The following is a 144,179-nucleotide window of genomic DNA, read 5'->3' on the forward strand; positions in this document are numbered from 1 at the left end:
TGATGGAACAAATGGCTGAAATGCCATTTGAAACACCTAACTAAAGAGCTCACAGAAGTAATCCATACAACATTTATTACATGAAAAAGTTACCAAGTCTATTCCTATGTATTGCAGCTGATGCTTGTGTTTTACAGGACCAGAAGAAGGGTTCTGATGGATTGAAAGGGTATTAGTCCTGCTGTATCTTTAAAGTGAAAAAAAAGGATTTTTTTTCATTTGTACCTGATGGGTTTTTTTTAATCTGTTTGCAAATGTTGCTCTAATGGTTTGAAACCCAGTCGTGTCATTTCTTTACGCCCACACAGAGCTGCAGTAGTACAGACACTGTAGCAGGAAAACCATATTACCAGCTAGAGCCATTAAAACTCTTCCCACGCCAAATGTGGGTTGAAATCACCCTCTTCTTCCCTCCCCATCCCAAAGCCCACCGCCCACCACCAAACCTTCTGTGCATCGGGGTGTTTTTTTACACTTTTTAAAAAAGAGAGCCAGAACAATTGAAAAGAAGACTCTGAATCCTTTGTTGTTGTTGTTGTTCCAACGCTTTCCCAGAGAAACCTGAAGCACACCTCTGGCCTATGGACTTAGCCATCTAAAGGTTAGCAAGAGCTTTGTTTTTAATTTCTCTGCTTCGCTTTGATGAGAGACTGCAAACAACGAGAAGGGCTAGGTTGTGGGTATTTTAATGCAGTGACTGTTAGGATGGTTGCTTTTCTCTGACACACACAGCACTTTTTTTTCAAAACAAAGAACCTTAAATAGGGCTTTATTACTGGTATATTTTGCACCTTTTGCTCAAGCATCAGAAACTTTGAAATATGGACCAGGTTTGCTTCTGTGCTTATAAAAAAGAACGCCTGTTGATGTGTGGTATGCATGCTAAGGACAGTTAACTCTTTTCTGGCACTGTAAAGCACAAGTGATTTTGACCAGAATAACTTGAAACTCCCTTTTATGCACGTTTGCAGGAAGAATCTTGTTTGTGCAGCTTATTACAAAAATGCTGAACACATGTATAAGATTTGTTTTTCTTTAAAATAACTGATCAAAATTTAATTGCCATGAAAATAACCCAGATTGTGCATACTTTATGTAATTCAATTTGCATGAATACTGTTGCTAGAATTAGTATGGGAAGTACTGTATATTCATATTGAATTCACATTGGTCAAGGAGAAGGCAAGTGCTCTAAACAATATTTGCTTTAATTCTTATTGTGAAGGGTGTTTTATTTTACTGAGGTCAGCTTTTGAAATTTCCAGCTTTGCAAATGATCAAACAGGAGAGTAAAAATAAAGAATGGTTTCCCCCCCCCTTACATATTGAGATGAATCAGAGATTCTTATTTCCTTTGCTTTGAATTTTTAATGAACGGCTTTAGAATCTGGTCTGTAGCCCTTTGTACTAATTGTAATAATTTGCTCCGTCATCCTATTGTATGCTCTGAAGTGACTTTTATTACTCTAGGATAAGAGTTAAGTAATGGATAAATGCTTTTATGTTAAAATAAGAACTGATGGGACTGTATTGTGGCACTAGCAAAGGTTGTTATCAGATGTTTGCTACAGTATCTATAGAAAGTCTTGCCACTCCCATGACAGAAGCATGTTTTATAAACTTCCATAAGCATGTATATTTTACTAGAACAAAATACAGTTTATAGCACATTTTGATATTACAAGCTGTCTCAGGTGACTCATAGGCAAGGCTAATTAATTATTCAAAATGGTTTTAACATTTACAGATATATAAAATCAGTAACCTAGATTCAAATGCCATTAGGACAATGAGCTTCCTTGGTTACTGGTAATTTACAAATAGAATGCCAGGCTGTGTTAGCAAAGGCGCTGGAGACGGCAAAAGCCAATAATCTCATGGAAGTATGGTTTTAGTACCATAAATCAGGCCCACTGATTGGGCCTGAAAAGAGAATTGGTCCATTAATAAGGTTTGGGAGGTATTGTCAACAACTGCACTGAAACTTTTAGCTATAAGATACTGGAGGATCAAACTAGTTACAACAATGAACAAAAAATGGGAAATGTCAGAAGAAAATTGTTTGCAGTTGAAATAGATAGCAGGGGAAATATTTCTACTCCAGCTCAGAAATCTGCAACTTTATTTTTGAATATCTGCTCTGTATATTGCTTACTGTGTTGTACCATATTTACTCGAATCTAATGCTCACCTTTTTTGGCCAAATTACATTGCGTAAGAAGAAAAAGAGAAGAGGAGTTTGGATTTGATATCCCGCTTTATCACTACCCTAAGGAGTCTCAAAGTGGCTAACAATCTCTTTTCCCTTCCTTCCCCACAACAGACACCCTGTGAGGTGGGTGGGGCTGAGAGACTTCAGAGAAGTGTGACTAGCCCAAGGTCACCCAGCAGCTGCATGTGGAGGAGCGGAGATGTGAACCCAGTTCCCCAGATTACGAGTCTACCGCTCTTAACCACTACACCACATTAAGGTGCGCGTTAGATTCAATGGGGCATTGTTGTAGTCGTTTAGTCGTGTCCGACTCTTCGTGGCCCCATGGACCAGAGCACACCAGGCACTCCTGTCTTCCACTGCCTCCCGCAGTTTGGTCAGACTCATGTTGGTGGCTTTGAGAACACTGTCCAACCATCTCGTCCTCTGCCGTCCCCTTCTCCTTGTGCCCTCAATCTTTCCCAACATCAGGGTCTTTTCCAGGGAGTCTTCTCATGATGTGGCCAGAGTATTGGAGCCTCAGCTTCAGGATCTGTCCTTCCAGATCCAGAACGATGGGGGTGGAGACGCTCCTTCAGGTATACTGGACCGAGGCCATTTAGGGCTTTTAAGGTCAGCAACAACACTTTGAACTGTGCTCGGAAACGTTCTGGGAGCCAATGTAGATCTTTCAAGACTGGTGTTATGTGGTCTTGGCGGCCGCTCCCAGTCACCAGTCTAGCTGCTGCATTCTGGATTAGTTGTAGTTTCCGGGTCACCTTCAAAGGTAGCCCCACGTAGAGTGCATTGCAGTAGTCTTAAGTGGGAGATAACTAGAGCATGCACCACTCTGATGAGACAGTCTGCAGGCAGGTAGGGTCTCAGCCTGCGTACCAGATGGAGCTGATAGACAGCTGCCCTGGACACAGAATTGACCTGCGTCTCCATGGACAGCTGTGAGTCCAGAATGACTCCCAGGCTGCGCACCTGGTCCTTCAGGGGCACAGTTACCCCATTTAGGACCAGGGAGTCCTCCCACCTGCCCGCCTCCTGTCCCCCACAAACAGTACTTCTGTCTTGTCAGGATTCAACCTCAATCTGTTAGCTGCCATCCATCCCATGGGCGTACCCAGGAACAACTCTAGGGGGGGGGGCAAGCCATGGTCATCCAGGTTGTGACATTTCAGCATGGAAAAGGCAAATGAAACCAACATTTTATTATATATAATTATAGCAGTGTTTTATTACGGTAGTTATACGGTAGTTATTACAATTTTTTGCTTGAATTTTTTAAAATTTCTATTCTAATTACATGTCTTATACTAATATCATTTTTCTTGGGTTTGAAGAAAATGTTGAGGTTTGTTTGGTGCGGCCTTTTTACGTACCTGGACTAAACAAACCGGCACTTGTGTGGTATAGTAATGCATATACAGTCCTGCCACCATGTACACTGGTTAAAGCAGACTACTGTGCTACACAAACTCTTCACCAGGAACAAAACTGAATTCAATAACCACATCTTTTAAAGATGTAGGAAAATTAAGGAGTACTGTCACCGGAGGAGAGTATGGTAGGGTACCCCTCTTTCCCTCAGAAAATGTTGAAGATTATGGTGTTAAGCGACCCCCAAGCTACATCTGCTCCTGGTGGTCATCTAGTCCCACCCCCTGTAATGCAAGAACATGCACCTATCCCATATGGGGATTGGGCCTGCAAAAATTTGGCTTCATCAGCACTACTATCCTGCCAACCAATAATATGCAGCTTGCCCAAATGGGGATTGAACCTGCATCATAGGGGTTAGCAGCACTATTATGCTGTCAACCCAGGAATAGTACCTCAAAGTTTTGATGGGACCCTGGGGGTCATCTAGTCCAACCCCCTGTAACGCAATAATATGCAGCTTTCTCATATGGGGATAGAACCTGCAACCTTGGCGTTAATAGCACTACTATTCTGCCCAGAAAAGTACCTCAGAGATCGAGGGGTCCTAGTGGTCATCTAGTCCAACCCCCTGTAATGCAATAATATGCGGCTCTCCCATATGGGGACTGAACCTACAAGTTTCATAAAGAAGATTCCCAATCCTACCTAGAGATGCCAGGGACCTTCTGCATGCAAAGCAGGCTAGATTTCTTCATGATAGATTTAAGTCACCCAGGGAACTTAAAAGGTGAGTGGGGATTTAAATCTGGGTATCCCTGGTTTCAGTCTGACACACAAGGGTCTAATGCAAGTCATTTTTAATTTTTTTTAAATGGCCTTTTCACTTTTAGTACAAGCTTCTACTTTCCCTGTGCTGTGGAGTCCAAATAATTTGGTGTTGGTTGGGCTTTCAAAACCTGTTGTTTGCTTTCCAATCCAACACTGAATGCTTGTGCCCTTTATATTCTGCATTATTATGGTATGCTCTGAAGTGCAAATGCAAGATTTTTCCAGATAAATTTGTCTCAGTGTGGAACAAAGCTGGAGATGTTGCCGATTAAATTTAGGACAGCAGAACAGAGCACACTATGGCTGAAAGATCAAATGAAAATGCTCTGTTTGTTGCTTAATGATGCCATTTGCTTGGCTGGATAAATAAATAAACAAATGGTAGGCCTGGAACAGAGGCGAGAGAGAAGGAGAAACCACAAGGAAGAATAGATCAGTGAGCGAAACTCAGGTCTCAGCAGGGTGTCTTTTTCTCAGCTGTCTGTCCCCCCCCCCCCCGTGCCAACCCTGAAATTAAAAGTGCATGTAACGTGAATGTTTTCCAAACATTCCTTACAGAGAGATTCACTTGGACAAGAAAGTACCAAGAAAGGCAAAAGCATGATAGAACTAAAGACAGGCGTCCCCAGACTTACCGGCGTTTGGGCCGGTTCCCACCGCGCCGATCGCGCGGCGGGCGGGCGGGGGAGCGCGCTTCCAGGGTGCGCGCTTCCACTGGTGCGGCGGCGCGCTTCCAGGGTGGAAAAAGCGCCGAAAATCCGTTGTGCGCATGCGTATGGGCCTCCCCCGACCCGGAAGTGCACCAGAAATGACCTCTTCTGGGTCGGGAGAGGCCCATACGCATGCGCACAAAGGATTTTCGGCGCTTTTTTCCCGACCCGGAAGAGCGCTGCCGCGCTGCGCGCCGTAAGAGCGGGCAGCGGCGGGGGTCGTCGCGGGCCGGATTGGCAGGCCGTAGTTTGGGAACCCCTGACTAAAGAGCTGCAGTGTTAGGCCAAGCAGCTGGGTCAGGGCGGTCCAACTTTTCATTTTGGGCTGCCCAGTGCCTTGTCATGCGGTGGGCCAAAATTTGATGCCCCCACCAGTCCTCATGCTGCCTTGCTAAGGATGGATAAGTGAGGCACTGGGCTTTGGGAAGGAGTTAAAGGTTCCGGCAGGGGCCTATAGTCCTCCCAGTTCCTTCCCAAAGGTGGGAAGTACTAACTAGGATTTAGGAAGGAGACGACGGAAGGGCTCTAGGACCTGGTCAGAGCTCCCATGCCTCCTTCCCAGAGCCTAGCACCTCGCTTACCTAACTTTGGGAAGGCACTGTGAGTGCTTTGGTGGTGGTGGAGCATCAAATGTTGCTGAGAGCTGCCAAAATGGTCTTAAGGGTCACATGTTGGACTGCTCTGAGATAGATTATTAGACCTTCCTGCAAAATGTGGAAGCTAATCACTTCCAGTACATCTTTCTGGGCAAAACTACATATGATACCATACTTTGAAGACCGGTTTGGAAGTGTCTCACCAAGACTTCTTATCTCCTGAGGCAATTTAAAAAATGGTTCTGTGCATATGCAGGGCAGTTCATTTTGAACTGGGCATAAGCTTGCTGCAGAGCACTATGATGTTTTAAATATGCTTCATTTTCAGTCTTTTTGGTGATGTGTGGAATAGGTTGTATATGAAGTTTCAGCTGACTGGCTTGGAAGTACCATAAATATTAGAGTATGATTTCATCATCAGTTTGGGGAAGCTACATTCAAAAAGTTTCCTTTTAAAAACTTTTCCAAAATAAGTAGAGTAGATTGCAAATGCATTATGTATGTGCAAAATTTAGCTCTCCCCCCCCCAGTGGCCTGAAAATATCCTAAGTTTGGGGACATACACTTATTGGCCCCTGTTTTGAAGGATAAGTTTACAAATGCTCTTTTTAAAGACTTTTACTAGGGTACCAGACTGTGTGTGCACCAAAGCTCAGTTTCCTAGTTACAGTAAGAACAGTTCCGTCATTTTCAAGTCCCTTGCTGTGAGTGGGCGAGATATATACAAATGGCTTATTTTGATTTTTTTCTAGTATTTGGAATCCATTGGCCTATTTGTTAAGGGTCTAGCTCTTTGGGAAGAAACAACAATGCCTCCATGAAAATATTATTTGTGCTTTTATATCCATAAGGACACTTCAGCAGCTCCAACATATATGTGAAGCTCAAGGTTACCAGCTCCTGAAGTGCTAAGATTGGAGTTGGGGCCAGGTTCATACACACCTGCAGAAAGTAATGAATCAGTGGTAGAGCATTTGCTTGGCATGCAGAAGGTCCTAGGTTTGGTCCCTAGCATCTCTGGGTAGGGATGTTTGAAATGCTGGAGAACAGCTTCCAGTCAGTGTCTACAATACTGAACTAGATGGACCTTTGGTCTTCCCATAAGGCAGCTTCCTATGTTCCTACTGCAGCTGAAAATCCCTGGTAGTTTTTGAAAAAAGAAAAGTCTACCAAGCAAATTTTGCAAGCATAATGGGCTCCAAAACCTCCTGTGCTGTTGGTGTAGGAACACCAAATCCCTGAGGCATTTTATTCACAAGTTTAACATGGCTCCACACACTAACCATGATAGGTTCCTTGCAGAACTGAAGTGGGACCAAGCAACAAATAAAAGCATGTTCCTGCCAGTTCCAAATTAGCCTAAGAGCATCCTGGCTGGATTGTTCAGAACAGAACAGAATAATTTATTGGCCAAGTTTCAACCATATTTGGAATTTTGCTTCGACTACATTGCAATGTAAAGAAAAGAAAAGAAAAAAGTACCTCATACAACCACTATTCCCCTCACAATACAACAGCACAGCGAAAAGACACCATACCACCAACTGACCTCCCTTCCACCCACAACTACAGATTCAACAATTTGATGGCACAAGGAAAAAAAGCTATTCCTGTGCCTAGACGATTTTGTATATGGAGTCCTGTACCAATGTCCGGATGGGAGTAAGTCAAACAAATGATGACCAGGATGCGAAGGGTCTAGAGGAATTATCTCTGCTCTCTTCCTGACTAGAGCGGCATAAAGTGTCTCTCTTGGAGGCAAACTAGCACCAATCCCCCTCTCTGCAGTTCTTACTGCTCATTGGAGCCTCTTCTTGTCTAGCTTAGAGGCTGTACCATACCAGACAGTGATGGAATTACAGAGGACAGTTTCAATAGTACCTCTATAAAATTGGAGCAGCGATTCTTGGGGCAGATTAAATTTCCTTAGTTGTCGCAAGAAATACAATCTCTGGTGTACCTTTTAAAAAATAATACAGTATTGATGTTATCTGACCAATTTTTGAGAGATCATAGAGCTCAAGAACTTACAAGGACTCGACCACTACAACCGTGTTACCAAGAATGGAGATTGGCAATGAGATGGGAGGGTGCTTTCTAAAATCAATTATCATTTCCACTGTCTTTTCAGCATTTAGCACCAAAGGAAATATCTTCCAATTAACATCAAGCTTCTGAGAATCTTTTTGGTTATATTATGTCCTTATTAGTAATTTTCCTAGTGGTAAATTCTGGTCTAAGGTTTTGCAACATCTTGGCTTTGTTAAAAACTGCTAATGTTTGGAAACCAAATGGGTGCATTTAGAACAAACCTTTTTTGTGAAGTTTTGTAGCTTGCATTTTTTGTCCCATTGAATAAAAATATTCTGGACAGACCATGTATGGTGTATTTGGTTCATCTTTTCAAACAATTAGAAAACAATCCCATATTCAGTAAATTCTGGGCTTATGGGAAATGTTTAAATGAACGCTTTGCAGTTGATTTTAAGGGGTGCATTGCTGATAACTTTCAAGCTCTACAGAATTAATGATGTATATGAATGATCAGGGACGTCTTACCCATAGAGGCTAGTGGTGCGGGGCCCCAGGGTGCCAAGTTCTGGAGGGCGCCAGGGAAGAGGCGGAGGCTGGATGCAGCGCCTCCCAACATCAGCTCGCCACCCTCGTCCGCCTCCTGCACAGCTGCCCACACCAAAGCAGCACCGCGCCTGGAGCCTCCGTCTGCCGTGGCCACCGCAGCACAAAGCAGCCATCTGAGCCAGGAGGCAGTGCGTCCAGCCTCCGCCTCTTCCCCGCCAGAGGAGCCACCCTCCAGCCGCTGTCCGCCACCTCCAGCCCCTCTGGCATTGCCGGCCTCCCTCAAAAAAGGTTGAGGGGAGGCGCCAGAGGGAGCTTTGCACCACGGCGCCGGATATGCTTAAGACGGCCCTGTGAATGATGTATTGTTGGCTATAAGCCCAGCATCCTTCTGTCAAAAAGAAACAAGTTTAACTTCTTGCTATATGTTCCCATGAAGGTACAGTCTGTGCCTGTGCAAGCTTAAAATGTAATTGGGGCACACTTTGGGTGGGATTCCAAATGCTGATAAAGCATCTTTCTTTAGCTTGAAGATACCTTGAAGAAAAAACATAGGCTTTTTCAGATTTTTTACAGCAATCATGAGGAAAGGAAACTTACTTTAAAATAAAATGTGGCCTTTTTCAGCATGCAGATTCTCCACTTGTGCTGTAGAGAAGGGGGAAATTCCAGATATAATATATCTTACAAAATTTCTTTTACTGCCTTTATCTCGTAATTCAGGGCCTTTAGCTAAGAGTCATGTTATGCTAAATGGTAAATTACACTTATAGTAGGGCACAAGTATTTTAGGGAGAATCAGTAACTGTACAGAGACCAATGCCTAGAATAAAAGAATGTACAACTTATTACAAAAGACAAAGATAGTTTAAACCAGGCATTCCCAAACTGCGGCCCTCCAGATGTTTTGGCCTACAACTCCCATGATCCCTAGCTAACAGGACCAGTGGTCAGGGATGATGGGGATTGTAGTTCAAAACATCTGGAGGGCTGAAGTTTGGGGGTGCCTGGTTTAAACTATAGGTTGTTGCAGGATAACAATTATTCCAGCTGGACTGGCAACTTTGGGGTCAAATCTAAGAGATGGTAGAAACTGGAGGGATCTAACAAAATGTTAAACCACCGAGCATTGCTGGGTGGTTTACAGTATAAAAACGCAGAAAAACATAAGAAAGTAACAAACATACATTCTTGGCTTAAACACATTCTTTGGAAATTAAGTTTTGTTAAGTAAGATAAATGAACAAACGGATATACCGTAGTGTCTTTACATTTTATACATAGAGAATTGGATGAATTGTTAGCCTGGTAGCCCATCTGAAACTTAGCAGATATCAGAAAAACATACACGGATTTCTGTGCTAAGTGTTTCCAGAGTTTGTTTTTTTAAAGGTGACACCTATAATGTAATATAAATATTCAGAAATAGCACACTCCATTTGCAGCTGGAAGCAGTACAGTCCACTCTTCCCCCTCATTCTGCTGCATGTGTAGACCATGCTGCAGTTTCCACATGTAAAGGAGCACACTGTGTCTATCCTGTAGAAGAATCTTCAGAACATAAGAGAACAACAAAAAGAGACAAAAATATGAAAAACACCGGATGCCACAAAGCAAGATAACATCAGCTTGTTTTGGAAAACATTGAACTGCTGTCATCAAGTAGGATGGCTGCTTCAAGCCCAAAGTCCCATAGAGACATTATTCAATAACACACAAAGGGTATTTCCTTATAGGCTTAAAAAAAAAAAGCAGTAAATATTCTAATTTATTGCAGGTGCTTATTCCATTGCAGGTATATTGCATTTTGTCAGCATTTGAACCATACTTTTGGGACCACTTCTTTTATGTAGTTGTTTGGGGTTACTTGTAGATTATATTTAAGATATAATACTGCCTTTCAATACATTAAAAAGATGAGGGTAGAGACATTTTAAAAATTAATTTAAATGGGTGAGATAGGCACCCATCTTGTATTATGCACACTACCTGGGAATAAATCTCTTTGAACTCAATGGGATTTGCTTCTGTGTAGACATGTATAAAATTACATTACTTTATAAAGTCCTAGTTATTACTTCATATTGTTTTGCATTTGTACCTTTAAAATTATACAGTTTAATTGTGTCCTGCCACTTCCATTTCAAGTTTACTTTAAACACTGCATTGAGACTTGGTCAGTGAAAGCTTGATATTTTGTACTTTATTAGTGACCATGCATGACAGATTTATAAGCAAAACCAAGTCCCTGAATGTTTATTGGCTCATGTTTCTGATAATTGAGGCCTACCTTCACCCAGCTGTAGTTTAAAATAGCAGGTGCTGATTAATATGTAAGTTTTGTAAGTTTGCTTTCTGTGGGATCAGGATATTTGGCTTTCTTTTTAGGAATGTTTAGAGCATTGTTTCCCAGAGTGACAGCTAAATTAAATATCAAAGTTAATACTCAGCTTTCTTTAAAAAAAATGGCTGTGAATTGTCATAAGAAGAGCGCTGCAATATTAGATCCATCTACTCTACTGTTCTCTTTACCACAATGACCCAGATTCCCATGAGAAGCCCAGAAGCTACAGTTGACATTTAACTTCAGAATGTGGGAAATAAAAGAGGGGGATGGATCCAGACTCAGCTAGCTGTCTCTTAGGCCCCTTTGATATCAATTGGACTTAAAATTTTGTCAAGTTTTCAGAATGCTGTCAATGAGATCTAAATTGAACTAATTCTTCCAACCCATAGTGTTGAATTCAATTTAACGACTTCTGTTTTATTTCTTCTACAGACAATTGAACAGTTGTATAACATAAAGAGAATGGAGGCACAGAGACTTCCTTGTCCTCCGGTGTCACTAAAAGATCAGCCAGTTCAGCTCTCTTGCCTTCAAGCAGTGCCAGCTGCATCAAATCTCTCACTGAGTCCGGTGGTCCTTCAGCCAGAACAAGGTGTCTCCCAGACTATATATCTGAAAGCCCTTACCATACCACTTTATCAACCTACCCAGGGAGAATGTCATCATCCAAACAACAGGCTGCCCACAGGCCGAACCAGTATCAACTTAGACAGCACTAATATGCCTTTAATTGTAAGCCCAGTTTTACAATCAGAGGGGGCAGATCAACTTCAGGCAGTCATTCAGAAGCAACCTAGGACAATAAATATAATTAGTGGTTTATCGGTTTTGCCACAGAATCCTTCTCCAGGCGTGCCACTTGGAAGCCCAGGGAAATCCAAAAGTGCTGGGAAGTACCTCTGTAAACATTGTGGCCGTGATTGCCTAAAACCAAGTGTTCTTGAGAAACACATGCGCTCACATACAGGTGAGAGACCTTTTCCGTGTACTACATGTGGCATTGCATTTAAAACGCAAAGCAATCTGTATAAACATAGGAGATCCCAAACACATGTAAACAATGCCAGGCAGCCCTCAGAATCTGACAACAGTAGTACATTAGAAGAGAATGAGAAGGTGTCTGAAAGTGTTGGAGCTCTCCAGACAACAAAAGCCAATGATAGAAACTGTGACCAGCCAAGGACAGTGATTAAACAAGCCATTTCAGAGTCCACAGATGTGTTAACTAGGGAGAAGCATCTTCCTGATGCTTCTTTGCCAGCAGTGAATGCTTTATTCCTTGGATCTGAAAACCAGTGGATGACAACGGACAACTTCTATCATGGAGGGCTAAATCAGAATGCCCTTGAGAAAGAGACCATGAAAGATCCATTGAATTCACTCCAGAGAAGAAAGATCCAGGATCAAAGGTCTCCAACTGTCAGTAAGCACAGTCAGCTACAGAGGCAGCAAGCCACGTACTCTGAGAAGCTATGGGACGGCAGATCTCCAGACTACAAACTGAAGAAATGTGAAAGCACTGACTCAGGATACCTGTCACGTTCTGATAGTGTGGAACAGCAGATGCTGTCTCCCAGCCCCCTGCACAGTCTTTGTGAGCACAGCATAGAGTCAGAAAGTGATACAGCCATTAGCAACCTCAGGTACACAGCAGGAAATAGCTCAAAAGTAGATTTGGCTGAGAAAGCACCAGGAGCCTTAACATTTGAGAAAAAGAAATTGGAGGAGCATATCTCAAAGCTAATATCTCAAAATAAAGCTGTGGTGGATGACACCCAACTGGACAATGTTAGACCCAGGAAAACAGTCCTGTCCAAGCAGGGCAGCATTGACTTGCCGATGCCTTATACGTATAAAGACTCGTTCCATTTTGACATACGGCCTGTTGACATAAACAGAAAAAAGAATCTTTCTCTGTTCTCAGCCAAGTCTATATTCACACCTGTGGAAAGATCAAAGCCATTGTTTTTTCACTCGGTCCCCACTCAGTTCTCTACGACAATTGATTGCGTGCCTGTTACCAGAAGTAACTCTTTGCCTTTTGTTGAGAGTACTAGGAGGGTACAGGATCAAATAGATAGTTCAAAATTAACGTCTTTCACTAGAATGTCCCCAAACACAAGTTTTTCTGGTTTATTGCATAGCAACAACTTTGCTGCAAGTACAGCAGGTTTTCCTAACAGCCACCCCCGAGCACTTGTCAGGCAGGTGGCAGTAGATGACTTACTGCTAAGTAATGTAATTGAATCTTCATCTCCTTCGGAAGAGATGAAAGGTGCTAAAAAGCCTGGAGCTGGGGTAGAAGGAGCAAACACAAAGCATAAGAAACCCAGTAAAAAAAAAATTAAAATGTTCTCTCAGGAAAAATGGCAGGTTTATGGGGATGAGACATTTAAGAAAATCTACCAGAAAATGAAAAGCAGTCAAATGACCAAGAAACCAAAGGAAAATAAGACAGATATTTCAAGCATCCATTTGGATGCCAAGGAAACAACTAGTCAGGAGGGAATTACTCTGCCAAGAGAAGACAGAAGCGCCACAATGGTAGCCATTTCTGCAAAAGTGAATACTGAAGAATTGAAAGGCCATTCCATCAGTAGTCCTATATTGCAATGTGTTTCCTTACAGGAGAGTTCAAGGAGCTTTGCAGAATCAATGGAAACATCAAGTACTGTCAGTGATTATGAACACAGTGATATGACTAAAACACTTCTTGAACACAGATGCAAAGAATTGGGTGTTTCAGAGGAAGAATCAAATAGCAACACTCAGTTCCAGCCTTTAAGTACCAGTTGTGAGCTGAAGTTCCCACTTCAGCAAGCCACAGATCAAGAGACTGTTGCCTCATTAAACATTGCTAGCTTGCATAATACTAGCTCAGAGGAGACAATCACACAAGAGGAATTTATTAAACTTTTGCCCCCATTACATGATGATATTTTGACCCACAAAGGAGAAGATACTGGTGGAAAAGAAAGCTTTCAACTTGAGCAGGGGGGCTTGCCATCACATCAGTGCATCAGCAGTGAGCTAATGCAGGTACTTCAAAAGTTACCCTCGGAGAGAAAGAAGTTAAAAGTGGATAAACTGAAGACCAAAGAAAATACAAAACTAAGAGTCAATATTGGTCACAGCAGCTCAGCGGAGAGAATTGTGAAACCGCTAGACCATTACAAACTTCTTAATATGGTTGCTCCAGTATCAGTAAATCTCTCAGTTAAAGGAGAAAAGCAGTCAGGAACAGTAGGAGTAAATACATCAGGTGGCAACATGAAATATGAGGAAGCAGTCAAATATTCCATAATGGTTTCTAATAAGAATGATGTTGCTAATCTCACTGATAAAGCAAGTGTATCAGCATTTTCATTTTCTGAACAACTCAAGGCCGGGATAAAAAAGGAGCACACCTGTAATTCATCTGCTTTACAAAAACTGACAGAAAACCCATGTCGGATGATAACGGGGACAGAAATGTCACGTCAGAGTGGAGATACAGCACCACCCCACACACAGCATATAGTAGTTGACCAAGCAGCTCCACATCTAAAGAAAAATGAATTTCTCCCAAAGTATATCCTAAAATGTGCACAAGAAGTGAATAGTACAGACCTGCCATTAATTCTAGCAGGAGTGTCAAAGGAAATGCCCTGTATTTCACTGCCCTGCACGTCAACTGACTCCTCTTCCCTTGCCAGTAACAATAGATCGGTTGGAACCAGCTCCACAGATGTATTTTTGTGCCCTTTGCAATTGGAACTGAGTCATCCAAACAGAACAAAAGAGCTAAAAAGGGAAGTACACACAACGCTGAAGTCTCTGGTAGTTTGCTCATCAGCTATCCTAGAAACAACCAGCATCACAACCAGGTTAGACAGAAGATGCCATCTTCAGAATGTCAAGCAGAAGGAGAAGACGAAAGATGAGGAGAAAGGAGCCAATAACAGAGACCATTTAGGTGATCAAAAGCTGCCACAGGAGGGCGATGGACGTGTGATTGTTTGTACATCACAGATGCCAGGGGGGGAAATATGCTTTACATCTATGTATAGAGGAGGGTTTCTTATATCTTCGGACATGACAGGGCAGAGTCCCGCCCTTCAGTTAATACACTCAGGGAACAGTTCGGTTCTATCTGTGTCTTCATTGGTGGAAAGGGCAGTTTTTTGTGGCAACACAGACACAAAAATATCAGAATGGCAATCGGCTGTTAACCCTTTCCCAGGATTTCAAGATCTGCCCAGCTGTTCGGTTGATAGTTCCAAATGCCTTTGCCATTCCTCGGACATGTTTTATTGCCATGTGCTCTGTACCCAACAAAAGGAAGTCTGCACTCTGTCCCAATTAAGTGTAGTTTCTCGTGCAGGAAACTTGAAAGTTCCAAGCTTGAATATATCCTTCCCAACTTTAAATGCGGAGCCTCAGTTAACGTGGTGTTGCTTATCTAGAAACCTCCCTCTTCCTGTTGAGCAGCTGGAGAAGAAATATTCTGCTTATTCTTCCCTGCATACCTGCAAAAATGAAAGCATGGTGTCAAAATGTAGTCTTTCCTTTTGCCAAATGAAAAGTACCAAGAAGGCTGCTAGCCAAGGCTTGACGACTGGGACCCCCAAAGCACCAGTCACTTGCTTTTCACAGAAGCAGCAGATAGAGCAGGTAATTCCTTTACTCCCTTTCTTCCCAAATAGAGGAATGTCACATTGTACCTAGAATAAAATGGAAGAAGGTGGTTAAGGAGCATGCTCATATGTTATCTTGTTAGTACTTAATACTAGCAGCGTATGATCAGTTTGTACTCTGATATCCAAGGGCCATGGGGCCAACCATGAAAAACATTGGTTGATATCCTCAAAACATGGGGTGATCACCTACCTTAATAGAGCTCTCGGTCATGGTTATGACATGCTTTCCATGGGTTGTAGTATCTAAGTAAGTCAGAGATTTTCAACTTTTTGGAGTCCATGGCTCTCTTGACCAACTACATTCTTTCTGCAGCACCCCTGTGGGGCACAGGAGCCCAGTTATGTCACCCCTTGCCTGTATAACTGGCAGCCTCTCACCCTTCTTCGAACACCTTCCCTTGTGGAGTATTCCCTCAGCCTGGGAGTCCTCTGGGCAGCTGCTGCTACTGTCCCTGATCTCTGAGCTCGCTCTATATAGTGCTCTCTCTCTATATGGGTTAAATTCTTCCGTAATTTTGGTGGTTTAAAAAACTATATCATGCCATTTTTTTATTTTTTTTATTTGCAGCAGTACTTTACAACAACTGGATTTGATGTGCTGTTAAAAGACATTCCAGAGGCAGAAGAGGCAAAAGAAAAGCTTAACAAAGTGAGAGGACTCACAACAAATAAAGGAAAGAGAAGCCGTAAAAGGAAAAAAATGAAGATCAGTCAAAAACGGTGAGAAATATCGGGGTTAGCTTCAATCTAATAGAAAAATCATTTTCTCTGGATATGTGTAGTATTTACAAACATGGTGTGATGGTAGCTCCAGATGTACTGTTCCTGACATCTTTTTCTCTCAGAACAAAAGTGTATGTGTGTATCTCTGTGGTAGGAGTTTCATTGGTGGTGCTCTCGTTCCAACAGCAACTAAAATGTGAAAAACCGGACTTTGTTCTTGGTCAGGGCTGGTCCGTCCTGATGTGGCTGCCTCGGGTGCTCCCCCACTGCCACCTCTGGAGAGCTTCCTGTGAGCTTCCTGAGACCATGGTAAATGAGGTGCTCCAGCAACCCCAATAAGCAAGGGAGCCATGCACAAGGCGGCACATTCCTATTTTGCCCCAGGTGGTGAAACGGGATGGGCTGCCCCTGGTCCTGGCTATTTATGATTACAGCAGTGCCTCGACTTACGAATTTAATCCGTTCCGAAGGCACCTTCGTAGGTAAAAAAATTCGTAAGTCGAAAAGCGCCATTGGAAACGCGATTTCCCATAGGAATGCATTGGAAACGGAAAAATTCGTAAGTCAAAGCAACCCCATCTAAAAATTCATAAGTCGAAAAAACCGCTAAAACCGCTGCGGTTTCTGTTCGGATGTCGAGAAACTCGTAAGCGTGCTGCCATTTGCCCCATTCGTAAGTCGAAAAATTCGGTTGTTGAGTCGTTTGTAAGTTGAGGTACCACTGTAGTTATATTTGTCTCCGTAACTATTATCTGGCTCCCCTGTGAGTACAAAATGACTGAGTTCATAAAGGAGAGAGGAGAGAGAGAGAGGACAAAATATAGAAGGTGGGAGAGGAGAGAGCAAATAATAGATGCCAAAGGAAGTACAGTGGTACCTTGGTTTGCGACCGCAATCTGTTCTGCAGAGCTGGTCGCTCTCCGAATCGGTCGCTCCCTGATGCATGCTTCTGCACGTGCGTGAAGCACCGATAGCGCCCTGCGCATCCAAAGCGCCCTGCGCATCTGAAGCGCCCCGCAGAACCCGGATGTAAACACTTCTGGGTCTGTGGTGGTCGGAAACCGAAGCAGTCGCAAACTGAGGTTTGACTGTACAGATGAAGGTATGTTCTCCCTTTACACCTCAACATGGCTGATAAATCCTGAAATTTGATGAGCACTGTTTAATTGCAGTGCTCGTATAATGTTACATAAGAGCTGCCATAAAACACAATGTGATTAGCATGGGTGCAGTCCTGAATCTCATTTCTGTAGTAACATCAGATTAGACCACGCATGAAGTCACCCTTGCCATTTGCAATATGGTTAAAAGAAAACTGAATTAGGCCAAATGGTTTTTGGACGAGAATTCGCTTTTTGATCGTAACTGACTGAACTCAGACAAAACAGATGGTATCATCAAGAACACTTAAAGTGAAGAATACAAATGGAGCCACATTGTGACTTAGAACACATGTTATGTGGCTACCCTTGTCCCAAGTAGAAGATTAGCTGGCATTTTTGGTGTCATAGGCAACTAAGTTCAAGAAAGAGTTATGTGTGGTTTCGATTGGACACCAAATTTCAGTTTACAATAATGAAGCAAAACCTATGGGTCTTGAGGCCAAGTCTTCAGCAGGGGTAAATAGCCTCTTTGGTGGCATTAACTGGATTACTGTTAAATTGCAGATATGCTTTCATATGCGTCATTATTAATTTCAAGATATTGGCAAGCATTACAGGACAAATAATGGCTTCATTACAACACGGGAAAGGCAATATTTTCAGCATTATTCATTTAAAGCATATTTTATCCCGCTTTTCAGTCATTTAGAGTCTAAAACAGGCATCCCCAAACTGCGGCTCTCCAGATGTTTTGGCCTACAACTCCCATGATCCCTAGCTAAGAGGACCAGTGGTCAGGGATTATGGGAATTGTAGTCCAAAACATCTGGAGGGCCGAAGTTTGGGGATGCCTGGTCTAAAAGGTGAGAGCTGGAATGTTAAGAACCTGTTGTCTCATACAAAAGCTGCATAAGAGAAATGATCCACAAGGTGTATGCTTCCCACTCTTACTTGATCTGCTTCTGTGAACTGTTGTATATCAGGGGCTGAAATGTTGCTTAGAGCTGGAATCTCTACTTCAGCCACTAAGTTTCAGGATGAACGTACTGCTGTGTTTCTAGTCTGCATGTCCCGTAACTTCCTGCTGAAATCCAGTAACTTTCTATACTACACATGTTTGGGTTGGGTTTTTAAATTCCTGGTTCTGCTTTTTGTTGTTGTTGCACTTTACCGGTAGTGCAGGAGTTCCCCTGCAGATGGCGATAATGTGGTAACATTGGCATAGCTGCCAAGTTATCCCTTATTTTAAGGGATTTTCCCTTATGCTGAATAGGCTTCCTTGCGAGAAAAGGGAAAACTTGGCAGCTATGAACATTGGAGATTGGAGAAGCACCACAGAACAACTACCGGTAATAAAGTGGAACCATGTGTGGATAGTTCAGTGTAGATCCATCACTAATGCACAGTTATTGCATCATCAGTGGCATGTTGCAGAACACACCTGCACCAAAGCACCAATCCAGAAGGGCCCTGCAATGCTCGTGATGAGATTTGGCCCTCAGAAAACAAGGTCATAAAGCATTCTAAAGACATAAACCTGTATATTTTACTTTGTAGATATAAGGGAAGTTATGGACATAGACACATTCTGCTGAAAACCAACAAACTGGGCAAACAACACTGGCCAGCAAACAGGCCCCTGGAGACCCCCAAAAGGCGTCCCAATTCCCACACATCTGACAGCCATGAGCCTTGTGGAAAATGGTCTTGTCTTCCAACAGCCTCTCAAGGTAAGGTTAGCTCTCCATGACTATTTATTTATTTATTTATTTTCTATACGGCTTTATATTTTTAAGAAAAATCTCAAAACGGTTTACAGAATATTAAAACATCAATAACACAATTAGAAGAAAGTCAAATGTAGAGTATACAGTCAGAGCAACATAATTAACAGAAAACTAAAATTATCTTAAAGATTTCAAAATAAAACATTACAAAGCAGGTCAACTACAGGATACATATTTAACACAAAGTAAACAAAAATATAATCTTGAACATTTCCGAAAACAAATTGCTAAGTGAAGTCAAATACAAAATGCACATTTAAAACAGCATAATTAACAAGATAATATAATAAGGGTGACACGGCTGCTTGGCAGGCACAAAAAAAAATGGGGCAAAATAATGCAATAGTAAGGCTTTGTTGTCAGGCATAGAGCGATGTTCCTCTGGTCTCACCAGGAGCCTCTTTAGTGGAGCTGGGTGAGTCTGGGCCCCAGCCCCTAGGCCAGATGGATAGGGCCTTGCAGGGAGCGGCCTTCACGACTCACACCCAGGCGATGTCCCTGTGGTCTCACCAGGAGATAATAATTGGAAGCACATCATTACTCCAGTCCAGCTGGATGGCTTGGTGACTGACCCCAGACTTCTCAGGTCAAGTGCAGCTGCTCCTTACTGCTTCATGGGCTTTTTCTGCAGCTTCCCAACAAGCATTCATGTATACTCCATGTGTTTAGGAAGGGCTTGTAGGTCAGTGGGAGAGTAGCTGCTTTGAATGCAGAAGGTCCAGGTTCAATCTCTCATAGACAGAGGCACGGGGTACTCAGCCGATGGTGCATGTCCCAGGGGGGTGCGCCAGTGGCGGGAAGCATCCGGGGGGGGCGCCGTTTGCGATGATGTCACCCCCCCTCAGGGATGTCACCCGGGGCGGGCCCCACCCACCACACCCACCTTGCTCCACCTCTGCTCACAGAGGGATGCTGACTCCTGCTAGATAGCTACATTGACAGACTCACACTCTGTCTATGCTAGAGGACACAATCAATATTTCTAACCAAATAGACGGTTGGTGGAAGGATCCTCCATGAGAGGCAGGAAAGGGAAGAACTCCAGGGGTGAGACACTGGGAGAAGAAAGGAAAGCTCCCAAGTGTGCGATGGGAGTATCCACCACTTTCTGTGTGGGACAGGGTTTAAGAGAGGTTTCACCTTTGAGAGAGGATTGTGTTCCCCTCCCCCTTTATATTTCTCAGTTTTTTGTTTTTATTTGGTTTAGATTAGATTATGTTATCCTATTTTATTGTAAAAAGCTTTAATAAAAAATTGATATCGGATGGTTTCTTTAGAAAAATAATTCTCACCAAATAAAGAAAAAGATGAAGGGCAGGGCAGACAGAAAGAAAATGAAAATGGGGAAAACTTTAATCTTTCAGCACCAAATATATAGAACTATAAAAGTATCCCACCAAAGCATAATGTTAGAGTGTTCTTGACCTCATTGCAACCCCAAAGCAGCAACTCCCTTTGGTGTTGACCCCTTCAAGTTCACTCTGATGGGACAAGGCTGCATTGGTTCACAGTTTATGACTCTGGGGAGCTGCTAGACCCCACAAATCGGCTCACCAGGTCCAGGTGTTACAGATCAGAGCCAGTTAGTCTGCTGCTGCCCTGTTCTAAGCGTTCTCCTGGTCTCTGTAGCAGTGAAGGGAAAGCTTCTGGGCAAAGTCAACTAGTAGGTTTGTTAAGGCAGAAGTGGCTGTGGGGAGAGAGAGCGAGGGTAGGTGCTTCTAATTCCCTGTTCAAAACTCTTGCCAGTGGCTGCAAACCTTTTTCCTTCTCCTTCCCTGGGTGTCCTGCCAAGGAGTTGGCTGCACTGGTCCACAATTAATGCCCCTGAACCACATATGAATCCTAGTAGTAGTAGTAGTAGTAAGCCACAGTACAGAACAATTAAATGCAACATTCTGTTAAAACATCAGTATAAACTAAAACGACTAATGTATGGGAAGCATAACTATTAGCAGACACAAAATAGAGAAATAAAACAGAGACAATCAGCCCTGCCCACCAATTCTACAAACATGGGTTTACAGGTAGTGGCAGCACTCCCACTTCAGTAGCTAATTCTCCAACTTAAGCTCACACTAAATGGTGGGGCAAAATCGCACACTCCCCACCCCCTGGCATTCCCTGTGTTCACCACAATATATCCCATTCTCACCCCCCCCCAAACCCAACAACCCACAAGTATTAACACTTACTTATAGCCAGGGGCGTCTTTCCCATTGGGCTGAGTGGCGCAGTGCGCCATGGCGCCCACCCAGCAGGGGCGCATTGAGGAGGCACACGGAGCCGCTCGCGCATCCGCCTCGCCCACTTCGCTCTTTTCCTGGCGGCGGTGTCTGAAGCGAGGCGGCAGCGGCGGAGCTGCCTCCATCGAGGGGCGGCGCCCCACGCCCACTCAGCCCAGCCCAGCCGCCCAACGCCGCACGCTCCTCAGGGTGCAGATTGTCGCGCCTCCGACAAAGCCGCCTTGAAGGTGGGAAAGGGCGCTGGGGATGTAGCTGGGACGGTGCCAGCCAGCAGGGCCAGCAGGACGCGCAGCAGCCACGCCGGAGACTTGGGCACCAAGCGCTCCTCCAGGAAGTAGCCGCCCGGGAAGTAGCTCCATGCCAGCAGCACCTTCAGCTCCATTCACAGAACCCAGCGCCATCGCCTCGCTCACTCGTCCGCCCATGTGGAGCACCAAGCGCTACCTTCCCAGCAGGAAGCAGCTGCTCCCCCGAAGGCAGCCCTGATACAAATGCCAGGCCGGCTGGGGGGGGGGGCTGCGCGCCTTGCTCCTTTCCAGATGACCCGCCTGGGCTGCACGCTCCCACCAGCGAGCCTGGGCACAAATGGTTACATGCCACATTCTTAATTACGTCAAGTAAGCATTTAATAGAACATTTGCTCTAGGATGCAGGTGAAATTTTGGAAGATGCTAATTCTTACTATGTCGTCTAAGTTGCCAAGTCTAAGTCACTGTATGTACTAACACTACACTGCTTAAAAGGGATGCACAAGTATTCAGATTTGAAATGGCATGTCAAGGTGTCTGGTGCCAGATAACCGATACCAAGACCGTGACAAATGTACTTGCATTAATTGTGACTCAAGTGCAGAAGTACTTTAATTCCCATTGGGCCACATACGGTGCTAGCACAGGGATGGGGAACCTGTGGCCCTCCTGCTGTTGGACTACAACCCCCGTCATTCCTCATCATTTACTGTGCTGGCTGGAGCTGATGGGAGTTGGAATTCAATAACACCTTGAGGGCCACAGGCTCCTCATCTCTATAGCAGTGGGGCTTCATGGGTCCCAGGACCCCCCCCCCCGTTAACACTCTCTTGTCTTTGAATTAAAGTAGAGGCTTGGGGCAGTTTCCATTTCAGCACAGATTCTCCTTGCTTCCACATCTTTTTCCTTTTTAATCATCTCTGTTTAGCTCTTTGGTACCGGTTTCCTTGGAGACATGAACTAGTAATTGCTGCACTAAGGAGTGTAAGCTGTTTTTCAAGGGATGAGTATCTACGAGGCCCAGCTTTTCTATTGCTAAAGGATACCGTAGATTGAAGCCAGCATAGGATTTGTTTTCCAGCCTTTCTCTTGATTATTTAGATTTAAACTATAAGGCTGACAATATTACATAGGATGGATTTTACTATAACGTGCTTTCAGCTTCCATGGATGAAAGTATGAAAACATGGACTATAAGAGCTATAAGAGAATTATTACACCATTATTTCCAACATGTTAAAAAAAGGGTATTAATACGTTTAATCATACGTTCCCTGGTTACTTTTTTTTTGTGTGTGCTTTGGGGCATTCCATTTCTTCTTCTCTGACTTCCAACTCATCTGTCATCTGTGAGGGCTAAAAGGTACCATACCCAGATGTGACAACTCTTTTCAAAGCATGAAACCTGTTTCCACTCCCCTGGTTCCTAATCCTGGACACTTTCACCCATCTTTACACTCCCCCCTGCCCCCGGCTTCCACTTCATTTAGCTGTCCGCCTACAATTCAGAATTCTCATTCCTCTTCAACCAAACTCTTTGTCTGACTGAAATCTGATGCCCTTTTAAATCTGTTGTGGGAGGGGAGATTATTGGTTTGTATTTGTTCTTATTTTTATTATGTATTTTGTGTTTTTTATATTGTAATTTTAAGTTGTGAACAGCCCTGAGATCTCTGGATGAAGGGTGGTATACAAATTTAATTGATGATGATGATGATGCCATTGAAGTGCAGATAAATATTGGCTTTGGGCATGGTAAACTAAATCTGATAGCCTAGCCTGCCTCACAGAGATTTTTAAATATATTGATGTATTCCAAGACATCACAAGCAGTTAAGGTGGCAAAAACATCTACATAAATAAAGCTTTAAAATATTAAGCAACTGCTTGTAAAATTTCATTTGTCAAATGTGTTTTGAATATCACAAACTATGAATTCAAATCTTAAGTGGAAGCCACCTGGAACCTATTTGCCCAGAAAAAGTGGAAAGTGAAAATCGGCCTGCTAACCACCATGTCTCTGTTTTCTTTCCAAACAGGGAATGACCAAAATCTACAGCAGGAGACATCTTATGCCCCAACTGACAAAACTGCTTCCTCTGTGAAAAAGAATCTGATGAAAGAAGTAAGGAGTCATTTGGGAATACCTTTTCAACTCTTGGTGACTCAAGTAACATTGGACTAATTAAAAGCTGAAAGGACAAGTAGTTGATAAACCAGCCATTCCTCACTGGATAGTTTTAATATTTGCAAAAAGCAATAGAATATTTTGGGCAGTACACAATAATAATTAATTAAATCATTAAACAAACAAGTTAAAAGTACAATACAATACAAAAAAATAAAAATCAGTTAAGACTATAAAATCAATCTTAAAATGGCTACTGGATTTTTTAAAAAGTCTTCAGTAAGTACCGGAACTTCAGTAGGGAAGGGGCCTGGCTGACCTCAACGGAGAGTTCCGTGAAATTGGTCCCACAGTACTAAACACTCTGTTCCTGGTGGAAATGAGTTGTGCATCTGAGCCATGAGTGACAAGACTTCAGTGATCAGGCAGGGATCCTAGAGTTATCCTCTATCCAAATGGTTAAGCACCTTGTAAAGTAACACCTGAACCCTGGAACTGGCTCTGTAGTGTAGGGCAGCCATAGACTTGTTAGTGCTAGAACTGTCACACAATGGAGGTCCCCCTCTTGAAGAAGAAGAAGAGCTTGGATTTCATATCCCGCTTTATCACTACCCGAAGGAGTCTCAAAGCGGCTAACATTCTCCTTTCCCTTCCTCCCCTATGCACCTCCCCTAATTCTGATCCAGAGGGTTGGAGGAACTCCAGAACAGATTTGGCGGGGGGGGGGGGGGTTAGAATGAGAGGAGAGGGAGAAGTTCATTTGTTCCGTGAAAACTTATTACACTAACAGAACTACTTAGCTCTTAATATTATGACAAGAAGAGGGGAAACGAAATGGTAGTCATTTGTGATGGTTAGTGATCTTCCATTTCCAATAAAGATATTTGTATTACAAGATGAATTTTGGCAGGCACCGTGGCTATCCATATGAAAACTTATCTCATGAATGTGTCATCCCCCCAAAGTTAAACATGGATGCCATTTACAAGAACAAGTTACATGACATTCCTTTTCCAGAATGGCCTACTGCAAGCTGTTTTGCAGTGAGAAAATAACCTTCAGCATGGGCCCTTAGTAGACTTCTTGAAGAAATAAGACTTTAGTGCAAGTATTTTAATTTGTGCAACTTTCCCCTCCTCTCCTGCTGAATACTTCACACCATCTACAACAGGGAGTTTGGGACACTCCCAGAACTGGTTAAGTTGAGGGAAAGAAGAGAGGGAGGGGAAAGTTCCATTACCCAGCCAGATGTCCCTGCACTGACAGAAAGAGTGCACTGAATACTGCCCAACAACATAAAAAAAATTCCTTCCAGCAGCACCTTAAAGACCAACTAAGTTTTTATTTTGGTATGAGCTTTTGTGTGCATGCACACTTCTTCAGATACACTGAAATAGAAGTCCCCAGACGCTACTTTGAGATCTTGTATAGAATGTCCTGGGAGATTGAGGTGTCTCAAAGTAGCTGTCTTACTACAAAAGAATTTCAGAAATAGACTGGAAAGAGAAGTTGCTGAATTGCAACTTTTCGCCAAGCTTAAAACCATGGAGAGACCTGGTTTGAACAGAGACGTTGGATTCTTATCTCATTATACGTGATAAAGCGATCTTCAGGCATCTCACCCCTTGCTTTTTCATGCAAGACCATTTGGTGTCGTTTACAGTCGTCAGTCAATCAGTCAGTCAATCACCCATTTCCACCACCCTCCCCACCCTTTCTCTACATATAGCGTCTGGGGATTTCTATTTCAGTGTATCTGAAGAAGTGTGCATGCACACGAAAGCTCATACCGAAATAAATAAAAACTTAAGTTGGTCTTTAAGGTGCTGCTGGAAGGAATTTTTTTATTTTGTTTCGACTACGTCAGACCAACACGGCTACATACCTGCCCAACAACAGCAATCCTAACCTCACTTACCTGGGAGTTATCACCATAAAATTCTGCAGGACTAACTTCTGGGTAAGGCTGCAGTCAGTGTAATTAAATGAGTTATTTAATTTACACAATGCACTTAGTGGCTTTGGATTTGAAAGTGAATTCAATGAATTGATAATTTCATCTCCTTCTCTGGTAGGAAGTTCCTGGGTCTGCTAATGAACACTCCAGGGGCAGTCTCTCTCTTCAGATGATGCCTGCAGTTCCAGAGGTTTCAAAAGCAGCATATTCCTTTACACTGGCCACTGATGCAGTAGTGGAAAAAGCAAACACCTTTGATGTCAATGCCTTAGGAATATTTAAGGAAGAACCACAGCCAGATGTTATTTCTGACAATTGTTGGCCTTCCATTGAGCATTGCAACTTTGAACTGAAAGTTTCAGGCAAGAGCCATTCACACAGCATTGTGGATTCAAAGGTTATTAGTCCTATATTTGTGGGATCAAATGCAGACTGCGATAATGTAGAATCAAAGTATCAAAATTTTACCGACTGTGAGCCATCTGTCCACGTCACAGAAAGAAAAGAAAAACCCGCAAGTGGGGATTTATATCAATCTCTAAAAGAGCAGCTTGCTCCCGCCTTCCAAACTCCATGTCCTGCTTTGTTTGGATCAAAGTTGCTTATTGGTACATCATTTTCAAGTAATCCTTTACATAGTTCAGGGCTTGTGCAGGAGACCAACAGCTCTCCTGGCCACTGTAGTTGTTCAGACGAGAACATCCACTCTACGAAACCAGACAGTGATCAAGGAAAGCTTTCTAAACCTGGATTTCCTCCTTTCAAAAACCCCTCTACTTTCATAGCTAGCTCTGGAACACTATCCAAACCCTACAAGAAACAAAGCTTAGAAGTGATGAGCAAACAAGCTCATGTGGAATATGACGACATAAGCAGCAGTGATGATGAAGACAGGCTGATTATAGAAATATAGTGACTAGTCCATCTGCTGTTGAAGATGAGGCAGGAGTGGGGAACCTTTTCTCAGTCAAAGGGCCACATTCTCTCCTGGGCAACATTCCAGGGGCCACATACTAGTGGTTGGCAGGGCTAGATGCAAAAGGTGCGTGGAAGCAAAGGCTACATGGGCAGAGAAATGGGTGTATGACTCTTTTAACCTCTGTACAGCAAGCAACATTCCAGCCATGCAGAAATCAGGTTTCTACATCCACACCTCTGTCCTGGCAAGCAAGAAGCATTATCCCACCAAAAGCACTTGACATCAGAGAATAGGGTTGGCAATAGAAGTGGCTTGGGGAAGAGTTCTGAAAGCTGGCCTGAAGGCCAAATTCACACTCTAGACCTGAGGTTCTCCACCCGATATAGGGGCATGATCAATAGGAAGTCCTGTAAGGACCAGACAATTGTCATTCTGCCTTTATCCCCCACCTTAAGTGCAGGAAAAAAAACCATTCCTGACCTCAGTTGTGTATCTTTAATGTGTTAATACTTTTATATGAAGCAAGGAAGCAGTTGGTCCCCCCACAGTAAACCAACATCACCATAGCTCCTTGCTTCAAGCTTTGTTGTAAGCTCAGTGCTATTGGTCAGTCTCTTATGTTGATACAATAGAAGGCAGAGACCATATGCAAGTTGAGGGTTGATGCTTGAGTGTCACCAACTCTGGAGTTGTTTTCCAGGCCGCTGCTTTTCTGCAAGTTTTTTCCATCTAGACTTTTGCATGAGGAGATCTGTACCTTTAAAGCATCCTACAGCTTTTCCATATTGCATATTCTGTGCTCCCTTGTGACAGACAACACAAGCATGTTTTGCTTTGTGTTTTGTGCCTTCAGAAATAAAATTTGAATATTTTATATCCCCCTACTGCTCTGGTAACGTGGCTCACCAGTGTTGAATATTTCCTGAGGTTTCTGAAACTGGAATATTTTGTTTTCTAGGTTCAACAGGGTTGTTGTTCTTTTGTTTAAGCCCCAGGACTTGAATGTAAAATACCAAAACACATTTCCTTCCCCCATAGTTTTTGTGCTTGTCCAGTCTTTGAACTAGTGCAGCAGCAAAACACACTTCACTGAAGATTCACCAGCTTCTATGTACAAAGTCCAATTGGTCAAATGGGATTTTTCTAAACTGAACCCAATTTTGTTATAACACAAATTTGAAGTGATGCCAATTTTAGAACGCAATTGCACTATTGTATTATATTCAGGTTTTATATTTAGCATTTCATGAGATTTTTGGAATACTTTTTGATGCTATGTTACAAGGCAATGAATCTTTCATGTGAAACGCATAACTGCTTGCTCCTTGATCAAACAAAATTTGTAAAAATGAAACCTTGTAGGCCAGCTATTCCTGCCGGCCCCAAGTCTGCATACCTAGGAAAGGCACGCATTACTGAACAATAAAAAGCAAAGCAGCACATCCATAAGATATGTAGAGCTGAAAATGATCAAACTACTTCTTGTTCCTTTCCACCGTGTAAATGCAGACTTTTTATACAGTACTTTGCCAAATTGGTAACCACATTGTAAGATCTTTGTATTGATTCCTGGTATACTGAATGTTGCAGGGTGGAAAAAAGCCTACCAAACCTAAATTATTATTATTATTACTTCTAGTGAAGAACTAGTACAGAATTGCATAAGCTCTGTTGGAAGGTGTGTAAAAGAGGTATGCAGTATTGTCTTAGAAACTTTCTAGTAGGTGTTTCTTAGTGGGTTTTACAGATGCTCTGCAAATAGCCTTTCTATCTTCATGAAATCTTGTGCTTATTAAAACATTACCATAATTCCAAGTGAAGACTACTGTCATGGATGTTTGTATCTTTTCAGAGTGACAATAAGAGGCAATTCAGCTGCTCTTGTTAATTGTAGTGTAACAATCATGACTGGATGTGAAATTTGTCCCCTTTGTTCTTAAATGACAACCGTGCAGATGCATAGTGTACAATGGTTAGTCAACAACATTTGTTGAATCTTCTGTCGTTCTGACCTTATGCATGTGCTGAAAGAAAAGAATGCCAGGAGATGCCACATTTACGGGAATCTAATGCACCCCTCAATTTCCAAAACCTTGAAACCCAAAAAGTATTTGCTGGCACCATCAAATCTAATGCACACCCCTAATTTTTGTGATGTAATTTGGCCAAAAAAAGGTATGCAATACATCAAGTAAATATGGTACATTAGAAAAGGTTTTGTCTCCTGTAAACAAGATAGCAGGCACTAGAATTAGCAGTCTTTCTCAACAGCTTATTAAAATGAGAATACAAGGTAGCTGAAATGATGTTTATTTAAATCTCAGCACATAGAGAAGTTCTTATGCTACTAGTACACAAGCTCCACCAACTGCTTTTATTTTTTCTTCTGCTTTTCTGCTGAAGAACTTTGCTTTCACAATTACAGGCTGTTTGGGCAGTTTCCCCTTGCCCAGGACTTTATAATAACCCTAAAAAATAAACACATAGGAGAATCATCAGCAAGCCCAGAAGGTACCAAGATTTTTTCAACCATCACTGATCATTTCCAATAAAACTAAAAGATTATGTATATTTTGTGAAATATTGCAAATAAACAAATTGTGCCTCGTAGGGAACCAGTATATGTTCGATCTTATTCCTCTTTGATTTTTCATTTAAACCATTTACATTCCAAGTAATAAATTTAAAATTCATACTTTATTTCAAATTGAAACTGTAGAACTAGAGACTACAAGGAAGGAAACAGAAAATAGTAACTTGACAGTGTAACGGAACATGTGCAATTTAAAGTGTGCTTGCTACTTCATGATATTCACTACCCTGTTTCTCATATTTTAAGACATACCCATAAAATAAGCCATAGCAGGATTTTTAAGCATTCAAGGAATATAAGCCATATCCCGAAAATAAGACATAGTGATAGGCGCAGCAGCAATGCCGGCCACGGCAGGAGGAGGAGGAAAAAAATAAGACATCCCTTGAAAATAAGCCATAGTGTGTTTTTTAGAGGAAAAAATAAATATAAGACGTGTCTTATAATATGAGAAACACGGTATGCACATCAGCATGAGTCTCAGCATTCTTTAGCTGTGCATTCCAACCAACATAATATTTGGGTAATATGGGGCAATTAAAGTCAAAAAATTAAGCTTTCACCATATCATGCTTCATTGAACTACTGAGATAGTTGTTTGAAAGTGTGTAGTTAATGTAAAGAGACAGAAAGACAAATGTATGTTCCATCCCCCCCCTTTGGATATACAATACAGTATCTACAGACCTACAATGAAGTCTCACCATATTTTCAGTATATGAGTAATAGAAAGAGCCAAGTCTATTGAAGGGGCACTGCCTTTTTTTTTGTTAATTGAAAAATTAGCTGTTCAAACTCCAGGGTTTTGGGGTTACCAGTATCCTACAACTGCATTTTTATAATACCTAACATACGTCTATTTTACTCATAATGCTGACACAAGCCATGGCTTACTGCAAACAAGCAGGCTCCCGAAGTGGAGACTGTTGTTCCTTGGTCATTTTGCCCCTCCACTACATAACACCATGGTTTGGTCTAACATTAATCCAAACACAGGCTCATGGTTTAGCTCTTTCTGACAAAACCTACAATAAATTTAAGTAATGCAATCACTTTTGAAATGAAATATAAAAATGCCCACTCTACAGACTGTACAAGCCTGGCCTATAGCTTGGTCTCCACAATCTATGCCCCATCGAGCCAGATGCAGCCAACAGGTAGCAAAACCAAGAGGCTAGCAAACTCCCATTTGGTCTGGGTAAGCCTACTGTAGTCAAATTATGCAGACTTTCCTTGGTTTTTACACGATAGGAAGTAAATATAAAAGCAACATTTGGGAAGCTCTGCATCATTATAAAAAGTATATCCAAAAGTTTTTGGCACTTACTGAGCGTACAACATCAATTACAGGTGATAATCCGGTCGGATTTTTGGCATATTTGAGCCTTGTCTGCTCACTAACAAGTGTCCACAGTTTATCCAGGTTGACTGTGGGACAGAAGTGCTGGTTTTTCTTCAAGTGGTAATGTCTCATACCAACCTTTCCAAAATAACCAGGATGGCTAGAAAGAAAAATCACAAACTGAAAAATCACTGCATGATGCATTTTTAAATGCATGAGCAACAATACTTGGGTTTATTGGATGACCATGTCAAGGTTTACTGACAAAAAATATCTGGCACAGGTTAAGAGCAAAAGTTGTGAGGCAGACATTCTTAGTTCAAATCTGAGGTCAGCCATGAGCTCACAGTGCTTTTAAGTAAGCTTCTTTCTTAATACAGGGTACAAAGATGAGGCAAATATTGAGAAAGGAGAAAGCTCGACATGAGACATTGTTGTCTGCACCCTCCTGCTGACCCACATCTCTTTCTTTGAGGAACAACCCTCTATTACTAACCTGGTGGCTGACTGTACTATGCAGAGCACAGTCAGTGAATAAAAGTCAGTTGTTACTCTCTGAGCACTATAGCACACCACGATAACTGACAATATCTAGATGTGACTCTAGTCTCAGTTATTTGCAAATATGCAGCTTCATTGTCTTGCCAAATTCTCGGGGGAACACATAAAAGCATGAAAAAGATTGTGCATGACAGCTAATTGCTATTCTACATGTCTGCGTACATTTGAAATAAGCAAGGATCTAGAGCAGGCATCCCCAAACTGCAGCCCTCCAGATGTTTTCGCCTACAACTCCCATGATCCCTAGCTAACAGGACCAGTGGTTGGGGAAGATGGGACTTGTAGTCCAAAACATCTGAAGAGCCGAAGTTTGGAGATGCCTGATCTAGAGGCTAAAAAAGAATTTATTTTAAAAACTAGTGCATTGAGCCAGTTTGTTTTATGATACTAAGTGCACCTGAAGTCCAAATACCTTAGTTCCCGAACAGCTTAGTTGTTGAAGAAATCAGTTCCTGAACACCGCAAACCCGGAAACGTTCTGGTTTGCAAATGTTTTTTGGAAGCCAAACATCCGAGTTGAGTGCAGGAAGCTCCTGCAGCCAATCAGAAGCTGCGCCTTGGTTTTTGAACCGTTTCAGGAGTCGAACGGATTAAGTTCAACAACCAAGGTACCAGTATAATAAAAAGTGGGCTAGCACTTCCATTTCCTGGAAGGGCCATAGGTAGCTCAGTGAAAGACCATCTGATTTGCACACAGATCCTAAATTCAATCCCTGGCACCTCCAGATTAACACTAGAGGAGACTCCTGCCTGCAACCTTGGAGAGCCACTGCCAATCAGTCAACGGTACTCATCTGGACCAATGGTCTGATTCTGTATAGGCCAGCTTCCTACATATGAAAAATAGCATTGTACAGTGGTGCCTCGCTAGACGAAATTAATTCGTTCCACGGGTCTTTTCTTATAGCGAAAAATTCGTCTAGCGAATCCCATAGGAATGCATTGAATTTTTTTTGAATTTTTTTTGCCCATAGGAACGCATTAATTGAATTTCAATGCATTCCTATGGGAAACCGTGATTTGCTAAAACGCATTCGTCTAGCGAGGCAACCTCCGCTCGAAAAATCCTTTCGTTAAGTGGAAATTTCGTTAAGCAGGGCATTCGTTAAGCGAGGCACCACTGTAACTTCTTTGGAAATTTTTCTAATGCCCCATATTGACTTGAGGTCCAATTTAGTGTATTTTGCTAATATTTACTAAACAAACCAAGGGGGACTATCCAATCATATTGGCCTGCAGCAGACTTCTGATTGTGCAAATTGGGGGGGGGGTGTCCCTCCCCTTGCAGCCTTCTCCACCAAAATAATTTTCTTTGAAGGGTTGGGGGGGGGCCCACTGTATTCCCCAAAACTATTTGAAATAAAATAATTCATTAGGAAAGCCAATACTAAATATACTTTACAGAGACTTGTGCTTATTGGCTTCCATACAGCTCTGAGAAGCCACAAGTGATGAAAGTTCAAGCTTTCCACAGCTGCTGCGATAAAATGCATGTATACTTTCCTTAAATACGGTTCAGTATTTGAAAACGGCATTTCCTAACTGCTGAATCTATATACCGGTAGGTAGTTAATTTTTGGTGCCATGCCAGTTTGGGGGGCGGGGTTGATGAGGGAAGAAATGAAGGGAAGTAAAGAAAAAAGGGCTAGCTTACTATTTATCAAAGTTAATTCTGTGGTGGTGCAGGCCTCCAGCATTACCACGTCCTCCGGGATGCTTTCTATGCTTACCTAAAGAGAAACATCAAACAGAAATATATATATTTAACTTTAAAGCATAGAAACACAAAAACAAGCACACACACTGCCAGCTTAAATGTTTATCATCGCCAGTACTTAAAAACTACAATCCAGCACAAGAGTTAGGCAAGCTTAAACCTGTAGACACACCTATACTATCATAGAGGAAACAAAATAAAAAAAAATATTTCCAGTAGCACCTTAGAGACCAACTAAGTTTGTTATTGGTATGAGCTTTCGTGTGCATGCACACTTCTTCAGATACACTGAAACAGAAGTCACCAGACCCTTATATATAGTGAGAGGGTGGGGAGGGGAGGCTAAACCCTATGCCAAAGGATAAATGGACATAAATCTGACATCAGGAATCACAAGACAGAGAAACCAGTAGGAGAACACTTCGGTCTCCCAGGACATTCAATACAAGATCTCAAAGTAGCTGTCTTATTACAAAAGAATTTCAGAAATAGACCGGAAAGAGAAGTTGCTGAATTGCAACTTATTACCAAACTTAAAACCATGGAGAGACCTGGTCTGAATAGAGACATTGGATCTCATTATACATGATAATGCTATTTTTAGCCATCTCACCCCTTGCTTTTTCCTGTAAGACCAATTGCAGTTGTTAACAGTTGTCAACAGGTTTACCACACCTATCAGCCAATCACCCATTCCCACAACTTGTACATGTTTACTCAGAAGTCTCACTTTGTTCAATCGTGCTTTCCCTCTAGCAAGCATTTAGGATTTCAGCCTTTGTGTGAATCATAGTGAACCTGCAAAGGATCAGGCTACAGGTCTGCTGTGTGATTAACTGCACCCCTACTGGCCTTAACAGTCAAGGTCAGCTTCCAGTTTATGGCTTTAAAAAGCTCAATTTTTTAAAATCAGGCTAGCAAAGCATTGAGATCTACATTCTTCAGACCACATTTCTAGGAACTTGGAATTTCCACCTTCTAAAGTTATGTCGTCATTCATACTACACTAGCTCTAAGCAAACTGGAAGTTTAATTAGTTACACCAAGCAGGACTTAGGGCAGTAGTTCTTTTACCATTCATTGTCCCCAATGCCTGCCTAAAAATATATGGTTAGGCTACAACTGCTCCAGAGGCCATGTAGTGGATGCCATTTTGGGTTCTTAGAACAAGGCCTGAAGGGATGTGGGAAACCTCTGCAAGTTTAGGCCCCAGGTATGTAAACCCATTTGAGTCAAGGAGTGAAACAGAACCTGTTACTAAGCAATCCTATATTTACTATTGATGCTATTTATCTCTGCTTTTTCTATACAATAACCATATTGCATTTCATAACAGTTCTGACTCGAGTTACGCTAAATACACTGATTAAAACTTCTCAGTTACCTATTTTCCTGCAAAGAGCTTCAACCTCAGATTAGCAAGGGGAAACCTTGGCTGAGATACAGTAGGTACTAAGGAACTTCTTCCCCATTGCTTGTATTCATTCATTCTGGAATGTGCAAGCTGAAACCCCAAAGGCGTGGCGGTTGAGATAGCCTTTGCTATTTGCTAGCAGCTAACACCTCAAGGACCATCTATCCCCATATGAACTGACTCAGGCTCTGCGATCATCATTTGAGGTCCTCCTTCGTGTGCATCCTCTGCCACAGGGGAACAACACGAGAATGGGCCTTTTCTGCGGGCCTTGCTTATGGAATGCTCCCTCCAAGGAAGCTTGCCTGACATCTCTGTTACCTATCTTTAGGAGCCGGGCAAAAACATTTCTCCCAGGCTTTTGGCTAATTAAACCATCTATGGCCTTTTAAACTGTGTGTGTGTGAAGGGAAGTGTTATTATTTTAGTTTGTAATTATGCTATATATTTTTGTGTTTTTATATTGTAAACCGCCCTGTGATCTTTGGATGAAAGGCGATATAAAAAATAAAGAAATCATGTGCTTTACTCCCATGCAACTACACTCAGGAGTTTTTTTTTTTTAAAAAGGGGTGGGGAGCAGAAAACTAAAAGTGCCACCAGAAAACTAAAAGAGACCAAAAAACCTTTTCCCCCTTTAAGTTTAAGTCACCCGATAACCAGGGGAGAAGATTCCAAAACCCGTGAAGCAACAATAGATTTAAGTAGCAAAATAGTTCTACATGTAAACTGCTTTCTACACGTACCAATACGACCATGGCCGTGGCTGACATGACCTCGCAGTTTCCTGGTCTTCCTCAGTCTTGAAGGCTTAAGAAAAAGACAATAGGACACCATATGTTATAGCAGTGCCCAATGAAAGAACAACTAATGTAGCATGGTGTTTCAAAAATCAACATATGATTGGAATACACCAGTGGAGGATCTCCAGCTTGGAACAGTTGCTTATGAACCTTAATCAGGTTTACAGGCCTGATTAATGTGTGCCTCCCATTTACCTTTTCTGAAGATGCTGGCATTTCAATGTTTGCTGTGTTTTGACTGTTACTGTGTTTTAAGTTACTTCAAGTCGTGCTTAAATAAGTCACTGGTGCTTAAATCTCATATTTTTATCTCATCTCAGAATGGTATACAGTTACACCATTATCCTCATTTTATTCTCACAAATTCCTGTGTCTACGATAGGCTGTGATCAGCCCAAGATCACCCAGTGAGCCACAGGGCTGCATGGGGGTTTGAAGCTTGGTCTCTGCAACCTGAAACTTTAACCACCATACTAGTATGGATGCCATACTATATATGCATCAATATGCTGTAACGCAGGGGTCCCCAGACTTACCGCGCGGCGGGCCGGAGGGCAGGGGAGTGCGCGCGCGGTGGGCCGGAGGGCAGGGGAGTGCGCGCGCAGTGGGCCGGAGGGCAGGGGAGTGCGCGCGCAGCGGGCCGGAGGGCAGGGGAGTGTGCGCCCGTGCGCATGCGCACACGCACACGGGCGGGGAAAAAATCGCCGAAAATCGCTTGTGCGCATGCGTATGGGCCTCCCCCGACCCGGAAGTGCACCAGAAATGACCTCTTCCGGGTCGGGAGAGGCCCATACGCATGCGCACAAATGATTTTCGGCGATTTTTTGCCGATTTTTTAGATCGTTGCTGCGCCGCGCGCCGCGAGAGCGGGCGGCGGCAGCGGGGGTCGTCGCGGGCCGGATTGGAAGGCCGATTGGGCCGCATCCGGCCCGGGGGCCGTAGTTTGGGGACCCTGCTGTAACGCTAACCATACTAAGCTAGCAAGAGAAGCCACACTAAAACCTACGTAAAAAAATAAAATACACCTATAAATAAAAGAAATCCCTTTCAGGCTATTAAGATTGAATTCAATAATAGTATATAGGCATGTTCAGATATTCACCTGAATATGGGAGTAGAACCTTCTGCAACCCCTAATATCCCCACGTGCACCAGCTCTGCCCGTTCATTTCCTGACCTTCCCATGTTGAGCTGAGGTCTGAAGCAGTCTTTCACTTGAATGTGCAGCTCGGTTTCCTGATTAAAGTAGGGTTCCCAATCATGCACACACGACTAAAAGCCCCCTTCAGACCTTCTTCACTCAACATGAGCCATAGCTCCATGGTAGAGCACACACAAATGGATATTGGTTCAATCCCTGGCATCTCCACCTCCAGGTAGGGCTGGGAATGATTTCTCCCAGTCCTGGAGAGTCACTGTCCGCCAAAAACCCCAACTGAACTAGATGAACCAACCACCTGACTTGGTGCGAGTTTCCTGTGTTGCACCACCTATTTGGCATGTGGTATATTTCCCAGTGGGTGGTGCTGAGGTCTAATCCACAGAGCCTAGGGCTTGCCAATCAGAAGGTCGATCAACTTGAATCCCCGCGACAGGGTGAGCTCCCATTGTTCGGTCCCAGCACCTGACCACCTAGCAGTTGGAAAGCACGTCAAGTGTAAGTAGATAAATAGGTACCGCTCCAGCGGGAAGGTAAACAGTGTTTGCAATGCGCTGCACTTGCTCACCAGAAGCGGCTTAGTCATGCTGGCCACATGACCCGGAAGCTGTCTGTGGACAAATGCTGGCTCCCTTGGCCTATAGAGCGAGATAAGCGCCGCAACCCCAGAGTCATTCCCGACTGGACCTAATAGTCAGGGGTACCTTTACCTTTATATTTCCCAGTATACCTGAAGAAGCGTCTCTACCCCCATTGTTCAGCCCAGACACTGAGGTCAAGTTCTGAGGGCCTTCTGGTGGCTCCCTCACTGGGAGAAGTGAGGTTACAGGGAACCAGGCATAGGGCCCTCAGTAGTGGCGCTCACCCTGTGGAACGCCCTCCCATCAGATGTCAAGGAAATACAGTCATACCTCAGGTTACAAACGCTGCGGGTTGCGCGTTTTCGGGTTGCAGATCGTGGGAAACACGGAAGTACCGAAACGGGTTATTTCTGGGTTTTGGCACTCACGCATGTGCAAAACCACAAAATGACATGCGCAGAAGCGCTGAATCGCATCACACACATGCACATATGCGACAATGCGGGTTGCAAACGCGCCTCCCGCACGGATCACGTTCGCAACCTGAGATATGACTGTAAACAACTAACTTTTAGAAGACACCTGAAGGCAGCCCTGTTTAGGGAAGTTTTTAGTGTTTGATGTTTTACCATGTTTTTAATATTCTGTCGGGAGCCGCCCAGAGTGGCTGGGGAAACCCAGCCAGATGGGTGGGGTTGGTATAAATAATAAATTCTTATTATTAAAAGCAGGCAAAGCAAACATTACCAGCGCAGCTCTCCCCAGAGGTCAACTAAGCAAACCTGTTCACCGATGCATAGTGGAGACACCCATGTATGAAACACTGCAGAGCAGAAACATAAGGCATTGGAGCAGCCTTCAGAAAGAAAACGCTTTTGGACTGCTACGCAAATATTTTTATCCCATGAAAACACTCGAAAACTGCTGAGGGATCTTGTCAGACCACTTGATGGTGGTCTTTTTCCTCATTGCAGCAACGGTAACGTGTTGCAGTAGATGCTGTACGATTTAAAAGTTTTGTTTTTACAGACGTGCAGCATGCACCTGGCCACGTGAGTGAACCTCACGAGTCACTTTCTAGTCCGGAGTTAAGGAGCCCCTGATCTAAAGGGCACCCCCCCCCCCGCTATCCCTTCGACTGAGAAAGGAGCAGAACAGCAGCAGATTGCTGCTCCATACAACACCCCACCCCACCATGAGCTTATAAAGCAAGCCGTGGGGAGAAGCGCACGGGGGAGACGCCTGTCCCGCCGAGCTAGAGGAAGCGCGTCGTGGATGTTGTCTTTCCAACAACCCTGCAAGTTAGGTCAGGCCGAGAGCGAAGGGAGCGGCCAGAGGGCACCGTGTGAAGCTTCGGTGGGCCATGGGGGTTCCAAGTGCAGAGCCCGGCCATGAGTTCACTGCTATTAAAAGTCCCCGAGAAACCTCCCCCCGAGAAGCAGCCGCCATCCCCGCGCGGCCACCCTCCGTCGGAAGAAACGGCGTCTGAGGCGCCGGACCACCAGGCCCCGCGCCTCAGGCGGCGCCCCCCTCACTCGCCACCTACCATCTTGGCGGCTCCAAGAAGATAAAAGGGAATGAGTGCTCCTCTCGCGAGATTTCACAGAAAGGAAGGCCCTTCTATCGCGAGGTCTCAAGCCCCCTCCGCGCACGCGGAGAATGAGAGAGAGGGTGGAGTCTCGCGATACTCTGGGTGCCGGGTTCTTTCGCGCGGAGGCGTTCCATTGATCACGTGGTCCGGTCGTCAATAGCAGCTGAGAAGATTCAGAAGCGCTTGTTGCATAGATCGCGGTTTTAGTAGAGGTGGGAAAAAAAGTTTAGAGCGGCACATGGGGAGGTCTTCCGGTTCTCTATGCGCTTAGCAGAGGACATGGTCCCAGATACTGAGGACTCTTGCTCCCCCCCCCAATCGCGCATCCCCGTACACGTCTGCATATGAGTGCAACCTGTTGTGTTCAGTGGGTTATTGCTCCCAGATATGCCCCCACTGAGGTAGGAATCATCTATCGAACTGATCATGGAAAGCTCTTTAATCTGAGCAGGCTGAAAGCAAAGAGTAAGGTTACCGTAACTTCTGTCATAGAGCTTCAGTATGCTGGTGGCAACGTAGTGTGTGCACACACAGAAGATGACCTCCAAACCATCCTAAATATCTTCGCAGAAGCTTACAGAAAGTTTGGCCTATTGCCCAACATCCAAAAAACCAAAGTGCTGCGCCAACAAGCACAAAAGAACCCGTCTGCAGCACCACAAATCTACCTCAGTGGTGTAATGTTGGAAAGTGCCAATTACTTCGCCTACCTTGGCAGTTATCTTTCCACAAGGTCCAACACTGATGCCGGAATCCAGCATCGCCTGAGCTCTACGAGCGCAGCTTTCTCCCAATGGAAGTGCAGTGTGTTTGAGGACTGGGACATTCGCAGGGAAACCAAAATGCTTGTTTACAAAGCTATTGTACTGTACTACCAACTTTATGCTTGTGAAACACGGACCACTTATAAATGTCACCTCCAACTCCTTGAAAGATAGTATCAGCGGTGTCGCCGATAAATTCAACACATCACTTGGGAAGGCAGGCGAACTAATGCCAGTGTACTGGAAGAAGCAAAGATCACCAGTGTTGAAGCCAGTGCTGGATTTATATATAAGCTAAACAAGCTATAGCTTAGGGCCCCACTCCCTTGGGGGCCCCCAAAAATTTAAAGGAGGAAAAACTGGGATGTACATTTCCAAAATATAAGATAAGTTCAACAATTACTTTGATAAAATACATATTTTGTTATGTGCAAATGGCTTTAGATACCTATTAGGTCCATAAATTGCCATATAGCATATATTCAACACAAGAAAAAGCGACAATTTGTTGTTGACAAAGGACAGCTGGACATATGAAGGGCCCCACTACCTTCAGTAGCTTAGGGCCTCATCAAACCTAAATCCTGCTCTGGTTGAAGCAAAGATTCTTCAACATCGTTGGACTGGTCATGTTGTTTGGTTGCCTGATTTGTCTTCAAAGCAACTACTGTACTCTATTCCGAACTTAAAAATGGAAAGTGTAATGCTGGTGGTCAACAAAAGAGGTTTAAAGACTCTCTTAAGGCAAATCTAAAGAAAGGTAGGATAAACACCGACAATTGGAAAACACTAGCCTGCGAGTGCTCCAGCTGGAGAACAGCCTTTACCAAAGATGTCATGGGCTTTGAAGACGCTCAAACTCAGGAGGAAAGGGAGAAATGCACTAAGAAGAAGGCACGTTTGGCAAACCCTCACCATAATCAACTCCCATCCAGAAACCTATGTCCCCACTGTGGAAGGACGTGCGGATCCAGAATTGGCCTCTATAGTCACCTACGGACACACCGTTAAGACCATGTTCATGGAAGACAATCTTACTCGACTACAAGTGATCACCAAAGAAGAAGAAGAAGAAGATCAACATAGCCCAGTTGAACACATGGCTAAGTGATACGATACATGCATAAGAAAACTCCCAGGTAAGTGTGCATAGGGTTGCGATAGGAAACCAATGCTGTGATAGACAAGAAGCGCCCGCAAGGATTGCGGTGGCGTGGCAGGCTCTGCTCTCTGTATCTTCCTCTTTTAGGTGGTTGGTAAAAGCAGCTTTTAAAATTTATACACAGACACAAATATTGCCATTATATTGTTTTAATGTGTGCAACTTTTTTTCATTTTTTAAAAACCCTTTGGTAATCCACTTTAATTATTATAACAACAAAAGGCAGACTACGGATAATAAACTGAATTGTTTAAATTCCAAGTGTTGCTTCTTTATCCTTTGGTGTTTCTTTCCCCCTCCGTTTTATTTATCTGGGCATACACTAGTCTCAATATTTTTTCCAAGACGTACGGTAGTAAGAGCTCAATCCTAAAGCATTTAAGATAAGTCTAGTATTTACGCACCTAGAGCTATTAGAGTGCCAGACGCCAGTAGAACCTTATATTAATTTTCCTAGCATTCTGCCTCTCTGAGTAGAAGAGTGACATGATTATTGATCTTCCTCATTCAGAATACAAATTCAGCATGAATGTGTGCTTCATTTTCATTAAACAAGTTTATATTCTGCATTACAAGGAGATCAAAAGAATATACAAGGTTCTTCTCTTCACTCCATTTTATCCTCAGAACTGCGTAAGTTTGAATGATAGTGACTTCCCCAATGTGAGTTTCATGGCTGAGTGGGGATTTGAACCTGGGTCTTGGTTTCCTACTTTAACCACTACACCTCCTCTCATTTATTTACTCTCTATTTCACCCGGGTCTGCAAAAACAATTGATTGATTATATTTCTATGCCACTTTTCAATCACATGAATAAAAAAACAGCTTACAAACAAAACGACAACAATGATGTAATAGGACATCACAAATGCAACAAAAATAATAAGTGAAACAATTATAAATCATCAGTAAAACAGTTACAATCTATAAAACACTGTTTACAAAACAACTAAATAAATAAGCTAAACATCACAATTATAACAAAAGTCATAGGATTCACAATTAGCTACAGGAGAGCCTTGAGATATATCTAAATCCCAGACTCAAAAATTGATTTAATACTTCTTAGGAAGAGTCCCAGTGGAGCAAGCCAATATACGGTCTAGCTTAGTGTCCTGCTTTCAACAGCTGCCAAGCAGTTGCTTTTGGAAAGCCTTTCCCCAACTCAATGCCATCTAGCTGTTATGAACTACAACTTCCAGAAGCTACAGGCACTGTAGCTGATGCTTAGGAACGATGTACAGTCCTACCTCGGTTTAAGTACGCTTCGGTTCGAGTACTTTCAGTTTAAGTACTCCGCGGACCCATCTGGAACGGATTAATCCACTTTCCATTACTTTCAATGGGACTGTTTGCTTCAGGTTAAATATGCTTCAGGTTAAGTACGGACTTCCAGAACCAATTACACTCATACTTCGCGTTAAGTACGCTTCAGTTTAAGTACTCCACGGACCGTCTGGAACGGATTAATCCACTTTCCATTACTTTCAATGGGAAAGTTCGCTTCAGATTAAGTACGCTTCAGGTTAAGTACAGACTTCCGGAACCAATTGTGTACTTAAACCGAGGTACCACTGTATAGAGCATCAGGTTTGCTCAGAAGCAGGGTGGGAAGGCAGTAGCATGTCCCTGCAGTGCCCGCCCTACAGCAACCTAATGTTCTGTGCTTCTGGCCATGGGTATTGCAGCTGGGGGCTACAGTAAATTGATTTGTCTGATCTACAGATAAAGCCATAACCGCCATGGACTTGATAAATCAATTCCCAAATAGTGCAAGGCTTGAAAAAGGAGAATATCCAAATAAAGCTTGTCACGTGTCAGAATTCCATAAAGTTTCAAAGAAGAAGTGAGGTTCATTCTCTTGCAGCAAAAAATAAAAATGAAACCACTGGCATCTTAAAGACTTAAAGTAGGTAAAGGTAAACTTAAAGCACCCCTGGATGGTTAAAGGCGACTATGGGGTGCGGAGCTCATCTCGCTTTCGGACTGAGGGAGCCAGTGTTTGTCCACAGACAGCTTTCCAAGTCACGTGGCCAGCATGACTAAACTGCTTCTGGCACAACGGAACACTGTGACAGAAGCCAGAGTGCACGGAAACACTGTTTACCTTCCTGCCACAGCAGTATCTGTTTATCTACTTGCACTGGTGTGCTTTCAAACTGCTAGGTTGGCAGGAGTTGGGACGGAGCAACGGGAGCTCGCCCAGTCACTCCAACCTTCTGATCGGCAAGCCCAAGAGGCTTTGTGGTTTAGACCACAGCACCACCCGCGTCTTAAAGACTACTGTGGCAGAAATCTGCTTCATCTCTATTTGAAACATAAAAGGAAGAGTGAAGGGCTAGTGCTGCTGTGCCAGGCAGGGACTGGGCACAGAGGGGGCTCTTCAGCCACTGTGCCTGTCTGGCAGCAGCAAGAACTGGGTCAGCACACTCTGTCCCCACTTTGCGGGGCGGGGGGGCACCAGCAGACAGCGCTACGCCCCTGCCTAGCAGAACTTTAGCATGGCTTGGACCTGAGAAAAAAAGAAGCAGCTGCTTCTCCAAAGGGCCTGTCTACAGCATCTCTCAACACTACAACAGTCTCTGGCCTTGGCAAGACTAGAAGACAGAAATACTGTAGGCTCTTTTATGGCACCTAGTCTGATATTCAGCAGCTTGGTTGGCCCTCCACTACACATTTTTAAGCCAGAATATTATAAAACTATCTGGGCAAGGAACACTGTCATGCTGACTACACTTCTTGCCCTGCCTTTGCAGTGAAAAAGTATGCACAATTACACAATGAAGATATCTGGGTACTTTTTTTCTTTTTCTTTTGGAAGTTATGTTATATATCCAAAATAAAACCAGATTTATTAATAAGTTAAACTACATTTACAGTAACCCTTATTTCCCTGGCAATGACTGATAAGTGACTGCATTTATTTCAATTTAGGGAAAGCAATAATTCAGGCTTCTGAGGGGTAGCAATGTTACTTAGCTGTAGCAAAAATAAAATAAAATAAAGCATTGTCAGGGAAACCCATGTTGAAAAACAATATACACACTGTATCTGACAACCTTAAGGTCAGGAGCAGGTTTCTGATTATTCCAGTTCTTTTTGCTACACAATAGAATAAATGGACACAGTAAAAGAATGTTCCAGCTTTCAGAACGTATTGTCACTGACCTTAACGTGGTCACCCTTGAATAGGTAAAGGTAAAGGGACCCCTGACCATTAGGTCCTGTCGTGACCGACTCTGGGGTTGCGCGCTCATCTCGCATTATTGGCCGAGGGAGCCGGCGTATAGCTTCCAGGTCATGTGGCCAGCATGACAAAGCCACTTCTGCACACAGAAACGCCGTTTACCTTCCCGCTATAGCGGTTCCTATTTATCTACTTGCATTTTGACGTGTGTTTGAACTGCTAGGTTGGCAGGAGCTGGGACCGAGCAACGGGAGCTCACCCCGTCACAGGGATTCGAACCGCTGACCTTCTGATCAGCAAGCCCTAGGCTCAGTGGTTTAACCCACAGCACCACCTGGGTCCCTCCCTTGAATAGAGGAACTTCAAATAGAAACTCCAGTATGAAACTGCTAAATTACACCTTACCCAGATGTTTAGTTAGATGATATAGAGACAATGGTTACCAATCCCACTAAAGGTGCTGATTTACTCAGCAAGGCTAACCAGTTACTGCTTTGTGAAGGGCCAGTGTGCTTATTTTGCATACATTTAAACACTTAATAAAATTGTTAATATCCGTACTTTTTGTTTTACCCTGTCATTTGTCTCCAACCTCTACACATTTTCTTTCTTTGTACCCATGGCTTAATCAGGATTATACTTTACGCATCTGAAAAAGTGGACTCTAGTCAACAAGGGGTTATGACATGGTAACTAGACCCACTGAAATTAATCAACCTAAGTCATGTCTGTTAATTTCAGTGAATCTATTCTGAGTGGAACTGATGTTGGATACACAATTCTTAGTCTTTAAGATGCCACAAGACTCTTTGTTGCTTTAAATTCAAGCTTCCTAATTTGTGTGCTTGAAAATATGGGAAATAAGCAACAGACTTAAATGACCCTGGTCTAATTTGAAATTAAAGCACCCAGATTTCCCCCTCCCAAATCCTTTTACTTAAAGCACAGAGAATGAGGCGCCCTCACGGAGACCCCTTATAACCTCTTCAGATCAGAGAAATTGAAATTTAGTGTATGTACACACCTCATCTCAATTTGTAAAGAAATTATTTGTAGCATTGATGATAGAAAGCAGGGTGTGTTATTCTGACTTGTCGACACGTCCTAGCTTATGAAAGAGTTTGCATAAGCATGTTTGATTGAATTGTATAAACTTGTTGGCTCAGAAAGTGAGCGAGGAATTCAAACTGGACAAAGTAAACACAGTTAGGAAAGAAAGCAGCAGAAAAAGAAAAATAGAAGAGGTTTTATCTAGGGAAATAGCATGATGCTTAAGGGAGTAAAGGAATAAAGTTGGCCAGCCTTAGCCTGATTGAAAAAACCTGAGTGAAAGGCAAATGATCATTATATTTGCATGTCTGATATGAAGAGCATGAAAGTCAGAACTTTTGCTTTTAATTCATACCAGATGTGAACTGTGGCGTCATGGGTCAGGAAAAGTGGAACTTGAGGAACTATCCATAATTAGCACCATACCTGAGGGGACTTGCAAGTCCTTTATGGCAAGAAGAGTCCACATCTTGTCAGAACTGAGGCTGCCTTGACCCCACAAAGCTGGCAAATGGTATCATAGCTGCCAAGTTTTCCCTTTTCTCACGAGGAAGCCTATTCAGCATAAGGGAAAATCTCTTAAAAAAAGGGATAACTTGGCAGCTATGAATGGTATGGAAATCAGAGCAGGCAAAACACAGAATGGTTAAGGAGAGGAGTGGTTTAGTAAGAAAGATTAAAATAACCTATATTCTGAACTCAATTACGTGCCGTGGGTGGGTGTACTTCGTGAAATTCAGTGAAGCAGCCCGAGTATAAATAGTAAGGAAATTTACAAGGCAGCAATTACTTGGCAACGCATTCTAAGGGCTTGAGATAATGGCTATGTTACAGGCACCGAGAAAGGATGTATAACATTTGAGTCCTTTTGGGAAAGAGATGCAAAACACAGGGAAGTTCGCACTGGAACTGGAAGCAGTTGCAGATGAGTCTAGTGTTGTGAGTTTGAGGTCGCTAGGCATTTCTAAATTACTGGATTCAGTAAGTGTTAGAATTTAATGAAAGTCTGGGGTGTGCTAGACTAATTGCTGGATCTAACAAGTGTTAAAAGTTAATTACGCCACGCTAGCTTCCTCTTGAGGTGATAAGCCCCGGATGATGGGCCATTAAAAAAAAAAACCAAAGCATCAAAAGCACTCTGCAAATGGATAGGCCCCTCTCTCAAAGCCAGAGTTTAGAGTAGAGAGTTAGGAGCAATGTGAATTAGAAGCTTAGTGATGGCACTGGGGGGGAAAGCAATATGAGAAGCTACAGAGCCAGGCAATGGTTGATCTCTGTTTGAACCCAAGGCTGCGACTATGGGAGAAATGACCCTTTTGGGGTGTTAATGCTATGAACCCCTCCATCGCAAGGTCAGGTTGTATATATGTGTAAATAAACTATATCTATGGCAACAGATACACACAGTGGTGGATGCTTTCCACTGCCTAGGGGCCAACCAGGAAGCGAGATTTGTAGGGCATGATTTTGCCAAAAAAACACATGTGAAAGTAGAGGATGGGGCACCAAGTCAGATAATGCTTTTAGCATTTACAGAGCAAAAAAAACCCCTCTCATAACCATGTTTGCAGATCACGGTTAAGCTGTAACTTCTGCTTTTGCTTCACCCCGTTTGCACTGGGAAGAAACAAGCCTCAACCTCTGCCTTAGTGTTATGTCTTGGACCAGGAGTTGTGGTTTGTTTCTCTCCAAGCAAACCACATTGATAAAGCCAATGCTTGCTCTTGGCTTATCAGTTGTAATTTGTCTGGACAGAACAATCCGCAATCCCTAGTTTGGATGCTAACATTGACCCTCCATGCCTTAGCGGCATAGCTGCCAAGTTTTCCCTTTTCTCGCGAGGAAGCCTATTCAGCATAAGGGCAAATCCCTTAAAAAAAGGGATAACTTGGCAGCTATGCTTAGCGGGCAGGAGCAAAACAGCCCAGATGATCACTTTCTCAGTGAACTGTTAACTGCTTTGCTGTGACATGTGGAATAGGCCATTGTTTCAGTAATCCACCATTCTTTAAATCAGATACTTCTCAACTCAACACAGCCAATTTTCTCAGGCGTCCACTCCTACTGTGGTCCATGGGCTTACTCCCAAGTAAGTGTGCACAGAAGGTTACAGTCACAGCTGTGTCACTTGCAGCTCCACTAACCTACATCAGTTCCCCAGAAAAGGATCCTGCACCCCAAGAAGCTTCTTTCTCAACATGCAGATATCTCTAAACTGCTGTTCTGCCAAACTCTGGTCTGGGAGACCCTACCCTTACAGGCAAAATGCCCATGCAGGAAACATCCACAGCCATTAAAAGAACATTAAGGTTCCTTTGTGTCAAATCTCTGGCTCCCATCCGAGTCACTCCTCCCCTTTGGGAAATACAGACAATCCTTTCCAGCTTCACTTATCCCCAACTTTTGCCAGGCAGTTGCAAAAGTTCAGTTTGCATGTTGTGGACGTAGTGTGTATCTTGCTTTCAGTAAGGTCTTAGACAAAGTCCCTCATGATATTCTTGCAGAGAAGCTGTAAAATGTGGGTTGAACGAGGTAACTGTTAAGCAGATTTGTAGCTGGTTGGCTGACCGAATCCAAAGAGTGCTAATGAATGGTTCCTCATCATCCTGAAATTAAGTGACAAGTGGAGTACCGCAGTGTTCTGTCCTGTGCCCGTTGTTGTTTAATGCCTTTACAAACGACGTGGATGAAGAAATTGAGGGGATGCTAATCAAATTAGTGGATGACACCCTACTGGGAGGGGGTGCAAAGGCTACAGAAGAAAGAATCAGGATTCAAGATAACCCTAGCAGAGGACTAGGCCAAAATGAACAAAATGAATTTCAATATAGGCAATTGCAAGGTTCTAGATTTAGGCAAGAATAACCACTGTACCGATATAAGATGGGGGACATCTGAGTTGCCAGTAGTATATGTGAAAAGGATCCAGGGGTCTTAGTAGACCACAAGCTTCACACGACACAGCAATGTGATGCAGCAGCAGTAAAAAAAGCTAACACTCTTCTAGACTATACTTAGATAATGCTCAAAAGCAGGTAGTGTTGCTGGTGGATTTTGCAGGACCTATGAAATTGCTTTTGCAGGACCTAGATAATAGCAACCTAGCCTCCTTCTGTCTCTGATATGCAGCAATCAGCAGACAATTTTTTCTCAGTATGAAGGTACATATGCTAATCGCTGCAGAGCAAACTAGTATTAAAGGAACCGTTACAGGGTCTAGTTCAAAAGCTGGGTCAGCCTTGTTTCCAGCTCTTGAGTGGGGTTCTAGATTCCTTTGGGACACGTATAATCAGGACCTTGTGGCAATAGCTGTCAACATGGTATTGTCTCTCATCAAGTGGTCATTATGAGAGGCATAGTTCCTCTGACCCTGAAGGCAATGCATAGTCATCACGGAAGTACTGGTTGCCAATACTACTGACCCAGTCCAACTAAGACCCCGGAGATCTGGGCTTCTGAAGCACTTCCCAAACCAAGCATAGTACATACCAAATAAGTAAAGCATGAAGATACATTTTCTTGTACAGTAATTGGCTTCAGGAGGCTGTTGTATGTCTCTGTGCTCTGCTCTTTGTCTCCTCTCCACAAGAAAATATGTGACAATTTAATTAGCTACAAGGACTTAAGCAATATGAACAAAAGCAAAGCTATATGAAGCATTGCAGCAGTTACTCGAGAGAACACAGAGAGGGAGAATCCAGTGGCTTGGCAACCACCACAGGCTCATCCATCTTTGGGTTCTGGCTGTGAGTGAAAAAGACTAAAATCCAGTGCAGACATACTTCGCAGCAGTAGGTCCCATTCAGAGGCACCATCCAAGTTTTTTTTTGGGTGTCCCAGTGCATGTTCCATGCATGATGTCGTTTGCCTGGCATGCACCATGTGTGTGTGACATGTGCACAACATGTATCACATGTGCAACGCTGCATCATCAGGAGGAGACCAAGCGCAGAGCCCAGTATGGCGCCGCTTCCTCTCTTGCACTCAGGAGGAGCAAGATGCTGAACTGTGTTGCTCTTGGCTCTGCCCCTCATATATTGGGGGGGGGGCGCGCAAAGACACCTCCACTCCAGGAGTTGGGGCGCCTGGTCCCATCAATCTTAGAGACATTTACATACATAAACCTGCATAGCATACGGCAGCAACTGTCCCAGAAAAAAACAACCCACACACATTGATAGAAGCTTTTAATTTCATCCATCATAGGCTCTTTAGTAGCAAGCAAAATGCTTTGCTTTGCTGTCCTGAAACTGCATCTGTCTGGCCCAGCATTGTACACTTGTGAAGTCCTTCCTGCTTATGTTACCTGAGATCAATTAACTAGATATTGAATCTGCAAAGCATGTGCTTTGCAACTGAGCCATGCCCCTTTTATTTACTCTGTGATCTTCCTGTGAGGCTGTTCAGTAATGTATTAGTTTATAAATGAGGATCTGTAGTCAGGCCACCCTATGAGTTTTTGGATGGGCGACAATTTGAATACAGTTGTTCAACAACCAAAGCCAACATTCTGGCCACCAAATCTCATGCTACCTCATGTAGTATTACTCTTCTTCTTACATTGGGGTCAAGTGACTTCTCCTTGCTCTTTAGTGGTTCTGGAGTTGCAAAAGAAGGATCCAATTATTGCCCTGCAAAGTAAGAAAGAGACAAACTCCCGCCCCCGCCCCTTATGAATCACGGAGGAAAACGGATCCTTTTTACTTCCCCCTACAAAATGTGCCTGGACTGATTTGTCTGTAATTTGGCAGGCTTAGTCCACTCTAGAGGACTGGTGTGCCTGTAAATTGTATCCACTTTGGCCCAAAGGGAGAAAAGTTATTGCTTTTATACAGAGTGGCTCAGAACCCACACAGAGACTGAAGCAGAGAGAACAGATTTTTTAGATCAGATTTTTTAAAGGCATGGAGATACAGCAGATCTTGTGCCCTGTGCATACTCCTAACATGCACATCTGAGTAACTAAAGATCAGGACTTCTCTCCTACTTTAAGGGGGGTTGGTTGGTTGCTGCCATTGTTAAGCACTTGGGAGTCAGGAACCAACTAGATCCTGATCTACCTTCTTCCACCACACTTACATATGAGCTTAATGGTGGCTTGTCATAATACAATACGCTGATCGCCGAAGAATTGATGCTTTTGAATTATGGTGCTGGAGGAGACTCTTGAGAGTCCCATGGACTGCAAGAAGATCAAACCTATCCATTCTGAAGGAAATCAGCCCTGAGTGCTCACTGGAAGGACAGATCGTGAAGCTGAGGCTCCAATACTTGGGCCACCTCATGAGAAAAGAAGACTCCCTGGAAAAGACCCTGATGCTGGGAAAGATTGAGGGCACAAGGAGAAGGGGACGGCAGAGGACGAGATGGTTGGACAGTGTTCTCAAAGCCATCAACATGAGTCTGACCAAACTGCGGGAGGCAGTGGAAGACAGGAGTGCCTGGCGTGCTCTGGTCCATGGGGTCACGAAGAGTCGGACACGACTAAATGACTAAACAACAACACCATATTCAGCAACTGTACTGTATTTGAGGAGTTGTCCTCAGTGTTGCCTCGCACAAAAGCCCCAGGCTTCCACAGCTATATGTAATCTGTGGCAAGAAGAATCTGGTCAGGTTTACGTTCCCTTGTCTGACGCTGCGCAAAGCTAACCCAACTCCAATCAGCAGACAAGACAAAGGAGGTGCTGTGAAATTTCAGGCTTGTAAGGGAAACCCCCCTCATAAGTACCAGGTCCCACCCCCCCAGGAAAGGACAGGATAACATTACACACCAAATTAAAACTACAGGAAAGCAGATTTAGTCCTGTGGCAAGAGTTTTGCAATAGGCAGACCATGTTGAAATGGGAATGGCTCCAAAATATTCCGGAACAAACTTATTGGCTGAACGGGGAGGGGGAGGGATGGGACCAGTCAAAGGAACAGTTTTGAGTACAAAGCTCTAATTTTTGGTCACTTTGGCATGTGCGCTACTTAAAAGTAGAAGAACATTCCTTTTTATCACGAATCAGTGCTGTTTCCTGTTGTAACAGGAAAATGGACATGCTGTACCAAGTTCTCGAAGCTACGAACATGAGTTTGACCAAACTGCGGGAAGCAGTGCAAGACAGGAGTGCCTGGCATGCTATGGTTCATGGGGTCACGAAGAGTTGGACACGACTAAACAACAACAACAACAACGTACCAAGTAAGAGAAGAGTATAAAAGCCCACTGTACCATCTGGCTTCACAACACTGCGTATACAGTTGAACCAATGGCAGTAGTATTTTTTTGGGGGGGGGGAGAAACCCAACCTCTTGCAGTTTCTGCTGTGTCTAATCCCCTCCTTTAAGCTCCCACAGTCAGAACAGCACTGTCTAGTAACAGGCTGCACCCCTTCTTTAAATAAACAGATAGTTGAGTCCCCATCGTAGCACCTATGGGCACAAGGCGGTCTTAAGCATATCTAGCGCCGTGGTGCAAAGATCCCTCCGGCGCCTCCCTGGCAACTCCAAAAGAAGGGAGGGGGCGGTGGAAAATGTCCTCTGCCTCCCCCACCGCCCTGATCCCCGGCGTGGCGGCGGCGATCAAGCAGGAAAACGTGCTGGCGGACATGCTCTCTGGCGTTGGGGCGCCCGAGAAGGCAGCTCGGGAAGGCTGCATGCTGCCTTTTGCCAGGAAGCAGGAGGAGGACAACGACTGGTAGATGCAGAGGTTTGGGAGGGAAGCTGCACGCTGCTTCCATCCTAAGCCTCTTCAAGGATCGCTCTCCTCCTGCGGAGGCTTGGGAAGGAAGCTGCACGCCTGCCAGCCATATGGGAAAGGGGAGGCTTCCAACAAAGCTGCACAGCTCCCCCACTCTCTACGGTGCCCCTGAGAGGTCGCCGCCCTGGCACAACAAACCACTAAGAGCAATGGGAAAAACGGCTCTGCATGGGCACCAGTGCCCCCTGCCCCAAGATCTATCAGGGTGCCTGCCATGCTCCCTAGTCCCTTTCATGCCAGATTGTGAACTAGAATAGCCATATGAATTCCTCGTCACTCTCCCTAATTGGCCAGCAGACCAGAAGAGAAGGCAGTTTTCTCTGCTGGTAGCATCCTATTAGAAGAGACATGGTAGTTTTAATTGGATGCTACCAGCAGGAGGGAGCATGGGCTCAGAGAACAGGAGATAGCAAGGCCTGGCTGCATCTGTGCTTTCGTAGTGGAGAAAAGGTACATAATAGGAGAAAGAAAAAACCCAAATACCCAGGGCCCATGGGAGGGTTAAAAATGGATCAGTAGAGGGGTTGTAGGGGCAGGAAGTAAAAATGGAACAGCTGAGAAAGGGACAAAGGACAGAGCTGTCAAGGCTGGTGAGAAAGAGAGAAGTTTGCGTATAAGAATGATCCAGGAGAGAAAGTGTGTGTTATGTTGGCTGTCAGACATACAGTATAGCCTTCCTTGCATGAAGCAATATTTTATGTTCCGTGAAATGGGCAGTTTGCCTGCCAGACAGAGATGGAGGGAAAATAGTTTATGGCTTGTGTCTGGCCTTGCATTTCAGCCTGGATAGCTCAGTTGGTTAAAGCGTGGTGCTGATAATGCCAAGGTTGCAGGTTCGATCCCTGTATGGGACAGCTGCATATTCCTGCATTGCAGGGAGTTAGGCTAGAGATGATCCTCAGCGTCCCTTCAAACTCTGTGAGTTCTATGGCCATCTTAGCAGCTGTTCAGTGACATAAGGATGCAGGATGAACCATGCTGGAACTGAAGAGGAGGCCGCGGTGTACACTTGGCCTCCCACCAGCGGAAACACCGCACTTACGATGAGGGAGAGGGGCAAAGAGGAGGGGAGTTTGGCGCTGTGCGGATGCACTGGTGGGAATGTAGGACTGGCTCTGCCAGTGCACTTGCACAGCACCAACCTCTGCACGTCTGATAAGTGCAGCAATGCTGCTGCTGGTAGGCCAGGTGTGCACCAGGATCCTTCTCCTTTGTCTGCTCCTGGATCAGACCAGAAGCCTCTCTAGTCCAGTATTCTCACAGTGGCCAGCCAGATGCCCATGGGAAACCTACAAGCAGGCCATTAGTGCCATCAAAACTGCCCACAATTGACAGTATAGTGATGTTGACCACAACAGCATCCAGTATTGTGAGCCCTATTTCACAGAACTCTCTTCCAGCTGAGGTCAGACAGGCCCCACTCTCTGTTGAACTTCTGGCATGTATGGAATACATTTTTATTCCAGCAGGCATTTTGTCTTCTGCCCGGACACTGAGGTCCAGCACCGAGGGCCTTCTGGCGGTTCCCTCGTTGCGAGAAGCCAAGTTGCAGGGAACTAGGCAGAGGGCCTTCTCGGTGGTGGCGCCTGTCCTGTGGAATGCCCTCCCATCAGATGTCAAAGAGAAAAACAGCTACCAGATTTTTAGAAGACATCTGAAGGCAGCCCTGTTTAGGGAGGCTTTTAATGTTTAATTGTTTGATTTCATTTTTCTGTTGTAAGCCGCCCAGAGTGGCTGGGGAAACCCAGCCAGATGGGCGGGGTATAAATAATAAATAATAATAATAATAATAATAATTATTATTATTATTCTGCTATGGGGAATAATACATTGGCATGGAAAGAGATATGTTACAGGTTTCTAAGAATTCCCTATGTTCATAGAATCATAGAGTTGGAAGGGACCCTGAGGATCATCTACTCCAGTGTTTCCTAAACTTGGGTTGCCAGCTGTTTTTCGACTACAACTCCCATCATCCATAGCTGGCGAGACCAACAGTCAGGGGATCATGGGAATTGTAGTCCGAAAACAGCTGGAGACCCAAGTTTGGGAAACACTCCAACCCCCTGCAATGCAGGAATATGCAGCTGTTCCTTATGGGGATTGAACCTGCAACCTTGGCATTATCAGCTTTCTTTAGCAAACAATGAATTACTTGGCACGTTCTTTATTGCACTTCACATGGCCTACTCTTTCTTCTGCCACTCTCCCATCTGAGCAACAGCTAGGGCTTATCCACACTTCCTCTTGTTCTGCTGCTTTCCCCCAGAGGGAAACCGTGCTTTAGTGCTCAGTTGGCATGATTCTGGTTTTCTGTGGCTTCCCATTTGTTCCAATTTAGAGACAGAGAGTGGGTTTTCCATGGGAAAGAAGCAGGGTAAGGTGAAAACTGCTCAGACCTGTGCTTTCTAGGCATGGGACAAGTGGCAGTGTGGATGAGCCTGTAGTCTATTTCCCCCTTTCTTCTTGATTCTTCTATAGAGGTTTCTCATCCTGGCTGTTGCAAATTCTTCCGCTTCTCTTGCTTAGGAAACACATTATGCGCCCTGCAGTCCCAAAGATATCAAATGACTTTCACGTGGCATTGCTTCTGGTGTTGTGAAACTTAATTATAAAGTGACTTGCATAAGCTGCTGGAGACAGAAAAATATGCATGTGCATCAGCCTGCTCTTTTGTAGGGATTTTCTTTAACCCAAGTCCTAGCAATTAGAGCCACTGGAAAACTTCCTAAATAATGAAGTTTGTCAATGCAACGCAAAACAAAACGAATCGGTTGTACACGTGCTGAGATTTTCTGGGGTTGGGTTGGGTGAGGGGATAGCTGCTCTGGACTCCTTTTGGAGGAAAGGCACAACAACAACAACAACAACTTTTTTTCATTAAAAATGAGATGCTGGTATTCTTATAAGCGTCAAGGGTGCTAGCACAAAGTGGCTATGATAGGCAGCAAAAAAAGGGATGTGCACTCCATATCAGTAAGAACTATATAAAAACACACACACACTAATGATAATATTTTGTGCTTCCCCCAAAACAAAAGCATTAAAGATTGAGTGGTAAACGCTAGAGTTAATTAGCATTATGTTTAACGCCATTGTCAATCCTTTTTTTAGGACTAATACTTAAGCGATCTATCTGCACACAGCAGGCCCAGCAGCAAAGGACTTGAGGAGAGTTTTCTCCTGCTAAGTAGATAATTGGCGGGGGAAGCCTGCAGTTTGTCATAACAAAATTGTACCTCAGCAGGAGGCCTTTCTGGTCAAAAAATTTCCTCTGCTTAGCTGTGTGCCTCCCAAGCCTTTCTAGTTACTGTTCGGGTTAACGGGGCTTTTAATAAAAGCAATCTGGATATAAACACAAAGACAGCTAGCACACTGAAGATTAAAAGAAAATCATAGAATCATAGAGTTGGAAGAGACCACAAGGGCCATCCAGTCCAACCCCGTGCCAAGCAGGAAACACCATCAAAGCATTATTCACATATGCCTGTGAAGCCTCTGCTTAAAGACCTCCAAAAAAGGAGACTCCACCACACTCCTTGGTAGCAAATTCCACTGCCGAACAGCTCTTACTGTCAGGAAGTTCTTCCTAATGTTTAGGTGGAATCTTCTTTCTTGTAGTTTGAATCCATTGCTCCGTGTCCGCTTCTCTGGAGCAGCAGAAAACAACCTTTCTCCCTCCTCTATATGACATCCTTTTATATATTTGAACATGGCTATCATATCACCCCTTAACCTTCTCTTCTCCAGGCTAAACATACCCAGCTCCCTAAGCCGTTCCTCATAAGGTATCGTTTCCAGGCCTTTGACCATTTTGGTTGCCCTCTTCTGGACACGTTCCAGCTTGTCAGTATCCTTCTTGAACTGTGGTGCCCAAACTGGACACAGTACTCCATGTGAGGTCTGACCAGAGCAGAATACAGTGGTACTATTACTTCCCTTGATCTAGATGCTATACTCCTATTGATGCAGCCCAGAATTGCATTGGCTTTTTTAGCTGCTGCATCACACTGTTGACTCATGTCAAGTTTGTGGTCTACCAAGACTCCTAGATCCTTTTCACATGTACTGCTCTCAAGCCAGGTGTCTCCCATCCTGTATTTGTGCCTTTCATTTTTTTTGCCCAAGTGTAGTACTTTACATTTCTCCTTGTTAAAATCCATCTTGTTTGCTTTGGCCCAGTTGTCTAATCTGTTAAGGTCATTTTGAAGTGTGATCCTGTCCTCTGGGGTATTAGCCACCCCTCCCAATTTGGTGTCATCTGCAAACTTGCTCAAAGCCACAAGACTGAAAAAGCTGGCCTTCAGAGTACCCTAATGATGTATCATTGAAAGGGGTGCATCTCTCACAAGCACTAGGGGACTGTTGCCTGTTTTTTTTTTACATGAATTGCTGGTTCACCCATGCACAGTGAGGAACAGGGACATGCGCACTATTGGGCTATAAAGGTAAGAGAGTAAAGAAAGGACGCCTGTAACCCACAGGAACAGAAAATGATGAATTAATCCGGATCCAGCTCTGTCATTGGAGTCTCAAGTTGCCTCTCTGGGTAGAAACCTGGAAAGGAGATAGTCAATGGGAATTAATAACCCATGGATACAGACTCTGTAGAATGAAGGCGAATGAGGGATGTACTGAGAGGTGTAACTCTGTATGCATAGAAGCTGGGAAGAAAAAGCATTGAGAGGGGCACCCACTTCCTCCACAGAATCACCAGGGTAGTAATTCTGGAACCAAATACATAGTTTGGTACTGTAAACATCCTGAATTCTGAAGGTGTACTCCTGACAACAGTGTGATGGAAAACAAAGGGCTATGAAGAAGAAGAAAAAATTAAGGCTACAAAACGGTATATGTGGTTCAATGTAAGTATGTGCAGTTCTGGCAAAAAACAGCAACAAAAAGACCCTATACCACAACTATGGCAGGAATGTTTGTAAAATTTAAAAAAGCCTTCTCTTGTGTTCTTAAATAATTACCAGGTAAGTTTTTAGCTGAGTCCTCATATTTGTGTGCATTTTTAACGTTGTTGCTGAACGGGAGGAATTTTGATGGGGCAAGGAGGAGAAGCAGTTTTTTTCAGTGCCCCATTTCAGAGGCTGGGTGAGAGGAACGTGCTGTTTAGGTGTGGAGAAAGTAATTCTGAGGGGGTGGAACAGGAATTAATTGTGGTTTGGCCAAGGCATTGTAAGGAAAGCGTGCACAAATGTCCAAGGAAAAGAGAGCAGCTAGGTTCCATTGTTGAGGGGGAGATGGACTGTGTATACAGTGTACATTTAAAGTACGTTATTTTCCCCAAAGAATCCTGGGAACTGTTGCTTGTTAAGGGTGCTGGGAACTGTAACTCTCTTAGGGGTAAACTACAGTTCTCAGGATTCTTTGGGGGAAGTCAGGTGCTTTAAATGGATGGTGTGTATGCAGGCTGTTAGAATATCGGGGTGTAAAGCCCTATATTCTTTCTCTTGCCACTGGCTTCGGTAAAGAAGACAGCAAACAATCGTAGCTTTTAACTACGTTTATTAGAGAGCGAGAATGGAATGGATTTCTTAAGGAAATCAGCCCTGAGTGCTCACTGGAAGGACAGATCGTGAAGCTGAGGCTCCAATACTTTGGCCACCTCATGAGAAGAGAAGACTCCCTGGAAAAGACCCTGATGTTGGGAAAGATTGAGGGCACTAGGAGAAGGGGACGACAGAGGACGAGATGGTTGGACAGTGTTCTCGAAGCTACCAACATGAGTTTGACCAAACTGCGGGAGGCAGTGCAAGACAGGAGTGCCTGGCGTGCTATGGTCCATGGGGTCACGAAGAGTCGGACACGACTAAACGACTAAACAACAACAACATTAGAGAGCGATGGTTAAGTGTGTACGCCATCACTCTCAGTCAAAAGTGAAAGTATAGACAGAACAAAGAACATCACATGACAGGAGTCAGGTTACAGTGTCTCCTGTGTGTGGGAAAGTACAGCAGTCTTATAAAGTAAAGAATCAGTCACATGCAGCTTTTTTCCTTGCATAGGATTTATGCTAACACCGGCCCACCCATGAGGCAAGATGAGGTGACCGCCTCAGGTGGCAGTATCCACCAGGGCATCAGATCCCGATGTAGATTAGAGTTACATTACTAACAGTGCTTCTCCCAGGAATATATATGGGGGGGGATTGTGGGGGCAAGACAGTCTATTCTGTACAGTATCCTGAAGGGTTTTGACTTTTCTAGTCTGAGCTACTTCAGCTGAGTTTAAGCAGCTTTGGAGATTGTTCTGCTTTTGCATGCTTTGACAGACTACTTATATTGAATTTGGAAGGACCTGAACATATTTCCTGGAGCAAAATTACCAAGATTATTTACTCAATTTGATTCGGATCCAATGGGCCCTCTAATAGGTTGCCTCTTGGCTCTTGGCTCTCATTTTGTTTCATTAAAAATCCCACTTGCTTCAAATAAACAGCAAAGTTGCCGGACTGACTGAAGTAAGAAAAGGGTTATTATGGTGACAACAGCACAACACCCCTCCACCCTTCACTGTTTAGATTTTTGGAATGGGAACAGCTACTTATTAAGGCTGTTTTCATAAGTGATGCTGTCTTTTTGTGAATGCTGTTAGTTTATAACAGAAAGCAGATGAGAACAATCCTTAAATTAATGCAGCTATTGCACATTCAATTTACAAGTGCAGGGAACTCATGCGTAGTTTTTAGAGTAAAAAATTTGATGATGGGCTGGGGAATGGATGTTGGCTGGGTCTTGCTGGCTCTGTTTTGTTTCAGTTCCTCAGCCCTGTCATTTACTTGAGGACAAGGTTTGTCTCAGCATCCCACCAGGCTAATCTAACCAGTTTCCACGGCAATTCAGATAACATTTTTGCACCAGAACCGCTAAGCCTGTAGTAGTTAAAGAGTGTTGGGCAAGGTCCTGGGAAACCAGGGCTCAAATCCTCGTTCAGACATGAAGCTCGCTGGATGCCCTTGGGACAGTTGCAGCATCTCAGCCTAACCAACCACACAGGCTTCTTGTGAGGCTAAAATGGTATCATGATGCTGTCAGCGGCTCCCGGCTGGCTGCCCAGGCAAGTATAAAGACAAGGGAAAACTTATTACAGTCCTTTTTGTCATGCATTCTACTCATATTGATCCAGAGCAGATTCCAGCATATAGTTAGCAGAGTAAAAATTTAAACATGTTGCAGGATTCCACAAAAATAGACCGGAGGCAATTAATATTTCACCCAGCAGAGCTTTACTGCTGCTGAAGGCAAACGAGCATAATGGTCACAAATCCAATACATTCAGGATTGGCACTGCCCGTAAGAAATCCAGTTGCAGCAAACTTAACTTAAACTTACAATAACTTATAATAAGACAAAAACCTTAACGCTAAGCATACTATGTACAGAACACCGGAAGGAAAAGAGATAGAAAGTGAAAGTGAAACCCAGTCTCCTTCTTGCCTTACTTTTATAGTCAGCATGACCTTGACAGAAGACATAACAGAACCAGTTTGAACCAGCTGCACCCAGCTTCTCTGAAGCAATAACCCAAACATCAGGAACATTCTGCTTGTTTCTAGGCAGAATAGAAACTTCCCTGTCAGCTAGAAACTTCCAGCTGGCACCAGTTTCTTTCACACAGAGAAGCTTCCAGAACACTCTTGAATTAATTAGAATAGGAAAGATCTCTACACATCAGATCAATACTCTCTTTACCCAGAAATGCAAACTGACACTTTTTTTTTGTGTGTGAAACTTTACAGAGAGAGGCTATAGAACCCAGCCTCTTGGATAATGGCGTTGTCCTGAGTGAATCTCCACCCCCCGTCTCTCCTACTTCCTCATTCTTCATCATCACCACCACCTCTATGAGTGCCGCTAAGTGCCCTCAGTCTTTGAGCTCTTTGCTCTCCTACTTTTAAGGCTCGCCAGGTGCTGGGAGATGGTGGGTCTGGAATGCTTTCTAGTGACAACGTGTCAGCCAGCTGCTGCTCCGGCTCTGCCTGCTCTTCCTCTCCCATTATTTCCCAGCTTTCCCCCTCATCTGCCTCTAATCTGTGACCCCTCGCAAGCCACTGTTGTAAATGTATACTGTCTTCCTCTTCCCCCTCCCTGGAAGGGTCAGGGTGGGGAGGTGGTCTCCACCATTGTCCTCCTCCTCTGCCCAGTCCCTGACAAATGGGCAGGAACAGAACCACATGTGCCACCTTGAGGTCCTTGGAGGAAAGGTGATGAATAATTAAAATGAATAGTGGGGCTGCTGGTTTAAAGTCCAGGTTGGTTTTGTGGATTAGGTAATCCATCCTCTGGAACCTGGCCCCACAGCCAGCCTGCTAGGCCTCAAAAGCTTCCCATTTGGAACCTTGGAATTGTGTTCATCTTGTGGGGTTTCATGCTTACTTTGGTTGCCTTTCTGATTACCACAACTGCAAAGGCTGCAGGATTTGCTGGGGGAACCAACAAATGTGAGCTCATGTTGGGTTTTCTAGTTCATGACTTGAGTCCTGCATGCAGGCATTTGGCAATAGGTTGTCCTCAAAGATGTCTTTAATTCTTGTGCAGAAAATGTAAGTTCAGGGGTGGTGGTCTAGCTTTATTAAGAGCACGGGGTATTTGTTTGTTCAACTAACTTACCCAGTGGTCCCCATAACGTCCCCATGCTATGCTGTGCCAGGCTAAATAGAGAGGTTCTAAATGGTGCAGTGCTACTGAGGCTAAAGGCAGGCAGAATATGAAAAGAGAATGCACATCCCTCAGCTGTTTGGTTAGCCTGGTTTCCTTCCAGCTTTGAAACTAAAATGAAAGATCTGCATACCAGCGAATCGAATGTTAGTTTTATTTTATTTGTTTAATGATAATAGAAAACAAAATCCACTCTTCAGTCCAAAGACTTGCAGAGCAGCTTACATTCATTAAAACAAAAATGCAATGCAATGCAATTAAATTAGTAAAACCAACAGAACGTTGGCATAAACCAGAGGTCGGCAACCTAAGGCCCATGGGCCGAAAGCGGCCCACGAGGGTCACTTAACCAGCCCATGAGCTGCCCCCGAACTGAGCCACCCGCTCGGCGATTCCCCGTGCGCAGCACAGTGTGGGGACTCTCTTCCACAGCTCCGGAAATTGCTTCTGTGCATGCCCAGACGTTGAACATTGCTTCTGCACAGGCACAATTTCGGCGTCTGGGCACGCGCAAAAGCGATTTCTGGAGTCGCGGACATGTGCAGACGCTATTTCCTGTGTCGTGCTGTGCCAGCCCGGCCCACGGAGGATCTCCACGGGAGTGATCTGGCCCATGCCTGGTAAGCCTTGCCAACCCTTGGCATAAACACATAACAAATGCTTACTGATCTAGAAAGGTCTGAGAAAATTAAAAGGTCTTCACCTGGTGCTGAGAAGACACCAGAGTTTCAGGTGACCATACCTGAGGAGAGCATTGCAATGAGATAATTGTATTAGGTAGCAGGAATGTGAGAGTCTAGGCAACCCCTAGATTCCTTGCTCATCTCAATTATTCTGCACCTGACAAGGCAAGGCTGCCTTCTCCACCTCTCTGTCTCATCTATTCCATTGCGTTTCCTGCTACTTCACAAATTCCTGATCCGGAAGAGGACCTCTCCTCTTTCCATGACTGCTAAGATTACCGGTACTCAGGAGAAAATAAAACCGCTAGTATCATGCTGGGATAGAACTCTATGGCCAACCACACTAGATACACAGAGTACAGTTCTGGTTGCTGCATCTCAAAAAGGATATTGTTGTGAGTTTTGTGGGGTTACGGTAGTCGGTGTGATGCCTGAATCCCTTCCAGTTCTTGGGATCCTGGATCCAGCAAGGGTTAAAATCTAATGGAGGAGTTAATTGTTGAAATAGCCAGGCCAGCTTCTTGTTGAGTTAATGGGCCTAAGCATGGGCTTAACAAAAAGAAGTGACTCTGTGGCAGAGAGCAAATGGGTGGAGCCCCTTCCCTCACCTAGCTGGAAGTGAGAAAGACAAAAAGGCAGAGTGGTGTGCAAGACCTGGGGTAGAAGCAGGCAGAAGACAGAAAGTGAGAACCATGTTAGATTTCTGTTTGATTTCAAGGCTGTGACTGTGGGAGAAGCAAGACCTCTTGGGGTGAGCCCCTCCATCTTAGGCTCAGGTTGTATATACAGTAAGTGTGAATAAACCATATATCATAAGGACACCATAGTCTCCACTGTTCCTCATTCCATGGAAACTGAACCCTGGGTAAAGGCCTACAACACCTGGAATCTCTCACCACTCAGAGATTGGGGTGGCATGCAGCAATATCGTACAGCTGTAAACTTGTACATTTGGAGGGATTGCCATCCTATCCAGAGAAGACTGAACACCACCTCCAAAGTCATATGGACCATCATTAGTTCTTCTGTGTTGCCAAGACTGAACCTCAGCAAAGGGGAGATCTGCATGCTGGCTCTCTTGCTAACTTGCCCCAACCGCTCACAATTTAAGTTGTTTTAAGAAGCATTCCATGAATGTTTTGATGTGTCTACTCACACATCAGCTTATTTTTTTAAAAAAAGCAAACTTAAACAAACAAAACTGCTCTTGGGATGAGATAAGATAATATTTTTCAGTGGCATCGCATGGGACAGCCCATTAGTGCCACAGACAGCTTCCGACCTCTAATATGAATTTTCAGAACTGTTCTTCCTTTCCCCTTGCCCATAAGCTTGACCGCGGAAGAGCAAGGTATGTTTGTACTAAACACGCCAGATGCCCTCTCAGAAAAGCCCTATTGTTCTAAAAATTTGTGGCATTCTTTGCCTTTGGGCGACCAGATGCCAGTTAGGGCATGGCTGCTGTGTCTTCAACAGTTGTGCAGAAAAGGATGTTTTTGTCACATTTTCCTGGCAACTACAGTTTGTGGTTTGGAGAGAAAATGCAACTTCAGAAGTGCAATTGATTGTGGTAGTGGTCGGCATTAATATATTCCCCCTAGACAAAGGATTAGAAGAATGAAGTGGTTTGCTGAAGAAGTACTGTAAGTGCAACCTCTGAGCAGATGGCTCTAGCCAATCCAAGTTTCCCTTCGAGAACCCAAGACTTGTGGAAATAATTAATTAAAATGGCACGCATACGCAAGTGAGTTCCCCAATGACTTTTGAGAGATAGTATCCACCCTTTCTTTCTTTCTTTTTTTTGACTGAGCTATGCTTGTATAGAGGAGCAGGCTTCAAGAGTCCTGCAGACTCCGGGGAAGTCTCTGTAGCCACGTGTCAAGTACACAAGGCGCTTCTTCATATTCTGAATGGGAGGGTGCATTGTTGAGACCTCGTTTGACACAGCTTGTTGTTCTCAATGGGTACAAAGTTTCATTTTTCTGGTTTGGGAAGCCCTGCCAAGGGGTTGGCTGAGTGCAACATTTTATTTTTTTTACATTCCCTTCCCTTCCCTGCTTCCCCACCCCATTCTGGTCTCTGAGTCATGGAGCTGGTGGTAAAGTTCTATCTGCATAACTACTCACATCAAGTCACTCACTCCTTTTTGTACATGAATATTTATTGAATTTTATAACAAATAATGATACAAATCTCATTCATCATGTTCTTACAATTATTCTCCCTCCCCTCCTCTGGACTTCCCTCAACTCCCCCTCTGCTGAGGTATTTAGTTTTATTTATTGTATCCTGCTTTTCCTACACAAAAATAAAATCCCTTATCATTTCTCTGAAATATCTGTTACTCAAATGAAATTGTGAACGTTTATTCAAATCCTGCCAGTGAATCCAATCCATTCTGTTGTTTCTGCAAACAAACTGCAAATGGTTCCCAGACTCTTTTGAAGTCCTTTTTGTCTTTCTCTCCTAGTTTATCTGTTAGCTTAGCCAATTCTCCATACCGTAGTTCATCAGTTTTTCTTGCCATTGTTCCTTTGATGGTACAGTGGTACATCGGTTTAAATACACAATTGGTTCAGGAAGTCTGTACTTAACCTGAAGCGTACTTAACCTGAAGTGAACTTTCCCATTGAAAGTAATGGAAAGTGGATTAATCCATTCCAGACGGTCCGCTGAGTACTTAAACTGAAGCGTACTTAACCTGAAGCGAACTTTCCCATTGAAAGTATTGGAAAGTGGATTAATCTGTTCCAGACAAGTCCGCAGAGAATTCAACCTGAAGCGTACTTAACCTGAAGTATGAGTGTAATTGGTTCCGGAAGACTGTACTTAACTTGAAGCGTACTTAACCTGAAGCAAACTTTCCCATTGAAAGTAATGGAAAGTGGATTAATCCATTCCAGACGGGTTTGCGGAGTAGTTAAACTGAAAGTACTCAAACCGAAGCGTACTTAAACCCAGGTATGACTGTACTTCTTCCGTCTTCCAGTATTGTGCAATTAAGATTCTTGCCGCTGTTGTAGAATACATAAATAATGTCCATTTTTCTTTTGGTAGTTCTTGATTTGATACTTAACAAAAAGGCTTCAGGATGTTTAACATTTATTTCAATTCATTGTATATCATTTCCCAATTATTTTTTAATGCATGTGCATTCCCACCACATATGATAAAATGATCCTTCCTTTTCCTTACATATCCAACATCTGTTATGTTCTTTCCTAAACATCTTTGCCATTTTCACTGGTGTGATATACCATCTATAAATCATTTTCATGTAATTCTCTCTTAATAGTATGCAGTATGTGAATTTTATATCAACTTTCCACAATTTCCCCCAACTTTCAAATTGAATGTGGTGTTCCACATCTTTGATCCCATTTAATCATAACCGATTTAACCTCTTCATCTTTGGTTTCCCACTCTAATAAAATACTATATGCTTTTTTTTAACACCTCAAGGCACTCAGTGGAACTCCCACTGTTTTGCATGCCGGCATGTTACCAGTTGCACCGTGTGACAAATTGACGCAGTTTTGAAATGTTTATTCCTACCTGGCTGGCAAAGAGTTAATCCACCTCCAGCCTGACTGACATAGAATTCTGATGGGGGCGGGACTGTTCCCAGTTTAAAAGGAGGGAGTGTCGGTTTGGTCAGTTAGGGAGAGGGAGGAGGGTGTGGTGTGATGTGAAGAAAGTGGAGAGGTCAGGAGAGTGTGAATTTAGATAAGGTTTAGGGAAGCTTGAAGTTAAATGTTTGACAGAGTTATTGTACAACTGAAACAAAGCGGATAAACACATGATACGTTAATGAAACACTTATGCTTTTAAGACAATAAAATTTCATCTCTGTTTTGCCAAGAAGGTTCGTCTTTATTGTTCCAGCGGGGTATCAGGACTCACAGCCGTGGTGGCTCAAGGGAGGGCAAAACTCACCTCAGGCAGAGAGGCGGCAGTTTGTGTCCTGGAGTTACACGGAGGAGGCTTAGTAGGATAAACCTGGGGTGCCACGAAGTTGCCAGAGTGGAAAGGGCAAGCTTTTACAGTGGGGAATCAAACTGAGTGAGACCCTTTACTGTAGGCAAGAGGTTATTCCGTTAAACAGCCTACAGTTCCTTAAGATACCAGGCCACGTAAGCTGGAAGACACTCTTTACTAAGAAACCCACAAGTAAAAAGGGGTTTATTTTAAGGCGGCAGGAGAAGAGGGTGGGTGGTTTCACCTCTAGTGTCCTGTACCGCATTTTTGTAGTAGAGAGGGAGACACTTCGTCACACACCGCTACCCCAATTCAGAAGCAGTTACTCTCCTTGCATTCCAAAAATGTTGCCGGCTCCACCCCCAGAGCTTTGTGCATTGGGCAAAAGGGGGAATCTGCATGATTGGGGTTGTCAGTCATGTGGAGAACCCCATGGGTTGAAAGTACAAAGTTGTCAGTGTCTGTCTGTTAAGGCTTCATAAGACCCCCCCCCCCACATTTTTGCTGCAACATACTGACATAGCTGCAACTTTGGAAATAATTTTTACCACAATTTGAATAGTACCTTTTTACATCACTCTTTGTCAATTCTATGAGCTGTAAACTGCCCTGAAAATCTGCACAACATAGAGCGCTGTCAAATTTAAGGATTTGTGCGCATTTTTAATTGGTAATAAAGTAGCCACTTGTCTCGCCTTAGAAACATACATTAAGAAGGCAGAAGAAAGATGTGAGAAGCAGAGAGAGAAAAATTAAAAGCAGCTTCATAGAATAGATTCCAGGAAACAACCATAACAAGATGCTTATGCCACAAAATTCAAAGGGAATATAAAAAACTTGGAGCTCATCTTAAGACTGGATAACTCATTGACTTCAGGAAGAATTACAAACTGGTAATTCATCTGGTTTTGTGACTGGTCCATTGATGCGCCATGAAGCATAAATTAAAGCAATGATATCAGCCCACATGCTGAGGGGGATTCTACTCCACTACATGTTATGCATGTGGCCAAGTATCATAGACTCATAGAACTGAGAGCTGGAAAGGACCCCAAGTGTCATCTAGTCCAACCCAGCACAGCTAGTGTACTTCTCTAAACAGAATCCAGACATGGGAGACAGCTGCTGAAGACACGGCCCAAGCACTTAGTGCAATTTCATCCATTTTTCTAAACTACACCAACTTCACATGAAGAAAGCTGCATAAAGATGGCGGCTCACTGGTATTGGACTTCATGGAAAAGCGAACAAATCAGAAAGGCAGGTGATTCTTCTATGCCAAGAAACCAAAGAATATTCCTTCCACGTGGAAGGTGGGTATGCTCTAAAATGCAGGGGGATTCTGGAAAATGGTGCTGGCGATGGTGAGTGGATACATTTAACACCCAGGTAACTCTTATTGGCCCTTTGTTAAGCTCATTAAATTATACACAGGTCCAATTGAGTGGAAAAAACCCCAGCAGACACAGATTTTACATATTATGACCATTTCCAGGATACTCTATGGCAAAACGTTAAAACATTATAATGAGCCAAAGAAGCTGGATGTGGTTAGGAACATCTGGGAACAATTGGAAATGATTAATCTAACTGCAATGCTGCAGTTAGTTAATTGAACAGTGATTAATTGGATATCCACAATAATCCCTCCTTGCAATAACACTTCTTGCCCTAACCACCCAGAATTGATGCGGAGGGAGAGGTAGGGAGGGGAAGTTCTGTGGCACAAAAGTCGTCCTACCCTTGTAGTGACTTTGTTGGATTCTGCCCAAAGTGAGGTATGAACAGTTGCAGGAAACTCCCTTACCCCTTTGTTTTGTTTATTAATAGACAGGCCCCAGCCCTATGCCCAAAGCCTCTCCTTTGTTCCCACAGCCATGTCCCATCCATAGCTGCCAAGTTATGCCTTTTTTAAGGGATTTTCCCTTATGCTGAATAGGCTTCCTCACGAGAAAAGGGAAAACTTGGCAGCTATGGTCCCATCAATCCAACAATCTAACACTTGAATATATGATCTTTCCTCTCCCACCCACCAAAGAGAGGCCCCCAGAGAGATCTAAACAGCATGTCACCTGAGAGAAGAATTAAAACAGATTGACTGAGCCTCATGCCAAGGGTTTAATTTATAAACAGAAAGTTGTTGTGGGGTGAGAGGCCTCTTGTGCAAATGATCCGCACAAACTGGAAAACTGTGTTTTCGTTCCAAAGGGATGGGAGCTCATTGTGGCTACTGGATGGTGCTTGGGGGGTGGAGAGCTACTTGCACTGTGTTTTTAAATAATAGGATGGTTTTTGCAAGGTTTATACAATAGAATGTTGATATTCAGTAGTTAAATGGAAAGGGGAAACGTCTTTCGTTAAGCGCTGCAATGGATGTTGCAGAAAAAAAACACTCAAACCTGGAAATTTGTCCTTCGATGGATGTTGTGCATGCTGAGAGAATCACTTTCTATGAATGGAGAATGGGGCATTATATATTATAAAAATAAACAGGCCTGCCTGATGCTTGCAGCAACTTAAGCTGATGAGTGGTATATTACAAAAAAAAGACTAACAGAACTTATTGTGGGGAGTGCTCTAGTCTATAACTATGCATATAATAATATGGATAATGTCCTATTTTCCATAATAAAGTATTTTGACTCTGTGACCTGAAAATATGAATGAAGGCAGCATGATGAAGACAGGCACAATCTTCCAGTGTAGGTCTGGCAACAGAAGGGCAGTTATCTGTTACAGTGGTACCTCTACTTACGAATAACTCTACTTACGAATGTTTCTACTTACGAATGGAGCTCCGTCTGCCATCTTGGATGCGGTTTAGATAGGGTTGCTTCTACTTACGAATTTTTTCTCCCAATGCATTCCTATGGGATTCGACTTACAAATTTTTTCGACTTGCAAATGTGTGTTTGGAACACATTAAATTCGTAAGTAGAGGTACTACTGTATATATATAATTAACACAGAAATAGAGTGACCTGTATTCAGGAAAGAGATGCTTGTGGGACAACTCTGATATAGCAACTTCTGAATCTCAGTTTTGGAAACAAACAGGGCCGTCTTAAGTATATCCGGTGCCATGGTGCAAAGATCTCTCCGGCAGCAAACCCCCCCCCATTTCCCAGAGTTGCTGACCTTTTTATGGTGCTGCCGGCAGCTTTGTGGGGCTGGAGGAGGCGGGCAGTGGCTGGAGGATGGCTCCTCTGGTGGGGAAGAGGCGGAGGCTCCGGGCGCGGAGGCGGGCGAGGGCAGTGAGCTGATGCTGGGAGGCACTGCACCCAGCCTCCAACTCTTCCCTGGTGCCCATGCTGTGGTGGCCACGACAGGCGGAGGCTCCAGGTGTGGTGCTGCTTTGGCACAACATGGTGGAGGTGGGCGAGGGCAGTGAGCTGATGCTGGGAGGTGCCATGTCCAGCCTCTGCCTCTTCCCTGGTGCCCTCCAGAACTTGGTGACCCGGAGCCCCGCACCACTTGCCGATGAATTTGCATTGCCATTCTATGATATACTAAATATAGAAAATGGAATGTGTTGAAGTCACTTGTCTTGGGGATTCCTACTACAAGCTCAGTTTGTGTATTCTGGTATCACCCTTCTCAGCTGTTCCACTTTCCACATTGTTTTGCCCTCGTCTCTGCTTTAAATGGATACTGCTCCCTTCTTCTCATTCCTTTTGCATTGTTCAGCTGATGGAAAGAGAACAGATTTGTAACTTCTGTCTACAGCTGGTAAAACTTCAACTAAGTCCTATTCATAGGGTCTGACATTGGGTATCACCCCTAGAGAGAATAGTACCAATACGATTAGCTACTCTGTTACCTGTCAGGTCTAGAATTTGGGGAATGGGCATTGGGCTTAGGGACCTAGCAGGGGAGCAGTTATGGCAAAGGTCCCTGCAGAATTCAGAGTTGTACTTAAGATAATATAGTTTAGCATATGGCAAGTGTTTGCAGCACACTAGAGTTTATGACACAACCCCCCAGAAATTTCTTCTGCATATACCCAACTGAAATGAAAAGTAAGCTTGGCCAAGGAACAAGCGTTCTTGTGTTGCTCCCATTTGTTACAAAGGGAATTTTGTTGTACAGCAGTTTCAAAATGGTATCTTTGGCTTTGCCTTGTCTTAAGGGAAATTTGATGCCCTCTGGGTATCATTTACATCTTTGAAAAACCTACCTTTCCAACATCTAAACAAACACATCCAAAGCAAAAACTAGTGTCAGTTATAGCAATCTAAGTTTCTGGCTCTAATTATGCTGAATCTTCTTAGCTTTTTCTCCACAAGTATGATGCGTATGGGATGTCTTTACAGTACTTTGTGAAGGATGCTTGCTGTATTTCTAGATTTCAACCATTAGAACCTCATGTTCCCAAAAGAATTTTTTTTAAACTACGAAAGACTTTAATCATATATCAAAAAGCAACCAATCTAAATTTATAAATGATGAAAGAGAGAATAAATACCACCCATCTCAAAATACTTTACAAGCTGCTATCACAGTAGACTTGCATGTGGTAACAATATTTCTTTCTGTCTGATTATAAAAAGGGCCTTTTTTACCCATGCCACAGAGCATATGAAATTAATCATTAATCTCTTGGAATTAAATGCGCATGAACAGAAATGCTTGCTGTTAGTCCATTTTAAAAAAACCACACAGATTCAGGAAAGTATCAAATACACAGTATTTCCTTATGTCAAGCTCTACAAAAATTTACAAGGCAGATAATTTCCAAGCACTATCTGCAAATTGCTATTATTGTCACCAGCTAATTTCCAGACTGGATGCAATTGATAGTATCTAAAAGTAAGTAAGTAAAGTAAGTAAATTTTCATTTATACCCCGCCCTCCCCGGCCGAGACCGGGCTCAGGGCAGCTAACATCAAATATCAAATACACTAAAACACAATCAAACAATTGATTAAAATACAGCTTAAAAATTAGAATCAAGATAAAATTAAATGACTGCCCATGAATTACAACCAGAGTTGATGTTGAGCCAATTAATACCGTAGGTGTAAGCTCTATCTGGGTGTTATTTTTTTTGCTATGTGCATTGACAAAGGGCCAAGGAGCGGAACTGTCCCTTCAGCAAAACCCACATATTCAGCATTAACGTCTATAGAGAGGGGCCCCTTCATGCTTATGGTTATATGCACAAAAGTTTCTTTGGGATCGGTAACCCTGATGCAGATGCCGATGTCAGGTGGGGCTGCTTTGCACAATCCCACTCTTTCCTCCCATGTTCATGTACACAGAAAGAAATAATATTGTACAGGGTTATAGTTGCCCTTGGTATGCACACTAATATGTGTTCTTTGTGGTGATTTTTTTCCAAAGCTCCACAAAAACCTGTAGACCAGGGGTCACCAAACTTTTTCAGCAGGGGGTCGGTCCACTGTCCCTCAGACCTTGTGGGGGGCCAGACTATATTTTGAAAAAAAATATGACTGAATTCCTATGCCCCACAAACAACCCAGAGATGCATTTTAAATAAAAGGACACATTCTACTCATGCAAAAACATGCTGATTCCCGGACTGCCCGTGGGCCGGATTGAAAAGGCAATTGGGCCACATCCGGCCCCTGGGCCTTAGTTTGGGGACCCTGCTGTAGACAAAGGTAGAGGCAAGGAAAATGGGTGGGCTCCTTGCCACTCCGAGCCAGAGTGAAGAGGCACAATTTTTGTGCCCTCCTGGGCCTGGGCCCTTGGTGGGAGCCAACCTGGTCAACCCCTAGGTATACCCCTGAAGAGAAGTGATAGCAAAATGAGCAGCTCTGTTAACTCTCTCTTGTTGCTGAAGCTAGAGTTGCTAGACTGTAATGCAGAAATTCCTCCTGAATTTAAATTTGCCGCTGAGTTGGGTAGATGAGGCATCTAGGCTTTCCTTTCCCCATTCCCCTTTCATTTATTGTTTTTATCTGCTGCTTCCCCTACAGCAGTATGGCACACTCGGAGTCTGGCTTCTTCTTCTTCTTCTTCTTCTTCTTCTTCTTCTTCTTCTTCTTCTTCTTCTTCTTCTTCTTCTTCTTCTTCTTCTAGAATTCTTGGTTTACAAAAGTATGTGCAATGTCCCTGGCATGAAAGAGGAAGGACAATAGGATCTGGAAACAAAAGCAGATGCTTCCTCGACTTCCTATTAAGAGGCAACGTTAAAGATACAGGGCCTGGGGTAGTCTCCATGCAATAATCCCAAGAACTGGTGAGAGGCTCTTCTAGTAAGTGCATTAAAGCAGACAGAGCCTGTAGTCAGGTTTCTCAGAACAAGCCTTTGGGCATCCATGGCTCCATTTTTCAGTTGAGAAATTGAAGTTTAATCATGGCGACTTGCCTAAGGTGACTAGACGGCTTCATGTCTGAGTCAAAATGTCACAGACATCAGAGAATGACCTATTGACTTTGAGCGATGCCTTTGCACTTTGAGTGATGCATCTGCACATTCAGCATTCTTTATGCCAGTACATTTGCTGATAATGCCTTAACAACAAGAAATAATGGGAAGCATGAACTTTGCACTATTCATTAGCATGGTGCTGAGGAAATGTGGGCTGTTGCTTTCTGATATATTCAAGGTTATGGGTGTGACCCAATGGTTAAATATTATTTAACATATTTTTAACTTGCCTTTTGACCCAAATACAAAAATGGCTTACAAAAACTAAAATTGTTATGTTGCAGGGGTATACCATAGCTGCCAAGTTATCCCTTTTTTAAAGGGATTTCCCCTTATGCTGAATAGGCTTCCTCGCGAGAAAAGGGAAAACTTGGCAGCTATGGGGTATACTGTTGTCACAACAGAAAAGGCCACAGTTTTTCTGTTGTCTTCTCTGCTGCAGGTAAGGAAACATCTAATTCCTGAACACATGGAGATGGGAATCACTGTTTCCAGGGCATTTAATATTGCACCCCTTCAGCTGTTAGGAACAACTGTTAAAAATCAAGGAAACAAAGCACTTACTTGGCTATATTGATAACTCTTTCCTAGTAGCTCTCAAATAGACAGCCCTATGAAACTCAGATAAATTTGGAGAAAGAAAATTGGTTGTTTTATGAAAAATGTAATTCCTTTTAAAATTTATGCTGTTAAATATTTCAGAACAATTGTTTCATTTTCTGATTGTCTCAAGCTTGAGAGACTGCTAGGACATAACATGAATACACATGTGTGCATTAGTTCACTGAGCTGTTAAGCGGGCAAGCTGTTTCATTAATTTCAATGGAAGGAGTAGATCCATGTGTGCAAAATTATAATAATAAACTAATCACCTTTTCCCATTGTGAACATAACAGCAGAATATGTACACCAGGATGCCCATGCCTATGAAAAGCTTGCTTACAAAAATATATATAAATAAAATGTTTTGTGGGAATAATAATAATAATAATAATAATATGTTCCTTTCTCATCGCTCCCCCCCTTTCATCGTGATCCTATGCAGAACCAGGCATATTGAACAATGTGCTAAGATGTGCCATACTCTATGCAGGATTGGACTGTTGTTGCTATGCTATAAATTGTGAAATTTGCACAGAACTAAAAAATGCACACCCAACCTTTCTTATGACAATAGAAAATGAGAGGCATCGCCCACTGACTTAACCCTCTCGGGGAATTAATGGATGGAACCATTTAATTATGTTTGGAACTCCCAAACCAAGTTCATTTGAATGAACAACGAAGAGTCATGATATCACTTTAAATGGGATTACTTTGGAAATGTCCCTGATCATTGACATTTGAGAGATTCCTTTTTTCCCCCAGAGCTTTTGATAGGCTGATTAACCAAAGCAACCTAACTATGTGTAGCATTATGGGTACAATCCAGCCAAAATTAAGTATTTTGAAGAGTTAAACATATGCATACATCTCTCCCACTGAGATCAATGGGGCTTCAATGGGCAAATTGTGCCTTTTACATACACACACATTTTTTTGCCTCAGTAATGAAATTCCCGATTCCCCTTTAATATTGTTGCTTGCCCAATGAAAGAGAGCACCTATTTCAGGCTTCATGGGATTTTTCCAGCAACAACTATCTGAAACGGAATAAAGATAGATGGCGCACTCTGACAAAATTTAGTTCTTATTTGTGGGGCATTGTCACACATGAGGCTTAAAGCAATTCTTGTTTCAATCAGTAGGGAAAATGTAACAAACAGGCATCTAAGTATTCTCAAGTTACAGGTGACATCCATCTCTTGGCAAGCCCCCTCCCCAATCCATTACAGTCAAAACACAGAAATGTTTAACCCAGCCTTGATTGATAGCAGTCACAGTCTTCTAGAATTCAAGCCGCTTTATTCACATATGTGTATTATATCCCAAAGAAAGTTGCTAGATCAAAGCATTGGCTAAGATTTTGAACTTTAATTGCTGAACTTTAATTTTGAACTTTAATTGCTGTTAAGTAGGAAATATATTTTATGACTGTAAGCTGACTTTGCACTGGGTGCAATGACCAAGCACTCCTTGGCTCTTCAGCACATGATGAAACGTAAGGGAACATTTATTTTATTTCTCTCTCTCTCTCTCTCTCTCTCTCTCTCTTTTTAAAAAATCCTGTCCTTCCTCCAAGGAATCCAGGACAAGATTCACTCTCACTTCGTTTACTTAATAAGGAATAAATAAGTGGATTGTTGTATGAATGTTCATTTCATGTTTTTTTTAAATAAAAAAATTATTAACTTCTTGTTTTTATTATGTATTTCGTGTTTTTATCTTGTATTTTTACACTGTGAACCACCCTGAGGTCTTTGGATGAAGGGCAGAATACAAACTTAATAAATTAAATTAAATCAAGTACGTTCTATACTACGGTTCTTCATCCGAGGATCACAGGGTGGTTTACAATATAAAAACACAAAAATACACAATATAGTAACAAACGAAAACAACACACACACACACACAGAGTTATTTTTAAAGTGAAGAGGGAAGGAAATCTGACAGCCTAACCAGTGTTTGATTCTCTGGTATTCGTGCCTGATGTCTAAGTTGCACTCTTACACTGCAGCTGAGGAATTAGCTGTAGTTTGTCTATTTTCGTTTGAAGACAAAAGAACCAAAGATGGATCTATGTGGATAAAGAAGTGGATTTTAAAGCAGTGGGCCACCTGTGTCAGGGCCAGAGCTGCTATTCAGCATACTCAAGCAGCAAATTTGGGTATGCCATTAAAAAGCAGCATAGTGCCACTTGCCTAGTTTTTTATTTTTACCAGGGCCACCTTAAGCATATCTGGCGCCCTGGCGCCGTGGTGCAAAGATCCCTCCAGCGCCCCCCCCGTTTCCTAGCGCCCCCCCTGGCGGGCACAGCAGCACAACGCCCCCCTGGTGGCCCTGCGCCACCCAGCCTTGCCATAGGGCCAGCTCTGATTTTTACCACTCTGAGGTGCCATTTAGATGTTCAGCTTCAGGTGATAAAATATCCTGGACCACCTCTGTCTGATGCTGCCTCTAAATCAAGGATAGTTAACTGTGAACTCTCCAGCATGCTTTCTGGATATATCTTTATATATATCTTTATTATATCTTATTTTAAAGAAACTTGAAAAATCTGAAAATGGTCATTAGACTACTACAGTTTACATGATATAGTGGTCTCTAGCCTATGTCACAATAAATCAATTAGCCTTTAGGATGCCACAGGACTCTGTTGCTTTACAACAGACTGATGCATCTATTCCTCTGGAATTGAGTCAACAAGAGTCCCTAAATATGAAATAAAATTATAATTTGTTCCCTTGTTCTTCCTTATTGCTGTATGAAGAGTTCATTGCTTGGGAAAGAGAAGGAATTTTGCAACATCTGAACAAAGGAAATGATAAAAACCAGGAACCATAGCCCTCATAAATGTTTCATTGGTTGCAATGATGAGTTGCAACAGAAAACTGTCTTCTTAGTACATTTTAATTTACTATGAATAAGTGAAACACAGTACTTTGTGGAGTGAATCAGTGCAGTATGCAGATCCACATATGAAGCAATGCATTTTTGAGCTGGAAATCATTCTGAATATTTTGAGACAGTAAGTTGTAGTTTGAGATGTTGGCCTACAGCCTGACAACTGCTAACAGTATTGTGGTTTTCAGAAAATAAAAAATAAAAATAAACTGTATTCTGACACAATATGCATACAGTGTCAATAATGTGCCAGTACATAGAGGTCAGTTTGTGGTATTATGGCTTCAATCACACAGCATTTCCTCCTGTAATGGAGCCATACCCATGTCAAGGGCACTTAGCCAGACTTGTGAATTATAGCACTCTAGAAGTTGCTCTTCAGTTTATTACAGTTCAGTCAGGGAGTTTCACACACATATTACTTTGCTCACCCAGCAGTGGCCCCACCTGTGACTTTTAGCCAGAGTCAACCAACCCAGGGTATAACATATTGCAGGGTTATAGTCACAAAATAACTGTAAATCTGCAGGGTAGCATATGAGTGAGGAATCTGCAACGTGCTATATTTGTAATGCAGTGAATTTGGTACTTGTGTTGGGAAGTGCTGGGAATATTTTTAGTTGCAGCTGAAATCTGGCTTTCAGCTACATTAAGGAGGAATTACCGTAACCTTCCTTCCAAAGTTGCTCTCCAACAAACTTTAACAAGTACAACCAGTACTGAATACCCTTGTAAATTACACATCATTGCTTTATGGTCTGGACCTTACCCAGAGATAGTACCTCCATCTATAAAAGTTTAGAGGCACGGAGGCTACGGCTGCTGTGGCTTCTGTCCTGTTCCTCAGTTGTTGAGGGAAGGAAGCGGGTGGCAGCTGCTTCCAAGTGCCTCCCAGCATTTTGAAGTCCCAGAGTACTGAGCTGACTACCCAACAAGTACCACTGAAATCAAAAGTGATGCTTTCTTAGTAAACTTATTAGGGTTGTGGTGCTTATTCCCCCCCCCCCAACCTTACTTATAAGTAACAATTAGCCAGCTTTAGAGCACCAGTTTTCTAACTGTGTTCTGGAGGACCCTTGGAATTCCTTGGAAGGTTATCTGCTATTCCTTAATGATTAGTGCAGTAACAGCAGACAGACTTCCTGGAAACACAGCTAAACCACCAATAGAAATCTTCTGCAAAGTGCAGCTGAAAGAAATGGCTTCTCAGTTGACAGAAGGAGGCCTTCCTCAGTGTCTTCTATGAGTGGAGAGTGTGCCCTAGAACATATGTGACCCTTGGTAGATGACATGGGAAGGATTCTATGAAGTTAGGAAGCTGTCAAACCACTGGTCCAGTGGACAGGCTTAGATCTGGGTTCAAGTGCTTTCAGTGCCTGTGAGTGGTCCTCCTTGTTGTTGAACTCCCATCAACTCCAGTTAGCATAGCCAGTACTCAGGGATTATGGGAGCTGCTATCCAGGAATATCTGGAGGGCCAAAGCTGGTTCCCCATCTTTGATCTATGCCAAGAGTAGGCTACATTTTTCACTCTGAAGATTGCATTTCATTCTGGACAACCTTCCAAGGAACACAGGCAAAAGTGGCTGGAGCAAGAAATGCAAATTTTGCCTTTGGGCAGTAGGCTCGTTCCTACTCTCTTGCCCTGTGTCTCAGGTTCACAACCCTGATCTATTTCCTAGTAGTCTTTGTTTACGACTTTGGTCATATTCCCGTCTCTCAGCCCCAACAGGTCAACTGCGGCTTCTGGCTCCGGTCCCTGGGTGTTGTAGGGCGGGGCAAGCACGCTCAGGAGGATAGGATAGCCAGCAAAGATTTAAGATTGCTAAGTACTTTGCACATTAAACCGTTTGTGTATACTGTACATGCATGGGCGTAGCCAGGATTTTTGTTTTGGGGGGGGCTTTTGTTAGGAGGCGGCAGAACCTCAGATTTGTATTGATTTTTATTGAGTTAGGGGCTTGGCTACGCCCATATGGGTACATGCTTTTTATACAAGCTGCGTAACACGCAGTGGCTGTGGACTGAGCGGCGCATTTACAACCTCTCCACGATGCAACCTGCGAGCTAAAGCCAACTCTCTGTTGCTCCGTATGCAAAACCCGGGCTGGGGCGGAACCAATCAGGACCAGAACCAGCTCCCACGCCCCGCCTTCATCCCTAAACCCACCCCTCCTCCGACGGCTCGCTTAACAGCTCGGCGCAAGTGATGGGATGAGAAGCGCGCGCAAAACCCAGTTTTGGCGAGAGCTGGTTCGTCTTGGCGGAGGAGCGTCCGGTGTTCCTGCTTTTCTCGGCATTTACCTGGGCAAAGCTGCCGTTGCAGCAGGATGCGGGAAACAGGAGGAGACAGAGAAAGACGATAGCAGCTCGGCAGTCTCGCTTGGAAGCGGTTTGTGCCGGTGCGCGCGTGGGAAGCCCCGAACCCGCGTTTCGGATTCGGATCGAGAGGTGCTGAGAGAAGAAGGGAGAGGAAAGGCAAGGCGAGCTATGGAGCGCATCTTGGCTTTGCAACGCTTTCTTCGGGACTAGTTCTGCAAAGAGGGAGCTGGAGGGCAAGCGGGGTGGGGGCACAACCGGCAATCCAAGACCCCAGGCGCCGATAACTCCTCGGCGCGTGGAGGAAACACGTCCGGGAGGAGAACTTCCATGTAGCTGCGACCCGGGATTTTCCCTGCCGCCAGGAGTAATTTTGCACGCGCAAGTCTTACGGGGGTTTCCCTCCCGCCCCTCCAGCCCCCTCTTCCTCGCCGTCTGTGTTTGCCTACAAGTTGCGAAGCTTCCCATTGGATTTCATGGAGCTGGGATTCCTGGTACTTGTTGGGCTTACAGTTATCTCGAGTACAGGTAAAAAAAAAAAAAAACCCAAACCAAAGGTGGTTGAGAACGAGATCGATTGTATTGGTTATTTCTGATCGCTTTCTCGGAAGGGATTCCCGGGAGCGACGATACTGAACAAGAATTCGATTTTGCGCGATTAGCCGCGCGATCCGCACTCAAAACCCAGCCCTTGAATTTACTCAAAACCCAGCCCTTGAATTGGCTTAATTCCCTAGCAAATGTGGATAGGTTTTGAGCTGTGCAATCCTATCACGTCTCAGAGGTAAATCTAGTTTAGTTCTATGGGTCTTATTCCTAGTTGAGTGTAGGATTGCAGTGGAAGATTGTAATCCTATACCTACATACCTGAGCGCAAAGTAAAGTAAGATTTATTGCTGAGTTTCAAATCCCACTGGCCTTAGTGCCTCCTAGTAACTGTAGAGTCAAGATCAAAGATACAGTTCTCTTAATGGCATTTGAGAAATTCTAAGCACTGTTTCTTCTGTTTAACAATAACAGCACTATTATTAATAATACAATATAATAAATATAAAACTTTAAAAAACAATGTGCTCTATGGAATACCAAACAGAATAAATAGGAACAACACAATCTTGCCAGAAGCTTATAACTTCTGAAATGTTGTTAAGTAATTATAAAATTTAAATGGCTACATGAATGACTATTCCCTTGGTGACTTAAAAGCAAGACAATATTAAAAAATACCCTGTACAATAATTAAAAACAATTAGCAATAAAAAATAGAAACAAACCAAACACCCAACATTTTAAACTGCTTTTCCATCCCCTTGCTTTTTAAAAATAATGCTATTTGGCAACAAGAAATTATGAACCTACCTTTCCATATTATTAACTGTTCCTCACATGAAATATGTAGGATTTTCTGGATCAAGGAAATCTGACAATTTTTCTAAAAATAAAACGCAGAGACCTTTCCAAAGTATTATATTGATTATGTGTACTTTGGAGTTGTGCATCCTCGCTGCTGAACAAAGAAGACTATTTCCTCGTGCTGTGGCTGTGATGAACAAGGAGCCTGGGAATAAATCCCTGGCTGAAATCTAACCTCAGTAACACATTCTCTTCATAGCATTAAGGATAGCAAAACCACTGTCTCTTGGCTGCAATGGTGTTGATCATTCTTGCTTGCCTTACCAAGGGGTTGCGAGAATCATCTTAGTAGTCTGTCTGAAATGCTCTGAAGACGCAAAAAGTCCGGTATTATCTCCACCAGGAAGTTCCCTGACGGAAATAATACTGTATTATTTTGTGTACCTCACATGGTTGTACTGCACTGTACTGGTTGCACCTAGGATCTCTTGCTTGTAGAAGTGAGGATGCCTGGAGTGCACCTCTAAGATTGCACTGTCATCCCTGCAGGTATTGCTCTGATCTCCGCTGAAATCCTGCATGCCAGAGGGATCTAGCAGATGACAATTAAATGTGCCTCTAACTTGCATGCTATGGCTTGTTGCAAGGCAGCACGTTTTTGGTGAGAGGTTTTCTCACAGTGTAATATGGCACTAAATTATTCAAGGAATTTTTGGAGTATTTCCTGCATTTCAGGATCTAGAAGTTGCACAACTAACTCCGAGGGATAAGATGCACATTTCTAGTGGCTAAGAGCAAATGTTGAAGCCAGTAGTCCTCCAAGATCAATAAAAGACTTCTGATATTTGTATACTGGCAGCTTAGGAGAAATTAGTGCTTATTATACTTGGCAAAGTAGTGCAGTTTGACAATCAATGTACAATTTTGTATTCTTTTCATCCATTTGCTCAACTTTTCCCTCATTGGCATTGGTCACAGGTAAGCCATAGTTAATATTTTACCAGGAATGCATGGATCAGTCTCATTTTGCTCCTCCCCTTGCATGAGCAGGAGCAACAAAACTAACTGCCCTTGGTTTATGGTGTCCAAATTGTTGACTGTCATTTGTTTTTATCCAAACAAACTACAAGCAAAATTTGGCTTCAGATCATGGTTTGTTGCATGAGCGTAACCAGGACTTTTTTTGGGGGGGCAAGCTTTATATGGGGGGCCAGAACTGAATTATCTCAAATGGTAATTGGTCAATTAGTTAAGTATTTTTATTTATTTACATGATTAGGGGGGGGAACCACCCTGGCTACGCCCATGGTTTGTTGGGATTGAAATAAGCCACAATCTCTGGTTTGGATAGAACACTAAGCCAAGGATTGCGGTTTTATGTTCCTACTAAGAGAGTGCTGTTGTGCTCAGGTCCTGCTTTCAGACTTCCTATAGGCATCTGGTTGGTCACTGTGAGAACAGGATGCTGGACTAGATGATCCATTGTCCTGAACCAGTAGACTTTTCTTACGCTCTTTTTAGCGAAGTGGGAATGATCTGCTCATTAATGCTAGACTGTGGCTTAAAATGCCATGCACGCCGTCCTACTCACTTAGTGTCCTGCTTTGCATGTAACAGTAGACCATGGTTCATTACATTAAACTATGATTTATTAACCATGGCTAAGTGATATGCGTCCATTGGTCATGTTCAGATGTTATGATAAACTGGTTTATTGTGAGATGGATAAGCCTGTGCAAGCTTTCAGCTCGTGAGCTTTCCACTCCTCCAGCGTGACTGAGAGAAGTGGATTGGAAGTTTCACTTCTGTTCCTGATTAATAGCTGTATAGTGTTACACCCCATGGTTTGAAGCTGTCTTGTTTCAAACAAACCCTAGCTATCATTAAGCATAGTTTTTCTTTGTTCAGATGGCATAACGGGTCATGGTTAATCAAATGGAAAGAGAAGGATTCTGAGCTCCTCATGGCCGTGATAGAGGAGGTGAGAGGGGTGTGTGCAAACCAAGGCTCACACAGGCTCATTCCTGTCATAATCACAGAATCATAGAGTTGGAAGGGACCCTGGAGGATCATCAAGTCCAGCCCCCTGCAATGCAGGAATATGCAGTTGTCCCATACAGTGATTGAACCTGCAACCTTGGCATTATCAGCACCACGCTCTAACCAACTGAGCTATCCAGTGTGTCGATAAGCTGTGCTTTATTATGAACACATGTAATCATAGGTGGAAGTCTCAGTTGTTGATTAGCATAAATAGATGTTCATGATTTATTGCAGTTTCCATTCCATATATTAAAAAGTAATAAAAAACCACTATTAACTGAGAGCAAACATGCTAAGGATTGTGACGGTCAATGGACCTTTAAATCTTGTTCCAGATGTTGCTGTCTTTTTATTGGTCTTAAATGCCTTACTACAGAAATAGAAGCTTCCCCTTCTGATTAAACTTTGTCTTTTATTTTCTCCCTGACTTTGCAGGCTTCTCACTGCCCGTCTCTCGCCCCCTGCTGCTCTACAGTGGTGGCAGTAGCAGCAACAACAGTGAGCTGAGGTTTCCAGGGCCCCACGGGAGGGTCAGCAAAGAAAACGAGACAGCAGTAGGAGGGCTGCTCTCAGCCAGCAACGCCACCGTGGGGAAAGTGGCTGGCCCACAGGAGGTACACCACAGAGCCAAGCGCTGCACTTGCTACACCTACAAAGATAAGGAGTGTGTTTATTACTGCCACCTGGACATAATCTGGATCAACACCCCAGAGTGAGTGAGGAGGAGGTTTGTTCTGAATAATGTGTGGAAAGTGAATCTCCCTGCTGTTTTATATACTCCACATGCACTGTTACATGTGGAGTATACATTTTAATCTGCATAACGGTACAGAACCAGTGTCTGGTTATGCTGAATGAATAAGATACGTTATTGGTTGGATACATCTCTTAGATGTTGTTTATGTAGCTCTTCTGTGGAGTTTGGCTGCGCTTCCAGCAGCTGTATATAACTGACTGTATGTTTGATTTGTATCGCCTAGCTAGTGTACCAGAAGCCAAAAATAGGATAAGATAAAGTGAATCAAAGTGGGGTAGCTTCCAAGCAAGGAACCAATGAGTAAAACTATTCATATGATAGCGCTAGTGAATTGTGCAAAGGCAACTGTTGGATAGGAAGGCAAAAACTGAACAGGGTCAGCAGCTGATCTTACTGGCATGAAAATTCCTTCTAGCTGTAAGTCTGCAAGGAATGGCTTGGCTTTCTTACCAGTCACTACTTATGCTCACCCACAGTGGCATAGCATATGTTGCTGGTGCCCCAGTGGGGCAAGTGCCCCCCCGGTGGACTGGGCAGCCCAATGGTGCTGGGCCATCATGCGAGGAAGCTGCCTCTGCAGCTCCCTCACATGCCAGACTCCAGCGGACGAGTGGCGCATCTCCTCTCCTGCCCCTGGGTCAGGCCTGACAGCTCCGGCATGGCAGTGTTGGGCCATTGTGTGAGGAACCTCATGCGCCGGAGCCCAGAGGAAAGGTATGGTGATGCTGGTTCTTGTCTTCTCCAAGTAGGAATACGAATGCAGTTGGCTGTATTCCAGTGTGGAAGGGAGAGGGATTGTGAGCTGCTGGATGTCCCTTTTCACCAGAGTGCCTGGGGTATTTAACTGAGCAAGTGGATTTGTAGATGCCTGCTTCCTACCCTAAATATTGCAGTGACTTCACCAGATCCTGGAGTATGAAGTAAGTAAAGTAAAAGTAAAGGACCCCTGGACGGTTAAGTCCAATCAAAGGCAGGTGCGGCGCTCATCTCGCTTCTCAGGCCAAGGGAGACAGTGTTTGTCCACAGACACCTTTCCAGGCCATATGGCCAGCTTGACTAAACTGCTACTGGCGCACAAAGGACCGTGACGGAAACACTGTTTATTTTCTCTCCACAGCGGTAGCTATTTATCTACTTGCACTGGCATGCTTTCAAACTGCTAGGTTGGCAAAAGCTGGGACAGAGCAACGGGAGCTCACCCTGTTGCACAGATTCGAACCGCTGACCTTCTGATCGGCAAGCCCAAGAGGCTCAGTGGTTTAGACCACAGCACCATTGAACCTCTAGATGGAATTATTTTTGTGGCTGACAACTAATTTGACAAAAATAACTCAGATGCTGAAGTAATAATAATCATAAAATAAATTATTATTATTTATACCCCGCCCACCTGGCTGGGTTTCTCCAGCCACTCTGGGCAGCTTCCAACCGAATATTAAAAACAATACAGCTTCAAACATTAAAAACCTCCCTAAACATTAAAGACCTTCAGTTGTACTGCCTCAATAGTGTTTACATAAAAATGGAAGGATACTGTATTTTTATTTTTTTATTTTTACAGTGAAAGTGAGTGCTGGAAAAGGTTCCCCTTCTCTTTTTTTGGAGGAAACTGCTGAAGTTGTGCATCTGGCAAATGTTAAAGTTAGGAGTTAATTTTTAGATCCAACCCTTTACACTAGACATTTCAAGAATTCCACAAAGATCTATGGACAGCACAGTCTGGCATGCAAGAAGTACACACACACACACACACACACACACACACACACACACACAATCCCTTACTCTTTCCCCCCTTCCTATAAATTTGTAATATTACTGTTCAATTTTGCCTTGCTCAGACCACACCTGGAGTACTGTGTCTAGTTCTGGGTTCCACAATTTAAGAAGGATATAGACAAGCCGGAACGTGTGCAGAGCAGAGTAGCCAAGATGATCAAGGGTCTGGAAACAAAGCCTTATGAGAGTAACTGTTGAGAGTGTTTGGTATGTTTAGCCTGGAGAAGAGGAGACTGAGAGATATGATATGCTACATGAAAGATGGAACAAGCTTGTTTTCTCCTGCCCTGGAGGGTGGGACCCGAACCAATAGATTCAAGTTATAATAAATATTCCTTGGGGTTTCAAAGCAGAGATTGGATGCTCATTTGTCATGTATGCTTTAGCTGAGATTCTTGTATTGCAGGGGGTTGGACTAGGAGGACCCTCGGGAATCCTCCCAAATCTACCATTCTGTGATTCTACGATTCTAGATCTCTATCACAAATAGTTTCTACTCAGAATATTCTGTTCTGGCAATTGGTCCACTGGAGTTACACTGGCCTGCTAATGATATTATTACAGGCTTATACCATAAGTAGCCACTTATCTGATCATCTGTGGTGAAGCATTGCCTTCAGGCAACCAGGGAGGGAACACTGTATTTATTTTTCTTTCATCCATCCCTTGGCTGACAGTGGCTGCTTGGAATGTATAATGTTAGCAGGTAGGCTAGAAAAAGGGTTGTAGGTAAGCATCTTTTGTAAATTTATTTGCAGGGCTATATTTATTATTACTTTGACATGTGAAATTGCTAGGTGCTTGCTATAGTAGTAATAATAATGTTATGCATTTAACATATTAGGAACTGTATGAAAGAAAAAAGGTTCCTTATTATTTCATCATGTGACAAAAGGTAAAAAGATGAGTATATTCTGGTTAATTAAAGTTTTTAATTATTGACATATATTCTCCCCCCCCCACCAATTTATCTTGTCCACTTCACTGGTCTTGCCACTCCTGTTTACAATTTTGGACTGTAAGTTTCTTTGGGCAGGGATTTGTATTCATACAAATTGTAAAACACCTTGCACATTGTTAGCACTATTTAAATAAACAAGTGAAATGAACATTGGAGGAGCCATATAACAGTTGGTTTGGACTACATACAGCTTCAGACTGCAAAGGCTGCATACTGCTCCCTCAAGAGGCTAGTTAATCCCTGCCCATAGAAAATGAGCATGTTGAAAAGATTCTAGCATACCCTTCTCTCTTGTGTTTCTACTAGGTTTCTCTGTGTGAAAAGACAGTATGGTTTAGTTTCTTGTTTTAGACTAAGAATGAGTAGCCCTTTTTGCATCCTCCATACTGTTGCCATTGAGTTTGAAGATTTATACCCTACCTTTTAGTCAAAGGTTCCTCAAGTTTGCTTAAATCAGATTTGAGTACAGTGGAACCTCGGTTTACACCTACCTCGGTTTATGAACGCCTCCGTTTACAAATGCCGCGGACCCGGAAGTGTTTACATCCGGGTTCCGTGGAGTTGGATGCGCAGATCGCTTCTGCGCAGTGCGTGCGTGCGCAGAAGTGTGCCTTTGGGGAGCAAATGCCTCTGTTTACGAACGCCTCCGTGGAACGGATTGCGTTCGTAAACCGAAGTTCCACTGTACTATATAAGAAAGAAACCCAAACATACACACATAAGCCATCATCCGTCCGGCTGAGCCACACCTTGGAGGGGCTTAGACCCTCAAATTCTGTTTTGTATCCTTCAGAATAATAGTGTATTTTAGCATGTGCAATAGTGTATTTTAGCATGTGCAGAATGCCATTTCTGTTGTTGTTAATATACCACGTTTTCCCCAGACCAGGAATTAATGCGGCTTATAGATAAAGCGGATATTTATCACAAAGTATGAGCTATGCCAACCTCTAAGGTGGGCTGTGGTTTCCAGGTGGTTTCTAAGCAGGGTGTCGGGTCGTAGATTGTGCTTCTTTCAGAACATTAGTTCGGAGTGGTTAAGCTGTTTTATGTACTTGAGAAACAGGCAAGGGGAAGCAGGAAAGAGGAAACATTTGATTGTTAGATGTTACTTGCCTTTTTTAAAAAACAGCATTCCATTCATGGTGATCCATGGGACAACAATTCGGAGGTGCTGCTATAGAGCCTTTGCAGTTCAACATGCTGCAAGAAAAATATTGTGCTAGGTCACACTGAAAATGTGTACAAACCAGGGCGGATAAAAAATGATTTTTTAAAAAAAATCAAAAAATTTGGATTTTTTTGATTTAAATCGGATTTTTTTTATTTAAATCAATTTTTTGATTTAAATTGGATTTTTTTAAATAAAATGCTTTTTGAGGAAAATACATTACCATCCAAAGGTTATTCCATCATGAAATAAAGATTAGTTTTTTTAATTATGTAGAATAAGGTTGTATATGTTTAATTTTGGGGGTAAATAAATGCCATTAATCCATTCACAATGTCATGCTCTTCCAGAGGTTTTTGTAAGATTATTGGGCAGTTTCTCTGCCTACAAGATATTATCACAGACGCTTGGTTTACTTTTGCAGTTCTCAAAACTGAATTTGACTCAACAGAGGTCACATGCCTCTTCTTCACAGCAAAAATGTTATAACATGAACAGAGTTGAGCAAAAGACCTTAATCCTATTGTTCTACAAACCTATGAATACAGAAACAAGCCCTTCAGTGCTAAGTTTCAAGAAGTTCAGTGAATAGAATAGAAACAATATTTTTCTGATTGTTTGGAGTGGACAGTATTTAAGTTTTTCATGTGTAGGCTGGGCTGACAGTCTAAGTTTCTTAAAATATATATTTTTTGTTTTTGTTTAGCCAAATTAGTTAACAAACATGGATGTTTGTTTAAGCAAATAACATATGCTGTAATGTTATTGTTTCAGTTGAATAAATCTATTTAAATTATTATTATTAAGGTAATGATTATTTTTCTCCTTCCTAAGTACAACAGTAAAGTTGTCCAAATATGAATGATTAACCTATTAAACTGGGGATAAAAAAAACTAATATGAAAAATTGTTCTTCTAAAAATCTTCATCTACTTGCATTTTAAAGTTATACCAGCAAGAATTAGTCTTGATGTAGAAAACTATGATTTAAATCAAGCCGTACTGACTAGTGATTTAAATCGTGATTTAAATCAGTTTGATTTAAATCAAATCCACCCTGGTACAATCTGTGTTCTGCTTGAGCAAATGGTTAGAGCATACTATACAATGGTTGCCTTTCTGAAAAGCTGGATTCCTGAGCTCTTGGGACATAAAACTGCACTACTGAACTTTCATTGAGTTTATATCTCTTTACTAGTCATGATCTTTCCCATATGATCCCTACAAACTATGATTTTAGTTTGATGGAAAGCAGAGAATTCCTTGTTTGATCTTAGCCCTTTGCCTATTTCATAGAACTACAATTCCAAGAGGTGTTTGAGAAGAGGCCACTGCAGTTTGACCTCTTAGAATTTGTAGTGTCAATTCATGCTTTGGTTACAAAGGTATACAGTGGGAATGTACTTCTTGCTTTTGTTGTAGCTTAACACAGATCACAATGCCACCCTGCATTCTAATGCCAAAGCATTGTGGAATAAAAGACCAGTGGTTTCCAAACCCTTTAACCTATGGAATACTTGAGCATGGCTGTGGGTATTAGTGGACTGATTCTTCTGCCTGTTGTAGCAATTGTAATGTGCTATGTTAGATGCTATGTGTTTTTTATTTTGTTTCTTTATTGCTTATTTTATTTCTTATATATTGTTTACAATATGAATTCCACAGAATTCAAATTGTAATATGTTAAAATACATTATAAGAAATAAAAGTTGTAAGGAAAAAAACATAAGAGTTAAACTGGATTACAGATTACAGAATACAGATTACTTTGACCCTCATGAAGATGCCAGTTGCAAAAACACTGAAGTCCTTCAGATCCACCCAACACTGACCTTTCTTAGTTAACTTTTAAATGCATTTGATTTGTGGCTTGAATAGTTAGTGTTTAAATTCCACATACACAGAAAATGTATGACACCCAGATGCATGTTTTCCACCTTAGCACCCAGTTCTCACAGATGAATGCAAGGAATTGAAAACAGTGCCCATTGTGTCATAGAGAACAATATAAGCATACATTTTCAATTAAAAACTCCTGTGTAATAGCAAATAGCTGCATAAGGGAAATCCAGATGTTACAGGATTATTATTTTTTTAAACCGTGGAAATTGTATGTTTCTCTGGATCCCATCATGTTGTACATATGGATTTTGTCAATTGCACTTTTGTCAGATGATACTTTGCTTAGTTTTTCATGGTGCATATCTGAAAAGCTGTAATAGTTGCTCCAGGACACTTTTATAGTATGGTATTTTGCTTGTACTAGTAAGTGAAGGTTTTTGCTAGATATTTTCATAGGATATGCTCCTGTTGGTTTCCATATCTCTACAATTCATATATATATGATTTTCAAATATTGCTCCAATAACAGCCTCATTATAACAATACCAATTTTATCCAATTGATACAATTTCCCCCAAATAATATTTATTCATTTTAAAACAATACAAAATACAAAAAAAACTCAAAAACAAAAACAAAAAGACAAAAAACAAAAAACAAAAATATCAATTACAACAATATTTCATTTTTACTTGACATTGTAGACTTCCTCAATTCCCTCCTCACTGAGTCCATTTTTAAATCCAACTTAAGCAATTTTCATATTATATCTTAAATAATTTTAACACACATTTGTTTCATTATTTCTCAATTATTCCTAATCTATAAACATCAACTATCCTTAACCTATAATTCATCAATTATTCCAAATAAAAAATTATTTTCCCTGTGTTTCCTGCTTGGCAGGGGGTTGGACTGGATGGCCCTTGTGGTCTCTGCCAACTCTATGATTCTATGATTCTATTATCTTCTATTTCACCACTTAGCCTAAAATTTATTCCCAAAAATTATCCATAAATTCAAACATTACTTCTTCTATCCTAATAACATTTAAACACTCACCGTAGTTCTGATTCAGCCCCCCCCCCCCCCGGACTCGGAGTCTCCCAGAAGATTCAGCCAGTTCCATAGGTCAATCCAGTTCTGGACCATCTTAGTCAGAAAATAACATCCATTATTACTCCTCACCCCACTCCCACTCTGTCACAGCCTATCCACCACACTTTCTTTTTCGTCCCCTGCTGTCTCCCCAATTCTCTAACCATTACACGATACCATCCATCCAAATTTCCACTTTTCAATCCTTTCACAATTTTTGTTCCCCTTAGATTCTGACCCCAGCATGGATCCTGCTCTCCCTCTCCCACTGGGAGGGCATTATTCCATACTGGTTCTTCTTTAAAAACCCTTTGAATCAAGCATGGGTCTTGCCCCCCCCCCCCGGAGCACAATGTTCCATGCCCCTTCCTCTTCTTTAGATTCAATTGCACTGTCCAGGACTGATGAATGTTCATCTTTCTTCTTTACACTCTCTGATGAAATTAATCATTTTTCAATTTCCACACACCTCTGGTTTATTTTTCCAATCTGTATTGTATTCTGATGTACTGCACTCCTTAGTTCCCATAACAATTTCAGAAATTCCTCTTGAAAATCAGAGAAGTCCGATGTTATTGTGTCTACTGGCATCTTGCTTGTCTCAAATTTCATTGGAACAGCACAGGTTACAAAACAGGAAATGGCGCAGTTCGTATTTCCAAACTTCAAAGACAGAAATTATATCCGAACTGGTTGCAAACTAGCATTTTCAGTTCTTCTTCATACCTTAAAACTCTTATGTCCATTTACAAAAATAGCATTTATCAAACTTCTTACGGTATTCACAGCCTTATTTTTTGCACTCTCTTCAATACTGACAGTTCCCGACCTCAAAGAGGTAAACAAATTCCTTCCTATTGTGATGTCATAATGGCGGCTCGCTGATCCCTCCAGGGACCCGACTCCAGTTTACAGGGGGACTTTCCCCAGTCCAAAATAATTTTTTTTTACAGGGATTTTACTAAGTTCACCCCTTCTCCCCTTTACCCTGCCTCAGGGGGAAGGTTTTGAGTCTAGTCTTTGGAAATGGAAAGCTTCCTGTCAATCTTTCCGGCTTCGGGCAAGATAACTGTGTCTCAGTTCACTCAATGGGGGAGATCGACTTCCGTTTTTAAATTTCCTCCCCGTGGCCAATTTTTTCAAATTAAAAATCCATTTTCTTTTACTCATGGTTACCAAAGTCCTCAATTCTTTCAAAATTGGAAGAATCCATCACTCAACGGGCTGTCGGCTCGGAGCTTCATGCTGCGGAGGTAGCAAATCCACTCACAGACACCCACGTCTCAGCTCCGCTCGCTCTTGGGGCTCTTAATAGAGCTTACCAGGGAGCGAATGATACGTTTTGGGGCTCAGCTGAGTCTCCACGCCCCCAGAAAGCTTGATCTGGGGTTCTTTTGGAGGTCTGCGGCGCTCTCGCAGCTCCCCCCTCCTTCGCAGCGCCAGGAACCTCAAAGCTTGAGCTTTCCTCGCCGCTCAGCGATGGCGGTAGACCAGAAGTCTCCAATTGATACAATTATTAATGCCAATTATTCAAATGTCAAATTATAAAGTTTAATTAAACTGCCCCCCTCGCATGCTAGAGTTGATAAGTTCATTCTTCTACATTTTTTCTGCGATCCAAAATTTTAATAATTTTCATTCAGATATTATAATCCCTTATATAACAGCTACAATCTTGTGATTTCAATTCGTGTTGGTATAATAGGTAATTTATAAAGTTTCAAATGAGGAACGTTAGCTGTAATCGTTATTCTTTCCTGTGTGTGACATTTCCCCCCCCCCATGATGTCTTTCCATCCATATATGGTGTTGCATCCTTTATTTCTGCAACTGTTGATGGTTCCAGTCATGTCTTGGGAGAAGTTGTTATCTCAGAGTTTTCAAAAGTCACTGCATTGCTTTGTCCTGTGATTCGGTTTCCAGTAAACAAGCCATCTCTACCATTTTTCCAGCCTAGAAAGAACGGTCTGAATCTAGACTGCAGATAGTTAATCCAAAAACTTCTATTCTCATAACTGGTAGACTCCTTTCCTCCCTGCCACTGATTTATGGTGATTTATCCTTATCTCAAACACATTCCTTTATGGATAATGGAGGTTAGGGTGGATTTTATTCTATATTTTCAAAGCATAGCATTTCTTCCCTGGTTCCCTCTCAGTTCCTTTCTCTCTCACACACAGTTTCAATTTTGTTAAATTCCATATTATATTCCGATTTCTTCCATCCTCACTTGTGCAGATATTTTAAAATAAAACTTGCATTCTGGGTGGGGTGGGGTTGCCGTATCATAAATGTAGAGAAAAATCTTAAGTAGGCAAACCATGGGCTCCCCTCCCTGCATTGTCTCTTTCACCGAGTGAAATCAGCTCTCAATCCAAACCTTTCACATCCTTGTAGCTGGGTTGTTTTCACAGTTTCTTATCCCATCGTCTCTGGCATGTGCCTGTAGTTTTCTCCAATTAAAATCCAATTAACAGCACAACCTGTGTTTCCAGGAATGGGATGGGGGGGGGGGTTTCGTGGCAGCCGGAGTGCTCCGTGCACCCAGTGCCTTTGCCTACCCTTGCATTCCATGGGGAAGCGAGTGCCAGACCACCAGGCAAACTGCGGATGAGAGCCTGGTTCCTCTTCCAACTGAAGAGGAATGCAGATAATGAAATCCCCCTATCATCATCTGATTATCTCAGTCTGTTTTTCTCCTGTGGTGTTGGAAGAAACCCCATTCCTGGTGCACCGGAATCAGGAAGCTGTATCACTGTGATTCTTGATCCTAATGCTACTCTTTGGCACAGAGATGAAATACGGAATAATTGCCATACCACATACCACACAGTAATCTACTGAGTGAATTGTTGAAATATCGATGCGGCTAATACTGGCTCTCTAGGTGTACCTGTGCAATACATTAATTCACAAATTGCATTTTTTAGAAGTAAACCTTTAAAATGCTGTGAGTGAAGTGGCTTAATAAAGGAATATGAATTGACATATGAATTGAATATGAAGGAGAATGCTAGCCACTTTGAGACTCCTTCGGGTAGTGATAAAGCGGGGTATCAAATCCAAACTCTTCTTCTAAACTCTATTTCTCTTTTAAAATGCTGGCTAAACCATGACCCAAATAATGTGACATTAATTCAGTATTCACAATTTTTGTGCATTGAATATGCTACGTTTTGAGCTTCTGTTTATCCTTCTTTATCTGCTAAAGGAAGATGACAGGGATAAGAATGCATTGGGCGTTCTCATTCTAGAGCAAACTTAGGGTTATTTCAAAGTATTGTGTTTTTAAATTTCTGATACTGGTTTCATAAGGAACCTACATAAATTGTGGCTGTTCCCTTCAAAACATTAATCAGTGAGACCCAGGACATCTGCTGTTTGCCACTTGTAATTTTTCAAAGGAGAAAAGATTAGACATGTGGCTGTTTTTCAAAGCACATATGATAAGCATGTGTTTCTTTATTGGGAAACTGTTATTGGATTGCACACTTATGTCCTTAGTCTCTGAACCTTTTTTAGTATATATATAAAAAGAGGTCCTGCTAGGGAACTTTCAAGGTGAGTGCTGAGGGCCTTTTTACACCATATAGTTTTCTGTATGCTATTGCTTTTGTGTAGATGAGCTCCTCAAACACATGATAAATGCACCCTTCTGTTTAATAGGTTGCACATTCCTGCCACATTTCTGTGCAATAAAATACAACCGAATGTTAAACTCTTATCAGTGTTGTTTTGCACCAAAGCATTATCTGTCTAGATAAATCTTCTTGCCTGAGGCAGCTTAAATTTGAGATCTGAATTTGGGAAATAAACATCTCACATCATTTCTGCTTAGCATACTTTCAATCAACGAGCCGGTTATCCTTGATCAAATTCCGCTCACCTTAGTAGGATTATACGTGCAGAATTGCTGGTTCCAGTCCTTAATGTTGAAAAACGGGCCTTTTGCAATGAATCAATCATATGCTTTCCATTTTTAAATTGGCAGTGCTTTCTAATAAACTGTGAAAGAGTGTTAAAATAGAAAACACTGTTTTGAATTTGATTTGCCTTTTCTGCTATGCTGAATGACTGTTCAGACTTAGGCAGCCAAATTTTCTACTGTAGTTGGTTTAGCCACCAACTACCTCTGGTGTTAAAGATAGGAAGACATGAAGTTCTACCCCACATGCCATTGTTATTTCCTGCAGATTCCTTTTTGCTAGTGCAACACTGGCTGCTGAACTTGGGAGGGCGATGCATGGGTTCAAATAGCTGCTTATGCATGAAACTTGCTGGGCAATACTGAGTAAATCATTGTTTGTTGTTGTTTAGTCGTTTAGTCGTGTCTCACTCTTCTTGACCCCATGGACCAGAGAACGCCAGGCACTCCTGTCTTCCACTGCCTCCTGCAGTTTGGTCAAACTCATGTTGGTCGTTTCGAGAACACTGTCCCACCATCTCATCCTCTGTCATCCCCTTCTCCTTGTGCACTCCATCTTTCTCAACATCAGGGTCTTTTCCAGGGAGTCTTCTCTTCTCATGAGGTGGCCCAAAGTATTGGAGCCTCAGCTTCAGGATCTGTCCTTCCAGGGAGCACTCAGGGCTGATTTCCTTCAGAATGGATAAGTTTGATCATTACCCTACCTCAAAGGGTTGTTGTGAGGATAAATTTGGAAAACAGTGGAGACTTGATTCTGTCTCCCTAATATTTACCTACAAATTGACAGGATGTTCAATTATTCTGAGGATTTATGCACTAAGTAAATCAAGCTAAGGCTGATTTCAGAAAGCTTAAGGCACTACTGGGTCAGAAATACTCAAAGAGAAGGGAGTCCTAGATGAATGGGTCAGCTATTGAAGGCACAAAGGCAGACAATTCCAACAAGAAAGAAAAGTGGGAGGCATCTAAAGAAACTGGTGTGGCTGCATAAGGAGCTTACAGATGAGCTGAGAGTTAAGAAGGGCATGTGTAAGAAATGGAAGAAAGGGGAAATCATAAAGGAGGAGTATACCATAGCTGCCAAGTTATCCCTTTTTTACAGGGATTTTCCCTTATGCTGAATAGGCTTCCTCGCGAGAAAAGCGAAAACTTGGCAGCTATGGTATACACGAGTAGTAAACAATTAGAGGGTGAATGTCAGGTGGGCTAAAGCTCAGAATGAGCTCAGGCTTGCAAGAGAGGTTAAAAATAATTCTAAAAGTTTTCTGTGATCGAAACAAGAGGAAGAACAAGCAAGTGGTAGGTCCTCTGCATGGAGATGTAGAAATGCTATTGGGTGACAAACACCCACTTTGCCTCTGTCTTCACCCAAAAGGAAAGCGATGCCCAGCCTGGTGATAACATAATAAACTGATGTAAGGAGGGAGCAATTCTATTATTCTATGATTAAATGTGGCATGGTTGCTGGTATAATATAGAATTGTAGAATTGTAGAGTTGGAAAGGACCTGAGGATCACCTAGTCCATGGGTAGGCAAACTAAGGCCAGGGGGCCGAATCCGGCCCAATCCCCTTCTAAATCCGGCCCGTGGACGGTCCGGGAATCAGTGTGTTTTTACATGAGTTGAATGTGTCCTTTTATTTAAAATGCATCTCTGGGTTATTTGTGGGGCATAGGAATTTGTTCCCCCCCCCCAAATATGGTCTGGCCCCCACAAGGTCTGAGGGACAGTGGACTGGCCCCCTCCTGAAAAATTTTGCTGACCCCTGCACCATACAGCTAATGAACCTGCAACCTTGCTGTTATCAGCACCATGCTCTAGCCAATCCAGGCTTATATACGTGCTTATTTTTAGGGAATGGGAGTTAACTAGAATAATAAGGGTGGGAAGGTGTTTTAAATGTGCCAGCCCGCTGATGTGTTGGAATCAATAAGCATGTGTTGCTTATTGGGCAGTGTTACTCAATGGACATTGGTATGCCAAGTTTTCCTCTTCACATGCTCTGCTCCATTAGCAACATGCTGACAGACAGCTGGCTGGTTTATATTTTCATTCCTTCCTACCCTTTTTTTTGGAAAAAAATTCCAAAGCTTCAAGGCAAGTAACATATTTAAAAATGAATTTAGGTATACAATATACTGTAATTGAATTCAAATAGATTCCTTCCTCATTAACTCTTGCTGCCAAATGGGCAGCTGCCAATCTGCTAGAGGCTGAACATTTTCCAGAAGCACCACAAGCCTTTCCGCCCTTTGTATTCTCTCCCTATCAAGTCGAAAAGACTTCTAACGGCCAGTGCTTGATGCTGTGACATTTTAATTCCCTGCTGTTTTGTGGGTTCCTGGCATGTTTTAAACTTTACTATTTTAGCACAGAGGGTTTGGTGTAACTTCCAAGGAGTCAGGGCAAATGAGGCAATTTAATTATGCAATGAAAGGCTGTTCCAACTAATGGGCTTGATTTACATATGGAAAATGGCGTTAGGGAAAGGGTTAACTCACCCCAGCAGCTGCTTTTATGCAAAGGGAGAAAAAAACTTGGGAGATATGTGACTCTCCTGTTTCATGTTTTTTTCAGCCAAGTGGTGTTACCCACACGAAGGAACTAAAAAGTTTCCCTAGCCATGGAATTATGTCAAGATTACTCTCTCCCAGGGTGTAGGTGGTTAAAATCTTCTTGTTTTGCAGACCAGATAATTGTTCTGGAAGTGGGTATTTTTGTGGCCAAGTTGATGGTCTTAACTTAGTGTGTATTTCCTTTATTTTGGTTTTGCTGTGTTCTACTGTTCTTGATTATTTGAGAGCATGGTTTATGACAAGGATGGCAAACCTTTTGCAGCCCAACGGCTGCATTCCTACATGGAAAACCTTTCAGGGACCATATGCTAGTTCTGGGCAGGGCCAGATTCAAAATATACAACACTCGCCTTTGTACAGTAGGCTATATTCCAGTCACAAACAGGTGGGCTTCCTACACATCCACAAAATCTCTCCATCCATCCATCCATCCATCCATCCATCCATCCATCCATCCAGGCAACTGAGGTATTATCACAGTTCCAGGACACATTCCCACCTCTACCCCTGGCAGAATCACTCAAAAGTAGGGCCTGGAACAGAGCCAGTAAAGATTGTGGCCTGGGGAGGGTCTGGGCAGCCACATTTGGCCCCTGTGACTAAGGTTTCCTACTCGTGCTTTATGAAGAAGGGTGGATATCTGAATGCAAATAAAATACGAGCCCATGTTGCTACGTGACTGAGGTCTTGGTGAACACTGAGTTATTCCACATTATGCAGGGTGTGATAATAATAAAGATTATCTGAATGCCTCTTTGAAATACTTAGGGTGTAAGTCCCTTTGGAGGAGGAAGATGTCAGCTGTGTTCTTTGTAAAGCACTACATACATAGATGGTTCTATAAAAATACACTAGTAATAATAAACATTGCAGATGTTTATAACAAACATTTAGGCATCCCTTCCTGCAAGGCCCAGTTCTCACTGACGTAGTAGAACTGCAAGTGTGTCTCGCATGGTTGTTGTTTGACATGAAGAAAGTTCCAGGGACATAGAAAATTAGTTCTAGCAGATAGACTGATGAAGATGTCAACCTAGGGTGTGGCAGCTGTGGAAAACGTGAATTCTGAGTTAGGAATCATTAGTTACAGGAATGAAAATTAAACTGTCAGTATCATAATGCGGTTATACAAATCTTTGGTGAGTTTTTGAACACCATCTGGGAAATACTGTGCACATTTCTGGTACATTGCTTACCTCTAAAAGGAAATCATAGATCTAGCAGAAGTTCAGAAAAGATCAACCAAAATGATCAAGGGATTGGAGCAATTCTCCTATAAAGAAAGGTTACAGCATTAGCAGCTTTTAGTTTGGGGAATAAATGTGAGTAAAGGGGACATGATAGAGTTGTATAAGATTATGCTTGGCATAGAAAAATTGGATACGGAGGCATTTTTCTTCCTCTCTTGTAATCGTAGAAATGGGTGCCATCAAATACAGCACTGAATGTTAGTACAGTGGTACCTCGGTTTATGAACAGTCCTGTTTACGAACTATTCGGTTTATGAACCGATAGTGCTCCAGTTTGCGAACTTTACCTCAGTCTAAGAACAGAATCCAAATGGTGGAAGGGCACCGGCGGTGGGAGGCCTCCTTAGGGAAAACGTGCCTCGGTTTAAGAACAGTTTCAGTTTAAGAAAGGACTTCTGGAACGGATTAAGTTCATAAACAGAGGTACCACTGTATATTCATGGCAGCCAAAATAAAGTACTTTCCCCACATGCTGCACAGTTAAATGCTGGAATTCATTCCCAGAAGATGTTGTGATTGCCATAAACGTGGATAGCTTCAAGAGAGATTAGGCAAGGTCATAGGGTCATAGAGGGTAAGACTACCAGTGACTACTACAATGATGGCTATTTTCTGTCCTCCACTGTCAGGAGGCATTATACCTCTGAATACCAGAAATCACACGTGGGGAGAATGCTGTTCCACTCAGTTCCTGCTTGCATGCTTTCTATGGGCATTTGGTTCTTCACCTTTGCTGGGTTAGATCAGCCTTTGACCTGATTCAGTATGGCTTTTCATACATTTTTGCCGAAATCACAGGACACTGGTAATGCTCAATGAGATACAAAACTGTTTTGATCATTCTTCTCTCCTCATTAAATAACGTTTGTGTGCTTGCTTTGGAGAGGGTCGTATGTTCTCTATAGAGATTTTGTGACGCGAGATCATAGTATTAGAAATGTTACAAGAAGTCCTAGAGTGCAGTCTGAGTTTTGCATCAAAATTGGTTATGAGAGTGATGTAATTTTGAGTCACCTTAGGATGTAATGAACACTCACCCTTTGGAGCAGACTGTTTAATACTCAGAGGCATCAAGGAAACACAGCTGCCAAGGGACATATGAGGCTTAATTCATAGTTCTGTGAACTCTTTTGCTCTCTGTGTTAGAATTGGACATCACACAGTTACCTAGAATTGGAATTGCTCCAGGCCAGATAGATTAAAAACAAACAAACAAACAGACAGACATGTTCCTGTGCTCTGCTGCTTTATTTGAAAATGTCTTTATTGTAAAGGGGATATTCATAAAATGTTAAACCACTACATATGACATTTAAAATTATAACTGTAGAAAAGCACAACGGAAGTGGAAGACTCCTCACCACTAAAGGAAGTACTTGTGACAAAGCACATAATGAACCTGGGGAATTTGCTGCCCCAAACGTAGAAGGGGACTGGAAAAATCATGTACATGTCAGACAGATATTAACAGCCTTTGGCTTTAAAAGGAACCAACCATGCTCAGAGTCAGAAACCAGACTGGACTAAACGGATGTTTTTGTACATCCAGCAGGACAGTTAATACGTTTGTGTGCCATGGCAAAGCACATTTGAACTGTTCTCACAATAGTCTCTTAAGCACACTTCATCTGTGCTTCTAATTTAAATATAAAACCTACTTTGGCTATAATATAGAATACATTTTAAAACAACTCTTTCACGTCTCCCCTGTTAACTGCATATACAATTTAAGGGAAACCACTTGCTTGTAGCCATGGAAAAGAGGCCTACTTTAGTGAGCTATTCCCAACCAGCTTACAATGTTTGCAAATACTTGACTTCCCGAGTGGCTTTTTGTTATTTTAAGGTTCCCTTGGGACAATTTCCCCATATCTGCTTCACATTTACTTGCTTTTCTCTTCCCTGCCCATCCTTTCCCCCCTTTTTTGTATCATGTCTGTGGAATTGGAAGTGTGTGAGTAGGAACATCTTTTAAGGTTATGTGCAGCACCTAATCATTTATTATATAGCACTTAATTATTATTATTTTAACATCAACTACATTGTGAATACAAAGTGAGCCAGAGTATGGCGAGGTTTACTCTTGCTGGTGCAAACCAATTAAAAAAGAGTTAATTCTGAAGTGGTGCTCCTGCCATGAGAGAGCAGCCAAATGAAAGGTTTGCCATGTAAATTCCCCTTCAACTCTTGACACAATCTGAGTAACCATTTCCTTCCAAGTCCTCTGCCCTCATGGCTGGTTGGCAGTTACTCCCTCAAGTTGGCAGTTGGAACTGTTGTAAGCTGTAAACTGGCTTACAACAGAACCAGGGTGGATAAAAACCACACATATATATAATCCGAGATATATATATATACTGTATATCAAATTTTTTTATTTAAATCAGATTTAAATAAAATTTATTGTTTTGGTTAAATAAATTGTCTAAATTGTTATTAATGATTATTTTTCTCCTTCCAATAAAGTACAGCAGAAATGTTGTGCAAATATAAACAGTTAACTTATTAAACCTCACAATAATGTCATAATTATCTGTCTGTGTATTTCTAATAGTATAACCAAATCAGTAATTTGTGATATAACTGTAAAAACTACCCTGAAAATTTATTATTCCAAAAATGATACCTTCATCTGGTTGTAAGTATTAAGATTATACCAGCAATAATGAGTCTTTCTGTAAAAAAAGGATTTAAATCAAGTCTTACTGACTAGTGATTTAAATCAAGCCTTACTGACTAGTGATTTAAATCGTGATTTAAATCGTGATTTAAATCAAATCCACCCTGATTGGATCTGACAGTTACTCCCTCAAGTTGGCAGTTGGAACTGACAGTTACTCCCATGAGGTGTTGCTTAGCAATGGTGAAGGGAGGGCAAGACACCTTTGAGATGTCGCTTAGCAATGGCGGTAGGGAGTTAATGAGGGAGAGATTAAAAAATAAAGAGCAAGGCCCTGTCTGCACTATACATTTAAAGCAGCATCGTACCACCTTAAACAGTCATGGCTTCCCCAAAGCATCCTGGGAACTGTAGTTTGTTAAGCGTGCTGTGAGGAGACTCCTGTCAGTGGCAGAACGTATCAAAATGGCGCCAGGGTCAGGAGTGTGGGCGGCAGCATTGCCACTAATAGCCTCATCCTTCAAGATTTTGGGCTCATCCAGGCTTCTGCTTGTCTGCTGCTCCTGCCCCCCCCCCGAAAAAACAATCTTTGGCGCTGAATCGATGCAAACGCCAATCACTTTTTCCACCTCTATTTATTAGAACTAACCGAAAAGGAGCAGCAAAAGGAAATGTAACTATCCGCTTATCAGAGAACAGGCAAATCCATGCCACACAGACAGAGAAAGAGTTAGAAAATGAAACAACAACACTCTGATTTAGTGCCAAAGAGCAAGTTTGCCCCCGGGAAAACCTCTCAGACTGTGCTTTCTAGGCGTGGGATAAGCAGAAGCATGGATGAGCACTCGGTCAAAGCCATCTTTTAAAGCCATCCAAGGAGACCCGTATTTCATATTCCCCTCATGGGATTTGTTGCGAAGGAAGGCATTGTGACACTATGTAGGGCGCATGTGCGGCATTGCTACGGATGACGCATGCGCCGCATGTAGTGATGCTGCGCATGCGCTGTATAGCGGTTTGCAGCTGGCGCCACCCCAGCGCCATACGGAAGGTGCTGGGATCCTCTGCTCGCGGTTGTAGCAGCAATGGAGGGATCCCGTATGGCGCTGGAACACCGCCGCTGGCAAACCGCTATACAGCGCATGCGTGCAACGCTGCACATGTACTGTACTTAGCGGTTTGCCGCCGGCGCCGGGATCCTGTGCTCGCGGCTGCAGCCGTGAACAGATGATCCTCCACATGTGGCTGCGGCGGCACGATGGCTGCTTGCGCCGCCGTGAGCCCCCGCAGGGTGACTTATTGTCACCCCCACAGACATAGAACCTGGGGTGTAAGCCCCCCCCCTGTTGCGACGCCACTGGTTTAACAATCAATTCCTCTTTCCAGGGAATTCTGGACAGCTTTTGAGCAGCTTTTATTGCAATCCTGTGCATTTCTGTTCTGGAGTAAATCTACAGTAACTCTGTTGAGTGGCCTAGTAAATGTGTTTAGGATTGCAACCCCAGAATCTTAAGACTCCCCCCCCCACACTTTTTTAATGCAGATTACTTCAAAATGTTTTACCAGTCCTCAGCCTCCCCCTCGGTCCACCTAGAACAGTTACAAAATAGTTGGTGCAACTAGGAATTACTCTGGATAAGTGACTGACTATGGAATTGCACTAAATGCCTTAACAAATCTGTGTCAATGTTCATTTTTGGAAATTATTTTTAGAACAGGTCTATGGCCTTTTTTGTGACAAAGACAATTCCAGAATCACACGGTATACCATAGCTGCCAAGTTATCCCTTTTTTTAAAGGGATTTTCCCTTATGCTGAATAGGCTTCCTCGCGAGAAAAGGGAAAACTTGGCAGCTATGACAGTATACTCTGGTTCTTTATTTGCTGTGGTTAACTTCAGTAGCTGATTTTTAGCTCGGCTGCTTCACAAGAGAACAACAATAATTTTTTTTTAAAAGTTCCCTTCTCACTTTTGCCCACTGTGCTACAAAAAGTATAGTTTCAATTGTTTTCTGAGATCCTGGCCGCTGAAATCAAAATGCAGTCAACTTCTGCCTTCAGCTGTTGCCACACAGCTGTTTCACGTTGCTGATTGTAATAACTCCCATTGAAATATTATGCCAAAGCCACAAATGCTGAAAATTATCCCCATTACTTCCTGTCTGACTACTATTAGGGCATCACCAATAACATGTTGCTTTAAAAAAGTTTTAAAACTAAAATTATTTTTGTTCCTTTGCGCTCAAATATTGAGTTGTCATTTTGTAGTGTGGAGCAACCTGTTGCTTTTGGTCTGCTTTTAAGAATTAGTAATGTGGTGGGTTTCTTTCTTTTTTTTATATAAGTGTAAAGTGTACAAAATCTATTTTCCTCAGTCCTTGAACTGGACAGCGGCTTAGTTTCAGACTCGTCATTGTTGACTGACACTCTGCTATAATAATTTCCTTTGCAATGAAAATGCTGCTCCGTAAAGGGCAGCGAGAGTGTTCTCTTATAGCCTGCTAATTGATGGTGAACAATAGTTGTTTCCTTAATGAACCGTTAAGCAGATGTTAAACTAAAAGAAAAAAAGCATGGGAAAAGAAACCTGAAGCCACAGCTGTCTCTAGAGGTCCCTTTGGGCATTCTTTGAACACAGAGAGAAAACATCTTTGATGTCCTGGAGCTGGCTCTGCTTCTGTGGGAGGGGTTTATTAGAATTCTCCTTCTGGTGACTGACAATTGTGATAATACTACCCAATTACTGGTAAACTTTTTATTGCACTAGCCATAGGCCATGGCATCATTCAGAAGGAGAACAAAAAAGAAACAACAACAACAACAACCACCATAAAAATCATCGGGCACAGACATACAATAAAACCACGGTCACGGCTACTAAAATTATTTTTTGCATTAAATAGAATAGAATAGCAGAAGATTCTCAGGTTAGATGTGCCAAATTAAATATCCGAATCCCCTTTGCAGTTGACCGCTATTTTGTCTAGTTCCTTCCTCCTGATCTTCTTAGCTGCCAGCGCATTGAGTGCTACTTTATAAGTAACAAAGTCGCCGGTGTTGCTCAGCAGCCATTTCACCCTTTCCACCCTATTCAAACGTGTTCCATTTGTAAACAGGGGTTTTATAAATCGGTCTCTTGGGTCTCTATATAACGGGCACTGCAATAAATAATGGTACAGGTCCTCGACACAGGGTTGTCCACACAGGCAGTCTCTCTCTTCATAATGTACTTTGCCGTACTGTCCATCCAACACCGCCGAGGGCATCGATTGGAATCGTAGTTCTGTAAAAGCGATTCTTAGTACAGCAAGTGGTAGCTTTGTCAGGTATCTGGCTCGGGCATGCTCCATTTTAATAAGTGGGAACCAGGGTGAGCTCATGGCTAGATCCCTTTCTGAATCGGACCTAAAGAGACAGTCTCTTAAGTGCCTCTTATCCATCTTCATGGTCGCCTGAAGATCTTGTAATTGATATTGGGACAAGAGGCGTTGCGTGCTAGCCTTCCAGCATTTGGTCTGTTCCCGTTCTGTGTGAGACATAGCGGAGAATCGCTCCTTAAAAGAGATTGAAGTCTTTCCACAAAATTTAGGCACAGGCAATCAATTCTAGCCTGTATTGTTGTCACGTCAGCTTCAGCACGAAGAAGAGCAGCTGGGGTCCTGTTGGGGAGCAAGATTTTCCATTTGATTTTGGGACTACGCTTCCCAAAGACCATAATTTTGGTCTTGGGGTAAATCACAACGAGGTCTTCCCGCTTGCAGTACATGCTAAATGCTGTAAGCAGATCGTTAAGACCTAATCGGGTGAGTGATAGGAGCACCACATCATCGGCACACAGCGATAATACTAGCATTGCCTATCTGTGCACCTATCTACTTCTCACTGGGTATGTAAAGGAACACCTCCTTTAAAAATACAAACTTCTGGTGGACTGTAAAGTGGTTCTGGAGCTTCCTACCAAGGCTGGCCCTCCCATGAGGCAGACAGAAGCAGCTGCCTTGGACGGTGGAATCCCTGTGAGGTCCCCACCCCTTGTGCTGGAGTCGCTTGGCAGCAGCTTCCCTTCGAGATCTTGCAATCCCTGGAAAGTGAGGCTTTGGTGGGGTGCCACCTTCCTATTTCACCTCGGGTGGTGAAACGGGACAGGCCACACTTCTTTCTACTATGCAGAAGTGGGCAGCACGGGACAGTTTTGTATCGAGGATTTATGTAAGTTAAGCATCCAAGGAGACAGAAGAAAGGAGAAAAAGTTAACTGAGATTTATTACCTGCCTTGGGAAGGCTGTTTTTATTTAAAGATAGAAAGACAATATACACATGTTGTTGGTTTTTTCCTTTTTAAATATATATACATTAGTATTTGTTCATCTGGATATGGTGGTCTTTAGTAGTGTTGTTGTTCAATCTGCCCCTTGTATGCTACTTTCCCACTGACATTGAACCTTGTGCAAAACCTTGCTGAGGTTTGCGCAGCTGCTAAACCTGAGTTATTATCCAACATTACATGCAAACCCTTTCACATACTCCCCACTGAAAACAATAGGAGGGTAATTCCATTAAAATGTCAACCTACAGACCCATTTTTCATTTTCATATATACTGAACGTGCTCTGTATAATCTTAAAGATAATTTTCCAAAGTTCCATCTGGTAACCAGTTTTTCGAGATGACATTTTACATACAACTTAGAATTTTTCTACTTCCCTCTCAAGTATTGATTTTTCTCTAATAGAACCCCCCCCACTCTTTTTCTTGAAGTATATACAAGTTCCTACCAGTTTCCACTCAGATGGGTCAAGGAGGGGGAGGCCCAGCCTGATGAGGCTGAACAGGTGGACTCATTTACAAATCCAAAACTTCACCTCTGGAGCCAAAGGCTTCTTACCTTGCCTCACAGGGTGACAGTACAACCCTGTAAAAATTTGAAGGCAGTGTTGAACACAAAGTGTAAATGGATATTTCACATATTTTTAAATGAACACAGGGGAAGATGCCCTCATAGGAAATATGATTTTCCTGAAAGAAAGCACAGATGCTGAAGCAGTCACTGAAGTACTGGTTTCAGTTGGCAAATTTGTTATTGTTGAGTTTGAGACGGAAATTGAAAGGAAAATGGTTGATGGTATGATGATCTTGAATATGAAATCCTCGTGTTAAAAAAATGGGACGTCTCTGACATTTGTCTTCCCTGCAAATGAGAATGAAGATTAGGTTGAAAAGAAACAAATAGTTTGGGCATTGCCACTGTCAAGTGCAAATTACCATGGGCATTGCAACTTCCCATTTGGACTCTCTGCAGATTTGCAATTTGTTAAAGCGGATTCTCCTTCATGGAGAGCATGTGTTGCGGTGGGGGCAACCAGGACACCCACCTGTTGTTGGGCAGGTTAGAATGTATGGCCACGAAGCTGATAGGGCACCTCCAATGTTGCTGGGGAGAATTTAGTGTTGCCAAGTTTCAATGACTGTTGGGGTGCTTTTTATTCCCTGCGCGCAGCGTTGAGCTTCCTCTTTTCCTGTTTTCCCTTTTGTAGGCTTGCAGATGTCAGTTCTGTTCCTACCTCTAAGTGGGAACAGATAGTCGCGAACCAATGCCTAAGCAACCGTTCACATACTGCAAGCAATAAAGTTGTGGCCAAAATTATGCCAAAAACCAAAAACAAAATTCTGTGTGAACTGTTTTCTGAACTGTTTAGGGGTGTCCTGGAGGTCCTCGACACACAACACATAGTAAAGCGTTACGTGCACAAGGCCTTGTTTTGGAGGCCTTTATTTGTGTATCTGTCAGTGAATTGTCACCTGTTGGTCACAGGTCATTTGTCAGAAAACTTTCTTTCCACAGTTTCCAGTAAACATTCCTGTAACATTGACACCTGCTCATGAAACATTAGCTGTTCTTGTATTTTTTCCTGCAGATCTCCATACTTTTAGAGAATACAGTTGTCTTAAGTTGCAGATAAATTCTCGAGGTTGTGAACATCTTTCAAAACACAATAAAAATAAAGGATTTAAACTTTGTTGGCATACTTATTCCTTATATTTGTAGCTAACACACAAACGGTTTAATGTTAATTGCAGTTCAAATAAAATTAGCTAAACACACAGAATATTATGTAAATAAGCTTATAAATGTCAGTACCCAGGACTGGACTGTAGAATCTAATTTTGGATAGTTCCTGAGCCTTTGCTAAACTGCCGTGGTCTTCTGGGAGACTTGCGTGAGAAAATTATACAGCACTGGGTTGTATACGCATTTGCTTCCAACTTTGCATGAGAGAGAGACAGACAGAAGGATTAAGAGTGAATCAATGTCTCAAGCTATTAAAAGTAAATAATGGAAAGATTATAGTTCTAATCGCTACAGGGGAAAAGGGCAGGCAAAACAGACAGCGGATAATCCTTTTTGGAAGCTACTAGTTCTGCCTAACTGTTCAGAGACAGACATCATTTGCCGTTTTACATGCAAATTTTAATGTTTGGTGGTTCTGAGACGTTTTTGAGAAAAATGTTTGAGGTTTAAGCCTGCACATCATAAGCAGCAAAAGCTTTCTGTTCCTCCTTGAATGGGAAAGTTTAGTTTATCTTTTAAATTTATTTATTTTGAAAAAGTCTAAAGTGTACTTGCATCCTAAAAATAGATTTCAGGGTGGTGGTGTGATTAAGGGCAGTAGCCCCATGGTTTGCTTTGGGTTTAGTTTCCCTAGTCTTAGTTGATGCAGATTTGATCAGTCTTACAGTCTTTGGTCAGTTCTGCATGTTTTGTTTTGTTTTAGCTTAAAGGGTATCACAGCATGGCATCCTATGTGGGCAGGTCCACCTGTCCATGCTTTAAATAAAACATTTGAAAGTGCAATCCTATGCATGCCTACAGAGAGGGAAGTCCCACTGAGTTCAATGTGGCTTCCACGTAAGTGGATTTTGGATTGATTGAGAAAAAGGACAAGTGTCTGAAATAGAATGAAGAAGAAAAAATGAAACTGCATTGCTTCCATTAGAGACAGTGATGGCCACTAACTTAGACAAATCCATGATGACAATGTAAATTCATGATGGCAATACTTCTGAATACCAGTTGCTGGAAACCACAACAGGGGAGAGCGCTCTTGTGCCTGAATCCTGCTTGTGAGCTTTCCACAGACATCTGGTTGGCTACTGTGAGAACAGATGCTGGGCTAGACTGGCCATTGGCTTGATAAGCAGGTTCTTATTATGTTCTTATTGCCATTTATGTACCATATTCCTGACAGTAAGAGCTGTTCGACAGTGGAATTTGCTGCCAAGAAGTGTGGTGGAGTCTCCTTCTTTGGAGGTCTTTAAGCAGAGGCTTGACAGACATATGTCAAGAATGCTTTGATGGTGTTTCCTGCTTAACAGGGGGTTGGACTGGATGGCCCTTGTGGTCTCTTCCAACTCTATGATTCTATGATTCTGTATTTTCCTCCAAGGAGCTCAAGGCAGTGTACATGATTCTCCACTACCCATTTTATCTTCACAACAGCCCTGTAAGGTGGGTTAGGCTAAGAGGCAGTGACTGGCCCAAGGTCACCCATTGAACTTCATGGTTGAAAGGGGAATTTGAACCCTGGCCTCCCAGATCATAGTACAACACTCTGTCTAATGGTCCTTTTAAAGAGGATTGAATGGCTTCATGGAAACTAGTAGCCAAAATAATGAAAAATGGCATATTCAGGGGCAGTACACTCCTGATTATCAGATGCAGGATGTAAACAATCCAGAATGGCTGTTTCCATCAGGCCATGTTTGTGAATGTCATAAATGGACATTCACAGGTGGCTGGCTAATATTAGCGCTAAAATGCCGGACTGGGTACAAATTTGGTTTGAGGTGTCCTGAGGCATTTAATACTGTTGCACATTTATTCATGGTGCTGAATATTAAAATGCAGAAGAGTATGTGCTAACTCCCATATGCTATGTTTATGCTGCAGAAAATGCTCTCATTATTTCACATTCTCTACCTCTATATTGATGTTTATTGATGCCCTTCTTCCCTTCCTTATTGTGGGAAGGTCTGTTTTGTTTTATGAGGCAGAAATTAATTTCTCATGCCTTGTTTTTGACCCAGACACAGGAGAAGAGGGGGTTGGGAGAGAAGAACATTTGTCTTGTGTGCTTGTGTGTGTGTTAAAGAAATAGATGGAAAACAAGTGGATTGGCGAGCGAGAAAATATTTTGTACTACCTTCCTTGGAGCTGAGATTTCTAGTGTAGCATTCAACTCAATTCATCTGAATAAAGTTTGAATATTTTAGATTTTTGTATGGTTCCATATTAAACATTCATCCTGCATTACTTTATAATTTTCCTCCTTTCTTCATGTGTGCAAAACTAGAGAAAATAAATTTAATTTTGATCAGACTGCTTGCTGTACTCTGTGGGGAAAAAACAGGAAATGAGACACACAACCACCCAATGCCTTTGAGATGGGTAATTTTGCTAGTCGTACACATTGGTGCGAAACCCTATTAATTTTTCCTGGATTAGTGTCAGTGATCTGTGAATTCTTCCCCACTCCCACGTCCACTCTAATAAATTTTTTGGTAGTATTGTTGATGCGTTGCTTTTCACGATCAGGCTAATATTTACGGGCACTGGGGAAGGAGCACATGGACCTAAAACATGTAATATAAAATTCACTCTGTTCCCTTGGCTTAAAAAAATAATTGTAATAAGTGAGAGTTGACTTTTTCAGTGTAGGCTGAAGCCCAAAAGCATTTCACTGGAGTGCAGTTACTTACCAATTTATTCACAGTTAGCCCATTTAAATTGCTTAATTTTCTCTATTGCTGTAACTTTTCATGATTTTATACTCCTCTTCCTCCTTTCTCTTTTGCCTGTTTCACTTAATGCCTTCTTATCTACTTCCAATTCTTTTTGCAAATACATGTCTTCTGTACCAATGTTTCAGGCCATTCCTAGGCCTTGATGCAACCCCCTACACTTTCAGCTGTCAAACTCCTTCCTCTTTCCTTCCTTCCTAATGCTTCTTCTTCAGTCATAGGATATCTGTAACCGTTATAGCCAATCAACGTTGCCCTTCTTCGTATTCTTGGGTGCATATGTAAGCTTTCAGTGCTGTTTGGATTAACACTGAAGACTCATTTGGCAATTCCAGCAGAATATAATCATTCTTGATGATTGAGCTCTTTCTTCTTGGACTCTCAAGTGGAGGAAGGAAATGGTTGTGATGACATTGCTGGAACCAGTCTTGGGCATTACTTAATAGTTACATTTCCTCCCACCCTTCCTCCAGGCATCTTAGAGCTCCAATTTTATCATTGTTTTACTCCAACGAGCTACATGATTCAGTGGGAACTCATGACTCTTCGCTCTCCCTTCTGGACATAATGCTAAATGAGTTTGGACTCTCCCTGAAGTTGGGGGGTGCTCCTTGATCCAGCTCTGTCACTGGAGGTACAGGTGTCCTTAGTGACTAGGGTGGAATCTACATACATATAAAAACCGTTCTGAAAATGCTTTTTTAAAAAAATTTTAAAAAGCGTTTTTAAAAATACATTGAATTTTTCATTAGGCTCACCATCTAGTGTCACATTGTATATTGCACTTAGGTAAAGGTAAAGGGACCCCTGACCATTAGGTCCAGTCGTGACCGACTCGGGTTGCGTGCTCATCTCACATTATTGGCCGAGGGAGCCGGTGTATAGCTTCCAGGTCATGTGGCCAGCATGACAAAGCCGCTTCTGGCAAACCAGAGCAGCACATGGAAATGCCGTTTACCTTCCCGCTGTAGCGGTTCCTATTTATCTACTTGCATTTTGACGTGCTTTCGAACTGCTAGGTTGGCAGGAGCTGGGACCAAGCAACGGGAGCTCACCCCGTCACAGGGATTCGAACCGCCGACCTTCTGATCAGCAAGCCCTAGGCTCAGTGGTTTAACCACAGCGCCACCTGGCACTTAAAACACACTTAAAATGTTTTATTTTGCAGCTCTATAGCTGAGTCCTAGGAGTGCCTTTCCCCCCTTATTTCAGCAAGACAGTTGCTGTCCTTTCTGGATCAGGATAACTTGATCATAGTTCGTGCACCAGTAACCTCATGGTCGGATTACTACAGTGCTCTCTACGTGGGGTTGGTTTGGAGGCTGCAAGTGGTGCAGAACATGGCGGTTGGGTTGCTTGTAGTTGTAAGCTACCGTACCACTGGGCATATAATCCCTTACTTTCAGAATTTGCACTGGCTGCCAATTTGCCAGCAGGTTGAGGGTATTGGTGCTAACATAGTCTTATAATTCCTCCTGCAAGTCAAGGTCAGGTTACTTGAGAAACCGCTTTTATCTCTTATAAACCCAGTAAATTGCTGCGGTCTGTAGAAGAGTTTCTCCTACAAATTCTAAAGATTTCAGAAGCCCGCTCTGCAGTAACTCAGAGTAGGACTTTTAGTGTGGCTGCCCCTGTTCTGTGGAATGACATTCCTGCCACAGTACGACTGGCACCCGCTCTTTCCAGAAACAATTCACAACAGTTTTGTTCAGTCTTTCCCAGCTGATTGGGCTGGGTATTTACCATGAGGGTCCACTTGTCAGGATTTTACTCTTGTTTTAAATTTATTTGCTGTTACTGTGTTTTAACTTTTTAATTAATGTACTGTATGTGTAAATTACCGAGAGACAGTGGTTTATAAGGGAATTAATAAACTAATTGTGACAATCATAAGAAACAAGAAACTATGGCTTAGAAGCATTACCATCTACACCAGAGCTTTCCAAATTTTTCATGTTGGTGACACACCTTTTAGACTTGCATCATTTTGCGACACAGAAATTCAGTTTTACTTGCAAACCGGAGGTTAAACTAACCCCTTTCCAGCCCTGGGAGGAGTGCGGGGAGCATTCATGTCAAAAAACCAACACACTGCAGCCAACACACTAACGTGTCCCGACACACAGTTTGGAAAGCTCTGATCTGCACTGTTCATCTCCCTCTCTGATACCTTTTGGCATTTACTTATTTAAGAGCATCAAAATCTCTTAAGTGGTTTACATACATGAAAATTAAAATCACAGATAAAATCAGATGTTTAAAAGCAGGTTGAACAACTCTTTCCTCAAAATATAAACAAAAGCAGCAATGTTAACAAATATACATTAGAAAATAATGTTACATATTAAAATACTGGTTAAATTTACATGTCTGGGTAGGCTTGCCTAGACAAAAAATCCTTTACCAGGCACCGAAAACAGTGCAACAAAGATACCTATGTACACTGAAGCACTGGTTCATTGTAAGTGTTTAACAAACATTATGTGGCTCTTGTAAAAGTGCCAGTTCTGAAGACCAAAGCATTTGAGTGGGCATATAATTGGTGAATGATGGTTTATTGTTGCAGAAACAAGCCTAGTTGAGCCTTTGGTTTGCTCATTCCTCCCCTTATGCGGAGGATTTTGGAAACTTTTGCCTCGACTTTTGCTTAACCGCACTTTAGCATTAAGCCCAAAGCCACGGTTTATTATCCTTGCTTATTTGCCTAAACCACATTTAAGGTTAACCATACAGGATTTTGAGTTCAGTTTCTGTTTGCAGCCATATTGGAAGAAGTGCACAAGCCCAAAGTTTGTGCATTTTTGCACTTAGCCATAGTTTAGCGTTGTCTCCAAACCAGATCACTGGCTTTGTCTCAGGCGCGGTGCTAGGGCTTTTTGCTCCCTAAGCAAAACACTTTCTGGCACCCCGGGCGCATGCGCCATGGCGCACGCACGCCACTGATGCCCCTGCGTCCCCTCCATTGGCGGGAGGAGTGCGGGCCAAGCGCCCGGAGCGCGAGCTTGGGGCCACCTCGCCGCGCCTCTCAGCTGTTCAGTTGAGGCGGCCCCAGGCTGCTGCTCCTTGCGAGAAGCTCCAGAGGCGCGTGGGGATCGCTGGGAGCGCGAGCCTGGGGGCGGGGCTGCCTCCTCCCGCTCTCTGTTCCGCTGCAGCCTGCAAGACCCTGCTGATCATGCTGGCTGACGGGCCAGAAGTATGGGGTAAAAGCACTTAAAACATGGGTAGGCAAACTAAGGCCCGGGGGCCAGATGCGGCCCAATCGCCTTCTAAATCCGGCCCACGGATGGTCCAGAAATCAGCGTGTTTTTACATGAATAGAATGTGTCCTTTTATTTAAAATGCATCTCTGGGTTATTTGTGGGGCATAGGGATTCGCCCCCCCCCAATTATAGTCCGGCCCCCCACAAGGTCTGAGGGAAAGTGGACCGGCCCCCTGCTGAAAAAGTTTGCTGATAGCTTCCATACGATCTTGAAAATGCTAAGGCATTCATATGTTTTTGTTGCAGGAGGATTGTTCCATATGGACTGGCAAATTACAGGGGAAGTTTCAGAGGCAAAAGATCTACAGAGCGGCATCGCAAGAGCTTGCATTCATCAAAGCAGCCTCCATTACGCTGCTCTTGTGCAGACAGATGCGACAAGCAGTGTATGCATTTTTGCAGAACGACCCAGAATGGCCAATGGTAAGATTGTTCATCTGTGACAGGGGTGAGAAGCCCTTTTCTTTTGAGGGACACCATACTGATGGTAGGTGGGGACAGAGTTTATGGTGGATGGGGCTATCCCCTCTCATCTCTTGCATAGCCCCCTTCCTCTCATTTCCCCCTTCTTGCCACTCTCATGAAATTAGCCCAAGGATAATGCATGTTGCATTCTCCTGTTTTATGGTATTTGCATATCTAAAAGGAATTGAGAATAGCGTGAGTATATTTTTTCTCCCTCTCTCATATAAGAGAAACCAAATGAATCAGTAGCAACAGGAAGTAACTTTTCAGGAAGTACTTAATTCAGTGTACAGTCATACCTTGGTTCTCGAACAGAATGCATTTTGGGAGTCCAATCGGCACCATAGCTGCCAAGTCTCCCGCTGAAATATGTGGGATCAGCAGCGGCGCGGCACCAGAAGTCGCTTCTACACATGTCTGGACATGCGTAGAAGCAACTTCCGGTGCCTCTCTGCCCGATTTCCGGTGCCCAGACATGGGCAGAGCAGCACCCAAAATGGAGCCTCCCTGGCAGGTAGGAAATCCGGGGGATTTCCGGGATTTTTTTCTATTCGGGATAACAGCGGGAAACGGATTAAAATCTGGGGGTTTCCCGCGAAAAACAGGAGACTTGGCAGCTATGACCATACTGGCTGCAGCCAATCAGAAGCCCCACCAGACATTCGGTTTCTGAAAATCGTTCGAAAACTGGAACACTCACTTCTGGGTTTCGATCGCTCGGGAGCTGATTTGTTCGGGAGTCAAGGCGTTTGAGACCCAAGGTACGACTATAGAATTCCCTACCACAAATGTGATTATGACTGTTAGCACTGTCCCCTTTCACATGCATCCACAGCTAGCTATATCCTCTTTTGGAGGAAGAGAGGGGAGCTAGCCCTGTTGTATATCGGGGGGACTATGTGGAGAGAGTCTCTTCCTTTAAATACCTGGGAGTGAAGACCTAACTTGGAAGGTCAGTACAGCCCAGGTAGTTAGGAAGGCCCAACAGAGACTTCATTTCCTTAGGGTCTTGCGAAAGAACAAGGTTGGACAGCAACTGATGATTTCCTTCTATCGGTCCACGATAGAAAGTGTTCTCTCATACTGCATCACGGTGTGGTATGCTGGTTTGACAGCCATGGACAGAGAGTGCCTACGGAGGGTGGTGAAGACAGCACACAATATCGTGGGCTGTCTCCTGAGTCCACTAGATGTTATTGCGGGAGACCGTTGCAAATTAAAAACTAAAGCTAGATAAATATTTCGGATGAAGAAATTGTGTGGTAATTTAAAAGCCCCAACTTTCTTTTCCATAGTAATAATGAGCAACTGAACAGCAGAGAAGAAACAGATCCCCATCAAGAAAAGGAGCATATATCTGTAGCCCAGGAGAATTTTCAGCTTCTTCAAGTTGGAGAGGTGCAGTCTATGTTTTAATTATATTGTGCGCGTAAGTGGCTAAAATGTTTGGAGGGCAAGTTAATATTTTGATAATTGTCAAGTCTGTTAGTTTAAAGAAAAGGCCTAGAAGCGGATAGCAAGCATGTTTCTACCTGATCATGTGCATATTTAAGGCACGTTTTAATCATCCCTGCTCTTCCAGCCAAAACATGAAATTGGCTTGCCTCAAGGCAGAAGTGTTGTATGCAAAATGTAAAGTGTTTTCTGTTGACTCAAATGTGCAACCAAACTCAACCCAATAGCTTTGTGTGGTGCAAACCAAGAAGCATAACCTAAAATAATTTTTTAATATAATAATTTTTTTAATACTGTGTTATTAATAACAACATTTAGCACTTCAAAGTGCTTTATATCACATACCTCAGTAAGCCTTACAAATGCCCTATAATAAGATGGATCAGTTTTATTACTCCTACAATTGAAGTTGGAGCGGGTACAGTGGTACCTCGCAAGACGAATGCCCTGCGAGACGAATTTTTCTCAAGACGAATGCGTTTTGTGATCTGATGGTGACTCCCAAGACGAATTCGTTTTGTGAAAAATTCGTCTTGCAAATTGCGTTTCCCATAGGAATGCATTGAAATTTAATTAATGCGTTCCTGTGGGCAAAAATAAAAATAAATAAATTTCAATGCATTCCTATGGGAAACCGCGATTCGCAAGATGAATTTTTCGCAAAACAAATTGACTTGTGGAACGAATTAAATTTGTCTTGCAAGGCACCACTGTACTAAGAAACAGTATCTTGCTCAAAGCCATCTGCTGAGTTCCTGGCAGGGGTAACCTTTCAGCTGTGACAGGGGTTTCCCACTCCCACATCTTGGCCTTTTTTGCTTCAGTATCACCAATGAGATAGGTCAGGCTGAAAAACTAAGACTTGATGACAGCCAACCAGTCACACTACCTCACGACCGAGCAGGAAACTGACACTGGGTTTCCGATATGCACAGCTAACCTTCCAAACATTGCATTAGACCAGCATTTCCCAAGCTAGTGCTCAAATCATCTGGAGGGCACCAGCCTGGGGAAGGTGCCCCCTCCATCCCACTAATTTCACTAATCTAGCTAGGTGGACCAAGGGTACATTACGCTAACTTCATGTTTGTGGGATCATTCCTGAATGAAAGTAAGTAGAACTCCCCTAGCCTAAGGTCTAAGGAATATGCTGGCCCATCCAGAAATGAGAGATGTGTGCGAAGATAGTGGCAGCAATTGCAGTAGGACTTGCCGGCAGCCCACTTTGAGGATGAGCAGGGGAGGCTTGCTGCAGCACCCTCCCTTCCCTGCTCAGAGCTGACCTACTTTAAAACTAGTTGTGGACTAAGGCACTATGATAACTAAAAGCAGTTCCTTCCATGCAATGATGTTTACTCCGATTCCATTCTCTTTGCTAGAATGGCAGTTGATTTTTGTGGTAACATATGGCTAATAGTTCTCAGAAATTTAATTTTCTGGCACTGTTTGCTACATTTCTGGGTATATATATTTATAAATGAAGAATTATTCCACAGCAAATGGCGCAAAAAGTTGCATAAGTATTCTGTTCTTAGTTTGTTCCTGAAAAGCCCATGTCATCAATCAAAACGAAATAAAAAAATCGGTTTGTGTGGGGGAAATTGGAGCGAAGTCTTGTCTTGCAGTAACCACCAGAAATGAGCTGGATGGCTTGACAACACTTAGCTTTGCAGTATGTCCAGACACCTAGTAAATACATTTTTTTCTTGAAGTCTTGTATGGAGCAGGGGTCTTGTGGGATCTGTAGCTGATCTGTGCAGACATGAAAGCAGCTCTAACCACTCCACCACACAGGCTCTCAGTGCTTGTTTCATTTATTTATAAAATAACCCTTGCTTTTGGCCCTCAAAAATAATGGTGGATTCAGAATACTGTACAAAACAAAATTTCAACAGCATTTGGAAAAGCCTTTCATTGTGCATTTTTCTTTCACAGGTATGAAGCTGAGTACCTACTAGCTAAGATATGAAACTCACTGAAGATGAACAAATGTTCAAGACTCTCAAATGGATTATCTAGCTGCAGGTGTGCCCTTTTCCTGAACTGATGCAATCTTGAAAGTCGACAATGTACCTACCTGGAGGAAGTGTTACTGAACTGCAATGTTCTGGCTCGTTTCTTGCTTGAGTCTTATACACCCCACATGATAATGACATCCATGATGACATCCATCAATTTTGGAAAGCAACATTTTTGCTGTTTACGGTCCCAAGAACAGCCCCCACTGGCAAAAAAGAAAGAAAGGGAAAAAAAAAATAAAGATTCAAGGAGTGAAAAACTTTCCTACTCTGTCAAGAATGCAGGACAGGAAAAAAGAATGCTTCACTTTTTTGCTTGTCATGTGTATGAATGTCCAGCTTTTCACATGCGGTTGTCATGGGACAAATTGGGACATTGGAACAGTACCTATATTTGATATTCTGGTCACTTTTTTTTTTTAAAGGCACCCTTTTCTCCATAATGCTGTTCAAACCTGTCTTCCTATTGTAATCTCAGTGGTGAAGAAATGTAAATGACAATATCTATGCAGATTGAATATGAATGGCTAATATTAATATAATTATAACATATAGCAAGCTAACAGTATACTGGGAGTATTTCATAGGTTATTGGATTTAGGCACCAATTATTCCTGCACTGAAATGGAATTTTACAACAGATCTACTGGATAGATGTTGAGAGAGAAGAACACTAGTTTATCCATCCTATTCACTCTGCTGCCCCGGGGTGAAGAAATTCTGAAACATTAAAAATGCATTTGAAGGACATACAAAGCCATATATTAGCCCTTAATTCAAATTGCTAGAAGGACTGGCTGGGAAAATACAGTGATGGGAACTGTTAATTGCAATTACGAAAGTTCATTTTTGAGGAACAGACGAAGCAGAAGAATTGGATGTATTTCTACACAATCAATGGATGGCCTTTTTGAATTAGTTGGGTGCATGTTAAGAAGACTGCGGAAGAACATTCACCCAGTGTTTGCTAAGCAGAAAGAGGAAAAAGACATTCATTACTGGTAGTTGAGAATCTTTCAAAGGATACTTTCATAAAAATGGATTTTTCTTTAAAAGTCTATTATTTTACAAGAACATAGTTCTAGAGACCACAGTTAAGACTGTAGGCTGAACTGATGAACTTTTGGGCTCATTCAGAAAACGTGCACATCCCCAAACCAGCTATATAAAATTTGCAAAATAAGTAACGGACATTGTTTTCAGCAAGAAAGGAAGAGATCTTTTGTCTATATTATATATATATAGTATATATATATGAATATATTACATAAATAAATTATTCTACTTATAAAAGTAAAACACCTCTCTCCATTATCACATTTATACTAGTTTTCTATTTTTCTGGCCCCAATTTGGTGTATTTTGTTGAGATGTTGTCTATTTATTGTCCTGGCAAATAGCTTTTCTTACTGTGTGTGTTTCTTTTAATTACCTCAGTGGGGAAATCAATCTTGTTTCAAGGAACTAACCTTTTGTTATGAGGTAGATTGCTATCTGAGGTATATGTGGTATATTTTAATAACCACAGATTTCTTTTAGAAAGTCACAATGTGAGTGTGCAATGTGAGCATATGGAACTGTTTTTAAAGCAGGCCCTTGTCGTACAGAATAAGGTTCAAATCCAGCTGGAGCTTTGCCCGCTTCCAGTTGTAAGAAAAAGATGCTCTTTGTGTATTTCATGTGTATTTTATTCTATCGCTATTTTCTACAGACTCGGAAAATGCAGAAAGGTGCACAAATCTTTCATCTGGCAAACCCTCAGCCCCACCCCAACCAATGACTTCATAGCATTTGAGTGCATGCAGTCTCTACCACTGAGAGCCAGTGTGGTGTAGTGGTTAAGAGCGGTAGACTCGTAATCTGGGGAACCGGGTTCGCGTCTCCGCTCCTCCACATGCAGCTGCTGGGTGACCTTGGGCTAGTCACACTTCTCTGAAGTCTCTCAGCCCCACCCACCTCACAGAGTGTTTGTTGTGGGGGAGGAAGGGAAAGGAGAATGTTAGCCGCTTTGAGACTCCTTAGGGTAGTGATAAAGCAGGGTATCAAATCCAAACTCTACTTCTTCTATCCAGAAAGTCCTTCATTTTAGACATTAACCTAATCATGGAATAGAACTGTCCACTAGGTGTGTCAGTGCGGATCAAACAGTTCTGGACCTCAGACCATCATCTAGAGTCATGGTAGTCAACTCAGTGTCTTCCAGATGTTTTAGACTACAACTGCCATGAGCATTGTCCGGCGTGGCTCATGGTCAGTGATGATGGGAATTGTAGTAGCTCCTGAGAATAAGTTGATCATCTTTGACCGAAATGCTAGGCACTGGATATGTCGCTTGTGTGCTTACCTCTTTCCAAAAATCCAGCTGCCTTCTGGAATAGACACATAGGAAGTTTGACACTGTTGTAAGGGTACTTAGGCAGCTGAGTATTTTCTGTCACAACAAATCTTTTGACCATATGTAAAATGTGCCAAAAAAATGTCCAACATTATGGCCCCAAATTTCCCCAGTATGTGGCCTTCAACATATAAAGAAATCTATGTCATCAGGTAATGGAATTAAATACATGTCAATGGTTTAATTAGAATATCAGTTTCCCCAAGGTTCCTTACAGTACCAAATGGTTTGATAAGAGTTTGGCATCCCCAAACTGCGGCCCTCCAGATGTTTTGGCCTACAACTCCCATGATCCCTAGCTAACAGGACCAGTGGTCGGGGAAGATGGGAATTGTAGTCCAAAACATCTGGAGGGCCGAAGTTTGGGAATGCCTGCTATAGACAATGAAAATCCATTTTCTGTAATCCAGGTGTTAATTAGTGTAGCAAAAGATCAAATTGAGCAAATATGGTGTCTCCAAGCCAGGTAATTAGTTATATTTGCATCACATAAGAAGAATGGAGATTCAAATTTAGTTGTGATTAATTTATTCTGTTAAGTTTGATGAGGCTCAATGATGAGATTAAACTGGCTCTTCATTGAGCCCAGGTAAATCACAGGTCAAAACTTGCTTCAACTCCTATGGAACCTGTTTTCAATTAAATGGATTGTAGAAAATTTCCACGGTTTGTTTAGTTTGGCCTTGTTGGATTGCTACCACCTCTACCTGAGTAACTTCGCAACAACATATTGCAAAATAAAAGGTTTGTGATTTACCCAGATGATATTAATCTCAATATTTTAGGCTACAAGTTCTTTGCATCACACTTGATTAAGCCTAAATTGCCAGCAGCCATGACAACTTTCAGCTTTGGGTACGGATTCTGCTGTTGAGTGCCAAGCGCTTTTGACGATGCTGTTATGTGGTGGTCCTGCTTCTGGGAACCTTGGCCAAATCATGGTTCTGGTACATAAAGTCTTATTATCAGGCACATAATTAAAGCAAAAACTGCAAACATTTTTTTAAAAAAAGTTGCAAAACTTCTCTAGCGACTGTTGGGAATAAAGGCATGCTTTTTAAAAAATAAAGTGTTATTAGCTTCTCCATAAAATGTCTAAAGTAAGCAAAAAGTTAAAATAGCCTTGTTGGTGATGTCACAGATGCTAGCCAACAGGCACTTATTTCAGTCAGCTTTCCTTCAGTTCAAAGCAGGGGTCTCCAAACTAAGGCCCGGGGGCCGGATGCGGCCCAATCACCTTCTAAATCCGGCCCGCGGATGGTCCAGGAATCAGCATGTTTTTACATGAGTAGAATGTGTTCTTTTATTTAAAATGCATCTCTGCGTTATTTATGGGGCATAGGAATTCGTTCATTCCCCCCCCAATATAATCTGGCCCCCCACAAGGTCTGAGGGACAGTAGACCGGCCCCCTGCTGAAAAAGTTTGCTGACCCCTGGTTCAAACTGATCTAAGTCCCCCCTCCCCGACCTTCCCCGTTTCTAGAATTCACCCCAGTACATTTTTGAAGGGTGAAGGGTAGTGACAGAGCTATCAAATTATTTCCATCCTTCTTAAAATGTTAGGCTGAGTCATAAGGAGAAATTGTAGAACTTACTACCGAACAAAGATATGTCTCGTTTTGATTCAGCCAAAAGGAATGCTAGTTTGTGAACCCTGGCTCCTGTTAAATGAGATAAATATGAAGCTGAGTAGATTTAGTTTGCATCTGAATGAGTAGCTTAGCAAGAAATTTAAAGGGATGTCATGTCTGTAAACAAATTCCAATGGTAAAAATCCACAAAGTGATTGAAACATGATTCTCTTTGTTACTTCTGGGTTAGTGATGCTTCTGCCTGGGTAATTTATTAGCCAAGTTTCTGAAGGATGCAAAACTTGCCGCATTATAGTGCCATAATTCATTTTGTCTTGGATATGAATGGATCAAAGGCAGCTGAAACAGTTCAAAGCACAGTGATTGGCTGCAGCTTTGCGATTGCCATCCAACTATTTATTTGATGCAGGGAAACTCAACGAATAATGACTCTTCCATACCAGTAACATATTTGATTCCTTCGCAGGCTAGCCACAAACAGGCTGAAGGAAGTTCTTTTGGCTCTTCAACTGCACGATGCAGGCTTAGCGGTACTCTGTTTCAATTTGGATTTGTAGCTCTGTTGAGGGATAAACTATAGTTCCCAGGAGTCATTGTGGGGTGGGTAGGTGCTTTCAAAGGCACAATGGCCAGTATCTCACTGTAAGTGGCTGGAGGACATTTTTTTCTTTTTGCCCCAAGTGGGGAGGGGGCATATTAGTCCAAACCTCACCAGAAAGTGATCCGTCTATGATACAGAAACATAGGAATTATACTGAATCTGACCATTTACTCCATCCATCTCTGTATTGTTTACATACCAACTGGCACTGGCTTTCCAGAACTTCAGATGGGACATTCCCAGCCCAGTCTGAAGATACCAAGGGTTGAACCTCGGACCTTCTTAATGCAAAGCAGATGCTCACCCCTCCTGGACACTAGATTACTCCTCGTTCGTCCTTTAGTAAAAACCAGACCAATGACATGACTGACTATGCGTTGGACCTACGATCAATGTCTTGAGGCAGCCCCGTGGTTGACGTATTGCCCATGAATCTCTGAGCTGGACCTGAATAAATGACAAGCTAAAATCCTGCAGTTCTCCAAACCACACTCGAAGACTGGTCTCTAACACATGAATCAGGGCAAGTGGTATCTGCCGGTCACCCAACACTTGATAACAGCCCCTCACATCTGGCACCCAGCCAGATTGGTTTCCTAGTGATTATGATGGAACCCCTGTGGTCAATTGCAATACCCCTGATCCTCCAATCTGGCCAAGTTACCTAATGAGGCACAACTGGCTTACCTGCTTGGGCCTCTGTAATGCATGCCAGGCCAGCCCCCTCATCCACGATCAAATCCTGGCTGAGCAATGTTTTATTATGGACAAACTCGGTATTGACCGGCAACACCACCAGACTTGAAGGGTAAGCCAGCATGACTACGCAAGGCTACTTGTAGGCTCTTGGGTGCTCTGGAGAGGGAAATAGAAACCAATTGCCTATGCCCTCCCCTCTGATGGTAAAAGTCTCCCTGAGCACCCATACTCCCCATATTAACCCAGATCAAAAGGCCTGGGAAAATTAAAAAGTCTTTCAGTAGTGCCGAAAGGACACCAAGGTTGCACCTCTCTAGGAGAGCAGAGATGAGAGGGCCTTTACTCCAGTAACCACACCTCACTAGGATTACTAAACAAACAACACTCTTCAGATTGGGGTTTTTTTTGGGGGGGAAAGTACTTCCAAATGTAGCAGAAAACAAAACATCAAAGGGGAAGTGGGTCCCTTTGGCCATTTCCCCAAATCTTGAATTCCATCCCTCTTTGAAAGGTTTTGATGCTCAGGTGCCCATCCCAACTGATAAGATTTTCCTAGTGCCTCCAGAGTATGGGGGGGGAGGGGTTTGTGTGCATTTTACAGGGCAATTGCATTATCATCAGTAAAAATCTGAGGCTAAATTGCTTGAGGATTATTTATGGAAACCTATTTCCCTGTACTTATGTACCTAGTGCCCAGATCTTGTGAGATTTGCTGTAGCCCATTAGAGGCAGTGTTAGAGCAGAACAATCAGCATTCTAAAGTAGCAGCACAGTGCAAGCTCATTGATACGAGGGATCACAAGTATCAATGCTGCTAACAGAGTTTACTGGCCTCATATATATCCATAAAATCAAAGAGTTGGAAGGGACCAGGAGGGCCCTATACTGTAGTCCAACTTCCTACAAATCAGGAATATTTTGCCCAACGTGGGGCTCAAATCCATGACCCGAAGATTAAGAGTCCCATGCTCTATCATCCAAGCTATTTCAGATGGTAATCTCAGCAAGTAAATATCAAGGTGATAGACCCACCATTCTTCTGGGCCTGGCTACAAATACAAATCAGGTATCTATAAGCATGAAAAGGTTGGTTAAGTAAAGGGAACTACGGAAGAGGGTTCAATGTCTAAAAGAATGCTTTAGAGAGCCTGATCCTGCCCATCAGCTCATGGAATTCCCTGCCTTTAAAGCCTCCTCTCTCTGGGTTCTGAGGCTGCCCTGTGCAAAAACAAAACAACCATGAAACTCTCTGGTCCAGGAAATTTGGGTCAGAATAAAGCTCCAAAGAGTGCAATCTCAGCCACTATTAAGCTGAGTAAACTAACACAAAAGTGTTTCCTGACCAATGGAACAATGTGCCACCGCTGTGGACTTTAAAACTTCTTAATCCCTTTGTTAGAATCTGCTACGGCAGCAGTCAAGGAAAATGTTAAATACACAGAACAAGATCTGTTTCTGTAGCTATGCTGAAAAGAGAAAAGAGATTAGAAATACATTTCTCTCTATGTATGGAAAAGGTTTATAGAACAGCAAAATCTTTCAGGATTAAGTGGTTTACAATATACCAGGCAATTTAAACAAAGAATATTGAAATTCTCTGTTTACATTATCTTGGTATTTTACTGAGCTGCTTTTTTTTTTTAAAAAAAAGCACTTTCTGCTAATAAAAGCTCTACTTGCAGTGTGTTTGTGTGTTTGAGGGGCAGGGGAGAAGAGGAAGGGAACATTTGGGTTGTCCTATATTTCCAAAGCTTCTTAAATAATAAATTGGCAACACCTAGGCCACTTTTCACACTATACAATTAAAGCACTTTAAACAGCCATAGCTTACTCCAAAGAATTCTGGGAGCTGTAGTTTGTTAAGGGTGATGAGACATGTTGGGAGACCCCTATTCTCCCCACAGAGATACTATTTTCCAGAGTGGTTTAACAGCCAATCCTTCTTCTGAGGGAACGCTGAGAATTGTAGCCCTGTGAGATATCCCTACTCTATATGTGGACTGGTACTATGAAGCAGGGATGGCCCCACTGGCAGATCTGCATTTGGGGATGCCCCTTCTCAACCAGCAATGAGTTCTGGGTAACCACTGTTATCTTCTTCAGTGGGGTTGCTCCATGACAGAGCACAACACTTTTACAACATATGTGCTACTGATGGTCGAACTTTGGGATTGTAGAAATATTTACAACAAAAAAATAATCAATTTGAGTCGTGCACTCACTAGACCCAAAATTTTTGAGCGATGTGCGCTAAAGTTGTTTCTGGGGCCCCTTTGGGATTAGGGGCCCTGAAGTTTAAGCTTTATTAGTTTCATAGTAGACTTGCCCTTGGCTGGCCCGCCCATGAGGCACGGTGAAGCAGCTGCCTCAGGGGGCAGATTTGACTTCCAAGGAACTGCCTCCTATGCTTGTCGGCCTCCTCTTCCACCCCCCACTGCTGGCTCCTCTCCTTTTACTCTGCCACCAGCTTCCCTGCGCAGGGGCGTAGGAAGAGGGGGGCGATGGGAGTGCAGTGCCCCCGCCCGTGCGATCCTGGTGGAGTGCCATTGCAGCTGCCCCCGCCTGCGCTGGGTGCCCTGCCCCCAGAACGCACACCCCACCCCTGCGGGCGGTGCACCACGCCCCCAGAACGTGCGCCATGGCTCTGCGGGCAGCATGCCCTTCCCCGGAACATGCGACACACCCCTTTGGGCGGCGCTCCCTGCCCCTCCTGCTCTCCTCCCTCGGTGCCAGAGCATGAAGCTCCGCCACTGTCCCTGGGTTGCTGTCAGAGGCTGGCTGGACACTGAGGAGTGGTGGCTGGATTCTGATGAGTGGGCACTAGGAGAAGTGGGGTTGGAAGCTGACTTGGAAGACGGGATTGGTTAACTTGGGGAACATGTAACAGCCAGGTGGATGAGGGTCAGAGACAGGAGAAACTGCAGGTTCAGAGAGTGAAGAACAGTTGCAGGAGAAGGGAGGGAGAGGTCAGGCTGGTGGAGGCTTCCACATCTCCTCCTCCTGCCCCAGGACCAGAAGAGGATTGAAGTGGGAGGAGCAGAAGCAGGTTACATGCAGGTAGAGTCTTTGTCTGCTTAGAAAAGGGGAGATACATAAGCTGAGGTTGGGAGCGGGGTCTCTCTGTTGCGGCAACTGCCTCATTGGGTCCACACCAAGGAGCACCTGAGAGACACAGGACTAAAGGATATGCTTTCCCCTAACTTGCAAGTGCACTTTTGACAATACAGAGTTAATTCCTCCCCCAGTCATTCCTTACCTGTCATCACCATGATAAGTACCTCCAATTCCTCAAGTGCTGGTTGCTGTAGAGGAAGGGCAGTATTTTCTGTTTTATCTTGGGCAGCAAAACGCCCTGGGCTGAACCTGCTATGAATTCATTTCACCAAAAGGAACTATTGACATGGATGCCGGTGGCTGACAGGGTCTCTATAGCACAAGTCTGACTATATCCTTATGGCATAAATATCTCTGGAATTAGTTATTGCAGAAAAAATAACACATATGTTAACTGTTCTCTAAGGGACACGAAGTTCCTGGTCATTTCTATTCAGGACGGTGGGATTTTATTTCATATAGTTTAGGTTCAGATTTTCATGTATCTCTCCCAACACAGTCTAGAGAAATTTGGTTGCCATTATTTTAGTTTGGGTGGTATTAAATAAAAATGTGTTCAGATTTTGTTTGCTCTGCCTTTAGTTGGATATATTGTTGAATTTTTGTTATTCTTTACTTGTCTGCATAATAATTTGAAAACTAATAAAAGATAATTTTTAAAAAGATAATTTTGGGATGGGATTTATTTAATTGTCCCGGCACAACTATTCAAAAGTAAACTCCCCGCTCTTGTATTAAGCTGTTTACACTGCTGCTTCTTTAATCGGAACTGGAAACAATCAAAATGAAAGAATAATTTGTGCAAAAAGTTCGCTAAACAATAATAAACTTGTCCCAAGATCTCAGAATGGGGCCATGACTGAGACACTGAAAACAAAACAGAAGCGCACCCACAAGTACAATGACAGAAACTTTTCGTATAACCTAGCATCAAAACAGGGAACCAACAAAACACCGATAAACATCAGCATTTAAATCCAGCATTTCAAGCTAAGCTATTAGTTCCACATGGAGGAGGGAGCAAATTCTACAGAGTAGCCTGTATCTGTTTCTTATAAAATATAAAGCATTTTGGGCCTTTCAGAACTTTGCCAACTCAGTATGGAATTGATTAATGAATTAGAGTCGGTTAATTACAATTGGGCTTAAAAGGCCATTTAGTCCTGAAACATCAGGACTGTTTTGCTTGATCCAGTTAAGGCCCATTAACCCAGTATTCTGCTTCCATCAGCAGCTAGCCAGAAGTTTGCAAACTGGGTACTTTTCTGCCATTTTCTTGATAGAGTTAGCAGATAGCCAGTTAACCTATTTTTGAGACATGAAAAGACTTGTGCTGAATTCACTTTGTCAGGCGATTTATTTTGAGGGTACATATATTGATGACCGCCATATCAATTGATGGCATGACTTTGGGAATAAGGCATTGCAGCTCTTACAACACAGCTAGGGCTTTCATCTGGTGTCAATGGAGTTTAATCACAATCCCACTACAAGCGAGCAACTGTTGGCTAATCAAGTGATGACATAAACCAGCTTTCATTCAGTAAGCAGTTAAGTGGGTAACAAACCAGCTTCTTGGAGAAAGATGTGGTGGCTGGGCCAATGCCTGCCTTCAAAAAGACAAAGACTGACATTAACCAGCACTCCAGTGCACAACAGGAGCCTGGTGAAGCGAAGCCCTTTTTCGTTCAGCCAGCAGCCAGCCCTATTAAAAGCGCAACATAAAATCTGGACCTGCTGCAAGGGGAGGCAGGGACTGACAGTGAGTGTACCTTGAGGGAAGACAAGGTCTGTGCCCTTGCAACCCCTCACTCAGAATGCTGAGCACTGGGTCACAAAATAATAATGCAAATAAGAATAAGATTTGTCATCTGCCAGTAGTGGTGTTATGGGAACTGCCCAGTTGGTGCCTGTGATATCTGCATAAGTATCTACAGTCCAGACAGCTCATATAATTGCAATGGTCTTTTTAGCTGGGGCAATTTTCTTTTCTAAGCAACGATATAGCACAGTTTGACTGTTGGGAGCAAAGAATAAAGGCATGCCCCAAATAGATGGAGTTCCTTGTGGAAAGTTCTTTGGATTTCATGCACCAACTGTGCTTTTAATGTTGCAAACTGATTGTCTAGCAAAAGTTCTATAAATCTAATGCCATTTAGAGTAAGCGTATCAAACCTAGGCACTGCTGTATTTTAATGCATTTAAAATGGAAAATATCTCAGGGAAAATTCTCCCACCAGAGTGCTATTCTACCCCCAAGAAAACCAGTGGTGAAATTCCCAAAGGCAGCAGGATAGCAGGCCAGGAGGTTTGTCTGCTGTGCTAAGTCGGCTACAAACTCACATCTGGCTGATGAACTTGCGAGACCTTGTTGAAGTGAAACCCAGGGGAGCTTTTGGCGGAACATGCTCTCAGATAAAAGCTGAGCTTTGCTATAAAGCAAACAACCCTCAGGGCCAGTAAATTTGCAACAGCCTAGACATGAATGAAACATGCTCCAGGAAAATGTGTGAAGAATGTCAATGGTCAAAGGTTTTTAAGGAAGAGTTATTGCACGCTACTGAGCTCTGATAGATCTGGTTATCACAAAAACGACATTTTATGTATTCAGCATGTCAAGACAGAGGAAGGTTGCAGTCCAAGGAAGAGGAAGATTCACATAGTGAAAAATCACAGATGTGAACAAAGATAGGGTGGGCAGACTTCTGAGATCTACTTAGTTTTCCACTAGAACCCCAAGATCTACCAACCACAGCCAGCAAAAGACAAACATGGCAATTAAAAACCAGGGTGCCTCTGAGCATATTCTGAGCATAGCACTTTATTTTCACTTAGAGAAATGATTGGAGCCTTCTGCACCTCCATTCGCTTTCTTAATTTCAGCTGTCCAATTTAGCTGGGAAAAGCCATTTGGTTGTTGCCATGTTTAAAGCAACTGGGAGTTGGAAACTCTTGTCAAGCTGCTATAAATCAACCAATAGATCTCGGCCAATCTTTCCCCCACCCCTGCTTTAAGTAATCTACAGACATACATTAGAAGTGGTAACGGGCTAAAAGGATGGAGAGAGAAAGATGAAAGAAGAACCATCAGCTATGATTGTTGAGGTTATTGGGAATTGGAGCATAATAATAATAATAATAATAATAATAATAATAATAATAATAATAATAATTTATTATTTATACCCCGTCCATCTGGCCGGGTTCCCCCAGCCACTCTGGGCGGCTTCCAACAAAATATTAAAATACAGAAATCCATCAAATATTAAAAGCTTCCCTAAACAGGGCTGCCTTGAGATGCCTTCTAAAGGTCTGGTAGTTGTTGTTTTCTTTGACCTCTGGTGGGAGGGCATTCCACAGGGTGGGTGCCACTACTGAGAAGGCCCTCTGCCTGGTTCCCTGTAACTTGGCTTCTCGTAGCGAGGGAACCGCCAGAAGGCCCTCGGCACTGGACCTCAGTGTGGAGGGTCACTGCTTCTCCATGCCTGCTTTAATCAGAACAACGATAAAGGAACAGTTCAGTGCAATGTAGCTCCACTGTTTCCACAACCACCAAATACTGTAAGTAATAAAAAAAATGCAAATAAGCAGGAGTGAATTGGACAGAAGATTGTGCAAATACAGTTATACTATAAGGAGGGCACTCCAGAGACTGAGGTTTGGAAAAAAGTAGATTTTCCAAGATAGATATTCATATCAATTTACCATAATTACTGTTGTGCAAGATAAGATCCTCTAACAGAAGAGCAATTTTAAAAAAGGCAATATACAATTAAGGATAAAAGGCTGCCAATTGCATAAAGCAAGACTCCCCCTATCTCAACTCGGCGTTGTCTCATTTTCTTAATTTATTTTGTCTGCTCCAAGATGAAATACAGTTGGCTTTGCGGGACTGCATTTTCTAGTATGTGTGAGTTCCCAGCTACTGGTATAGTTTTGGTCGAAGCTACAGGGCAGCTGTTTTGGACACGATCATAAAAAAGGAGGATGGAGGGGCAGACAGCATGCACAAATTGGCTTTCACTTTTGTCTGTTCTGAGATTGATCTTGTATTCCCCCTTGCTCAACAATAGGGAGATGTTCAAGATCAGTTCAGGGCAAGACAGAAGTATGGGGAGGAGAAAATGCAAGTGGATTGAATTGCTCATCCTGTGTCCCACCCCTCTTTTGTCCCATCTGAAATGGGTCTGACTCGTTTCAGTCCCCTTTTTATGTCTCTGCCACTCTTCCCTGCCTTTCATCTTGTGCCATGGCTAGAGTAAGCCACCCTTTGTCTCCCACCTCACCTTGATCTCATTTTATATCTCAAAATGGTACAGTGGTACCTCGACTTACGAATAACTCTACTTACGAATGTTTCTACTTACGAACGGAGCTCCGTCCGCCATCTTGGATGCGGTTTAGATAGTATTTTTTCAACTTATGAATTTTTAGATAGGGTTGCTTTGACTTACGGATTTTTTCTCCCAATGCATTCCTATGGGATTCGACTTACATTTTTTTTCAATTTACGAATGTGCGTTCGGAATGCATTAAATTCGCAAGTCGAGGTACCACTGTATATGGTAGAACCCAGAGGTGTGACGCAGGTTGGAGGTTGGCAACTCAGAGTTTGGTGGCCACTTGAGAAAGGAGAACAACACTGGACTGATCTATAAACTCCCTCCAAAGTTCCCCAGCTCATACACAGCCCTTCAACAAGGCAGATGCAAAAGCTCATAAAAGAGATAAAAGCACCTACATGCTTTAAAAAAATGTATTTTGTTTCACTGCGCTTATCACACCAGAGGAAATGTGTTAACTTCACAGGAATGAAGCCAGAATTTAACACCTTCTGATGTCAATTTATCATGTCACGGGTTAGCTGCAGGTCAAGCTACTTAGTATTTTAAAGGTGAAAGAAGTTAGGACACCAAAATAGGCATGATAACAAATGGTATGGATTTTGAAACCAGTGGGAGCAGATTCCATTTTACTTTTTCTCAGTTTCTCATTTCCCCAGTCTTTCTGTATCAGTTTGCCATTAAAAAAAGGTCACCCTGAAAATTCACCAGCATTTTAGTACAATTTTCTCCTAATACACATATTTTTGTTTCAAGTTTTGCTTAATATACACAGTTTTGCAAGAAATATTCTCTAATAAAATTCATGTTTAGATTTTATTTTATGCACACGTTTCCCTAATGTACATATTTCCCTAGCTTTTTCTGTTGGAAGACTGCATCACAAAATTCAGAAAAGTGCAAATTTCAAAGGGTGGCTGTGTTTTGGTTCACATATAGTTTTGGGAATTGTGAATTAGTTCAGTTCACATTAAAATGCAAAGTGAATTGACTTTCTCCCTTCCCTGACACTAAACCACATTACATGTTGTGCTTTGATAGACTAAGCAGCCATGTAAGTATGGTGTTTGTCCCCATACTACAGAAACCATAACATTGAAGCTTGCCAGCACCATGGAAATAGGAGACAGGGTCCCAAATGGACAGAGCTTCCTGTAATTTGAACCCCTTTTCAGAGTTCTGAAGTAAGACATTCAAAGAATGTAGGCTACAAACCATGAAAACTGGAGTGCTTGGATTTAAGATGATGTCTCAGGAGAGTTGCCCTGGATTATTTGGTTTTCAGAACCACATTATTTGGTTTTGACATAACTCCTAAGGTTGCTTCACACAGTTTCTCCTGCAAGTGAGCAATTACAGCTTCATAGCTGCCAAGTTATTCCTTTTTTAAAGGGATTTCCCCTTATGCTGAATAGGCTTCCTCGCGAGAAAAAGGAAAACTTGGCAGCTATGTACAGCTTGTCTTTAGCAGGGAGGTGCCAACTATTGCACGGGGGAAGTACTAATATGAAGCAGATGGTTACAGCCGGCATCAAGTTCCATGAACATGGTACCACTTTTCTCAACATCCACAATCATTAGACTCATGATAGTAGTTATATTTCCATACAGACCATATTGTGCCCCGCACTCTCATTTCACTTGGGAGGCCTTAAAAAATTAGAACAATGAAAACCAACGCAACGTCTAAAAATCCACTTCATACCAGCAAATAATGAAGCCACAAAAGAAGTGTTAGCAGCAGAAACCAGCCTAGTCATAAAAAGCACAGCAGAGGAGAGACTGGAGTTCCTCAGATGTAAGTGGAAGTGACCAGCCAAAAAGCTTGCAAAAATTAGCTACATTGAAATCCCATTGAAATTAACAGGACTTCAGTTAGCTGTGGCTGACGTGTCCTACTGATTCCAACAGGACTGAAAACTGGCAAACTGTAACTCAACCAGAACTCATAGATCTCATTTATAAAGCCACATGTGTGGCTGCTTGCAGCCTGAAGGCAAGATGGCAGCCTGTTAAGATCTCCTCTCAAGTAGGACCCTGACAGAGACACATGCCCAACAGGCATGTTCCCTCCCACCTGGTCAATCGTTCAGGAGCTTCAAAAGCTTTCTCTAGCCCAAACATCACAGCGACTGATGCCAACTGACATCAGCACACTCAGGAATCTGCAGAGTTTGCGCAACTGCGTAACAGACCTCAGCAACTCAGCATTTGGCTAATCTACTTTTATTTACATATAAACACACACGGAGCACTGCAACATGGCTCCCTCTCTCTCTAGCATCAGGCAGCAAAGAGAGAGAATGAAAGACGATAGTCCCACTTCACAGTGGCGTAGTAATAGAGGGGCATGGGGGCGCGCTGCCCCGGGCAGCACGCTGGGCGGGGCTGACCATCTCCAATGGCGGCCACCGCCGCTGCCACGCGATGCGGCTGCCGCCATGGAGGAGAAGCCCTGATACAACCGAGACTGCCTCACTCCATGGCTTGCTCACAGGGTTTGCTGCGGCACCGCCGCAACGCATGTGTCGTGCATCGTGCATCATGACGCATGCACCGTGACACATGACACATGCGCGTGACGGACACCCCGCCCCCCCAACGGGGTGCATTCAGGTTTGCCGCTCTGGGCAGGCGGCTAGCTACGCCGCTGCCACTTCAGGGAACACAGTAACACAAACATCCTGTTTCCGTCACGTCTGACTCCGTGGAATGAAAACATACACCATCATGTGATAAACAACAATCCCATGACAGCAGACATGGGGAATGAATCTTCAACACAGTCAATGTGGCAAGTTGATTGTTACTGCCTAAGCAAAGAGTTGCTTGGACGGACGGAGATAAGCCCACAGTCAACAGCTTCATAAGTCCAGGTGGGACCCAACCGACCCCTTCAGTCGACTCCTGCTGACCTTACACCTTCAATACCAACCTTAAGCCATCTTCAGGGTGACAATGAAATGCATCAGAAACAAGAGGTGTACCTAAGGTCCCTTGTGCCCTTAGCAAGGAGCTATATTGGTACCCCTCACCGCAGGAAAAAATTATTTTACTGCACACCTTTGTGCCACAGTGCGAGAAGGGCGGGAAGTTTCTTTTGCATTTGATCTCACCACAACAGCTGAAGTGTGTTACCATCCACATAGATATCAGACACCCCATAGTCTGATAGGTGATTTTTGTGTCCCAGGGTGCAATTGGCAGAGACCAGTTTTGCCAACCCCTAGGTATGCCTCTGTCAGAAACCAGACCAGCAGCTCTGTCCTCTAGTAATAGAACAAGGGTGGGCAGACTTCTTGTTTGTTGGATCTGCTTCCTGTTTTACTTTACCTCCAAGATCTGCCAGCTGGGGGAAGGGGATGTAGGTCAGTGGTACAGCATCTGGTTTGCATCCTGATGGTCCCAGGTTCAATCCATGGAATCTCAAGGTATGGCCACGAAAGCCTCCTGCCCAGAAACATGGAAAGCCACAACCAATCAGTGATCAGTGCAGGTAATACTGAGCTAGCTGGACCAATGGTCTGGCTCAGTATAAGGCAGATTCCTATGCTCCTAACAAGAGCCAGATGAGTTCAAAAGACATACAGTTAGAACATACAGGCTGCTCACTATTCTTTCATACAAAACTCCATCCTTGGTTAGCTTTCTACTTTTCAGCACCCCAATTTAGGTGGGAAAATCATCCTTGTTGTTGTTGCTGCCATAATTAAACAATTGTGATTCAGAAACTCTCACCAACCTACTGAGATCCTGATCTTCATTTCGCCCACGCTGGCACATAATATAAGTCACCTGGGTCTTAAAGCTAGAGTCCATCTGTTTAAGATCCTGGGTGCATTACCCTTGTGTTGGGGCAACTAGGGACTGATACCGCAAAGCATGGAGAGTATGGCAAGGGGAAGGGCATACCCCTCTGTAGAACCAAAAGAAAAGAAGGGAAAGAGGAAGCAGGAGTGTAGCACTCTGAGAGTTGACAGCAGCAGCTGGAACTATAGCAGCACTTGGGGTCAAAGGTGTTGCCAGGGTGAGATTGGAGATTCCTGTGACTGCTGCTGAGATAAGCTGACTTGTTGCCTTACTTCCTGCGTAATAGGCAAGAACAGGCAAGGCGCAGTCGTCAGCTCTTCTTGTGCAATCCTTACATGGAAGAGGTATGGAATGGAATTTGGTTTTGCGGCATGCCTAGCCTGAGTGTGCTATGCTCATAACGCATGGCACGCACAACTAATTTAGCGCATGCAGCCGAAGCATTCAAATAAGCAGATAAATACAATAAAATTAAACAGTGTCCCTGTCCTGACCTCCAGATGTGTGTGCCAAAAAATGCAAGATGCAATCAAATAAAAAATAAATCTCACCACTTGTGAAGGATGCCATATGGCCCCCAGAAAACCTCCTGGCTGCAGGCTGGATATCAACAGGCAGCTGGGCGAAATTGAATGAGTTACGAAATTGAATGAGTTACGGCTTCCCCCTCCTTTTTGTCCCATTTTATTCTAGGATGCCACCCAGAAGACCTGTTGAGATGGAGGTCTGGGTTAAGTGCACACCTCTGACACAGATCACAACAAAGGCATTTTCTGGGATGGGTTTATGATGAAGTAGCCAGTCTAATGCGATTTTGACCTGCTGTTTCAGAGGTTAACAGCCAGAGTGGCCCCCAATTGTTTGTCTTAGCTGACACATCTGCTGACATAACCCAACTTCAATGGCAACAGATGCTCTTAGGCACTGGAGATGCAACTGGCGCGCAGTGGGACCAATTTTCAAAAGGAATCGTCTTCCACTTGGGCTGCAATCCTAAGCAGCGCTTAAAATACAAACAAAAACAACTCCTCCTTCTACACAGATATGCACAGGATTCGGCCAATGTGAGCAAGCTCCTTTCACACACCACACAACCCAACTCAACTGACCAATAGCTTGTTTAGGCATGGATGCAATCATATATTAGCAGTGCTTTTTTCTGGGGGGGGGAACGCAGGGGTACGCATACCCCTAAACATTTTGTGAATCTAAGTTTGACCTAGTATTTCAAAATGAATAGGAAAACAAGAGTACCCCTAAACATTTTTTTAAAGAAGAGAAACACTGTATATTAGATCAGATATGGGCTGGGCATTATATATATGTAGATGAGATCAAGGAGCATTGGTGGAAAATGACTAGGATTAAGTGGTTCTTCAGTCGTCTTGGAAATGTATACTATGGCACCAAAATGAAGAAAGCTGGGGTGGGTGGGTTTTTTGCTGTCAACATATTGCGTGATCCATTCAGTTCTGGGGCTCAAAGCAAATTTGTGGACTCGCAATTCTTTAATTTGAAGCATGTATCTTTTGTGCCAGGCTCCAGTTGGTGGATCCAAGGATTCTAGTAAAAAACAAAGTAGATTCCGCAAGTCCAAAGTCTGCTCACACCTGCTCTATAGTACAATGTACACTAGGACTGCGATACTTCAAAGAGCAAAAAAGAGGATGCTACGACAGCCATTCAAAGGAAATAAATGCAATTTGTCTCAAATTTTACCCCCGAAAAAGAGGACGTTTCCTGGAAAAAAGAGGACACATGGGGACCCTAGACTGTACACATGCAACCTCTCCACACTTAATAACAAAATCCTATGTATGTTTACTCAGATATTGTCTTCTAATGGCAGTCATTTCATCTGGCAGCAGAGCAGGGGGAGAGAAGAAAAACAGACTGTTCCATTGCCCCTGCTGAGAGAACAACTGCCTTTGGCCCTCCCTCAAACGTCATTCCATCAGGCTATCTGAACCATTTGCAGGTGCCTTGTACATTTTTCAGGCTACCTGTATGTCATAAGAGTTGTAACTGGTGTTCTGGGCTACCTTTTTTTTCCTCCTCCCTCCTCCTCCCTTTTCTCTTGTGTGTCATGTCTTTTAGAATGGAAATCCTATCCAAGCCTGCTAAAATATATATGCCTATTACATGTATTTGTCACTTGTGGAACCATTGCTGCAAGAGAAAAGCCACAGTCTGCCTGACAATTGAAGACTTATGCACCAACTGTCCCTATTTACCAGGGCCTGCCCCAGGTAAATACCTGCTGTTCATATGATGCTCATATGATGCAAACATGACATGAAAGCTGGCAACACCAACCTTACTGTGTGGGAGTCTCTTGCAGTCAGCCTGTGCAAGTTGTGCATCCATAGCAGTAACCAGAGGAGGAATGACCACTGGGAGGACTGAAGAGAGAAAACTCTATGGTGCATCATCATCAGCACAACCGTCAACTACCCCAGCTGCAACAAAACATATCCCTCCTGTATTAGTCTCTACGGCCACAGCAGGTGCTGTAAGTCTCTGTTTGATTTCCCCCACAAAGGCACACTCTTCCATAGTCTCCCAAGACTTCTTTCCTCTGGAAGACACCTATGTGTGAATTTGTTTTATGTGTGGAGATCAGTGCATGCTGATCAATGCATAGTCTTTGCAATAAGGCTATTAGGAAGAACTTCCTGACAGTAAGAGCTGTTCGGCGGTGGAATTTGCTGCCAAGGAGTGTGGTGGAGTCTCCTTCTTTGGAGGTCTTTAAGCAGAGGCTTGACAGCCATCTGTCAGGAATGCTTTGATGGTGTTTCCTGCTTGGCAGGGGGTTGGACTGGATGGCCCTTGTGGTCTCTTCCAACTCTATGATTCTATGATGACATGAATATCATGATGACCAGTAGATTCTTATCTGCTGCAGCCTTCATCCCCTTCACAGCCATTGTAACATACCGCTTATCTTCTGCCAGTTCTGCCATTGAGGACTTCTTGGATCATGCTTTGTCTTGCTCCTCCCCTTTGACCTTACTGCCTTGGGTGACCCTACTGGGAGTACGAAACTCCTAATGGCTTCGCTCACATGGCTCATAGGAATGTGCAAGCCCACTCACCATGACAAGGTGATGATCCTGCGAGTGAGTCTCCCAAGACAGATGGATGTCAACAAGAGGTGTGAGCTACTAGAGCTGCAGTTTTCAGGCACCTGAGGGTTTTTGCCTTACAAATGATGATGGTCCTCTGGACTGTCAGATCGAAGGCTAGTTTAAAGAAAGGAGACCAAGCATTGCCTTGATGTTGTGCAGCGATAGTTAGCACCAAGGAAGCAATATGCTCATGCAAACAGGCCACTTGGTCAAAGCTTTTCCTAGTTACATAGGCACATCTGCAGCTACAGTTTAGCATCAGTTTCAGATGTCTGCAAATAACCAGCAACAAAGTGAGTAGGGTATATTCCTCATAATTCCTTCCTGATTGTGATCTCTCAGGGAAAGGCACTTGGATAATGAATTTGTGGTTAGTATATAGGCTTATGCATTTCTGGCATATCTAGGCAAAAGAACAGACACTCTCTTGGCTTTTTAATCAGAACTAACAACTGCAGAAGAGTCGTTTAATAGTGGGGGGCCAAGCAGTGACTCTCTGTGGGAGAATTGAGGAGTTTCAAACAGGCAAGGGTGTGAAAATCTTGTTGGAAGTCATGGCGAAAGCATTTGCAGTTTGTTTGAATAGATGAAGGGAGCAAAGGGCAGGAGGCAAGGAGAAACTGGGTAGTTGGATGGGAGGTAGAATTGAATTCCAGGGGCTTCTAATCCTTGAAATATAAACTATCTAAAAGACCCATCCCTTTCCCCCTCAAGCAGCTGCTTGCTGACTGTAGTCTTTGCAGGCATGTGATGGGGGTGGGGAGGACTGGGGAGAGATTTGTTCCTGCTGTCTTGTATTCTCAACCCAGTTGGGAACTCTTGACTTGTTAAGATCAAGGGGATGCAGCAAGAAGGAGAGTTCAGGACCTCAGCACTGCTCCCAACCCCCAAAACTGGTACTTTGTAGTAACATGAATCTGATAATTCGCAAATTTTGCAGCAGGACATCCACAGTTGTGAAATGGGCTATGTGAAGTTATGTGTGGACATTACAGCTACATTACAAAACAGTCATCTATAAGTCTATCAGAAGCCTGTTGTTTAACTTAAGGGAGGATACTTCTGCATGTTTTGGTTGTTCCACAATACATTGGCCAAAATTCTAGAATTCTTATCACTCAATTCATAGGAAGTTTTGCTAAAGTATTGTAGAGAGTTGGCAGTTTTTGGAATATCTAACACCCTAAGCTCAGTGTATTTGCACAGGAGCTTTCTGGGACTAGTAGTTCTCTTATGTTTGATCTCTAGTTCTTTTATATATAGGAGGAGTGAGGCCCATACTGCTAACAACAAACAAACAAACAACTAGCTATTTTGCTAATAAAACGTCCAACCAACACTGCCTTAAATGTGCCCTACAACAGCACCAAAAGAGTATCCCCTTGTAGCACAGAGGAGGGGGAAAGTCTACGATCACTTTCTGTATCCTTTCTGCAACCAAGGTGTTAGATAGCAAAGTGGGGTTGAGTCTCCAGCATGGAGGGTTGGGAAGTAAGATATCAAAAATAAAGACAGTCGTGAGGGGAACATGGCGAGATACCAAAATTGAGCCTTAGAGGAGTCTGTGGGTCTACTCCTCTGAGATCAAGATATGGTCAACACAGAAATAGGAATGGTCTTTCCTGAGAAGAACGTATTTTCTCTCTCCCACTTGTGAATGGCCCTCCAGGTAGCTACAAGTTTAAAATGTTGGGCAACTCAGATCTTCCTCCTCTATGAGCAAAACTCACCCCACTACATCTCACTGGCTCTTCTGCTTTTAATAACAATAACCAGACAATAATTTTGCTTTTCAAAGGGAGCATGAGCTCTCTCTCTCCCTCCCTCCCTCCCTCCAAATAGTTTGCACAGAACAGCAAGTTAACAAAATAAGCAACAAAATAGTAATTGGAGGCAAGAATAAATATGAACACCAGTTGACTTTTTCACACAAACTCTTGTCATGAGCTGTTGAGTAGAATCGGTGGGAGGCCTTCGGTGAAGAGGGAGGTGGAAGAGGCCTTGTAAATAAGGCAATTAAAACTAGAGTTTCATATTGCCAAATGTGCTGGAACTGTTTGTGTTTATTGCAAGGTAGAAGAAGAACAAAGACATCTGTTTGAAATCTGTTATGTTGTTCCGCAAATTCACTGGAACAGATAGACAAATAGTATGAGAATAAGGCAGCTTTTGGTGTTCCTACTTTGAGAGAGTCATGTGGGCAGTTCATCTGCATGAGGATCATGTGACTCAGCTAGATGATCAGCTAACCTATAGGCTAGGGACCAAAGCTGAGTAAGTGCTAGAAGAAAGAGAGATGCATCTTTGAAGGTTTATTGGGCTGGAGAGGAGATCTTCCAAGCTTGACTGTTGGATCCTGGGGGAAGAGATAAATTTAATAACCGGATTCATGTTTTAAAGTTTTGCTGCACAACTAGCAAATAATAAGACATTTAGGCAAGGCAGATATCCTGGAAGAGGGTCACAGAAGGATTTCCGCCCTTATTTATTTATTTCATAAAATTTATACTCTGGTTGACTGTAGAAAGAAACCTCGAAACAGTTTTACATAACAGTAAAATCAAGAAACAATCAGAATCATACTTTGAAACATGCAAAAGTTAAAATACTAAAACAGATTAAAATTACCTCAGCTTTCTAAGCATCTTGAAAAGCTTCTCTGTTTACAAGCATTGCTTTGTTTAACTGATGTTTTCCGGTTAGCGTTGTAGCCTGTTTGCTTGGCCTTGAATTTCTGCAAAGGGAATTACACAAACTATAAACACATCATGGGTACTGCAAAAATATTACTGCTGCATTAAAAACGACAGGCATTCCTGACACAGTGGTTAGGCCCCCACATGCCTCAGCTAAACTTTCCCAACAGATGATTGTCTCCCCTGTTGACAGTGATTCGTGTCAAAGTATACAAAGAATATTCTGAGGCTCAAAAAGCTTTGGTTTAATAGAAAACTTAAGGCTGTTACTAATTCACTCATGCGCCAAACAGCATAGACATGGTAAGTTACAACATGCACCAAAATTTCAGCACCATGTAAGTAGCAAGGGTGTATTACAGACTCACTTTCCTTGCCTGCTCACAAGTTAACCTCCCTATATTTGCATCATTTCATCCCCATTCTTCCTCTGCTGGGGAGGGTGGTCTGAGAAATTGGGGTCAGTACTATGTCAATGTTCACTAAGAAAGATGTTTGTAACTTCTGAATGGCTAATGTTGACAACCAGGTTGAGAACAGAGTGTGGCTCCTAGGAGCTGTCAGTATGCAACAGCGGCCGCACCCCAAAAAACAACTTTGACTGGCTGGCTAAACCAGGTGAGGTCACCGATGGGTCTCAAACCCTTGACAAGACAGAAGTACTGTTCTTGGGGGACAAGGGGTGGGTGGATGTGGGGAACTCCCTGGTCCTGAACAGGATATCCGGGAGTCATTTTGGATTCACAATTGTCCATGGAGGCGCACGTCAATTCTGTGCCCAGGGCAGCTGTTTACCAGCTCCATTTGGTACGCAGGCTGAGACCCTACCTGCCCGCAGACTGTCTCGCCTGAGTGGTGCATGCCCTGGTTATCTCCCACTTGGACTACTGCAATGGGGCTACCTTTGATGGTGATTCAGAAACTACAACTAATCCAGGATGCGGCAGCTAGACTGGTGACTGGGAGTGGCCGCCGGACCATGTAACACTGGTCCTAAAGGATCTTCACTGGCTCCCAGTACGTTTCCGAGCACAATTCAAAGTGCTGGTGCTGACCTTTAAAGCCCTAAACGGCCTTGGCCCAGTATATCTGAAGGGGCGTCTCCACCCCCATAGTTCAGCCTGGACACGGAGGTCTAGCTCCAAGGGCCTCCTGGTGCTTCCCTCACTGAGAGAAGCGAGGTTATGGGGAACCAGGCAGAGGGCCTTCTCAGTAGTGGCACCAGCCCTGTGGAACGCTCTCCCATCAGATGTCAAGGAAATAAACAACTATCTGACTTTTTGAAGCTACCAGAAGGCTAGCCCTACTATTTCAAGAAGGTAGCCTGTTTAGGAAAATGAAGGAAAACTCACATCCTAAACCTTGCCTTGCAGGATATCTTTGGGAGAAGAAAAGGCTAAAAAGTAAAGCCTACACAAATCTGGAGTAGAGTCCCTAAGACAGTTGGATGGCACCTTGTATGCCTCCTTCCTGCAACTCCTGCAGCCATGTTAGTGCCAGACTTACTGCTCTGCTTTCTTTTGGACCACATAAGTGAGGCAGAGAGTGGGGTCTTCTTGTCTGAGCAGCCCAAGACATCCATACACACTTCCCAGGCTTGTGCCCCGGGGAGGTCACCTTAATGCTGCTAATGCAGCAGTTTGACCTAACCCCTGGAGGCGCACTCCATTGTCTCTTGAGACAGATGGATGTCAATGATGTTGACAACCAAACTCTTTACAAAGCTCACAGTGGTGCTTGAATTGGTAACCTCAAGACTGGATTACTGCAAGACACTGTGTGCTGGGCTGCCTTTAAGCTTAGTTCAGAAGCTGTACCTAGTGATGAATTGTTTAATCATAGAGGAAAAGGAACGGAAGAAAGAGATGCATCTAGTACAAAATGCAGCAGCGAGGTTGTTTTCTGGGGTGACCTATCATCTGCATATACCACTTCCAGGGATAGGCAAATATGTCTGTTTTGGTTTCTCCATCTTTTTCCAGTTTTAAGCTCAGTTGCCCTCTATTTTATCATGGTTTCAATGTACATGTTTTGTGCTCAGTTTTAGCGTTACATATATTTTCACTCATATCATTTGATCTTCTGCTTAAGCTGTATTAGTTACCAAGGGCACCTAGAAATCTATAGGGCACACATTAAACTGTAATTGACTTTTTGTGTGTATCTGGATGTAGGGCACAATGAATGTGTGTGTTTTTTGGCCTGTATGTGTGCACTTCTTTTGCAATTTCTTCCATAAAGATTTTAATCTTTGCAATAACATTTTATAAAATACAAACAAAACCCAGTTACACAAACATTAAAATAAACATCCATAATTCAAATACACAATAAGCTGTCACGGCCCCAACACTAGGCAGCATTGCAGAGATGGGCAAAGATCTCCATTCTTTGTGGCTGTAAAATTTTGTTTTACAAGCTATCTTTTCTTGCTGCCTCTTTCTTGTGCTGCTTGTTTTGGTTTCTCTATTCTTACTTACCATGGCAAAAAATGGCAGAAGCTGGAAAGGCAGGGTGAGGCCAAGGAGGGATGTATTTTCTGTTTTGCAGTACAACTTCTCCCCTAATAATATAAACACTCATTATAATGGATGGGGGTGCTATAGGATATTGTGCCAAGCACAGCAGGAAGGAAAGGGAGGTTCTTTTTCTGAGGTACATTAAGAAATTGTTCATACTGCTATTCCTTAAGAGGTTTTTGTTGTGAATGCCTGATTCTCAGTGCTGTGTGGAGAAAAAACTGTATTTACCTCAGAATCTTGCTCATTGGCTTGGAAGGGGATTGCCTTGGTTAGACAATTACACTTCACCTCAGATCTGAGGCAAAGAGTTGCCTCACCTCATTTTGGATGGTTGATCCATTGACTACAAGAGGAAAAGCAACAGCTGCTTATACCTTAAAAAAAACCCTGTTTGGCAGAACTGGCTGGAATTGTCAGGCATATGAGCCCCTTTAGGGTGGGAGGAAATGAAGTCTGCCAAATGTTTGACACAAAGATGCAGTGATTTTTGTGCAAGGAGCCTTCTAATTTTGATGGATTTTTTTTAAAAAAATAATCAAAAGGTTTGATGCCCCTCCCTGTGCTTTTGAGGTGCTTTTAAATAAGTTTACTGGCTAAAAAACAAGGCTGTGTGCTGTTGTGGCTCCCAGTTGCTGAAGAACAAAGTCTTGAAAAATGATTCTTCCCAAAGTCTTTTATGTTTATATTACTGCAGTATGTATGCAGATCACTGGTTTGAGGCACTTCTGGCAATACACATGGTTAAGCCTAAATACAGTTACAACAAAAGCAGGTAGTCTAACTGCCAAAAGTTTAGATGTTGATCTAACACTGACACATCCCTTTGTACATCCCTCTATCTAGGAACAGGGCAGGGTCATCTTAGGGCAGTAAGGGTTTCTGCAATGTCTTGCTATATCTAGTCGGCAGAATCCTTTGTTCCCTTCTCTTTTGGCTCATCCTCATGGTGACAGGGCAGGTGTCTCTATCTCCTGAGAGGACCAATAAAGCATCCTCCTCTGGAAAGACAGAGCTACTCCCAGTATCTGACAGTATCTGTTGACTAGACCTCAATGAGTAAGTGAGTGAGTTTATGTGCAGAGAGGCAGTGCCTCAACTCAGGTGTGGTGAAGCTTTGGTCCTCCAGATGCTGCTGAACTACAACTTTCACCATCCCTGGCTGCTGGCCAAGAAGCTGCACTCCAGTCTGAAGAATGTGTAGTATTCCACATGAACACATTCAGAGAGGAACACTACCTTCTGAGAGTAACACAAAGTGTTTGGTATTAATCTACAATGCTTTTATGGCCCAGGACTCCAATATATTTCAGAGCACCCTTCCCAATGTGAACGTACCTGTAAATTTTGATCTTGATCTGAAGCTCTCCTCCAGGTGCCCTCTCTGAGGAAGGTTCAGATGGAGATGACAAAGGAGAGGGCCTTTTCGGTTGTGCCTCCCTGCTTGTAGAATGCTCTCCTCAGTGAGACCCTCTTGATGACATCAATAACACCATTTCCACACCAGGTTAAAAACTCATCTCCTCCCAGGCAGTCAGGGATTATGCTGTTGTCCTATTATTATTCTATGGCTTTAAATGTTTTGTACAGTGGTACCTCGACTTACGAATTTAATCTGTTCTGAATGGACCTTCTTAAGTTGAAAAATTTGTAAGTCGAAGCCAATGAGGGATTTTTTTTAAAAAAAATCGTAAGTCGAAAAAATCCTATCTAAAAATTCGTAAGTCAAAAAAATCCTATCTAAAAATTCGTAAGTCGAAAAACTCCTATCTAAACTGCATCCAAAATGGCGGACGGAACTCTGTTCGTAACTCGAAACATTCGTAGGTCGAGTCATTCATAAGTCGAGGTACCACTGTATTTGTTCTTTTCTCAGATTTTATGTAATGCTTCCTGCTGATAAAATTTAGTGAATTGCTTAGAGATTCCTTATGTAGCAAGCAACTAAGATATTCAATTATTATTGTTTTAGTAATGATAATGATGATGGGTTGTATCCAAGAAAGTAGACCTGTTTGTGCTTCTGCTTCTTCAGTGGAACGCCTCCCATCTCCACACGCCCCAGATCTGTTCTGGGGGTTCCCCTAACTCTTTGGAGTAAATTTTGCAGAGTGGGGTGGGGCACAGGGAGAGCAGAGAGAAGGGAATTTCGGTTATGCAAGCAGAAGTCCTTGCATGAACAGGACAACCTAGTTGGATGCGCCTCTAAAATAATAACAAAGGTTTATCATGTGGAACAATGTATTTTTCAGTCTAACACACGATCCTCTGCCAATAACACATGCCTGTTTGCTTTATGGAAGTGAAATCAGGGTGTTGATTAGAGGAGATGGAAGCTTATGCAGCTGCTGGGCAAGAATGTGTAGCTCTTGAATTTTTTCCATGGTTGCATTTCTTGTTGGACCTCAGGCACTGTTTTTCAGGCAAATCAGTAGCCCTGGAAAAAAACACTAGTAGTTCAACAGAGGTCCTGAGGTTTATTTAAGTAGGACCACATATATCTGCCTGACTTTTTGCAGGGTTTTGCCATCAAGTCGCTGCTATCTTCAAAACTATCAAGCTTTGTAAGTACATTCCCAGGGATTGTGCAGCTTTTTACTTTGGTCCACTGAAAATAATTAAATGTATATTCAGCCCATGCATTATTATCATGCTTTTAGAGTGGGAGATTGGGAAAGGAAGAAAAATAAATGATGATAAAAATCGCCCTTTGGGATTGTGGTGCATATCTGTGGTAACGCCTTGATTCTCAACTGGAGAAGAATATTTGTTTTCAAAACTCTATTCGGGCACTGTTTCCAGAGCGAAAAGTGAAAAATAGTGGAGGTACGCAGAAGGCATTGAAATAATTTAGGGTTGAATCTCCTAAGAGGGAACAGCCAAAGCAGCAGAATTTAACCCATCATTCATCAGCCAAAGAGTAGGGATTAAATCCTGCTCAGTTCAGCAGGTTTCCGTTGAAACTCTGACTTAAATGATTTTCCCCACTTCATTTTAGCATGACATTTGATGCAAGCCTCTTCCTGATTCAAGTTCGTTTAAGGTTGATTCAGATTATCTTTTTTTCTGTAGACAGGTGGGAGCGGGAGGGTGCCTTATCGTTTGCCGAAGACAGCAAGATGTCTTGGGCAAGCTCTATTTCAGAGACCCAGGTCCCAAGTAGACATCAAACCAGGGATGGGTAACCTGTAGCACTCCAAATGTTGTTGGACTAGAGTTGCCATCATCCTTGGCCCCTGGCCATGCCAGCCAGTAGGGATGGCGGATAAATCAGATTTTGTTCACATTTTAACAAGAAACAACCTTGATGGCAGAAAGTGAGGAGGAATTAAAGAACCTTTTAATGAGGGTGAGAGAGCGTAAAATATGGTCTAAAGCTCAACATAAAAAAAAAAAACTAAGAGCATGGCCACTGGTCCCATCACCTCCTGGCAAATAGAAGGGGAAGAAATGGATGTAGTGAGAGATTTTACTTTCCTGGGCTCCTTGATCACTGCAGATGGAGACAGCAGTCACGAAATTAGAAGACGCCTGCTTCTTGGGAGAAAAGCAATGACAAACCTAGACAACATCTTAAAAAGCAGAGACATCACCTTGCCAACAAAGGTCCGTATAGTTGAAGCTATGGTTTTCACAGTAGTGATGTATGGAAGTGAGAGCTGGACCACAAAGAAGGCTGATCACCGAAGAATTGATGCTTTTGAATTATGGTGCTGGAGGAGACTCTTGAGAGTCCCATGGATTGGAAGAAGATCAAACTTATCCATTCTGAAGGTAATCAGCTCTGAGTGCTCACTGGAATGACAGATCCTGAAGCTGAGGCTCCACCTCATGAGAAGAGAAGACTCCCTGGAAAAGACCCTGATGTTGGGAAAGATGGAGGGCACAAGGAGAAGGGGACAACAGAGGACGAGATGGCTGGACAGTGTTCTTGAAGCTACAAACATGAGTTTGACCAAACTGCAGGAGGCAGTGGAAGAGAGGAGTGCCTGGCGTGCTCTGGTCCATGGGGTCACGAAGAGTCGGACACGACTAAACGACTAAACAACAACAACAACAGTAGGGGAATATGTGCATACAGATGCATATATTAGTGAAATTCACATTAAACGTGTAGAAAAATGCTCAAAAAACATGTACGTTACTCAAAGCTACACTGAAATATAAATTCACATGGAAGCTTACTGTAGTTGAATTTTCACGAGGATTTGAATAAATGGCGTAAAATTGCAGACTGCTGTGGAAATACAGAGAGCTAAGTTTAAGACTTGAAACTGAGAGGAACCGAAATTCCTTCTGGCCGGGGCTGATGGGAGTTGGAGTCCCACAGCATCTGGAATGCCAAAAGTCTTCTCTTCCTTTTGCAGAGGTGAATAGCACCACCTGATTGTGTACATGGCTTCTTCATCCAAATTCTGCAGACCTCTATCCCTAGTTGGGTTAGAATGCCAACCTCTGAAGGAATGACTCAACAGGGGGCATTTTTTACATTGCCAGGGAGACCAGAGGAGGTTTGCCAGGCAGAGCAAAGGAACCGGGCTCCCAAAAGTTGCCTGCAGACTGGAATGCAGTAGGGGCAGCTTTTCCAGCATAGAGTGAAGGGAAATTGCTAGGCCTATTTTATTTCAGCCTTTAAGGGTGCAAAGGCTTTGAAAGGGGAAAAAAGGCAATATCCCAATGAGTCAGAGAAAAGGTTTGATTGCACCCAGATCAAATAGATCTGACCATGATATATTATTATGTGTCTTACAAGTGAACCATTAATTTGTACCAGCCACTATGATGGCGCTTAGAAAAAAGAATAACTGAAAATACGTTTTAAAATAAAATAAAATATCATTGTATTTTATTTGCTGAGTGTAGTGACATTTGCTGAGTGTAGGAAAAAATGAGGAATAAATTAAAACAATTATTTGCATCATCATTTTTTTTTTTTAGCCCTTTGGATTTTTGCTGAGCGAACGAACGGAAAGCTAAATAATTTCTTCAAGATGGCCCAATTGCCATTTAATGTGGTCTTTTATTGATTCTGTTTTCCACTGGGTTGACCCACACAATGCTGGACTAGGATGGGACTTCGGTCAGATCCAGCCAGGCTCTTCTGACATTCTTGCAAGTTATTATTAAAACCATAGGATAAAACCACCACCATTTGCCTACTAGCCCTGATGACTGTGTCCGGTGTCAGTATGCCTCTGAATACTAGTTTCTGGGGAGCACAAGAGGAGGGAAATGTTGCGCTTAGGTCCTGCTTGT

The 144,179-nt window shown here is 42.9% G+C and overlaps 3 protein-coding genes and 1 non-coding gene across 7 annotated transcripts; 2 read left to right on the forward strand and 2 right to left on the reverse strand.

Moving 5' to 3' along the window:
- The first annotated feature begins 304 nt into the window (after window positions 1–304).
- Window positions 305–28,245, forward strand: ZNF831 (zinc finger protein 831). The gene is made up of 6 exons (XM_035123507.3): window positions 305–601; window positions 11,071–15,291; window positions 15,886–16,037; window positions 18,701–18,873; window positions 23,461–23,546; window positions 25,625–28,245. The coding sequence occupies exons 2-6, from the start codon at window positions 11,101–11,103 to the stop codon at window positions 26,417–26,419; spliced, it is 5,397 nt and encodes a 1,798-aa protein (XP_034979398.3). The 5' UTR covers window positions 305–601; window positions 11,071–11,100; the 3' UTR covers window positions 26,420–28,245.
- Window positions 28,246–28,719: 474 nt separating this feature from the next.
- Window positions 28,720–38,189, reverse strand: LOC118089096 (large ribosomal subunit protein uL15). Its single transcript, XM_035123508.3, has 5 exons — window positions 38,142–38,189; window positions 34,799–34,862; window positions 32,576–32,651; window positions 30,346–30,520; window positions 28,720–28,893 (listed from the first exon to the last, which is right to left on the reverse strand). The coding sequence occupies exons 1-5, from the start codon at window positions 38,142–38,144 to the stop codon at window positions 28,765–28,767; spliced, it is 447 nt and encodes a 148-aa protein (XP_034979399.1). The 5' UTR covers window positions 38,145–38,189; the 3' UTR covers window positions 28,720–28,764.
- On the reverse strand, window positions 30,844–30,974 carry LOC118089608 (small nucleolar RNA SNORA3/SNORA45 family). Its single transcript, XR_004693161.2, has one exon. It is a non-coding gene; the product is annotated as a small nucleolar RNA SNORA3/SNORA45 family (small nucleolar RNA).
- A 38,135-nt stretch (window positions 38,190–76,324) lies between the features above and the next one.
- On the forward strand, window positions 76,325–117,176 carry EDN3 (endothelin 3). 4 transcript variants are annotated; one of them, XM_088674688.1, is made up of 5 exons: window positions 76,325–77,180; window positions 80,484–80,760; window positions 110,334–110,510; window positions 111,848–111,950; window positions 113,943–117,176. In XM_088674688.1, exons 1-5 carry the CDS (start codon window positions 77,129–77,131, stop codon window positions 113,946–113,948), a joined length of 615 nt encoding a protein of 204 aa, XP_088530814.1. In that variant the 5' UTR covers window positions 76,325–77,128; the 3' UTR covers window positions 113,949–117,176. The 4 variants fall into 4 exon arrangements, with proteins under 4 accessions (XP_088530814.1, XP_060133305.2, XP_060133306.2 ...); XM_060277322.2 differs by having other exon boundaries at window positions 76,383–77,180; window positions 111,848–111,981; window positions 113,943–114,443; XM_060277323.2 differs by lacking the exon at window positions 76,325–77,180 and adding an exon at window positions 78,769–78,983 and having other exon boundaries at window positions 113,943–114,443.
- The last annotated feature ends 27,003 nt before the right edge of the window (window positions 117,177–144,179 follow it).

The sequence above is a fragment of the Zootoca vivipara genome, chromosome 7 (assembly GCF_965207765.1).
Source record: "Zootoca vivipara chromosome 7, rZooViv2.hap1.1, whole genome shotgun sequence".
Classification (NCBI taxonomy): Eukaryota; Metazoa; Chordata; class Lepidosauria; order Squamata; family Lacertidae; genus Zootoca; species Zootoca vivipara.

Coding starts and splice junctions, on each gene's coding strand:
- ZNF831 (XM_035123507.3), top strand. CDS start 11,101: ATGGAGGCACAGAGACTTCCTTGTCCTCCGGTGTCACTAAAAGATCAG. Junction 15,292..15,885: donor AGAAGCAGCAGATAGAGCAG/GTAATTCCTTTA, acceptor TTTTATTTGCAG/CAGTACTTTACAACAACTGG. Junction 16,038..18,700: donor ATGAAGATCAGTCAAAAACG/GTGAGAAATATC, acceptor TTTACTTTGTAG/ATATAAGGGAAGTTATGGAC.
- LOC118089096 (XM_035123508.3), bottom strand. Junction 30,521..32,575: donor AGAATTAACTTTGATAAATA/GTAAGCTAGCCC, acceptor TTTTCTTTCTAG/CCATCCTGGTTATTTTGGAA. Junction 28,894..30,345: donor TAATTGATGTTGTACGCTCA/GTAAGTGCCAAA, acceptor TTTATTTTTTAG/GGTTATTATAAAGTCCTGGG.
- EDN3 (XM_088674687.1), top strand. CDS start 78,920: ATGTACAATTTTGTATTCTTTTCATCCATTTGCTCAACTTTTCCCTCA. Junction 80,761..110,333: donor ATCTGGATCAACACCCCAGA/GTGAGTGAGGAG, acceptor TTTTTGTTGCAG/GAGGATTGTTCCATATGGAC. Junction 110,511..111,847: donor ACGACCCAGAATGGCCAATG/GTAAGATTGTTC, acceptor TCTTTTCCATAG/TAATAATGAGCAACTGAACA.